This window comes from Neovison vison, chromosome 3 (genome assembly GCF_020171115.1).
Source record: "Neovison vison isolate M4711 chromosome 3, ASM_NN_V1, whole genome shotgun sequence".
Classification (NCBI taxonomy): Eukaryota; Metazoa; Chordata; class Mammalia; order Carnivora; family Mustelidae; genus Neogale; species Neogale vison.
In genome coordinates, this window is record NC_058093.1 from 231,184,377 (window position 1) to 231,324,586 (window position 140,210).

The 140,210-nt window shown below is 55.8% G+C and overlaps 1 protein-coding gene across 1 annotated transcript; it reads left to right on the forward strand.

Moving 5' to 3' along the window:
• The first annotated feature begins 1,804 nt into the window (after positions 1-1,804).
• On the forward strand, positions 1,805-118,192 carry RBM19 (RNA binding motif protein 19). The gene is made up of 25 exons (XM_044244211.1): positions 1,805-1,937; positions 5,660-5,842; positions 7,684-7,809; positions 8,011-8,049; positions 8,344-8,536; positions 9,689-9,957; positions 11,564-11,644; positions 14,493-14,571; positions 16,654-16,725; positions 17,432-17,635; positions 18,364-18,494; positions 19,273-19,394; positions 19,829-19,925; positions 21,503-21,613; positions 23,692-23,892; positions 25,223-25,352; positions 32,127-32,317; positions 34,611-34,671; positions 36,453-36,532; positions 39,082-39,137; positions 41,930-42,046; positions 85,429-85,534; positions 98,483-98,603; positions 116,931-117,043; positions 117,652-118,192. The coding sequence occupies exons 1-25, from the start codon at positions 1,902-1,904 to the stop codon at positions 117,658-117,660; spliced, it is 2,928 nt and encodes a 975-aa protein (XP_044100146.1). The 5' UTR covers positions 1,805-1,901; the 3' UTR covers positions 117,661-118,192.
• Positions 118,193-140,210: the final 22,018 nt, after the last annotated feature.

The following is a 140,210-nucleotide window of genomic DNA, read 5'->3' on the forward strand; positions in this document are numbered from 1 at the left end:
CCAGAGTCTAGACACGACTTCCCAAAGTCCCCAGCACACTCGTGAGGGCAGCCCTGGGTGGAGCCAGCTTTGACCTGCCTGATTATTAATCCTTGGGATTAACCAGAGAGAGAAGTCTGGTGGAGTCTAGGTGTCCCTGGATTATATTTGCTGGGAGAGAAAAGGAGGCAGGAGACAAACCGGCCAGGCAGTGGAGCAGAAGACTAATAATAATGTTACAACACAACTGTTTATTAAATGCACGGGGATCCATAGCCCAGAAGCGGTCCCTCCATCCCCGACATGTGGCGACCATATTTTCCTGGCCCCACGTTGGGACATGTGGATTGGCAGAGAGCATTTCATTTCTTTTAATACCTTTGAGAGACCTTCTGATTTGTGAATTTCTTTAGGGAAGGCTACGTTTAGTTGCACACTTTAATAAAGGCAGTTCATGAAAATAATAAAATTTTTAAAAAGTACATGAAACCAGGACTGGCCGGACAACCTGTACTTGCCCCCTCATAAAAGGCTAATATCCCGGAGCTGCCTTGTAAAGCCTGCTCCATCCCGTCCTGACCAGGGTTTCTGTGTGTGGAAAACAACCCCCTAATTGTCATTTAATTAAACAGCACTTTCATGAATATCAATAAATATCTGTTGAATAAACAAATGGCATAGAAACACGGTGACTCCTTTAATCACCTACTCTAGGCATGAGGGGACATTTTTACATGTGTATGTGAGCTTTCCTGCAAAAGACTTTCTGCAGGAGGTGGAGAGGGTGAAATTCGATCTTCCAAGTAACCTATTAAGCAAGCAAATCTTCATGCGGGGAGTTGAAGAGTGTCCCCCAAAGAGATCTACCCCCACGCCCTAACCACTGGAACCTATGAATGTAACCTTAGTTGGAAAGGTCTTTGCAGGTAGAAAGTTAAGGATCTTGAGATGATTTGAGATGGAATCTAAATCCAGTAAGAGAAAGGAGAAGGATGTAGATGGGATTCACACACGGGGAGGAAGGCATTGGCACCAGGAGGCAAAGACAGGCACAAGTTAAGGGACCCCTGGAGCCACCACCAGGAGCTGGAGGAGGCCAGGAAGGCTCTTCCCCTAGAGACTACCAGGGGAGTTCAGCCCTGAGGACACCTTGACTTTGGGGTTTCTTGCCTCCAGAACTGCGAAATAATACATTTCTGTTGTTTAAGGTCATTGAATTTCTGGTAATTTGTCACAGTAGCTGTAGGAAACCAATGAACCTCATAATCCTATCTCTTAAAACTATGGAACACTACTTCATACAGAACAGCTCTGTGCCTTTGAGCAAGCTGCCTTGCTCTGGTTCCCAGGCGACTCTCAGGCAAAACCACAGACATTGGTTTCCCGTGGATACATTCTAGTACTTGCAAGTGATGCTCAAGACATTGATTCACGGCGCCTGGCAGGCTTTCTGAACCTCAGTCTCCCCATCTCTGAAAGGGAGGCAAGCATCCCTAATCCTTCCTCCCTTCCTAGGGCTGCTTTAGGACTCAATAATAAAATAAAATAGAGATGGAGGCTACAAAAGCTTCCAAGTGTTCCCGGGACTCAGAACACCCAGCCGGCCACACGCAAACCCCCGCCAATGTTAGGAACCAGCGCCCCCTGCCGGCCGCGCCGCTGCATAGGTTTCTTCGGGCACGGCTCAGCAGCCTGCGCTTGCGCAGAGAAAGCAAACGCTCAGGTCCGCCCCTTGAGGGGTGTGACTTCTTTGGATCCCTCTGGTTCGGCCACACCCGCTTCCGGGGAGGGCGGGCTGACGCCTGGAGCACGTGATTTTGTTCCGGCTCGCCAAAGATGGCGGCCCCCAGAGGGGGAGCGTGAAAGTTGGTGAAAGACGCTGTCCACCCGTGCCGGAATCGAAATAGTGGGGACCGTGCGCCATGTCGCGACTGATCGTGAAAAACCTCCCGAATGGGGTGAGTGCAGGGCCTGGACTTGGGAATCTGAAATTGGGACCAGCTGGGGGCTAGGAAGGAGATGGCTGGAGAGAATTGAGGGGCTGTGGCCCTGGGGCAGGACTCAGGGCGCATTCGAAACCTAGAAGGGTCAAGGTTCTCGGCATATCCGCATTTGACAGTTGGGAGAGGGAGATAGCGACAGATCAGGGGTTCCCAGCCGGCCCGAGGGTACCTGACTTCCATCCTGACAAGTCTCTTTCTAGGAAGATGGCCAACACCCCCCACGTGTGCCGAACGCTCTCTCCTACAACCTCTCTCGTACGCGCACTTTTGTTGTTGTTCATTCGTCACTCGTTCAGATCCTGCACTTATACTCCTCTATGGCTCGGGAATTTGTTGGACAGGCAAATGGGAAGTATTAGGTTGAGGACCTGCGTTTCGATTCCCACTCCTGTCTTTGAGGCCAGTGGGCATGATTTAAGAAAACTAAGTGCGTGTGAAGAGCTTTAAACCATTCATCCAATAAGTGGGGAGGGGGTGGCCTAGTCATACTTGTCTCTGTTTCCCAAGGGACCAGCACAGAACCTGGCACGTGGTAGGCCTTCAATAAAAACATGCAGAATGAATGAGTGAAGAAGTAGCTGCATGCCTGTGGTGTCATGACTGGAGGCAGTGTGCTGGAGTGGTTCATCCTTACCGATTTTACTATAACTTTGGTTTGGGGAGCTATCCCTCACCATCCGTGTGGCCAGTAAGCTCATTCCCCAAATACAAAATGCGCCCTTCGGATGGGATGAGAGAGCTTCTGTACTCTTGAGTCTAACTTCTTAGGAGCTTCTCTCTTTAGAAGGAGGGATATAACACAAAGTTATTTCTGCTTTTTTTGTGGTTTTTAAACCTTTCTCCCCCCACCCCGCCAGTGGGTTGTGGGAGAGCTATGACAGGATTTTAAGAATTCGAATAGTACACACACACACAAAAAAAGGATTCAAACAGTACCATGGTGTATGAAATGAGAAGCAAAGTTTTTTGCTCCGTCCTACCCTCTGTCTCTCCAGGCGGAACCACCTTCAATGGTTTGTTTTTAGGACTCCTCACAGCTATTACTCCATGTCTAAATGGTGTGCTTTCTCCTCCATTGCTTGGTCTGTTTACCCCAATGGCTATGTGGTGATCCTCCCCCAAGAAAGACAAGGAACCACAAACATCTGTTGTTCCCTTCCAGTCTGTTACATTATTATTTTTAATTCTTTCAAAATACCTATTGATCCATCCACCTGCTTTAGGCAAAGTCTCTCTCTCTCTTTTTTAAAGATTTTATTTATTTATTTGACAGAGATCACAAGTAGGCAGAGAGGCAGGCAGAGAAGAGGGGGTGAGCAGGCTTCCCACTGAGCAGAGAGCCCGATGCAGGGGCTCCATCCCAGGACCCTGGGATCATAACTTGAGCTGAAGGCAGAGGCTTAACTCACTGAGCCACCCAGGCACCCCTAGGCGATGTCTCTTGATGCCTCACTTTGATGGATGAGGATTTTAGCATGGCTACCCTTTCTTCCCCTCCCTCTTCTGTTTCACTGGGCTTTTTCTCTCATTGGGCTGACTCTCTTACAATTGCTTGTCTTCTCTGGTGAATGAAGGAACTGATGAAAAACCAGTAGTAGTAGCTTACTTACTATGTGCCAGGCACTGTACCAGTTGCTTTCAGTAAAATAACTCATTTAATCAGCACCAACTGACCGTATAAGGTCAGTTCCATTTTTGTGTCCATTTTAAAGGTGAAGAAACTGAACTACAGCGAGGGGAAGTGACTTGCCTGAGGTCACACACAACGGGTAATTCATAGAGCAGGGATTGAATTGAACAGTCTCTTCTAGAATTTGCCTTCCTGACCCCTACACCCTACTGTCTCTCTTTGCATGATAGCATGCACTTTTCTTAGCTCTTTCCCAACACGTGTTTAGTAGTGAGTCCGTTATGTTGCTGACTTTGTAGACAGTGGGGGATAAGACTCAGTCCCCATACCTTTATTGGCATTGATGGTCTAGCAGAGGACTTGCACACCAGATAGCCATGGTGTAAGGGGCAGGGACTGAAGCATGACCCAGTGCTGTGTGAGCACAGAGGGCTGGATTACCTGACCTACCTGGGGAGTCCGGGAGAGGCTTCCTGGGGGAGGTGATTGCACTGAGAATGAGAGGAGTTAGCCCAGGCCTGCTGGGAAGATTTCACCTAGAGGAGACAATTTGTAAAACGTCAGAGGTAAAAAGCAGGAAAGGCTGCAAGGCATTTGACAAGAGGTGGAGCTCAAGGGCTGGGTCAAGTTGATCATGGAGAATCTTGTGTTTTACAGTACTTGCTTATTCTTGAGCCTCTGGTGTTAGAAAGTCACCAGGAGGTTCTTAACAGAGGAATGAAGGGGGTCAGACTTGGGTGTGGTTGCTCCCATGTAACGGGGGAGATGAATTCACTGCCTTTTATGTATCTGAACTGAGTCAATCAAGAGCGTTTCAGCTCTTGATTCTGTAGACTTGGGTAGATCATTTATCCTGGATGACCTTCATTTTCTTCTCTCTAAAATGTGGATAATTCCTAACTCATAGGGTGATCCAAGATTTTAATGATCAGAGTTATTAAGAACCTGCCACAGAAAACGTGTTTTTCCTTCCTTCTGTGCTGCCAGCATCCCTAGTTGCTTTAATTTTAGTCCTTGTTTTGGCTACCTGTGGGGTTCTTGGTGTCCCCACTACTACCCACACACAGATCCCCCAGTAACTGCTTAGAAAACTCAACTGAATTGCATCAGTGGTCTGGCTGTAGTGAGGATGGGGAGATGCTGGGAGTCAGTTTCTGTGTGGGGTTCCTTAACCAAATAATAATAATATTAAGGAATTAGTTTTCTATTGCTACTATTAAGAAATCATCTCAAACTTAGTGGCTTGAAACAATACACATTTATTATCCTATAGTCTTGGAGGGCAGAAATCCTAAAATCAAGGTGCTGGCAGAGTTGCCTTCCTTCTAGGGACTCTAGGGGAGAATCCGTTTCTTGGTCTTTTGTAAGCTTCTCAAGGCCGCCTGTGCTCCGTGGCTTCTGGCGACACCCCGCAGGGTCAAAGCCGGCAGTGTATCATCTTGCAGTCTCTTTTTTGTCTCCACCATCACACCGCCTTTTGCAGCCCTGACCCTCCTGTCTGCCTTGTGTAACGGGACATCGGTATTGGATCTGCCCAGATGAGTCAGGATAACTTGCCCTTTTCGAGATCCTTAATGTCATCACATCTGTGAAATCCCTTTGGCCACATGCAGTCGCAGTCGCAGTGGTCCCAGGGATTTGGATGTGGCCGTCTTTTGGGGTGCTTCATTATTCTCTCTACCCCCATGAGCAAACACATGTAATTTACCACGTTCATTCATTCATTCACGCATTTATGCTGACATTATCAGGTATTGATGGGAGCGGCTATGGTGCTGGGCTCCGTACATGGTAGGTCTCTTTATCCTTTGAACAGCCCATAGAGTAGGATGATTTCACTGCAGCCTTCCTTCATCTGGATTTCCTCATCTATTAGTTCCTGTTCGGGCCAGAGCTGGAGCCAGGTCCCACTACAGAGCATGCTCTGCCTCAGCCTCCTCAATGTTGGCCCTTGGGGAATCCCAGGGTCCAGGGTTTCCAGCCCGTTTTTGTTCCCTTGGCTCAGAGGACTCCCCTGCCCCTCCCTCAGTGCGCCCTTCTGTCGTAGATGAAGGAGGAGCGTTTCAGGCAGCTGTTTGGCTCCTTTGGCACCCTGACGGACTGCAGCCTGAAGTTCACCAAAGACGGCAAGTTCCGTAAGTTTGGCTTCATTGGCTTCAAGTCAGAGGAAGAGGCCCGTACGGCGCTGAACCATTTCAACAAGAGTTTCATCGACACCTCCCGGATCTCGGTGAGTCGGCTTCTCCTGCCTGTCGAGACGGACACCCCTTGATCTTTCCCTCCATGCTCTAGTCCTGAGCCGAGCTGTTTTCAGACTGTGCTGTCTTTGGTCCGTCTCCCTGGTTCTCCAACTGTCATACATACGAATCCCTCGGAGAGCTTGTTAAAACAGTTTTGGAGTCAGTGTGGGGGTGGGCTGGGACCCAAGCATAGGCAGGTCAGCTAGCTCACAGGTGAAGCCAGTGCTGCTGTCCCCAACATGCTCAGACAACCACTGTTCTTTGTCAGTCACTCACTCGTTCAGCAGATACACAGGGAGCACCCACGCCGTGCTGGGCATTTCGAGAAGCGTGGTGCCTGTGGTCCCCGTCCTTGAGGGGCTGGCCCGCGGATAGGCTGCTTTCACTCGGTGTCGTCAGGGCTGCGAGGGGGAAGCTCCAGAGACCTCTGGAAAATAGAGGAGGTCCACGTCCTGGCCCAGGGGTTGTCAGGAGAGCTTCCTGAAGGAGGAGGTCCTATCCCTGTCACTCATGTGCATTTAATGACTTGGTCAAACATTCTTAACACTTGGTTGAGAAGAGAAAACCAGATGTTAGACAAGTATGTATCACATGACTCCATTCACTTAGAACCATATTTCTTAGTCTCCGTGTGTGAAACATAGAAAGAGCTATGCGGAAGGATTTTTACCAAAACATTCGTTTCTCTCGCTGGGTGATAAGAATTGGAATTAAAAACTTTTTTTTTTTTTTTTTCATTTTCCTTGTTGCTTTTCTCTGTTGATTTGAGTTTTTTTCACTGAACACATCATTGCTACAGAAACAGCAGAAATATTTTGAAAGTCTGTAGAAAGGGGCGTGGCAGAAGGACAGCCCCCCCCCGACCAACCCAGGGTAGAGGTGGCCGCTGGTGCTCCCAGATGTGGCAGAAAGTGCAGCCCATCTCAGGAGTGTGTCGTGGGAGTTGAGTCAGCTCAGGCCTGACGCTGAGCAGGCTTCTCAGTGGCCGCCCACCTCTCTCATCACCCCGGAGCCATTCTCTGCGGCCAACGAGCTCAATGCGCGATAATTATAGCGAATCTGGAAGCCGTTAGCTTAGCCTTGCCTTGTGCCAGACCCCGTGTCAGCCAGCCTGGGGCGCTGAGTGGCTAAGAACTCGGGCTCTAGAGCCCAGGCCCCCCGAGTTCCCATCCCCACTCTGTTACCTTCTCCATGGGTGACGGGGACAAATGACCTCACTTTGCTGATCTGGGAAGTGGGAAGGGTGGTGGTCCCTCCCTCCCGCTGTTCTGGAGGCTCGCTGTCCTCCTGCTCACGGAGCACTCGGACTGCCTAGTGTGGGCGGTCGGTTGCTAAGTGTAGCAACTGGAATGACTTCAGGGAGGAGAAAGCAAAGGCCAGGAGAGGGTGACCACGGCTGACCCTGGGACAGAATGGTGCCGGCCCCCCCCTACACATGGATTTTTCTCATTAATACAGTAGAGTATCATAAATGTATTTTCTGTTATGGTTTTCTTAATGTGTTCTTCTTTTTTAGCTCATTTTTCTATAAGAATGCATTATACCTATGACGTACAAATTATGTGTCAGTCAACTGCTCTTCATAGGTCTTCTAGCCAGCAGGAGGCTATTAGTAGTTGGGGGAAAGTGGACAGTTACACACAGACTTTTTTCTACACAGGGTCAGTGCCCCTAACCCCGTGTCCTCCAAGGGTCCATTGTAATTTGCTTCAGCCGACTTCACTCGTAGGTGGCAACTGCTGTTTTCAAAAGCCCGGCTTCCAGGTGCTGAGGGTAGCACCCGTGCTGGGCTGGGGGCAGGTGTCCCCATCACCCTCTCTCTCCCACGCAGGTGGAGTTCTGCAAGGCGTTTGGGGACCCAACAAAGCCCCGGGCCTGGAGCAGACATGCTCAGAAAACAAGCCAGTCCAAGAATCCTTCAAAAGACAAAGATGCTGTCCCTACAGAATCCAAGAAAGTACGTAGGTCACTCCCACCCACATCCCTCGTGTCAGCAAAGTGGTCATCTGGGGTGGGGGGCGGGGACAGAGCAACAGGAGCAGGAACCACCAGAGACTCCCTGTCAGATGGTTCCCAAAGGTGGACCCTCCCCAGGTAACCTGTCTGTCCCGTCTCCCCATCATCTGGGACCCTTACCCTCTGTGCCTTCTGTCTACAGGATGACAAGACAAAAAGGGTAGCAAGCGAATTGGAGAAGGTGAGTGTGTCCTATGGACCAAGAGGAGGGGTACCGGGGACGGCGCCGGGAGGGCTGCAGCAGGCTTAGACAGTGTGTGATGCCTGGCAGGCAGAGGCATGCTTCTTCTCCCCCCTCTTCGTGTCTCTGTGGCTTCTTGGTCTCCTTGTCTGATGACGCGTGTGACCAGCTGATCCCAGGGGTCCTCTAGAGACCGGGAGAAATGAGCGCAGGGGATGCTCCCACCCGCTCTAGGGGGGTCAGGAGAGTGTGCCCCAGCTGACCCTTCTTTCCCCACCTCCTCATGGCCGCCAGCTGAAGGAAGACACGGAGTTCCAGGAGTTCCTGTCCGTGCACCAGAAGCGGATGCAGACAGCCACTTGGGCCAATGACGCCCTGGACACCGAGGCCTCGAAGGGGAAGAGCAAGGCTGCCAGTGACTACCTGAACTTCGACTCCGACTCGGGGCAGGAGAGCGACGAGGAGGTTGCCAGCGAGGACCCGGAAGGTGAGGGCATCCGTGTGCACCCGTCCACACAGAGCATGCGCCTGTGTGTGTGTCCCGGCCTGGGTGGCTCTGACCTGGGTGCCAGACACGGGAGATGACGTAAAAGACACCGTCCTCTCTGGGGGTGATTATCCCACCCAAGATCTGCCTGGACCCATGCTGGTCACAGTCAATCGAGTATTTATTGAGCACCTGCTCAATGCCAGGCGCTGGTTTGGGCTTCAAGGATACAGCAGTGAGCAAAGAAGAGTCCTCTCCTGGAGCTGGAAGGTCAGGGGAAAGAAACAATAATTAAGCTTCTGCTCGAGGGCCCCCTCCTCGGAGGTCTTCCCTGGGAGCTCTCCTACCCCCCTTTCCTGCTTTCTCGCTGCAGCGCTCATCTTCAGATATCATCCTTAATAGGGGACTTAATTCCGTATTGTGGGGAGGGAGGGGGCTTCTGTCCTCAGAAGAGGCTCATGGCGTAGCATGGGGGCAGATGGGAACAGGAGCATTTGCAGTCCGGAGTGGTCACTGCTCTGGTTGTGGGTCAGGCATCGATTTTACCCGAAGGTGAGACAATGGATTGAAGGTGAATTTTATGCCGGGTGAAGTTTCTGGGCAAAACTGGAGTCTGGAGGACTCGATGGGAGTGGGTGGGATATGGTAGGGAAGGGGCAGGAAGGGGGGGGTCGCCGGCAGAGGGAAGAGCATGGCCAGGCATGGGGGACGGGGCTGCACAGGCGTTTGAGGGGAGCCTATGTGGTTTGGGGCGGCTGGAGAGGACGAGGTGGAGCTGGAGGGAAGCCAGTCAGCTCACATCGGCCTGATGAGCCTGAGTGTCCTGTGAGCATCTGGAAGCCACTGGAAGCCAGTAGGTGAGGAGTGAACAGTCCTGTCTGTTTCTCTAGATGATCGTGCCGGCAGCAGTTGAAAGACTAGGCTGGCACGGGCGGGGCCAGTGCAGGGAGCTGTGCAGGGAGCCACGGAACTCTCTCCATTTGTGGCATGTGGCGTGTCAGAACCCCCAACGGTTAGACCCGTTTAACATTGTGTATCAGAGGCCCTACCAGGGCTGTTCAGCGCCTCGGGCTGCCATGCTGGGCCACCTTGTTGATCCCCGCCTCTGCTTGGCCAGTGCCCGTCACTAACTCCCAGCCCCCGTTTTTGCAGAGGAGGGGGGCCACGAACCCAGGGCAGCCGTGCAGACAGAGCTGTCAGACATGGATTACCTGAAATCCAAGGTGGTGAAGTCCCAGTCGCCGTCGTCCTCAGAAGAGGAGAGTGAAGACGAGGCCGTGAGCTGTGGGGCCGGGAGCGGGGCCGAGGAGGAGGAGGAGGCTCCCGGCCCCGCGCCCACCCAGCAGGACAGAGGGAGGCCAGGGGCCGGTCCAGCACGGGGCAGCCCGTCCAGGAACGAGACAGCGGGGGCCAGAGCAGAGGTGTGTGCATGGGGGTGTGCACTGGTGCTTGGGGGGCAGAGGGAGGAGGGGGGACAGCTGCCCTGGTTCTCGCCCACGTTCCCTGCGGGGCCCACCTTCAACTCTCGGCCCTGCTGCGTGCCTGCTGTGTGACCTTGGACAAGCACTTCTCCCCTCTGAGTCTGTTTTCTGTGGCAATGTGGAGAGGCTGTCTGCCTTCTGCGGCCCCAGAGTGTTCACAAGCTGTGGGAGGGGCAGGGGCATGTGATGCTCGGCGCTCCGTAGCAGGGAAGGCAGATGGGAGCCACGATGGCCAGTAAGAGATGGAGTTAGTGGACTGCTTGCTACGTGCTGGTTATAATGCCAGCTTGGTCGTTTGTCATTAAGTCTTACAACAGCCTTCCAGGGAGTGGGGGTGTGCAGGGATTCTTGTCCCATTTTACAGGGGAGAAACCTGAGGCCCAGTGAAGGAAAAAGACTTGTCCAAGGTCACAGCTAGGAAGTGCTGGGGTCAGGCTTGAACCCATGCCCGCTGGGCTCTGAAGTCTATGTTATAGATGTGGGTGCTACCTTCAGGGACAGACACCTTGTCCCCCACTGGGCTTCTTATGCTCAGAGACAGGGCAGGTCACATTGGGGCCCCCGTCCCTTCGCCTCCCTCTCCCACCCGGCCCTCTTCAAGGCTCCAAACATCATCTCTCTCTCTTTTCTTTTCCTTGTCCCCCTCACTCCTTGATTTATGGCCCCTTCTCATAACCACACCCTGTCCTTTTGTCCTAAAAATGGACATTCCGGAGAGGTAGGCAAGTCTGGCAAAGTCAAAGAACTATGGGTTCGAACCCTAGCTCCGACCCAGTGTGACCGTGGGACCTGGGGAGAGGTGCTGCTCCTCGGGCCACTGGTCCTCACCTAAGATAACGCTCAGCCTAGCAGTAAGCCCCGTGTCTGGTTTCTCAAACCCCTGTCCTAAGCGCATGCTGGCGGTCGCAGTTTCCGAGTTCAGGAAGACACCTCAGTGCCTCGTGCAGAGTCACAGTCCGGGGGTCCGGGACAGCACCCCCTAATCAGGCACATGTCTGTTCGTGTCTGTTTCTGCAATGAAACCAGGAATGACCACTCCTCCTACTAAGGGGGTAAAGGCAGATGTCATATTGCCTCATGTCCACTCAGAGCAGATTTTACTGGCCAGTGACTTTAAGTCAGGGCAAGTTTTGTTGCCAAAGGAATTCTGGAAAATTTAGATTTCTTTAGGACTATCTGGATACAGAATTACAAAGAGGATTCTGAACCCACACCCTCTGAAGTTGCTTTGAGGATTCAGTAAGACAGCAGTATTTACTAAGTGCTTTGGACCAGTGTCTGGCCCAGAGTTAAGCCCTAAGTCCATGGCAGTGAATAGCAGAGTATCTCAAGGCTCCATCCGAGGCTCTCTGCCCCTCCTCATAGCCTGAAGGCCTGGCTGGTGCACCCTTACCTCCCCCTCCAGCCAGACTGCCCAGCACAGCAGGCACGATGCTTGTCTGCATTCCCTGGCTCCCCCTGGAAGCAGGTGTCTCACCGAGACGTCTGGCCCCGCCTTCTCCTGGAGCTGTCCCCAGGAACTCACTGGGGCCATTTCTGTTCTCAGGTAGACAAACCAGCAAACCAGAAGGAACCCACCACCCCCTACACTGTGAAGCTGCGGGGAGCCCCATTCAATGTCACAGAGGTACGACCAACAATGCAACAACGGCAAGGAGACCCCGGGACATGGGAGGCGGGGAGGAGGATGCCAGGAGGCTCTGGTGTGTGGGGGCTTTAGGGTCATTGAGGACTTGATCTGGGAGGAACTGGGGTCAGAAAGGCAAAGTACGATCTCAGGATCAGGAAACAGAGACGGCTCTACAGAGACCAAGAAATACTGGTTTCATTCTCTGGTCCTGTACGTTAGAAGTGGCAAGCACTCTTAAAAAATTTTAAGGGTGTCTGGGTGGCTCAGTCGGCTAAGCATCCCAACTCTTGATATCGACTTGGGTCGTGATCTCAGAGTCATGAGATCAAGCCTGTGTTGGGCTCTGCGCTCAGTGTGGAGTCTACTTGGGATTCTCCCTCCCCCCTCCCTGCCCTTCCAGCCCCCCACCCCCTGCACTCTTTCAAAAATAAATCTTAAAAAAAATGTTTTTAAAGGATGAGCCAGATGATTTGTGATCAGTGTGGTGACTGCTTAATCCTGCTGTTGTAGCACTGAGGCAGCCCTAGACAGTAGGTACACAAACAGTCATGGTTGTGTGCCAATAAAACTTTATTGACAAAAATGGGCTGCGGGCCACATTTGGCCTACATCCTGTAGTCGGCTGACTCTGGGTTTACATAGCAGAGAACTTTTTAATTTACTTCCTCATATAGGTGATAGAAGTTCAGTGTAGGAAAAATTTTAAAAGTAGCTAAGTGAAGAGAAGTGAAGTTCTCTTTAACTAAGATGACCGTATTAAATATCCTCCAGCTGAGCTGAGAGTAAGAGCAGTGTTAACCAGATAGGGTTAGGGTGCCAAGACGTACATCTACTTCGTGCAGGTGTAGTTACTGACGGTCCCAGGCAAGGTGGGGCAACATTACACGCACACACACACACACACAGACACTTTATATCCCACTCAGTGACAACCAGTAATCATATCTTGTTAGATGCTTTTTTCTTTGTATATAAATACTGACCTCTGTTGTTTAGTTTTATAAAGCATTTCTACAGTAAGAACTATTTTGAAACTTTTTTTCTCTGTTACCACAATATGTAAAAAATATTCTTGCATATTGAATTTTCTGCTACGATATCATTGTTCACATTGTATGTTTTTTCTTACTCTGGACACATTACAATATTCTCACCCATCCCCTGAGGTGGACCAAGGGGGTTGTATCCAGTCTTCTGCTGTTAATAAAAATGCAGTCATCATTCCTCGAGACTGGACATGAGCTGAATTTTTAAATTTAATATAATTTTTTTTTTTTTGGGTAAAGATCAGATAGCACAGATTTTAGGCTTTGGGGGTCATATGGTGCTTGGATCACATTTCTTCTCTCTTTTAAAATAAGCCTTCAAAAATGCCGAAACCATTCTTAGCTTGCAGGTCCTACCAAAGCAGGCCATGGGCAATATTTGGCCTGTGGGCCACAGTTTGCCAACCCTTGCTTGGGATATTTTATGTAAGCCCATGCATGGACATATTTAAGGCTTTGATAGAGAATGTCAGTTACCCTCTAGAAGCATTGCTAATTTATACTCCCTTCAGCGGAGTATGAAAGTGCCCACTTCTGGGGACGCTGGGTGTTCATCTTTATCAAGATGACAGACAAAAATGGTGTCTCATTTTAATTTATGTTTTAAATTATTGGTGGGGTCAATCACTCACTTTTGTAAATCATCATACATTTCCTTTACACAGTGCCTGGCCGTATCTTTGCCCTTTTTTTCCTCTTGAAGTGTTCATCTCTTTTGATAGTCTGTATATTTACTAATTTTTAAAAATGAAGCTTAGCAAAGTTCCTCTATGCAGTAAGCATTTGGGTCACACTGTGAAGTCTCTGAGTTAGCTGGTAGAGTCCTTCTGGAAAAAAAGAATTCCATCTATCCACACTCTTCTGTATGTTGCATTTTTTTACTTGATAGTAGAGCATGGGGAATCTTCCAGATCAGGACATTCTTTTTCATGATACACTATATTCTACTGTTACAGTGTGCCACACTTTAGTTTTAATACCAAACACGCAGAAAATCATGCTTTAATTTAAAAAAAAAAAAAAAGAAAAAGAAAGAAACACTAGATGGCTTTTTCCAAAACTAATTAATAAAAAAAGTCACTTTTTTCTTCTCCGTGAATAAAAACAAAATGTAATAGGAGAAATGGTTTGTATGTAAAACAGAAAGAAAACCTACCTTTAGATAGTCTGAGGAATATTTGTGTGTTTGTGTGTGTGCGTGTGTAGGGAGGCCTTATAGATACTCTAATAAAAGGTTTGTTTTTTTTTAAAGATTTTATTTATTCACTTGATAGAGATCACAAGTAGGCAGAGAGGCAGGCAGAGAGGGTGAAGGGGAGGCAGGCTCCCCACCCAGCAGAGAGCCTGTTGTGGGGCTCGATCCCAGGACCCTGGGACCATGACCCAAGCCGAAGGCAGAGGCTTTAACCCACTGAGCCACCCAGGCGCCCCTCTAATAAAAGTTTTATAGAGAAAACGTTAACCTCCAGTGAGGGATTTAAAAGAATACTATGTAAATGGGAAGCCATACACTTTTAGAATGTAAAGATGCTGACTTTTCCCTAATCATCAGGCACGGGACGATACTATTTTATATATAGATCTGTATTTTTCACTCTTCCGATTTTTTGTTCTAAGCTTATCTAAGGTAGTTTTATTGCATGATGGAGAAATCTCTGTGTTTAGCAGTGAGAGAGTAGCTAACAGGTGAAACACCGTGGGGACCTTTCTGAATTTGGAAATTTGGCCCATGTTTCTTCACTGGGGGTGCGCCTCTGTTATTGGGCTTAATAAAGGAGGGAAATCTTTTCTGCTTGCAGAAGAACGTTACAGAATTCCTGGCACCCCTGAGACCAGTGGCCATTCGGATAGTGAGGAATGCTCATGGGAACAAAACAGGTAAGGCCTGGGCCCTCTGTGGGGTGGGTTTGGAGAGACAGAGGGCATAGATGGGAGGTAGGGGCAGCCGCCTCAGGGGAATGTTTTTAGGACAGCTGCTGTGTTTGTTCTTTGTGTCCCCAGTTCAGTGGACGTGTTCAAGCACTCGGGACAAGGGTCTGCCTCTGATGGTCTTGTATGTAGCTTGCCCCTGCTCTACCCTCTTTGAACCCCCATTCCTGTCCTTGCTCTCAGCCTATGCTTGTGCTCACGGGCTCACCTGTTCCATTTAAACACATGCCCCTGGTCCCGGGGCTTTACTCGGCCAAGTCCACAGGCAGTGCTGTGAGTTGCCGAGGAGTGTGGTGTTGCCCCAGGCCGCCCTCCCCACTGCCTTCCCCGCTCTGGGTGGCCAGCCCCCTCCCTAGGCTTCAGAGGGGTAGGGAGCACACTGGCAGGAAGGGTCTAAGCTTGGAGAGCTGGAGACCTGCCTGTGCTTACTTGGTGCCCTCCCGAGAGCCACCCTGGGGGCCTCTGGCTGGGGAAGGCCAGGCAGCAACCGGGAGGCACAGTGTCCTTGGCAAGAAGACTCCCGCCTGGGCAGAGGGGTTGGGAACTGTGGGGGCTGGTGTTCAGGGAAGAAAGGGCTCCTGCTTTAAGGATGGTCTTGTCACCTTTGAGTATCTGCGTTTCCTCCCTCGCTCTCTGTGCACAAAGCCCTGCTTCCCAGGCAGTGCCATTCAGCCAGCCAGCTGTCTCCTTGCACACTTATCCGAGTGCAGTAAAGGAGCGGGTGACGAGCGCCTGCCCGGGCTCAGATCCCAGCTCAGCCACTGGTGGGTCCCGTGACCCTGAATGAGGGACTTGACCTCTCTCCCCTCATCTGTGCAATGGGGCAGTCCTACCTAGTCCTGTCCATTGTGAAGACTCAGTGAGTTAGCACACACACAGCATTTAAACTCCGCCGAACGCCTCCCACATACTCCCTGAGAGCTGCTGTTAATAGTGGTGGTGGTGGAGGAGGGTCTGCCACTGCTTTCACGGCACTTTGGAGACCACAGGGTGAGCAGGGGCTGGCATGGGGGAGCAGGAAGGAGCATATCAGAGCTGTCAGGGCTGAGGGAAAACAGTTTTGGAGGTCAGGGAGCTGGAGGGAGCTGGCATGGGAGCATAACGCTTTTGAGGAGCGACAGATGTCCCCTCAGAAGAGCTGGTGAGGAGGGGGGACCCAGCCCCGAGGCCGGGGCGGGGGGCTTACTATGACCATGGACTCCAGTCGGGGTGCAGGAGCGCAGCAGGGGCTTAAAGCATGGGGAGGCCACAGTTGGATACGGAACAGTCTCTGGCTGGTGACAGAAGGGTCTGGGGCCAGGCCCACGAGGGGCGGGTGGGCAGGGTGGGGCTTTTGCAGCCGTCCAGGGAAGGATCCGGGGGGCGAGGGGGGTAAGCTGGGGTGTGGCGGAAAGGGAAGGGAGAGGATGGGGGACATTTATGGGGATAGATGAGGTGCCTGCCTTTGGGAACGGAGAGGATGGAGGAATCCTAAGAGGCAATAAAGAGCCTTGTGATGGAGCCCTAGACCCCTGGGCTTAGGACCACATTACCATGTTGCCGTCTCTTAGCCCTGCCGCTCTGCCGCTCATGGGGTTTTGGCCCTGTGAGGTGGCTGATGGGAGGCCCCGTGCTCCAGGGAACAGTCCCGTGTGCTTGTTTGTGCACACAGGGTGAGCGACAGAGTCCTCGTGGAGACAGCTGCTCGGGTTCTGAGCTGGTCACACCCTTCCGCCTCGGCTCGTCTCCTCCAAGGGAGGCCATGGAGCGGGCCCTGGTGCGGGTTGGGTGAGGCCGGAAGGGAGCTGCAGGCCTCCTGTGGTCAGCACCTTCGTGTGTGAAACCAGCCCGCGGGGTCTCAGCACTGCCCGCAAGGACAGGTGTGGCTGGGGGTTCGGTGGGGAGAGTCCGCTTGTGTTTGGAGGCTTGGCGAGCCTAGGGGTTATCCCCCACTTTCTGCTCAGATTCCCCAAACAGCCAGCACGGTGTGGGTGTTCCTGTGAAACTCCCACCAGTGTCTGCAGTCTCCCTTTTGTCACTGTCCCCTCCCAGGGTACATCTTTGTGGACTTGAGCAGCGAAGAGGAAGTCAAGCAAGCTCTGAGATGCCACAGGGAGTACATGGGTAAGGGGCCAGCCTCCGCCTGGTGGCAGGGCTTCGCTCACTCATTTGGTCACTCCGTATGTTTGGGAGAAGGTCTGCTGTGTGCCTGACACTGGTCTAGACACTGGGGATACAGCAGTGAGCAGAATAGACCAAAACATCTGGAGGTGGGAGGTAGCTGGAGGTAGGAGTTAGGAGGTAGGAGTTAGCTGCTGTAGAGCGGGGAGAGACAAGCAGCCAGCAAATGGGCTGGGATTGGAGCAGGTGCGTTTTCAAATAGGATTGCGTCCGTTTGGGCCTCGGTGAGAAGGTAACATTGGAGCAAAACCCAGAGGAGCGGCAGGGGCAAGCTCTGGCTTTGTGGGACGGTGCACAGAGGCCATTCATCAGCAGTGCAAGGCAGTCCTCCAGGATGGGCTGTCCTGGGACACCTTGGCCCAGGCAGAGCCAGGGAGTGTGCCTGAGGGGTAGAGGATACAGCACGGTGGCCTGCTTTTACCATGGTAAAAGCCAGATGTGCAGGATGAGTGAGATTCGGGGAGAGAGTCCTTCCAGATCATGCCTAGCCCTGGCGCAGAACCTCCACCCTGGTAACAGAGCTGGGTGCCAGCACTCTTGCCTTGGCCGTGGCCTCTGGAAGCCCGCAAAGGAGAGTTTGAATTACCACCCAGGAGTTGCAGGCAAGTTCTGGGCCTACCCCGGAGCCCTGACTCCTGTCCTCCTGCAGGCGGGCGCTACATTGAGGTCTTCAGGGAAAAGAACGTCCCTACGTCCCAGGCGCCCCTGAAGAGTAGCGCCAGACCCTGGCAAGGCCGGACCCTCGGGGAGAACGAAGAGGAGGAGGACCTGGCCGACTCCGGGAGGCTCTTCATCCGAAACCTGCCCTACACCAGCACTGAGGAGGACCTGGAGCAGCTCTTCTCCAAATTCGGTAGGCCGCTGCCTCCGGCTCTCCTAGCACGTAGTGTGCGAGCTGTCGGCCTGGGCTCCAGGAGGGCCCGCCTCCCGTCAGCCCCTGACCACAGGCAGACGGCTTCCCCCTCTCACTCTGTTCCATCCTCCATAGATGGGGCCCGTGATCCCTGAGCTGCTGGGAGTGTTCCCATGTCCTGGACGCAGGGGTTAGCAGGGCTCCCGGGAGAAGGTCGTGTCACGGGTGTCGTGAGCTGTCTAAACCCTGTGTCTTCTTGCTCTCTTTGTCTAATCACAGAACAGACGAGATTGGGAGACAGTCTCCTGAGTTAGCCCTTGCTGGCCAAACTCTCGCTGCTCGGAGTGTGAAGTCCCTGCATGGGAGCGGGTGGGGAGGTGCGGATGCAACAGGGCTCCTCGGCCTGGGCTCCGCTGTCTGAGACCTTGCTCCCCACGCCGAGCGTCCCAGGGGGATGTGATAGGGTCTTATTTGTCATGGTCACTGCTATTTCACAGGCAAGAACGGGAAGGCCTGAGGCTCAACTCAGCACACAGGGCTACATGTTTGTAAGGTCGGAGTTAGCATTTGAGATGGAGGGTAGACTCGTAAAGGATTGAGAAAGGCCACTTTCAACCATTGAGGTAGTCTCACGGTGACTGTGGCCGGGACCCACCCAGAAGAGCTGGGTGCCCAGCACTCAGGGCCAGCCACAGCCCCCAGTATGCTGACACCTGTCCTGTCCCCAGGTCCTCTATCTGAGCTTCATTACCCCATCGACAGTCTGACCAAGAAACCAAAGGGTTTCGCCTTCGTCACCTTCATGTTCCCTGAGCACGCCGTGAGGGCCTACGCGGAAGTGGACGGGCAGGTGTTTCAGGTGACTGCCCTGGGCTGGCGGAGGGTGGCTGGGCTTAGGTGATGGGGACAGGATGTGTGGGTCCACATGCACGAGTGCCCACATTTCTAAGAAATCGTAGACGGTGTGCAAAGCCGCTGCCTCACAGGAGCCGGTGGAGGGGAGCTCCCCGAGGGCAGGACCCTTCAGCACCTAGGACAGCGCCTGGTGCACTGTGGAGGCTTGAAAACTCTTTGTTAAATGAACACATATGCCTCCGTGCCCAGAAATACCGCTTGGGAGAGAAGTGGGAAGGAGAGTTTGGAGCCGGTCATTTTAAACGGGCACAATAGAACGTGAGAAACTCTTCTTTTCCAGTGTTACCGCGTAGTTTGCTTTGCCCGCCTGCTCAAGCCCAGGCCAACTTGTGCTCCCTTTCTCCTTTTTTTCCCTACTCATTCGTTCATTTGTGATTTATTGGTCTCCTGGGGCTGCCCAGCTGGACCCGGCTCCCACCCACATGGAGCCCTCGCTTCAGAGTGTGGGGCCAGGAGGGAGCCCGGGTTTGAGGGGGTGAGGGCTGCTGCGGGGTTTTCATAAGATGCTCAATTTCTGTCAATTTCTTCTGACTGCGTCAGACATCTCCCACCAGCGTCGGGGCCCTGAGTCATGTGGCCAGGCCCCCATTCTGGTGTGAGGGTCGCCATGTGGGGGTTCTCCCAGAGGCAGCATCTCCCGACTAGGGTCTTAGCACTAATGTCTTGGGGCAGGATGTGGACCCACCCCGCCCCCCCATCCTCTTCTCATCATCCTCAACCAGGGAAGGATGCTCCACGTGTTACCCTCCACCATCAAGAAGGAAGCCAGCGAGGACGCAGACACCCCAGGGTCCTCGTCTTATAAGAAGAAGAAAGAATCTAAAGACAAAGCCAACAGCTCCAGGTCCTTACCCACTACCAACCTCTGGGCCCTGCTCCTCCAGCCGCCTGCGTGCTCTGGCCCCTTGGGATGGGTTTAGCCTCTTTTTCATGACCTTGCTGAGCCCCACTTGCCTCATCTGCTTAATGGGGAGAATCACAGTGGTGCCTTACTTTCTCGGGGTTGGAAGAATTAAATGAATTGATACAAGCAAAGTGCTGGGTCCCTGGCACAAAGTAAGTGCTTGTCCAGTGTCAGGGATTGTATTGTCCTTGCTCATGTCTCCGGGCCCTGGGTCCTTGGCCCATCCACACCAGGTAAGTTGGCAGGAGGAGGAGGAGGCTTTGGGGGCTTACAAGGGCAGGTGATGAACTTGTTTCTTAGAGTTTTTGCCTCGGAAAAAATACTCTGCTCGTTCAGCCTTGGTCTGATGTCCCCATTCTGCCTCTGCCTCTCAGCTCTCACAATTGGAACACGCTGTTCATGGGCCCAAATGCTGTGGCTGACGCCATTGCACAGAAGTACAGTGCCACCAAGAGTCAAGTGTTTGACCACGTGAGTGGATGTCCCGTCTGAAGCATCTGGCTCTGGGTTGATCAGAAGGGGAGAAAGAGCAGGGGAGGGGCCGTGGTTCTGGGGTCCTCTATAGGCCCCAGGCCTCAGGCCAAAGTTGTGGGCATCCTAGGAGCGTTCTCTGGAAGTATCCTCTCTGTGCTCCACGCCTGCCTCTCCTGGGCTTGTGTGGAGCCAAGCCAGAGTCCCAGCTGTGCGGTGCTCCTCACCACAGCCCAATGGGCTCGGTGCTCCTGCTGTCCCGCTTTCCAGGGGAAGAAACTGAGGCCTAGGGATACAAAGGAGCTTGCCCAGGGTGATGCACCTGGAAAAAGGCAGATGGGATGACAGGTCTGTCAGACTCTGGTGCCCATGCTCTGAACCCCATCACCTGCCTCTCCAAGTGTTGTTGCACACAGTCCCTCAGCTGTGGGTGGGGGGGCAATCCTTGAGACGAGGAAAGGGGAGTCATTGGTCTCTGTCCCTCTTCCCATCGAAGTCAAACCAGATTCTTGCTGACTTCTCCCATTCATCTTTCCAGCCCCCTTACATCACACAATTTCCTTAAAATGCGCATGCCTCTATTTACACTGTGGCTAAATCCATCTTCAGCAAAACCTTGGAGTATGTTTTCCAGCCAATCAGCAAAGGAGATCCATGGTTTTGCCCCATAAACCACAGACCCATTGTCATTTCCTCCCGCCCAGCACTCCCAAGTCAGCACTGCCCATTCAATCTAGAATGTGTGCCCCGTGTGTAGTGGCAGACATCATAGTGGCCACGTTTTTTTAAAAATCAAAAAGAAACAGGCAAGGTTTGTTTTCATAATCTGTTTTGTGTAATTCGGTATAGCCCAAGTATAGCCAGGACACCATGTCTACGTAATACACAGTGTGAAAGATGACAAGATCCCTTTGCCTTTTGCTTTCTCACTAAGTACTGAAAATCCAGCACATGTTCTATACTCTGAGCACTTCTGGATGCTCACACGCCACGTTTCTAGTGTTCAGTGGCCAGATGTGGCGCGTGGCCCCCATATTGGGCCGGTCACCTCCAGGCCTTAGACACTTAGGAGGCATGCAGCCAGTTCAGATCCCACAAGCACCCCACACAGGAAGGCTGGCTCTTCTAGAACCTTCCAGAGACGGAAGACATGTATAAACAGGTTCAGCACACCCATGATGGCTGGGAAGGTTAAGCAGAGTAGGAGAGAGGGTGTGAGAGTGAGGGTCACCGGTCAGCAAAGTGACATCTAGGCAGAAACTGGGGGGGATGGGGAAGGATTGTGGGTAAGCACCATGTAGGCGGAGGTCAGCAAGTATAGAGACCCGAGGTGGGGCTGAGGTTGGCCTGCTCTGCTGAAATGGAGGGTGGGGAGTGAAGCTGGAGTGGGAGGCACGGGGCTCTTGATTTACTGTGAGAGACCCAGAGCCCGAGCCACGAGATCACTGTGGGTCCATGAGGGGCGATGGCAGGGCCCAGCCCCACCCAGCCATCTCCTCAGGCTGTTGGGAGATGAAACGGCTGAACTGTCACCAGCCCGCCAGCTAACAGGGCCTCTTCCCCCTCCCCTCCCATAGGAGACCAAGGGCAGCGTGGCCGTGCGTGTGGCCCTGGGGGAGACCCAGCTCGTCCAAGAAGTACGACGCTTCCTGCTGGACAACGGGGTCAGCCTGGACTCCTTCAGCCAGGTGGGTGCCAGGTCAGCAAGCCGCCGGTGGCTAGAGGCCCAGGGATGGGGTTTCAGATTTGGGTGGGTTTGAAGACCAGAGCTTTCTTTTTTTTTTTAAGATTTTATTTATTTATTTATTTGACAGAGAGAGAGCTCTCAAGTAGACAGAAAAGTAGATCTCAAGTAGACAGGCAGGGGGTTGGGGGGGGTAACAGGCTCCCCGCTGAGCAGAGAGCCTGATGCAGGGCTCGATCCCAGGACCCTGAGATCATGACCTGAGCCAAAGGCAGAGGCTTAACCCATTGAGCCACACAGGCGCCTCAAGATCAGGTCTTTCAAGTTTGATGATTATTAATCCCTAAATTGTCTCTAAAGAAGAAAATATCCCATGGGCTCAGACAAGGAGCCCGTCTAACTCACATGGTGTCACATGGTGCCCAGTAGCTTACTAGGAGCCCTTGTAGTCTGTGAGTTAAGACCTTCCTTGGACCAGGTAGGAGAGTGGTCTGGACCCCTAATGCTCCTTCTCCACCAGGTAGGAGTTTAGATGACAGATGGTTCACCAAGTCCGACGAGCCTGCTGAGACCGGCTCACATCCTCCCCTCCCCCTCACAGGCTAGGAAACTGAGGCCCAGAGAGGCGGTGAGGGTGGCGGATTAGAGGTCAAATACCAAGCCTGTGGCAGGAGCCCAGACTAAATCTCGAGTTCTGACCCCCAAGTAGCCCTCTCAGCTGTCCAGGCCAACCTCCAGGGCGAATGCATGTGTGAAATACGGATGCTGAAGGCTAACACTTCCTGGGACTCCTCACAGTTCCCCCAAATCTGTGTTTTATTATTCCTTTCCCTCACGTGACAACCCAGGAGAGCAGGCCTGTGTGTTCCCATCATGGTCCACAGAAGCTGAGTCATGTGTTCCAGGTCCCACAGTTGGGTGTGGATCAGAATGCAGCCCCAGAGCCCGCGCCCCAACCGTTATTCTCTGTGGCCTTAGTTGTACCTGAAGCCCACTGGGGCCCAGCCCTTCCCACCTGCAGATGGCTTCCGCCTGACTCAGCCCTCACAGCAACAGTGAGGCCTACAGGATGGGTGTTCCTGCCCATTTTGCAGATGAGAAAACTGAGGCCAGAGGGAAAGCAACTGACTTATGGTTTCAGGTTAGATTCATATCTAAGCTGAGACTCATGCTCAGATACCCCATATGCCAGGAGTTTCACTGTAATACCTTGCTTCTTTGGTGCCCCTGCTACTTGATTTTTCAGTAAAGTGATTGCTGACATTTACAGGGTGGCACATACGATGTGCGCTTGGCTCGTGTTCGTGTATGTAATTCATTCCCTCCCTGCGAGGCTCCTGTGAAGTGGGCGCCCTGTCCTGGCGTTAGGGGAGGGGCTGAGACCGACGTACATATACGTACCAGGGCCGTCGTAGTGTCTTGCGGGGCTTCTCCCAGAGGCAGATTGAAGAGGTTCAAGGTTGGTTCTCACTGGCCAGTGAGAACAGTTGAGAAAGTTCAAGGGGAGACCAACAGAGTATCACAGTAAGAGCTGCTGTAGCAGGGGGCTGTTGTTTGCCTGGGGGATCACTGCAGAACTCACACTACACACTTGTGTCCCCACCGCACCATGAGGACGGATGCACGAAGCTCTGAGTGTCGCAGGCTGCTCCTGTAGTAGTAACGTGCAAGCCCATCCCGCCTGCCCCATGTGTGACAGCAGGTGCCCTGCAGGTCCAGGACAAGGCCTCTGGCACCAAGATGCACATCCTGGCCATTGGCAGTCTGGGCGGGGACAATCCGCAAGATCCAGCGAGGGCTGTGGGCGGGCACTGGCAGAATCTGCCGTGGCTCAGAAGTGGAGGGGCTGACGTGTGACCTGGGCTCTAGACCTGGGGCCCTTGCCCCTCCTCGCCCCGAGGAGCCACCTCTCTCCCTGGAGCACCATGCCTGAGGGAGTGGGATCTCAGGGCCTGCTCCCCAAGTACCTGGCACTTGAGGTCCCAAAGGGGTGCCTGGCACAGAGAGAGCTGCAGGTGGGTGCTGGGGTCAGCCTGGAGAGCCTCCCTTCTGTTGTCCCCACGTGTCTTGATTCCCCTACAGGCGGCGGCCGAGCGAAGCAAGACCGTGATCCTTGTCAAGAACCTCCCGGCAGGCACCCTGGCGGCTGAGCTGCAGGAGACCTTCGGCCGCTTTGGCAGCCTGGGCCGCGTGCTGCTGCCCGAGGGCGGTGTCACCGCCATCGTGGAGTTCGTGGAGCCCCTGGAGGCCCGCAAGGCCTTCAGACATCTGGCCTACTCCAAGGTAGGGCTGCTGGGGCCTGCTGGGGAGAGGGCAGAGGGGGGTGGTGGCGATGGACCAGCAAGCAGCCTCACTGCAGACCTGGCTGGTGGCGCTGGTCGCTGGTTGCAAACTAGCTTCTCCCAGGTGGCCTATGACCCCGCCTCCTCAGGCCAGGAGCATGCGAGAAGGCCTCTCTAGACATCCCCCAGGAAGCACCCCTTGAGGCTCCTTGCCTCACTCTCGCTTTCCTTGGCTCTCCACTCCTATGCGAATTAGAGCCGTCCTTCGTGGAGCCTCTGGTATGTTGCATTTCCAGTAAGTTGAAAGTCACTTCTGTAAGAGGGCAGTCTCCTGTTTCTCTGTAAAAAGAGAAAGAAGTCCTGTGTATATGCACATGTATAGCAGTAGGTTATCTTCTTGTGGTTTCTTTTATCAACGGCCACAAAGCAGGGGCTTGAGACAGCAGAGCTGGGGTATTGTCTCCCAGCTCTGGAGACCCAAAGTCAAAAATCCAGCTGACCCAGGTCCCTGCCTGCTTGGAAGTCTCTGAGAGACCCTTCCCTGCCCCTGCCAGCTTCTGGTGGCCCCACGTGTCCCTTGACTTGTGGCTGCATCTGTCTGGTCTCTGCCTCTGTCTTCACGTGGTCTTCTTCCCCTGTCTCAGGTCTAACTCTGCCTTTGTCTTGTGTGGACCCTTGTCCTCGGATTCCCGGCTCACCCAGATAACTCAGATGCTCTCATCTCAAGATCCTTCACTTAATGATATTCGCAAAGATCCTTTTTTTCCAAATAAAATCTCAAATCCACAGGTTTTAGGATTTGGGAATGTGGACATAACTTTATGGGGGGGGCACCATGCATCCGAGATGAGTAGCTTCTCTCTGTCAGGCACTTTAGCTGTCCACAGACTGCTTATCAGTGTCCGGTTTGTCCGTTTTGTAAAAGGAAAGAATGTGCCTGCACACGTGCGTGCACGCACTGCCTGTGGTCTACAGGCAGGGGAGGGAGAGAAAGTGTTCTGACCGCCCTTCCACACTTCCTCCTGGGGAGCCGCAGTTCATAAGTGATCCTGCTTCCCCGTACCACTCGCCTTCACTCCCCAATCACAGAAGACCCACGGAGACCCCAGCGTGTCCAATGACAACAGATGCTCGGGCCTGTCCCCTGAGCCCTAAGCTGCAGCAAGGGTGGGGGGGGAGTGTGGTGTTCTCGTGGGTCAGGCAGCACAGAAGGTTCCAGACTGTGCCACTCTTCTTGGCTCCGTTCCTCTGGTTGAGTTGCCCAGACTCTGTGAGCTTCAGGCTCTCCGTCTGCAGGAGGAACTGAGCGCCTCCCCGCCTTGTCTCTGCAGTTTCACCACGCACCCCTGTACCTGGAGTGGGCTCCAGTGGGCATCTTCTCTGGCTCAGCACCGCAGACGAAGGAACCCCGAGATCCACCAGCAGGCCCTGCAGAAGAGGACAGGACAGAGCCAGAAACCCGTAAGAGCTGCGTTCAGGGTGTCCCGTGGCAGTGGGCAAGTGGGGGAAGGAGGGTGGCAGGGCCGGGCGCCATGCGGTGATCTGTCACATACTTGGTTTAGAGTTCTTTATTTGTCCCGGAGACCAGCATATTTCAGACTCTCGGGTTTTATAGGCATGTAAGATGTTCTTAGGATCAGAGCGTAGAAATTACAGGCGCGGCATAAAGTAGCAGCTTTACAGTTTGCCAGTTAAAGGTTGAACAGACCCCTAGAATCTACCCGTACGGATTTAGAGCAGAGCCCGTGGGCGCCTTCTTATTTAATGCAGCTGCCCCAGTGCCTGGCCAGGGAGGGCGGCTGGCGAAGGAGACACTTTTCCCCAGGTCCTTGGAGTGGCACAGGGTCCCTTAGCCACCCAGGACTGCAAGGGCAGGGCAGGGAAGGGACGCTGGGGCAAGGACGGGGGTGGCCCACCTCCCAGCTAATGCTTCACACTTGGGAGCAGAGGGGACGCCATTGGCACCAAGGCAGCACCGGCCCCTCCTGATGGGATGGTTGTGCAAATAGCGAGGGTTTTCACACGCCCAGCTTCTGCCCACTGCACAGTCGGGAGTGCTCAGTGCTCCTGACCCTCCGAAGCTCACTGCCCGTGCCCCCACAGTGTTTCCCAGATGTCCCCTAGGGGGCGGAAGCGCTCACGACCACAGCTGAGAATTGAAGACCTGAAAAATTTTTGAAAAAGACTGGTGGTCCTGTTCCCCACAGGTTAGGAGCGCTTATCAGCAGTGTCCCCCGCTTTCCTACCCAGCCCCCCATGGAGTTAGCCATGTATTGAAATAAGAATTGAGAAAATAAGGCTCCCATCTGCCATCCTCGTTCCCAGAAAGGGTATCTCAGGGCAAAAACGGGGCGAGCAGAATTCTCAGATTAAAGAGCAGGCCTTTCATTGAATAGCCCTCACTGTCCATAAACCTCCTGGGGCTGTCTGCACTTGGGAACCCCTAGTCTGGTATCTTCGTTCCAATCAGGAAGGGGAGTTCTTTGGTCTCTGCATTTCGAGGCTCCAGGAGGCCCCCCGGTCCTCAGGCTTACTAATTACCATCTGAACCTTCGGTAGCCCCTGATGCCAACCTAGTTCTGTCCTCAGATGGGATTAAGGTTCCCTTCAAAACCCGCCTGCGGCCATCAGGAAGACTTCTCTTGACACAGTCCTGTGATTTTCTTAACCAGCCATCACCCCAAAACCTTCAGCCACCTCACCGTTCACTTCACTTGCTCATCCTGAACCTGATTATTTTGGGGCCAAAGCAGGCCCTTGTTTCGGGCACACAGACTTGGCGGGAACGAGGGCCCATTTCCCACCTCTTTGGCAGGACCACTGAGCCTGGTGCCAAGTGGCCCCACTCGTTTGCACGTGTCCTGGTGTGGCCCCTTGCCTTGTTCACTGCTGGGTGCCTCGCCCCCCACAAGGCCCCAGACATAGCCTGGCTCCATGAACATGTGTGGGCGGAGTGAACGGATGCAGGAAGAAGGGTTCCTGCCTCTCTCTGCCTGGAAAGGTAGGGGCAGGTCATCCTGGCCTTTGTGTCCCACGCCTCAGGCACATAGTAGGAGTGTGGTGTTGGAGGGGTCATCCTCCAGTGGTCGTTCCCCTTCGCAGCGGTCGGAGTGGTGCGAGATGGTGCCAGCACCGGTTACAGGGACAGTCCTGGCTCCCTCTGGGGGTACTGATTGACGCCAGCCCCACAAGCTACCCTTTGCTTTGTTTTAGCCCTCTCCCACTTCCTGGAACTGTAAACAGGCTCATTTCCTTGGTGTCTGTCTGCCTGACTTTGCTGTTAGAAGGTCCATCCCACAGGGCGGGGACCTTTCTGCTGGCTCACCACTGGAGCTCAGCATCCGGAGGGAGAGCAGGGCAGGGTGCTGAGTGAACCCAAGGGTGCTCACGCTGTGCCAGGCCCTGCCCCGAGCACTTCGGGTTCCTCAGGGTGCAGCTCGGAGCTCCTAGGGAAGTTACCATCTCTCTTGTCCACTCACAGCCCTGCGCCCAGGGGAGCCGCCATCCTTCTCTGAGGCTCGGTTTCTGCATCTGTAAAATGGGCATGATGACCATGCCGACTTCTCAGGGCGCTGGTGAGAGTATGGTGAGGCCCGCAGGGAAGGCACCGATAAACTCTGCGTCTCTGGTGGCTTCGGCAGCAGAAGCCGGGGTGGGCGGCCTGTCGTCAGTCATGAGTACCAGCTTCTGAGCCGGGGTGACCCCAGTGGGTGCCACGCAGACCCTCTTCCCCAGATGAGGCCTGGTGCGGGGACAAATGGGGGCCGTTGGTGGCGGCTGAGATGTCGCAGTGGGAGCAAGAGTGGGCCGTGTGGATGGACATGTCCTAGAGCTCATGGAGAAGAGGCTTTGTGGAGACCGTGTACTCGAGTCCGGCCTGTCCCACTGTGCCCTGCTTCCCGGGGCCTGTGCTGCCGTGTCGAGAGCCTCCCATACAGACTCCCCCTAACAGGCCCTGTCTCTTGGGGCTGACGAGACTCACATAAAGGAGGCCACGGAGCCTGGCAGAGGGGCCCGGGTGCGGGCCCGATTTCAGACAGGGCGTTGTGCGTGTCTGAACTGATTGCAAGCCCTGCTGAGGCCCACGTCACCAGGTGCATTCCCACAGGGCTCACCTCCTGGGCCTCTTTTTGTCCTTTCTGTTCCTTTTCTGACCTCCCCAGCCTCCTGCACTGTCGCTTTTCACCTGCTCCTCCCCCTTGCCTAGGCCTCCACCTCCTTCCGGAAACTTCCCCAATTTCCATCGCGTGGGGGCTCAGCCAGCCTCCAAGCCCTAGACTTCCTCAGGCCCCAAAGGAAGGGAGCAGGGAGGGGAGTGGATGGAGCTTTTCTTTTCCCCACCCCCTCCTTCCTTTCTGGAAAGCTCCCTGTTCTCTGTACCAGTCTCAAGGGAGGGGGACAGTGTGTTTTATCTCCCCACAAGCAAGACCCTCACCTCCAGATAAAGGACTCGGAGTCGGGGGAGGTCCTGGAAAGCTGCTTGCAACTGATAACAGTCTCTGCTGTCAGCCTTCAGCGCCCAGAGCTGGGAAGGGGGGGCCACAGTAAATTCTGCGGCCTGATTATAATAAAGCCCCATGTGGCGATGCGTGACTGGGTTTTATTGTGCTAACTACAGATGGAAGCACATCCTCCCGGCCTGCCCCAGCCCCCTCCAGCCCACCTTGCTTTGAAATCCTCCCCCAACCCCGAGCCGCACCCCCACCCTCTGGCCCTGCCCTGCTTTCCTTCCTTACTTCTTCCTGCTTTCTCTGGTTCCTGGTGATTTTGTTGGCAAACATCTGTTTGAGTTTCACAGTATCTCATTTTTTGTTCTCTTCTCTGTCTCCCCACTCGGACCAGGAGCAAAAGTGCTTTTAAAAAACGACCTTGGGCTTCGCGGCCGTGGCACTGGGCCTTTGCAACACACCTCTCTGGACAGGGACGTGGGTGTGGACCCCAGCCGGGCCGGGCCTGGCCTGGCCTGGCCGCTTGGGGAGCAAAAGGCCTCCCCAGGGATGTGGCCAGCAGGGACCCGAGGTGTGGCCCACACCACTACTGAGTGATACCACCAGGACTCTGACCCGGGTCACTCCTTCCTCAGGCCTGTGTGCTTTTCACCGCTCTGTCCTAGTCTGTGGGCCCCTGGATTTTTCCAGGCCCCTCCTTTTCAGCAGATCTCAAAACTAGCCCCCTTATCTTGTCCCTTCTCCCAGCATCCCAGGGGCAGTTATGGATGCAGGCAAGTGGTTTCTGGGGACACTGAGGTTTAGAGAAGCCACAGACACCTCTGTGCTGTTGGAGGATGGCCAGGCCAATTTAAATCATGTCTTTTATTTCAAGCCGGCCGTTCGTCCCTGATGTTGGGGGTCAGGGCTACTGGTCGACCGATTAGCCGGTAAGCCAGACCAGTCACACACCTGGGGCAGACATAGGTCCTGGCCGCCTTCACTGTTCCCTTGTTCTTTCTGGGCAGGGGCAAGGGCAGCTCACTTGCCATGGACACGATCCAACCCTGACCATAAGCTTCATTCAGCTTTCACTAAACGTAAATATCCCATCTCTGGGGCAGGTGCCTCTGAACCTTTACACAGCTCTTAGAAGCGGGGCAGGGAGGCAGGATGGGGCTGGGCCCCCTGAGCTGCTGTCCTGGGGAGCCTTTGAGCCCCTGGAACACCAGGAACCAGCTGGATTCTGGGCCCTTGGGAGGGCCGGCGGTCTCTGCTGGCGGACTGTGCACGGGCTGGGTGTAGGGAGCACTGCACCAAGGCCTGATGAGCTGCTTGGTTTATTGGTTGACCACTGCCTGGTACAGAAGCCAGAGGCCATTGAGTTAGTTACTGAGATTAAAAAACCACGGGCTTTTCTGTCGAAAGGTGGATTTTCAGCTTCTCTTGGAAGAACTGCATGTGGGACCACCCTGAATTGTCCTTTGACAGCAGCAGTTGGCTGGTACCAAGCAGGGGCTGCCCCTTGAAGCTAACCATGAACCTTCTTGGTCACCATCATCCCCACCTCTGTCTTCTCTTTAAAAAGAATCTCTTGGGTCTTCCGTGAACCTCTCTCCCAGCCTGAAGATCCTCAGATTTAGGGCTCGGAGGCAGTAGCCTCTAGCGTTGGTTACAGGCCACCCACTTTTAGTGACATGGCTCCCGTGGTCATTAATGAGACCGTGCACCTGGGGCATCGAGCCCAGTGCCTGGTGTGTGGGGCAGGGGTGGGAGGATGGGGAGGGGTCTCCTCAGCTGTCCTTCCCCACCCCCCACTCCCGGCTTTCATCTCCGAGATGGCAAATGCAAGGAGAGCCAGTGGGGTGGAAATGTCATTCCCTGCTGAAGGTCGTGGTTTTCAGCTCGACTGAAGCTCTCATTCAGACCCCGAAGTCTCAGCTATTTTGCATAGCTTCGTCTCCCCATCATTAGCAATACTCTGTCCACCCTGCTTTGCTTTGAACGTGGACTTGAAACAGCCACACCATGGAGTCCCTTGTTGGGTAAATTGTGTTAGTGTCTTGGGTGGGGGAGGAGCCTTTGTGTTGATTTCTTCTTTTTTGTCCTGGAGTGAGGGTCTGAGTTCTGGGTTCACCTCCGGGGGAGCAGGAGGGGCAAAGGCTGTCTGTTCAGCTCATGTGAGACAGACGACATCATCATGGCCACCCATTGCCATCGGGGCTTGAAAGGTTTGTTTCATGACAAATCGGTTGAAGCTTAATTAGGCCTCACAAGCGTTCGGCTTGCCTCACAAGGGGCAGGGGAGGCAGACGTAAGGCGGTGTGGGTATTCGGTGTGAGAGTGGGCGGGGAGGATTCAAACCCCAAGAAGCTTGAAGTGTTTGAGTGCAGGCGTGCGGGAGGACAAGGCTGTGTCTGTCAGCCGGGAGCCGGCTCACAGAGCTGCCTCCCTGGAGCCTGGGCCGGGCAGGACGGACCAGGTTTGGATCCGTGTTGGCCCCCTGCTCAGAACCACACGAGTGTGAGGGTGCCGTCTCATGACTACTTTGAAAAACCTTTGAGATGGACCCCGATTTCCGCAGAGTGTGGGCGGAGCCTCAGAAGCTTGTATGCAGAGGTGGGATGTGACCCCGGACCCTGATCATGGAGCTTGGGGACATTGAGGACGTTGAACTGCAAGCATTTCATCACAGCAGGACTTCTTAGAGGTCACGCGGTGCTGATCTCAGTCTTCTGAGCCTTCTGTCACCCCCTAGGTGACGTCCCCGCACGTGACCACGGCTGGCCTGCACTGCAGCCACACACCCACCTGCCGATACACAGCCTCCTGTTTGCCCTTCCCCCTTTCTGAAATGCTGTTCCTTCTGAGTGACAGGAGGGCTGGGGGCCTGGAAACAGCAGCACTCTGTAATCCCGTTCTCCAGAAACACCCAGGACACATTCTGCCTTCCCTTCCAGCTTTCGATCCCCCGTGTGTCTCTCAGGAGCTGTGTGTTCGGAACGTGGTTGGGTTTATGCTGTTTATTAGTTCAGATCTTCATTTTTCTCGTAATTTTTTACATCCTAAGCATCCTTGTTTGTCCTCACACATGCCTTAGAAACATCATTTTTAACGAACACATACTGTCCCGCTCTTTGGTGGCGCTGTAACTGTCCTAGTGTCCTATTTATGAGTATTGAGTGGTGGTTGGGGTTTTTTGTTTTGTTCTGTTTTGTTTTCAGTATTTGGCTATCATGTGCAACTCTGAGTTTATGTTGTCGAATATAGATAAGGCACACTCTTAGTGTGTGACTCCCCGAAGTTATGTACGTTGGGGATCCTAATTAAACATAACATTCCTCAGGTTCATGGGGGTCTTACAGTGTTCACATTTTGCTGCTGTCCTGTAATTTTTGTAAGTTTAGAGTCCCATTTTAATTTTAAAGTTCGCTCCGTGTCGCTTTTTGTGAAGTAACACGTTACTTCAGTTTTGGGTTCACTAGAACGTTCACACAGTAATTTATTTTGAGGCTCACGTTAGCGGGGCTTGGTCCATGGCTCAGACTTCTGGTCTGTGTTTCATATTCCTTTCTGTTTAAAAGAGTGGCTGGAGGCAGGACAGCCTCGCCCCCCTCCCAGTCTCCCCATAGCTTCCCGCAAAGAGCAGCTAGAACCCCGCGGTCGCTGGCAATCCATGCCCCTTCCCAATGCCTCCCGCACAGAGTCGGAACCCCTCTGGTCTAGCAGGTTCTGTGCTTTAGGCCCCCGGGACTTAGACCTTTGATGGGTTTGACATCTAATGGTTTTGTGTTTTGGGGGGACCCAGTGCCAGACAACAAGACCCCAGAAGATGAAAAGCCAGCAGAGGGAGGAGCTGCAGAAAGTCCAGCGAAGGTGGAAGAAGAGGAGGAAGAGGAGGAGGAGGAGGAGGAGGAGGAGGAGGAAGAGAGCCTCCCTGGGTGTACTCTGTTTATTAAAAATCTCAACTTCAACACGACGGAGGAGACCCTGAAGGAAGTGAGTGATGGCTGAGAACGGGGAAGGAGATCATAGGGCGGGGAAGCCCGTCTGCTAACATTCTGGATGGTTTATTTGGCTGGTAAATCTGGTTCACGCTGATACGGGGCTACACAGCCAGCAACCAGCCCCTCCATCCCTGCGGGGCTGTCCCGTTGGCATCTCCCCCAGGGACCTGAGCCGTGGGCAGACCAGCCTGGGGGCTAGGAGGGGCACCCACAGACATGGAAGGGGACATGTCAGGGCGGCTGGGGAGGCGTGTGCAGTGTGAAAGCTGTCGTCTGTGTGTGTTAGCATTGCACATTCAGAAAACAAAGCCATCCCTCCCCCCCTCACGCCCTGTCAGTTGTTTCTGTGGTGTTAACCACCCAAAAGCAAATGTTAGCACAACCTCCTCGCCTGATGGGAGCAGGCAGGAGACACGGGAATGGGTATAGGGCAGCCCTGCCTGAAATCCATGGATGGGATGGGGGTTTGTGCGTTCTTGGGGGGTGGGGCAGAGGGTACAAAGATGGGCATCTCCAAGTAGTTGTCTGGGAAATATCAGGCGAATCCTACCCTGAGTGGGGTTGGGGGCCCTTGAGAAGGAATTGGCCAGAGATAGGGAAATGGGGCCTCCGGTTCCAAAGGATTAGGGTCTGCAAGGTCCCCGCTGGGCTGAGAACTATGGGGAGATTTCTGTGAACTAGGTTTGGCACTTTTTTTTTTTCAATGCCAATGATTACTAGCAGGCTGACAGCCATGGACTGGTTCAGAAAAAAAACGGTGGCCATAAGGATTGAACTCACTGACTTCTAAAAATTCTTTTGAGTTCCAAAATCCCACAGATGGATTCAAGATGGGGGAACGAGGTCCATTGAGTTCCAGAGGAACAGTGCTGTGGGGTGGGGGCGGGGCAAGTCTGCATCTGGAGGGAGAGATTGCGGTGTCTTCTTTTTGGGGAGGCAAAAGAGGACAGAGCCTCCGCTGAGGCCACCTGAGTAAGCTTCTGTGCCGTGACTGTCCTCTTGCCGGCTGGGAGAGCGGCCACGGCACAGGGACATGGTGGCCAAAGCAGCAGTACCTTTGGGGCAAAGATTCACTGTGTGGAGCAACCAGAAACGCACCCTGGGACTTCTCGTTCACTGCTTCCGGAATCTGTTGTGGTCTGGGCTGGGTTTGCTTTTGTAAAGAGGCAGATCCTGGTGATGCCAGATTGCTCGGAAGAGGTGAAAATGGTGTGTCGTTTGTGTTCGTTTCTGCTGTGTGGCTCTCCCGGGTCCAGTATGGGAACGTCATCAGGAATTGTTTCCTAGAAGACGCACCCGAGCTTCAGACTCAGGAGCTGGGATTCACCGCTAGGGTGACGTCTAGGTTCCGCACGTGTGGTGTGAGGTCTGAGCTTCAGGAGGTCAGGTCACTGTCCCAGGGCCATGAGCCCATCGGAGGCACTGCAGGGAGCAGCGCCCAGCCCACAGGGTTCCCCTCATGTTGCCCCAGGTTTGGGGTCAGACTTGCCTGGACGTGGATCCCGGCCTCACTCTTTTTTTTTTTTTTTTTTTTTTTAAGATTTTATTTATTTATTTGACAGACAGAGATCACAAGTAGGCAGAGAGGCAGACAGAGAGAGAGAGAGGGGAAGGGAAGCAGGCTCCCCGCTGAGCAGAGAGCCCGATGCAGGGCTCGATCCCAGGACCCTGAGATCATGACCTGAGCCGAAGGCAGAGGCTTAACCCATTGAGCCCCCCGGGCCTCACTCTTGGCTAACAGTGCAATCCTGGGTGAGTCCTTTAGCCTCTCTGTGCCTTGGTTTCCCCATCTGTAAAATGGGGTTGTTAGGTGAATCTTCCCATGGAATGGTTTTTTGGTTTAAGATTTTATTTATTTATTTATATCCTTACTTATTTGAGAGAGAGAGCATGGAAGAGAGAAAGGAGCAGGGAGAGGGGCAAAGGGAGAGGAAGAAGCAGGCTCCCCGCTGAGCAGGGAGCCCGACATAGGGCTCAATCCCAGGACCCCAGGATCACGACCTGAGCCTAAGGCAGATGCTTGCCTGAGCCACCCAGGCGCCCCTGGTAGAGTGGTTTTAAAGATCTGATTAGAACAAATGAGATAATCCAAGGGTCTGACACTTAGGATTAAGAGAGTCCATAAGTGTCCGCAACTCAGGCTTGATCGGGGTGTTAGCTCTGCTGTTAGTCCTGGCCTCTTGGGGCCCTGGCCCCATCCGTAGCCTCTGTCTTTCAGGATGCGCCTGCACCAGTTGCAGAGTTAGCCTGAAATACTGCTGACACACGTTAACATTCTTTTCCAGGTGTTTTCCAAAGCGGGGACGGTGAAAAGCTGTTCTGTTTCCAAGAAGAAGAACAAAGCAGGTATTCCTTACGAAACCGGTCAGAAAGGATGATTGCAAAAGGACCTGTGGCTTTGGGTGGAGGGCGAGGGGAACTCTTGCTTGCTTGTTTGGAGGGCGAGGGGAACTCTCGCTTGCTTGTTTGGAAAGCCCTCAACTCTCACGCGGCCCTCCTGAAATGGTCCCTCTTTGTCCGTCCCCAGAGACTCGCCATGTTCCATGGAGGCAGCCGTGCCCGTCAGGGTCTTCTGCATTTAGACTGTTTGCCTTGGACCTTGGACCCTGGTCTCAGAGTAGTGCATTTAATGGGCCACTGGGGTTGACACTGTACCATAGCAGAAACCTCTCCCTCCTCCCAGCACCTCTGGGCTCTGGAAATGCCCTGGAGAATAGCAGGCAGAGACCGATCCTGGGTCTTCCAAGAGAAACAACCCAGATGTAGAACCTCTGGAACATTCTACCGAGCCTGTTCTCCAGGAGCTGCAGACCTAGTTTGGGACATAAGAAAGGCAGCTAAGTACCAAGTGAGCGACATGAAGGCTCACTTGCAGGGGCTTCAGGAAGGGAGGTGACCCCTGACATCCAGGTGGTGAGTCAGGCTGGTAAAGGGGCCCCCAGCTCTGCCTGGGGCTGCATCTGTGGGTTGTAGGGTCACTGCCCCATTCGCAGGCATCAGACGCTGTGGAGCCAACCTTTTGGCTCTCAGGAACGCCCCTCAGCCTACTTTAGCAAGAGTTACCTGATCTTCCAGTGCTTTCCAGTATCCACTGAAGAAACCAGGGTTCATCGTTGTCACAGGGTAGCACTGCCTGGCAGCCAACGGGTCTGTCTGTGGTTCCCATCTGTGGCCCACAGAGCCACGTGTGGACAATTCCGTGGACTTCCTCATGTCATCGGGGCCTCATTTGATAGCATGGGTTTGTGAAAACAGTACAGTAGAGACAGAGACGGGACCGGCGAGCGAATTGAAGGTGTGTATCTCGGTCCTCATTTGGACCCATCAGACTTGAGCCAGCTCTCTGAGCTCAACTGTGACAAAACGGAAGAATGAAATGAACGCATCTGTATAACATGGGGTTGTGGGGAAGGAGGCACATGTCACATTCTGGCTGTAGGGCAAGGTGTAACCAGACAAATGCCCCGTAAAATACAAGCTGCCCCCCAATTCTACGTACGTACAGAACACTCACAGACCTCAAGTCCGGAAGCAAGTGTGTCCAATAAACTTCGGAGCTCTCCCTTGCTCCTCATGGCCTTAGAAGGAGGGGATCAGAGAGGTCTGTACAATGCAGCCACCCTCCCCATCTGACCTCGGCATCTGAAACCCAGGAGCAGCCGTAATCGGATGGTCGGAAAGACCTGCAAAGGGGAAGTCTCCAGTGTCTTTGGCTTTCACACACATATTCATCTTCTGCGTCATGTGTGGAAGCAGGGGACGGCCTAGGCAGACGCTGTGCCGCTTGTCATAGCGATGGTCATCCGTGTTCATTCCTTCTCCCTCCCAAAGGCGGAATTCTATTACAAAGTTAATTATCATGTCAGTCATCTGCTAATTAATAGTCAGTTGGGCCTCAGGTGACGGCTCTATAACTTCATCGACTGGTTCTTCAAGATGACTAGTAATCCATGGTGAGCCAGGAGCGGAAATCTTTTTGGAAACGGAGGGGTATGAGGAAGAGAGAAAAGAGCGGACGCCCAGGGGCCTGCTGGAACCCTCGCACTTGGGCTTGTGCTTTCTTCGCCTTCTTGCCCCCCGACCCCCCGCCCCACCTCACCCCAGTGATTTCTGCCTCTCTCCTTCAGGAGCGCTGCTCTCCATGGGATTTGGATTCGTGGAATACAGGAAGCCAGAGCAGGCCCAGAAGGCTCTCAGGCAGCTCCAGGTAAGGTGGGGATTTCAGCCGAGGTCCCCGGAGGCACTTGGCAGGTAGTGGAGGCGGGGTGGGGGGTCCCCACCTGTCAGTGCTCCCGAAATTGAGTGAGAGTGCAAAGAAGGACACATTTTCCTGGGCCCCTCACTTGCTCCAGTTCTCTAGGGAGGAGAGAACTGTGGCCCAAGAAAAATTAAGAACCCTCCTCAGCACGCTGTCATCACTGCCGTGTGTTTGTTAAGCCACAGCTCTGTGCCTGGTGCGGGGAAGCCTGGCAGAGCGGAACTCTGAGTAAATACACTGGACCAGGTCATGAGAAGTGCTTGGATGGAAATGAAGCAGGCACTTGGATGGGCTGGGAGGGCTACTTTACACTGTGTGTTCAGGGGAGGCCACTCTCAGGAGGTGACAGTTGAGCTAATACCTAATTGACAAGAAGGAGTCAGCTACATAAAGATCTGGGGGAAGCAGTCTGGCGGGGGCAGCATGTGCAAAGGGCCTGAGGCAGGGACTCTAAGATAGGAGTGAACTGAGTCTGTTTGAGAGGCAGAAAGAGGCCAGTGTGGCAGAAAGAAGTGTGGGGTGGGTGGTGCCTAGATCTGGATCTTGTAGGCATTTTAAGGACCATGGAATCCAGTGTAAGGCAGTGAGATTCCATCAGAGGGCTTGGAGCACACCAGGGAGGGGACTGGTTTATGCTTCCAGTCAGTCACTCGAGCTGCTGTGCAGAGAGTGGATCACTGAGTCATCCAGGTAGGAAAGGCTTTTGGCTTGGGCCGGGGTGGAGGCAGTGGGGACAAGGGATCTCAACTCTAAGCTGTTTGGACAGAGAGACTCTGCATCCTTTTCAGAGAAAAGAACAGTGCTTTCCTGCAGGGCCCTCAGGAGGGGGAGTGGGAAGGGAGCTGAACTGGGGCCACAGGGAGTGGGACAGCCTGGGATTTGTGCCCCCCAGTGAGCCAGGCCTCTGCTCGGGACAATGTCCTCAACACTCCCCTGCCCCCCATCCCCAGGGCCTTCGGCAGAGGGGATAAGGAGGAGTGCCCCCCCACCATGTACCTCTTTCTGTAGACCCATGTGCTCTCTGCTGCCATCTGCCTTTCCCTCCTTCTGCAGCCAGGGCACTCGTGATTGTTCCTCTAGATGAGGCTTCTAGACCCAAGTACATGGAAAGGCCTCCAGAGGCTCAGAGACCCTTTTAAGCCGTATTCAGGATGTTACACGTTCAGTTCTTTAGAGAGGAGAGAACTGTGGCCCAAGAAAAAGGGAGGACATGGCCTGCCCGGCATGAGGCCCAGCAGTGGGAAAGTAAAATAGAGCCCAGTTTACAAGCCCAGCAGTGGGAAAGTAAAATAGAGCCCAGTTTACGGCCAGCAGCACACTATTCCCCGGCTCTCCTTCTCCCTGTGCGAGATGCACTTGGGCCGGGCTCAGCTGGGCTGTTCTCAGTGTGGACAGGACGCCCATCCAGGGCCCCCCTCTCTGTCCCAGCAGAGCTTCCCCTGCAGGGGAATGGCCTCAGGGCAATTCGAAATGTAGCAGGGCACTTGGCTGATATGATTGTTTTTGTAGAATTTTGATGACCTTGGCTCAAAACCACTTCACAAAGGGCTGAGTTGGTTTGGGGTAGGACGATGGGGAAGGGAGCCCCCTGGGGCCTCTACTGTCTTTGAAAGGCTCTCTGGTCTCCACCGGAGCTCAGACTCACATGCCCTCGGTGATGGCGGGGCGGGGGAGCTGGGGGAACATAAGGGACAAAGAGGCAGGCATCACCCAGAACAGAACCCCAGCACCTGGGGCCTGCCCAAAGGGGCACCCACTTCTTGGCTTCAGCCCATTTGCTGCCTCGTGGGGAGATGGGTCCCAAGCATTACCAGATCTCTGGAGTGTGATTTCTTGTTGCTTTTGAAGAGACCCTGAAGTCCGGCCTCGTTATCACGTGCCACTTGCTGCAGGCTTCTGTAAAACGCCACTGCGCACGTCTCCCGCGTTACGTTCTGTACCTCCCCATGCGCACACGTACACGCACGTTGCCTCCAAGAATTGTTTACATGGAACTATGCGCAGTCTATTTTATGGGAGATTTAAGCAATTTTCGAGGGTGATTTTGTTAATTCGCCAGTTTTTGCCTTAAGGGACCCACGTGAGAGCCTAGCTTTCCTTGCAACCCTCTGTGGGTTAGAAATTTTTTTTCTCTTAAGCATCCAATCTAACCTGAACTCTCGCTCTGCAAAGGGGCTTCCTTTGCCTGCAGACGCTTACACACGATGGAAAATTCTGTGTCCCTCCAGTGGCATAAAGGTCAAGGCCCACGCGTGGCTCGAGAGGACATCGGAAGGCTGGGTCTCCGTGACCAGCAGCTGCTGCCTGGGCTCAGCGTGAGCCATTTCCAGGAGAAGCTGTTCTCTGTCCTTGATTCCAGCTGGCTCCTCTGCCTGGGAACATCTTCCTTCTGAGATTTCCCTTCCCCTCCGCAGAAGCCCGTTCTGGTGAAGGACAGGGGGTGCGGGTGAGTATTTCTGGCAGGACAGAGTGACAGGCTGTGTTGTCTTATCTCTTAGGGTCATGTCGTGGACGGCCACAAGGTGGAAGTGAGGATCTCGGAACGAGCCACCAAGTGAGTCTTCAATGCCCCGTCTTTGCTTTGACCCAGGGCAGTCCCTTCTGCCTGGTGCTGGTGCCCCAGACCCTTGCCATGACCGCCCCGCCCCCCCGCCCCCCCCGCCCCAGCTGGAACCCCTCACTGTGTGGGACTCTTCTTCATGAAGCTGGTGTCCCATTTGCCAGTTCCGAGGCCCGTTTCTATGATGAACCGGGACCATTCCCATCTATGAGTCAGTGCTTCACGCACATGTATTGTCACCGAAGGAGCAAGAGTAGGAAAGATAACCACGTCCTGCTCATCTTGGTGATACAAATAACCCACCAATGAGTTGCAGGTTGCTGGGGCTTTGGATGAACGAGAGACGCGAGAAAAACTTAGACATCAGCCTTTATGGGGCTTTCTCTCCTGGATCTGGACAACAGAGCCCAGAGACAGCCTCTAGTTAATTCAAAAGCGATTCAGTAGGCATTAGAGATGGAGACAGACCAGTCTGCCCAGTGACCAGTTTCCTGAAGTATTGGGGTTTATTTCCTAAGAATTTGGTTTGTTCCTGCCCTCTACCCACTAGTATGTCTAAATGAGCGGATCCCCCTGAAGTGCCTCTGACGGTCCTAGGGCTGGTTTGAGATGTTTCTTTGGTAGTTTCCAGCAGGTTGTTTGTTTGTTGTGGTCATTGAGCCGATGAGCCGCCCAGGGCTGGCCTGGAGCCGCTGCTTTCTCTTCCCTCTCTGTTCTCAAAGCTGCTTGTGAACCCAGCCCCCAGGCCACCTCTGGTATCCTTCACCCAGCCCAGTCTGTGCCAAGGGAGTACCCTTTGGGAGAAGAAGGCCTGGTACGGGATGGACTCCTGAGCTGTGAGGGAACAGTGGGACTCCAGGCATTCGGCCCCACAGCTGTGGGTTCTAGTCCCAGAGCTGCGTGACCTTGGGTGGCTGACTTGGCCTGCGAAGTAAAATGCACCAGCTAGAGGTTGTGCATGAAGCGCCCGGCACATGCCATGCCCATGAGCACTCCGCCGGCGGTGGCGATCTTTCCTTTCCATATCCTGTCTGCAGGGAGTCAAGCTAAAGTCCCCTTGTGAGCTTTCAGTGCCCAGCCAGTGCTGATCAAATCATCTTTCTGTTCAACAAAACACCAGAGAGAACCTGCCGTGTTCTGGATACTCTGCCCAGTTGCTGGGAATGGAGTTTCCTTGTGGTACTCACGTACTGGGGCCGTGTATTTGGCAGAACCTTCTACAGTGGTGGCATTCCTCTCTGATGTTCTGCATCCGTGCCATCCAATACGGCGACCGCTTGCTACATGTGGCATATGAGCACTTAAGGGGGCGGCGGTTGTATTTTCTATTGCTGCATAACGGTATCCCAGGCCTTGCTTGAAGCAGCCAACATTTATTATCCTATAGTCTCTGCGGCTCAGGAACTCGGGAGCAGCTTAGCGGGGGACTTCCATCTCCCGGTCTCTCAAGGTTACGATGTCAGCCAGGGCTGCAGCCTCATCTGAAGGCCCCCCGGGACTAAAGGATCCCCTTCCAAGATGGTGCCCTCACATGGCTGTTGGCGCAGCCTGTGTTCCTATTTCCCACAGACTGAGGGATCCAAGGGGCAGCAAGAAGGAGGCAACAGTTTCTTTGCCGACCTTGTCTCAGGAGTCACTGTTGGCGTCTGTCTTCCATTGGTCACACAGAGCCCAGGAGGGGACTCCCCAGAATCCCTCACATGAATACTGTGAGACGGGGCTCACAGGGGCCATCTTGGAGGCTGGCTCTCCCACAACGGAGGGGTTGAATTTCAAATTTTGTTTTCACTTAGATTTAACTGGCCACCTGTAGCTTGTGGCCACGGTATTGGACAGCACAGCTCTAGAGGACAGACTGCAAAGGGAAACACAAGCAAATATATATGATGCGGTTAGGTAGTAGCAAGTGCCAGAAAGGAAAACACAGCCAGGGTGGGGGTGTGAGTTGCTGTTTTCGTGGCGATCCTTAGGGAGCTCCTCCTTCGAGGAGGTGACGCAGAGCAGGGCCGAAGGAAGCAAGTGGTAACAATCATCTTTTTACAACTTGCCACCATTTACGGAAGTTTAACTCATGGTGGGCACCGTGCAGAGTATTTGACAGGTCCTCAAACAGTATGACGGAGCCAGCCCTTTTGTTAAGGCCATTGTGCAGTTGAGGAAACAGAGGCCCAGAGAGGCCACGTTACTTGCCCAAGATCACTCAGATCCTGCGTGTCCGACTTGGCTTCCACAGCCCGATTATCAGCTTCTCGCTCACAGCCCTGCCCTGCTTTGATGCAGGAGCGCATGTGAGATGGGGACACGTTGGAGAGGACCCTGAGCCCCTGGATCAGTTTCCTCTCTAACCCGCAGCCCATGTCCCAGGCCAGAAACTCCTCTAGGGCTTTGGGATGATGCCCCTCGGGTGAGCGGTGGAAAGTCTCAGATAAGTCCTGTGGGCCACTTGGGGTCTTGCTGCATCCCGAAAGGGACAGTGGAGACTGGATATGGTGTGGAACGGGCCTCACTCTCCTCAGGGTTCCTGTCTCCAGTCCCTGCTGGCCCCTGGGTCTCTCAGATGATGGGCAGGAGAGACCCAAAGGTGGGCAGGTGGCCTGACTGGTCCACGGCCGTTTTGAGAACATGGTCAGGTCCCCCACGGGAGACCACTTCCCTCCCATTTCATCTCTGCCTTGTCCACAGCGACTCCTTGCCTCCCTCACCTGCACAAGAGAGGGAGGGCAGGGGAGTCTGTGGAGGGCAGCCTACACCCCAAATAACCCGAACCCTTTCCCCCGACTGTCCAGGCCAGCCCTGACATCCGCTCGCAAGAAACAAGTTCCCAGAAAGCAGACCACATCCAAGATCCTGGTGCGCAACATCCCGTTCCAAGCTGACAGCCGGGAGATCCGTGAACTCTTCAGGTGAGAAGCGCTGGTTCCGTCCGAGGCATGGAGTGTGGGTAGGGAGGCTGCAGGATCCTTGGAGGAGGTGGCCTTGCGGTCCTCTGATGGCTCAGCCAGAGGCCAGCCCGTGGTCTTTCAGAGGTCATCTTTCGGCTGCCTCTGATATATCTGCCTCAAACTCACATACTGATTTTCAGAGCAGTGCACAGAAAAATCTCGCAACAGCCAGGCCGCCTCCTCCGGAGGTGAGACAGAAAGAAAGGGAGGCTGATCTCCATCCGCACGTGTAGCAGGTCGGGGCGGGAGCCACGTGACTGAAGCTCAGCTCTGCCCACGGTTTGCCTGAAGTTCTTCTCCTTCTTGGTATTTTCGTCACTTGGTGACTTTCATAGACATACCTTTGCTCAGACCTCACCCCCAGGGAGCTGGATTTTGTTGGTGGGGGGTGGGTGAGGGAGGGGGGAGGGGACAGACATTGATATTTTGATCAGAGCTCCCCAGGGGTTCTGGTTCTACCGACCAGCCAGAGTTGGGCACCTCTGTCTACATTGCCACTTACGGAGACGGAGACGCTGTTTTGCATTAAGAGTGAATCACCTGTATAAGTCATGCCGTCTATCAGCAGTTGCTAGCACAGGGTCAGAAATTCCAGGTTCTGGGACCTGGAAGAGCAGACTGGGGGAGTGCTGGCAGCTGGAAGGCCCGTCGTGATGCCCTGCAGAAAGGTGGGTGTAATCAGACCAGTTTTCCCACATTTCGAAAGAGAAACCAGCAGTCCAGATTTTGGAGGGAATAAGTTGGCAATTAATTTGTACAGGACAGTATCTGTGGCCAGATATAACCCAAGAGCCACCACTTTGCAACCCCCGTGCTGAGACATTGCACGGTTGAGCATTGGAGATTAGTGAGGTAGCACCCAGAGCCAAGCCCTGGATCGGACGTCTCTATGGAGAGGTTTAAAGCCAGGGCCCTCCCCAGGCAGGTGCTGGGTGGCACAGAGAGAGACCATCCAGCCCTCAGAATGTAATGGCAGTTGGAATTAGCCCCAACCAAACAGATTGTCGGGGGGCCCCCAGAACCCACAGCTTCCTGGTCTGCAGGATCGAGAGAGCTAGGTCTGCGTTAAAATCATCGGTCAGCATCTTATTCATTGGATTAACTTACCAAGGTCAGTTGTGGATGCAAACTAGAAATCCTGTATTTTAGGGAATAGAAAAAAGGATCTTTGTATGCACTCTACCGCTGTGCACTCATTTAGTGTAAAGGGTAGGGAGCCATTTGTGGGATTTGCTTCAGAACTCGCCATCCCTCTTGCCTCTGTGCCACACCGTCTGCTGGCGTGCCGTTCATTAACAGGCGTGGTTAGCGGGTGCTGGTGCAGACACCATCCCTGCCAGCTCCTAGCAGCTGAGTCTTAGCTGTGATCCCGGGTCCCCCGCGGGGCAGCCACAGCCTGGTGAGATGGGGTCACAACCTGGGGGGACGTTTTCCATTTCCCTGCACCCAGGGAGACAAGTCAAGAGGAGTGCGCGAGCGAGGTCGTCACAGGAGAGCCCGTATCCTCAGCCCCACGCGCCTGCTTGTTTTAACATGCTTCTGCTTTTTAAAAGAGAGTCCAATTTAAGAACTGCCAGATCAAAACAGGATTGCTGCAAACAGCACGTGTTGATCAGGAAATAGTATCCCGCCGAAATGACAGTTTCACTTGTTTCTGCAGTGTATCTAGGATGACACTGATCCAGAGAAACAAAAGACCAAGACGGGAAGGAAAAGCGCTGTGTTTGATCTCTCGCTTTATATTTATTTTTAGAAGACAGGGAATTAGTGTCCACCGATCGTAATTACGCGCGGAGTCTCTTCTCCCTGCCATTGTTGTGACGGTAGTTCCCGCCAGCGCTTGGAAACGAACAAACGGAAAACAGTCTTGGAGGGCTCACCTTGCTTTGTTGTGCACTCGGGCTGGGGGTGGAGGCAGTTCCCAGCAGCGGGCAGCAGGGGTCGCTGTAAGCCTTCTCAGGGGGGCTAAGCTTGTCTGAGAAACCACAGACCCGATTTCAGACAAAGCCAGTGGCCGGCAAAGGTCAGAGCCAGGGGAGGATTTCGGGATTGAGGGGAACCAGCCTGGTCCATTTCGCAGGCAGGTTTTGCGGGCTTGTCCTTGCAGCTGTTATCAGAATCCTAGCTCCCTCTGATGGACCGCTCACTCTGTGTTGGGCCCTGGCTGTGGATCTGCTGGTGCCGTGTCTTCTCCTTTAAGCTTTGCGGCCTTGCTTCGGCAGAGGGATGCTCATCCCTGTTGTGCACCCAGAAGGATGCTGGAGACCTTGGGTACATGAAGCGTCCTGCCCAGGATGCACAGCTGAGCCAGGACTGGGAGTTCAGTGGTCTGTCCCAGAGCCATGGCTCGCAGTCACTCCTCTCTGCAGCCTGCTGTCCTTCTCCCAGGTCTGGAAGGACACTGCCCCTGAGATCATGTCAGTGGAACCACTGTCCTGTGAACGTATTGTTCCTACCAGCCATTGTGCCAGGTGTCAGGCACGTAGCTGTTTTAGGAGAGATGGGCTCCTTCCCTGAGGACTTCACTGTTTGTGGGAGCCCAGGGAGCAAAGCGACAGCGACAGTCGGACAGCGACACACTCAGGGTGCGCAGGAGTGAGCGTAGAGCCAGGGGTCAGCATGGTCAAGAGCACCCACTGGGGGGTGGCAGTTCGCCCGCCCTCCCCCGCCTCCTGGGCCCTGTTTATGAGCTGGGGCAGCAGCTTCCCACCAAGGCAGTGTTTGCCTGCGCCGTCCCTGGAGGCCAGCAGCCTGCAGTCAGGCCTGTCCGCACCACAGCGCAGCCCCTTGAACCCAGCCACGACACGGGCCGAGAGCTGCCGCAGAGCCACGTCCCTGCAGGATTGTCACCTGGGACAGTTTGAGGCCCGCTCTGTAGAAAAGGCAGAGTAGACACAGCAGTGGATTAGGAGACAGCGCTTCTCTTCTCTGCCACCGCCCCTCTGAGCCTCAGTTTCCCCTGGCACAAAGTAACAGTAGGAATGCTGCTGACGATGCGTGCTGTCATTTACGGGGATGGCGAAGTAAAAATGTTAGTGTTTGTCATCATCCAGTAACATTTTCCAGCCCAACCTGTGCCGGGCACTGCTCTGTGTTAGTACAGGTCTGTTTTTCCCACAACAGGCCTGCGAAGCAGTGTTGCCTCCCTTTCCCAGGGAGGAAATCCGTTCCCCAGCCCAGATTCCCGCCTCGGGGACTTCCGCCGGCTGGCTGGCACCCAGCTCCCATGCCCCGTGACTGCCTCAGGGATTCTGCATGCCAAGCGTTTCATACGGTGCTTGCTGTGGGGCCGGTGGTTGATAAACATTAGCTGTGGTTATCGAACAGCGCAAAACTGGTGGCACCGGGCTTAAAACCTTGGACAGCCTGATGGCAGTGCAGAGCCTCAACGGTCCTCTGGGCCATTTTCTTAGTGTTTTTTCTCCTTTTCTAACTATGTCCCTCCTGCCCTGTGATCCTTTCTGGTTCTGGGCTGGAGAGAGTCAGTACGAGGGGACACAGGTCTCTCCACCCCAGAAAGGAAACGCAGAAGACAAACGGGGATTCTCTAGAGTGTGCAGGTGTGTGCATGTGTGCCGGGAGCAGACTCCTCACCCCATAGCTGGAGCAGGGGTGGAAATGGCCCCCTGGTTCCCAGTGCTGTGTGCACAGTCTTAAGCCAGTATCCGTTCCATGAGAAGAAGGGGGAATCAGCTTCCCTTCCTGTCTGGGTTTGTTCTGGGGTAGGTAGGCGTGTGTGCGGACCTGTGGATCTGCGGGGTGCTTTGCTCACTCCAAGGGAAAGCCTGGATTTGGAGGTCCCTGGGACAGAGGATGGTTCAGAGAAGAGCCCCACAGATGGGGCCTAAGGGTGTACCCCACCTAAAGCTTATGGCCCCCGCCCCTGTCCTTACGCACAAACTCAAGTGGAGAGCATTTGATGGACAGGACTTGTTCTACCTGAGTTGCAAGGGCTGAGCCCTGACCGCACAGATGCCGTGGAAGGGGATGGCTCGGCTTTCAGCTCTCAGGAGCTGTTGGACAGCGACTGACCACGTCCCACGTGTGAGAGAGCTGCTTGCACCTCTTCTCGAGGAGGAACCCAGGGCGCAGAGAGGTACAGGGGTGTACCCCATGGGCAGCCTTGGTTTGGGCTGCTCGGCTCCTGAAAGGCAGTGATCCTGCGGGAAGGAGTTTCTGCCAGCAGGGCGGGCTTTGAGTGCACGTGACCAGGTGGCCCCCGACACCGCCATGCTGGCTTCAGTGCTCTGGGGTCGCTGTCCTAAAATTCTTAGCGTCTGGACAAGAGGCCCTAAGTTTTCGTTTCACACTGGACCCTGCAAATGGCGAGCCAGTCCTGCCTGCAGGCCACTGGAATGGTGCCTGGTTCGTGCCCGCTGGAACTAATGATTTAAAATACGCCTTCAGCACGGCTCGGCCTGTCCTGGTCTCTCAAATTTCCGGCTCTCCTCACAGCCCCTCTTGGAGATCTGTCCCTCTGGTTTAGTGTCCCTGACCCACCCCAGCCCCCCAGACTATAATCTTAGCCACTGTGGATGCTGCTCTGTCCACAGGCACACAGAGGGTGCTTGATAAATGTTTGCTAAGCACATAATATGCTCTGCACAGCCTTGCTTATGGAATCCTAATAAAAACAGAATGTGTCAGGCACAGAGAGGTTAGGGAGTTTGCCCAGGGCCACACAGCTCTGCAGGAGCACCACCCAGTCTCTCTCTCTGGAGACCTGCCCAGCTCCGTGCAACTCTCCATAAGGGTCAGGGGAGTTAGGTGGGAGCTTTTAGCAGAAATGCTGCCTCAGGGGGCTAGGGCCGTGGCTGTGGGCTACAGATGGGGAGAGCTTTCTTTCATCTGGTCTTCTGATCCTTTTTTTTTTTTTTTGGTTATTCCGTTCCTCGGAGGTGTGAACCACCTGCTAGGGGTGTGAATGGGTGAGCTCCCAACAGGTGTCTAGAGGCCTTAATTACACAGCTTGCATCTCCTGTCCCCAGTGCACCTGTTGTGCCTGCTTTGTGGACAATGTCCGTTGTCCCTGGCCTCTCTCCTCCTCATTTCCTCTCACAGTGACCGTGACCGTGGAGGGAAGGCCAAGGATAGCCTGCCTGCCAAGTTCCCCTCACACGCTCCCCACCTTGTTCCCCTCACCCAGGTGCGGGGTTACCGCCTGATTAACTCCTAGTTGTCACCTGTGCTTTTCCAAAAGCTAAGAGCCCTGACATCTGCTCTCTGCGGAGGCCTGGGACTGACACAGCCACTTCCTGCTCTCCAGCCTCCATAGGGGAGAAGCTCTGCACCGCGCAGCCTTCCTCGGGCAGCCCAGAAGGGCCACTGGAGAAGGGGTGTTGGTGGAGGGGAGAGAAACCCCTCAGCCACGTTCTACAAGGGGGGGGATAAGGAGGCTGCCCCTGCCCGCATAGGTCACCCCCACACATGTGCCCCTACAAGGGGCCCCCAGATGAAGGCCATCACACCCCTCACGTGGGACCACCATCATTCATGCCGGTGCCGGTGCTGGCTGCTCTCCCACCGCGGCCACAGAGTCGAGTAGCTGTGTCTGAGACCAGCTGACCCACAAGCACATTACACACGGACAGTCTGGCCCTTTACGGGGTATGTTTGCTGATCCCTGGACTAAGTTAAACGTAGGGCTCCAGCAGAGCGGGGGCATGCCCTTGGGGTTTTTGGCAGTGTCTTCTAGATGAATTACCTAGATATCATAAAGTTTTTGTCCCTTTTTATAAAACATACAGACCTTACAGGTGAAACTGTCGCCCCGTTGGCCCCCGTTGAGCTGAGAAGTGAGGCCCCACTCCAAGTTTCTGTGTTCACCTCTGCAGGCGCCTTCCCCCACCCTGACCCGTTTTCATATCGGGGACGTCCCTTCTCCTGCTTTGCTAAGGACTTTGTTGTTTAAGATCCTCTTTAAGAGCAGTTTAAGGTTCATGGCACGATTGAGAGGAAGGTATGCAGTGTCCGTACCCCCTTCTCCCCATACACAGCCTCCCCGTTACCTGCCTTCCCCACCAGAGTGGGACGCTGGTTCCATTCAGTGAACCTGCACTGATCCGTCGTTGTCCCCCAGAGTCTGCAGTGGGCATCAGGCTTTGTTCTTGGGCATTCAGACAAATGTGTAATGACGGGTACCTATCGTGATAGTAGCCTCGGAAGTGTTTTTTGCCACCCCGGAAGTCCTCTGAGCTCTGCCCACGCATCCCTCCCTCCCACTCTGCAGAGTTTGTAAAGGACGGTATGAATGCCCGCATTCATTCTCCACTGAGCTGGGGGCAGCAGTCGGTGCATTTAGGGCCCCCCCAAACGCAGTATGACCCCACCTTACCACGGTCACATCTGCAAAGACCTGATTTCCAGTATGATCCTGTGCGTAAGCTGTGCTGGGCATGAATTTGGGGGACACATCTCACCCAGTACTGGAGGTCTTAGAGGGGCAGTTGGGGAGGCTTCTCTGAGGAGGGGACATTCTCGTGGGGACCTGAGGGTATGAAGGAGTGAGCTGCCTCCAGGTGGGGGGAGCTGTGGCAGGTTCCACGCCCAGAAGTGGGAATGAGCTTGGCCCCTGAGGGGCAGCCCTGAGATGAGATGAGCAGGCAGGAGCACAGTCTTGTGGGCCACGAGGAAGGCTTTGACTGGTTTTTCAACTTGTTATTCAGGTGTGACTAGCACCCAGCTCAAAAAAGAATTTTCCCAGCCCGCTCTCTGTCTGGGGCCCTGTTCCCATCACTGGCCCCACCCACTCCCTGCCCTCCCACCCTTCCCCTGACTTCTGAACACATGTGTTGGCATGGCCTGTTTTTGTTCTTTGTCATTGGCATCACACCGTTATCTACTTTTTGGCGTCTGGCGTCTCTGCTCAACATTTTTGGTTCTAAGATTCTTCTGGGTTGTTACGTTGCCGTCGCGATCTGTTCATCCTCGGGGCCGTGTAGTGTAGTACAGAACGCTCCTGTGAATATTCTTGCCTTTGTCTTCTGTTGACCTCGTGCACGCACCTCTGAAGGTGTCCCTGTAAGACTAGAATTGCTGGGTCACTGAGTGTGCATATTGCAACTTTAGTAAATATCCCACACGGGCTTCCAAAGATACTGTCAGTTTGTACCTCCCCATGGGTCTGGGTGTTCCAGCTGCCCTTGGTCCTCATCGACACTTGGTATTGTCTGTCTTTTGTGGCCATTCTGGTGTGTATGTAACGGCATCATCACGTTGTTGTTTTAATTTGCACTTAAGGAAATCAGTTGTTTTGTCATATCCTTATGAGCATGTGTTGAGAACTTGTGGAATGCCTGTTCAAGTCGCCTGCCCATTTTTTAAAAAAAAATGGGATTGGCTGGGTTTTTTTTTCTTTATTATTTTTCTAATTACTTTCTGTATAATCTTACGTGTTCTGGATTCAAGTCCTGTGGTTGATAATATGGTAGCAGTCCCTCCCTCTCCCATTCTGTGAGTATTTTGATGGCGTCCTCTCAGTGGTGTCCTTTGATGAACCGACGGCTCTTAATCTTAACATTTGTCACTTTTCCCCTTCGTAGTTCCCTTCATAGTTGCCTTCAGGCCTTTTGTGTCCTATTTAAGTCATCCCTGCCTCCTCCAAGCACACGAACATAGTCTCCTATTTTCCTGGAAAAGCATTGACCTTTCACATTTGGGTGTGCAGTACCTCTGGAATTGATTTTTGTATATGGTGTGAGGTAGAGATCGAGGTACTTCCCAAAGCCCCCCACCCCCCGCAACCTGCGATGGATAGTCAATTGGCCCGACATCATTTATTGCGAAGGCCATTCCTTCCCCTCTGCTCCGCGGTATTGATTTTGTCATAAATCAGGTGACTGTGTATGTGAGGGTCTGCTTCTGGACTCTCTAATCTGTTCCTTGGGTCTATTTGTCTATCCTGGTGCCAATACACGCCGTCTTAATTACTGTGGCTTTGTAAGAGCTTGATATCTGGTGTCTTTGTTCTTCCCCAAGATTGCCTTGACTATTCTCGGCCCTTTGCACTTCAGGCCTTTGTGTTTTATTCTATAGCCACGAGAGGTTCTGAGCGGAGGGAGTGGTGGGTGACTTCATTTTTAAAAGAGCTTGAGAGAAGAGGGTCCGAGCTGGCATGCAGAGACCTGCAAGACAGTTTTTTCTGCAGCGACCTGGACCCAAGGGACTGTGGTTTGGACCAGGTGTGGGCGGTGGAAATGGGTGCCGGGTCGGTCTGCCAGTGCGATTGCTGGCTGCTCTTGATGGATGGTTTTCGTGGGTCTCCTGCAACAGAGACAGGAATGGAGGACGACTCCTATGTGTGGGGTTCCTGGTGACTGGCTGGGTGATGTGCCACATTCAGGGTGGGGATTGCAGAGTGTAGCACTAGGGAGGCGTCGGCCCTGCCTGGCGTGCCCAGCACTTCCTCCCCCGTGATGCTCACTCGTAACCACCAGCCACGGTGGTGGTGCAGAGAGTTGTGCTTCCCATTCACTCTGTGCATGTGCACATGCGTGTGCGAGGGGTACCCTCAAGCCTTCCTTCCAGGAGCAGCTCTGGCTCATCCACGGATGTCAGCCACCGCGTCAGCATTGCCATACCCACGTCCCTACTCGGCAGTGTTCTCTGCCGCGCGAGGGAGGCACCGCTCCTTGCTGGAGGGCCCCGCCAGGGCCTGGAGCTCTCTCGTGCTCGTGATTTCACTCATTCCTCCCCGAGAGCAGCCTCAGGAGCCGAAGCTAAGCACACGAGGCAGATGGCCGCCTGGCCACAAAACCCCAAGCAAGTTGCAAAGTTGGATTCACACTCCCCATCGCTCCCTTTCTGTGCAGGCTCTCACATTGCACATTCCAGGGACAGAGATGTGCCTTTTTAACCCTTTCCTGGACCCATCCGGCGCATGTATTAAGTTCTTTCCTCATGCCTGTCCTTGGCAGTCGTCACTCTTGAGATTTTCTGTGTCCCTGCTGCTTATGAAGGCCACTCTGCAAATACTTGACATGTGCTGCCCATGAGCTGAACCCTGTGCCCACTTCAGAGAGCTGGCCCTGCCCTCAGGATCGCTACCTTCAGAAAGAGGATGAAAGTTACAAGGCCATAACTCAAACATGCCAAGGAATCAGTTCTTCCTCGAAGGGAATGTCCCGAGGACAGAATGGAGCAGTCCTTGCAGGACATCTTTTTAGCTGGAAAGAAGATCTGGCGTTCTGAATGAACCCCAGCATTCACATTAGCCAGCTGTGGGAAGCAACGCAACAGAATCACCTGGTCCAAATCCCAGATGCCCCACCCCCACAGCCTGGCTGCCTCTCGGATCCAGCTCTTAATATGGGCCCACTTGGTTTGGGCAGTTGTGGGGGGTGGGGTGGGGCACGGACTTGGCTCCATCAGGCTGAAGAGCCAAAGCTGGCCAGCCTACAGAGGCAAGCCCTAGAGGAGACTGCTGGTCCTCCCAGCAGATGCCACCCGGAGTCGGCCCAAGTGAAAATACACACCCACTGGAACGGCTGGGATAAAAAATGGGAGAAGTACAGACCACCGCTGAGGACGCGGAGACACTGGACCCATTCACCCATTGCCAGTGGGAATGTGAAATCGTACAGTGACTCAGGAAGAAGACAGGCACTTTCTTCCAAACTACACACACACTCATTTTGTGCCCCGGCATTTCCGCTCTTGTGTGTTGATGCCAGAGGAATGGAAAGTGAAGTTCATGTAAGGACCTGTCAAGATATCCAGAATAAAAGGCTCTAGGATTAATAGTTACTTGTGGATCAGGAACTGGGGTGGGGAGGCAATTGCTAAAGGACTTGGGTTTCTTTCTAAGCTGATGAAAATTTTCTATAGTCCTGGTGATGACTCACAACTCTGAGTATACTAGAAACCACCGAGTCATACACCGCAAATAGTTGGATCTCGCGGCGTGTGAATTGCATCTCACTGAAGCTACTACAGAAGGAAGCAAGAGAGGGAGGGAGGAACTTGTATACAGATGCCCATAGCAGCTTTATTTATTGTGCCAAAACCCAGAAACCACCCAAATGTCCTTCAGCAGGCAAGTGGCTAAATGAGCCGTGATTCGTCCATGACACACAACACTATGAAGCAATAAAAAGGGACAAAATGTCGGTACACCCAGCAACCTGTGTGAAATCTCTGACCCATTTTTGCCGGGTAGGAAAAACAAATCTCCAAAGGGTAGACACTGTGTGATTCCATTCATGTAACATTCTTCAAATGGCAAGATCAGAGGGATGGGGAGCATTAATTGGGGATCAGTTAGGCGGAGGGGAAGAGAGGGTGGTGGTGTCTGTGAAATGGAAGCACGGGCGATCCCCACAGTGTGCATTGTGTATCTTGACTGGTCACAAGTCTACACGTAGTAAAATTGTGTAGAACTAGTGCATATACTCAAATGTGTGCACATAAAACCGGTGAGATCTGATTAAGGTCAGCGATTGCATTAATGCCAATTTTCTGGTTATGATATCATAGTGTTTTAAGATGTTACAACGGGGTAGACTAGGTGAGGGGTGTGAAGACCTCCCTATTTCTTCCAGCAGCTTGTGAATCTATAATTATTTCAGAATGAAAAGTTTTTTAAAAAACAAATATCCAAATTCATAAAGGATTATAAAAGGCCACACCCTGTAGTAATGAGTTGCCCGTCACCAGGGGCAAGCAAGTGAAGACCAAGGCAACTCTCTGTTAAGTGTGCGATAAAGGAATTTCTGGTGGAGTAAGAAGCCAGGCTCACTCCCTTCAAGACACTTGCACCCGCAATATTGTCAGCATTGGTATCCCGGGGCTGGGGGGGTGGTCAGAGAATGGAGAGTCCTTTGGCCTTTGGTCGGAAGGAGAGCAGCATTCAACAGACACACAGTTGATAGCCAGGTGAGGAGGGGGTGGGAATGAGGAAGAGAAATTACCCCAACTTTTATATGCTATATAAACAGTATATACTTTATCACTTAAATCTAGGCTGATTGAACCCAGGGAAATGAAGAGACTGGCCTCATATGTGTATTTGATGCAGGAACTTGGCATTATAGGGAACACAGAAGAATATTAAGCGTCCGTTGTTTGCAGTGCAAGGAAACAGCCGTTCTGTGTGGCTCCTGCCTTCTCAAAGAGCTCAGAAACCAGCCCATGACTTCCTCAGGCTCTTGTCCATCTCTGTCCCTCCAGACACTGGACCCGGCAGGCCGGGCACAAAGCCACATTTCTCAGAGTGTGCCCTTCACCATTTAAGATCCCCAGGAGCACAGCCCCAAGGCGTTTAATGGGGATGTGCGCTGGGTGAGACTCTTCATTCACGAGGTCCGCTTTGCAGAAAATCTGTTTCAGACCCTTTGCTTCCCCTTTTTTAATTATCCTGCTCTCTGCCCACTGGTATATCCACCAGGGGATGGTCAGAGGCTGTAAAAGTTACTGCTGTTCAAACCAGGAGAAAGCAACCCTTGCTCGGATGAGATACCCGGGTTACCCGACGTCTCCTTTCTCGTGTTGTCCTTGTGCCGTGGTCATCATAAGTCTGCTGTCCGCTTGGAAAAGAGCCAGGGTGATTTTCCAAGTGAGCAGAACACTGGCCAGGGAGTCAAGAGACCTGAATTCTGGCCCAGCTCTGCCTTGCACCCTTGAGGTCACCTTGTGCAATTGCGTGACTTCTCCAGAGTCTCTGTTGAATGAGTCAGTGAAGGGGTCAGGCGAGGCCAGCCAGGGGCCGACAACTTCCTCCTTACAAGCCGACACAAAGCTGTTGGTCATGGCTGCCCGGTGTCCTGGGTCAGTGGACAGCCAAGCTGTCTGGGCTCTGCAGGAAACAGCATTGCAGTTGATTAGTGATGTCTGCCGTGGATGTGGGCGCAGCCTCTGTGATAGGCAAGCAACTACAGGGAGTCACCTAAGAACAGGGCATGCATGACTGACCGAGGCTGGAGCTTTTGTGTTTCTGTCTGCCACACTGGCTGCTAGAGGCGGTCCCAGACTGGGGCCCATGGGGAAGCCTACTTTTGTTTTCCTCTTGTTGTTCTTTTCCTTTGCGATTCCATAGATGTGGTCCTGGGTCGCAGCTGACAATTTCTTTCCCTTCGCGCCTTGCCTGATTCCAGGGAGGTGACAAAGGCCCAGACGGTGGGACGGGGCACCCTGGGGAGAGCATGCAGGTCCCTGGGGGGAGGGAGGCCATCGTGCGCCCTGATTCCTTCCCCACAGCCTGCGCTAGCCTTGCTTTCACACCTCCTCTCTCCCCATTCCATTCAGGGCCTTTTCAGTTACAAGGTCTCCGTGCTTTGTCTGGGCTTGCCAGGAGAGCGGCCGGCAGTGGGCTCTTTGTTGCAGCTGATAATTGTGCTCCGTGTCTCCAGCATCCTGGGTGCTGAATGGCAGCAGGAGCCCCGGGATATCTTGGGAGGCTTCCGAGCAGGAGCAGCTTCTGCCTGCTCACGTGACTCGGAGCCTCCCGTGGAAAAGGGAGGTCTCCACACACTGCTTTTTAGTTAAGAAATAACCCGCCGGTTTAGCAAATATTTACTGAGCATCTCTAATGAGCCAGGGACCGTGCCAGGTGCTGGGTTACAGAAACAAACGTGAACTCCAGGAGGGAAAGGGACTGTCTTGGTTTAGGGGGGAAGCGGATGCTCGGCTCAAACCATTAAAAACCAGGTCTTCCGCACCACTGGTCTGGGGACATCCCTAGGACTCCAGGTCTATCTCTGGAGAAGGGTGAGGTTAACAGCAGTGTGTGGTTTGCTTTGAGGACAAGGTCTTGGTGAGGCCCCTGGCCTTTCTCTGGTCCCGTTGCGGCGGTCCTGTGTGGTGCTGAGGGCTCCCAGAGCACCCTAGTCTGTCCACTGAGAGCTGGGGTCCCGCCACCCAGCGTGGAGCTCTTTGGAAAGCCTTCCTGTCCTCCCCCAGGCCGCTCTAGAGTGATGGGGAAGGTCTCTAAAAGGATTTTCTTTCTTTCTTTTTTTTTTTTTAATATTTTTATTTATTTGATAGAGAGATCACAAGTAGGCAGAGAGGCAGGCAGAGAGAGAGGAGGAAACAGGCTCCCTGCTGAGCAGAGAGCCTGATACAGATGCCGGGCTGGATCCCAGGACCCTGGGAGCATGACCTGAGCTGAAGGCAGAGACTTTAACCCACTGAGCCACCCAGGTGCCCCTGAAAGGGTTTTCTATTTAAAGGGACAGTCGGTAAAGTCACAGACCGTGGCAGTGTTTCTTAACACCATCCCAGTTCTTGAGCAATGTACAAAGAGCCCTTTGGAGAAAAACAAAATTCTTGGGGCCCTTCCCCCACAGCAGTGATGGGAATGTTTGTATCATTATCTTACTTAACCATGTACAGACATACCACGCAGAATAAACCGACAACTTATGCTTATGGTTCTCTTAAGACTATAAAACCAAAACATGTTTTCAAATTAAATACAAACAGAATTTAAAATCAATAAAATTCAAATGAACAACATTATTTTAGTGTGATGGATGATTCTGTTTTGTGGGAACTGAAGTCAGAATGTGGGTTTTGGTATTAGAAAGATGTAGCCTGGGGTCCAGATTTATAATCTGCTTTATGCCTTGACGTCAGCGGCTCCTAATGCACAGAGCGCCTGTGTGCATAAGTGTGTGCGCGCAGAACGGGAATACCGACTCGAAGGCTCTACCTGCCAGCTCAGCAGAATCAGACCTCTGGCTTATCTAAACGCAGCCTGTCATCCAACGCCCCTCTTAGCATGGTGTTGCTTAGTGGTTCGGCACAGCTGTCCTGATCACTTAAAAATAAAAGTTAGCATTGTAGTGTTTTCTGGAAATTATCAATGAGTGGATAACCAGTTACTTTCAGAACTGAGAACAGGAAAGTGTTTCATTGTCCACTCTGGCGAATCACTCTCTTGTTGCAAAACGGAACGCACACAGACAGATTCCACACGACAGAGTGTCCACTGTCACCCTGAGACAGATCCTGGCTCCTCCGGCCCAGGTCTTTGGGAGTCATCGTGCCCGCACCACTGGGTCCCAAGTCTCTTTAAGCACCGTTCTAATACATATGCATGTATGTATATTAACAGATTGTCTAAATGCAAACCAAACATTTTTAAATTACCCTGCAAAGTCACTAAGCCTCCCCTAACCCTGCCTCTACCCTCAGATACACATATATGCCCAAATCTATCAGAGAGGCAGCAGGCCTTGTTTTGAGACACTCCATTCTATTAAGTAGGCTCTGATAAGAGCATGATTTTTCTGTCCACAATCCTTATTGGGTCCACTTAGACCTCTAGATCTTTTTCTCTGCCAAGCCTACTTGTGGTTTGAGATCAGTACCACCAGTTTTTATGTAGTTTATACCATTGGAGTTGATCGTTTTGCCACTTGCTTACCAAGGTTAAGTGAAGCTTTGGGAGTTCTTCTGCATGTCCTACCAATCTGAATTTGCTGGGGAAAGGAAGTGGGAGTCAAATCAAGAGGCTGCTCCATGAAGGGGCTGTTACAGCTGAAGGCTTTGTGCTAAATCTAACACAACTGTTAGCTTAATGATTTAGAGCATCAGCATCAGTAGTCTGTGAGAGCGGCACTCTCTAGAATTGTGTAGTATTCAACCTGTGCCACCAAACAGGGCAGCCCTGGTTGTCCATCAGATCCACATCAGTGTTCAAATGTTGGCTTCTCCTTTATCGGCTATAGGACTTGGATAAGTCACTTGGGTGCCTTCAGTCTCAGTATTTGCCTCTGTAAGAGGGGGACCATAGTACATACATGTCAGGGTCATTGGACAGATTCAATGAGGTAATGAAAATAACGCAGTTAGCCCAGTACTTGGTTCCCAAACTGTGCACCGAGGCACCTTGGGGTGCCTCTTTGAACTCACAGGGACACTGTGGGCTATTTTAGATTTTTGAGGAAAATGTAGTGACAGCTTTCAGAGATGGTGCCAGCTACTACTGTGAAGTTGTCGCCGTGAGGTTAGACTGTGGAGTTGTCATAAGCAGACTGCTAGATATTCCTTTTGGCCTAGAAATGCCATGAGAAAAGAACCGAGACACCAAGAGCACTATGCATGAACCACAGGAGTTTGGGGGCCTGTGGCCTAGCATTTGGTGCAAGCCAGAACGGCCGTGTGGGCCTCAGGGCCTCAGAATTCTATTTTGTTTCGGCTCTTCCTACATTTCACTTTAGGGCCCGGGATTTGGTATCCAGGGTTAGTAGGCTGTTCCTCTGGCCTCCCCCTACTCTTCACCTCTGCCCGCTTATAAAATGCAATTCAAAACATTGATTTCCCAGCTCCGATTTTGGAAAACCCCAGGCTGCCTGCAGTCATCTCAAAGGGGTGTCACGAAGAATCCAAAACATAAAAGTCGTAGAAGAAAATTAATTCACTTGCATGTCCATGCCTCGCAGTGTTCCCGCCAAGGTCCAGTGGCCGCGGTCTGGACCCAGGAGTTGAAGGGAGAGGGAGGGGAGGTGGCTCCTCCGAGTCAAGGGCCAGACCCTGGCTGCACAGCCCAATTTCTGCAGAGGATGGCCATGGCCTTGACTGCTCTAAGCCTTTGAAGTCCACAGGGCCTCCCCTGATCTCTCAGTAGCATCCTGTGGGTGGGGGCTGCCGCATCTGGAGAAGCAGGCTCGCCCGCAAACCTTTGCACCAGGGCGAGCCACAGAGCACGTATGCCCACCCGGGGCCCAGGGATTTTCGGTTCCGGTAGGTTGGGATCGTTTTAACTCCCCTCCTCCTTCCAGCCCCCCTCTGGCCCGCAGGTGAATGGGGGTGCTCTTTAACCCACAGGGGTTAAGTTAGACTTTGTAAGAATGCCAACACGGGGCCATCTCTGACCTGCAGAAAGAGTTCTTTTACTTGGTTCACCCTCGTGGTGATCGTTCACCCGTCACGGGACCGTGCCATGCCGTGCCATGGTCACGTGCTCTCACCCTCTCGCTCGCTGTCTCTGTATCTATGTCTGTACGTGTGTGGCTTATTTTACTTAGGTATGGTTGACACATTCATACAGTTTTCTGTTTTTAAAAATTATTAACATTTACTTTCACAGTTGATACAGGAACATGTTGCCCTTGTTGTGAGACCCTGTCGTCGACGGCCGCCCCTGGTCAGGGCTACCCTCCTCCCCAAAGACATTTCCTGTTACCCATTTGAGAACTCTCTTTCCAGAGCCTTCCTCTGTGCATTTCATACATCAGTGAACCCGTGAACAACGTAGGCAGTTGTGTCATGTGCATTTAGACAAAAATGGTGTTTTACGTATCATGAGGCTTTTTTCCCCCCTCATCGGAAAGGTATCTTAGTGATCTTTCTGGCTTAGTCTGTGTAGTCTCCTGGGCTCTTCTTAATGCCCCACGTTATCTCTTCCCTCCAAGGGAATCTTGCAGCCCATTTTACAGATGAGGAAAGTGGAGCGCAGAGCAGGGCAAAAGTCACAGAGCGGGCAAATGGCAAGGCCGCTTCTGACCCCCAGCCCGGACTGGCTTCTCCCACCAGCCGGCCTTGCCCCACTCCCGAAGCCCCAGCAGCCTGCTGTGTCCTTTTCAGACTCACGTGTAGCTCCTTCCAACCCGACCAGAGCTGAGGGATGGGGCTTTCTGGCAGACCCACCATTCGGGTTAATGGAGAGTTACCATCGATACCATGGATGGCCAATTTCCAAGGAATTAGAATAGAATAAAATATACTTAACATTGGAACTTGGTGGAGTGTAATTGAATCTTTGATGATCCAGAAGGCGATTCAGGGCCAGCAGGGCCTCGGGTCATCATTACAAATATCAGTCATCACCGTGCGCGCTGGGCAGGAGCCTCAGTTCATGGGGCTTCCTGGCTGCTGGCCTAAGTGGCTCTCATTGTGCACGGCCTCCCCTGTGATGCGCCTTGTCCTCCGGCCAGAAGAGCCGGCTTGGGGAAGGGAGCAGCTCTTGTCCAGGATCCGGAAGCCCAGGGCCATCTGTGGGTGGGTGGCCGTCCCACATGAGCCTCTATGATTCACTTTCAGCCAGAGCCTGGGCTCCATGGTCAGACAACACCAGCTTTGAGTGCCAGCCCGGACCCTCCCTCGCCAGAGGGAGCAGGTGCACAGTGCCCTCCCTTCTCAGGAAGAGGCAGCTCTGATTGCCAAGGGGACTTCCGGGTCTCAGCACCTTCTCCAGGAATCTGTAAAGTTGCCTTGTATTTGTTTTTCTCAATTTGCAAGTAGATTCCTCACCTACTTCCAGAAGGATTGAGACCTCTGTTCACTGATTGCAGAAATTTCAGAAAAACATCACTTGGAAGAAAATTATATTACGACTCCTAGACTGAGGAGTACTTCAGTAAAGGGGCACTGAACTTAAGTCTGAGCTCCCTAGCAACCAGAGCAAGAAGGGGAAAAAGCATGAGTGCCTGCTAATTCTGCATCTACCACCCAGCCCCCTCGAGAGACAGCACTCCCCTGGAGGGTTCCCACGGTCTGGCAGGCTGAATTTAAGCCTCCGGTTCTCAAGTTAGAGAGAGCGTACTCTCTGCATTCCACTGCGTAAAGCTGCAAGATTAATAGGGATCTTCCTCCCGCAGGATATTGTCCCCAGTAATACAGGAAAAAAAAAATCTTTTTGTGTTTTTGCACTGACACAACCCTGTTGTGCAGTAGAATGCAAAGTTTACATGAAATGTTAAAATAACCATAAGACAACCATGAGGTATACTCACTGAGTCTGTAGACATGGGTATTTATTCTCGTCTGCCTTAGCGGGTATGGTGCATTGCTGGGAAGTTTTGAGAACTTTTGACATAAGTACTAAGTAGAGAGAAGGATGTGGCAGCGGGGGTGGGGGGAGGCGACTCTGGGTTCTACAAGGGGAAGGTGCCAGCCAGCAGTGCCATGCTCTGCTCCGTGCACGGGCCTGAGCTACGAGAGGGTGGTGCGTATCTCTAGCACCTTCTGCAACAACAGAACTGGGCCCAGGGTGGTAGCCACTGAGCTCTTGAAACACGATTTGCACAACAGAGGAACCAAATTTCAGTTTTATGTGATTCAACTGCAAATAGCAAAATAAGCATTTTTTCCCTTTTCATTTCAAATAGTCACACGTGGCCGCGGCCGCCATGTCGGACGGCACGGTAGGAAAATGGTCCTACTCTTTGATCGGGTCATTCCCTTTCTAGATCTTTATCCTAAAGAAATAATTGGAAATTTCAGCAAACTTTCCGCATGCAGGGGATCATCCACGAAGGGTCTCTTATGACAGCAAAAAATTGGAAACACCGTTAATAATTAACAACGGGAAGGGGTGTGTTTAGTAAATTATGGGTAGAATACCAGAAAGGCACCAACAGGGTTTAGAAAGAATGTCACTCGGGGGGGTTGCTTTTGATCCAGCAATTTGGTGAAGGAAGCCAAGAGTCAGAATAGTCTGGCATATGATTTCTGAATAAACACACATAGAAAAAAAAAAAGTCAGGAAGGAAATGCACCAAAGGAATTGCCATTGTTGGTGAGCTCACTGGCACTTCCTGTTTCCTCCTTTGTGTTGCCATGTGTCTGACTGACGGTCTACACTGAGTATGGAGATCACTGTAGATTCAGAAGGAAAAGTGTTTCTCCCAAGTAGGATAATGGCCCGTTGCTCTACCAGAGCTGCCGGGGAAGGAGGACGTGGAGGAGGCTTCTTGAAATACTCTGGGTCCGACTCAAGGCCCAGCTCGCATCCTGGGCAGCCGGCCCAGCGTTCTCTTTCCTCATCTCCGTTCAGAATGGACTCCGAAGCCAGCCCCTTTGAAAACCTGATTGCACTAAACGAAGCCAGGACAGTACGGCTCTCGTGGTTTTGCCCAGCACTTCCGGGGACTTCAAAACTCTTCCGTAGCCAGGGTTCCTTTGAATCTTTACGCTCTCAGAGAGTTGAAGTTTTACTCTTTGAAAATTCTTTTGTCCGATTACAAGGAAGAACCTCATTGCGGAGACTCTGGGAAATGGAGCCAAGGCAGGTGCACGGCACCCCGTGTCCCCACCACGCACCGCCGTGCCCATGACGGGTGCCTCCCCACACCCTCCTCCTCTGATGCCTCTGCAGCAGGCCGGGATGAATATCACCATTTCACAGATGAGGAGACAGAGGGTCAGAGAGGTTAAGTGCCTCGCCTGAGGTCTCATAGCTGGTTAAGTGGCAAAACCGAGACCCGAGCCTGAGTTCCAGTCTGTGTTCTCTCCCCGGCTCCGTAGGTGAGGTTGGCCGTAACCCCCAGATGGGCTTCTCACCTATTCATGGGATGCTGAGAGCCTCTTGTCCTTCCGAGTGTAGCACTTAAAAGCCTTCTATAATGGCTCAGCTCACAGAGTAAGTTACACCGGGCTGATCCTTTCTTTATGGGAGTTTACAATTTAAAGTAGGCACGGGCGCCCAGACGGCGTTACACAGGCAGCACATTGTCACACACAAACGGCGTAAGCTAAGTGTTTACCCGACACACGGACGGAGGAATAAAGGCTTTCTGCAGGGAAATGAGTGCGAAGAAAGAGAGAGGCATGTGGAAGAGGCTTTAATCCCGGCAGCATGATTGCACTTCCCCGGGACAATTAGACTCTGCCTACCTTGAATTTAAATCAAGTCCCTTTAACGGCTCGTTCGCAAAAGAGCTTTTTTACCACCCCTGCCTGAGCCTTCACCTCCACGTCTCTTAACGTAGCCAAGCTCAACCCAGAACAGTTTAGAAAAGAAAACCCGGTGTGTTCTTAAGGGCCTCTAAACTTCCTGGAGTACAGCGGTGTTCTGGAATTTTCGGAGCATGCTGCATCCTTGAGAAAATGGGTGTCACAGCTTCTGCCTCCCCTCCCGCCTGGACAGCCCCGGCCCTGGCCGGTGTGCTCAGACCGGGCCTTGACAAGCAGGGAGAGAGGCGAAGTGAGGGGCCGAGACCCTGGCAATGGGGAAGGAAGGTTCAGAGCTGCCTGCCTCTGCTCCTCGGAGCCCCTGCAATCCTGGGAAACACAGAGAAGTGCTGACCACACGCTCTGTACTCCCTGGGGCTTATTTGTGCTTTTCTAAACAAGTTGTGCTAATGTTGACTTCCCCGTGGGAGAAACAGCCCAAGTTTTAGGGAAAGAATTGGCTTGGTGAATAAAAACAGAAGAACAACCCAGCAGCCGGGCCAGAGATGGGCGCTGTGCAGCCTGGGCGGGAATCCATGGTTTCTCTCTCTCTCTCTCTCTCTCTCTCTGGCTGGAGCTCCAGAGCTTGGTGGACAGACTCCCCCTCCTGGGTGTTTCCGCTATGAAACCCCCATCAGCATGTGCAGTTGTGTCTTGGACTATGCGCAGACCTGAGCAGGGAATCGGGAGCAGGGAGGGTGTTGGATTTCGGGCCTGTTCTGGAGTCCCGTGGGACCCCTGCATGGGGAACAGAACAGGCTCAGTTGTCCACATCTAGTGGGTTCAGTGGATTGTTGTACCCCATCCCTGAAGCGTCCCTGATCACACCCCGCCACGCCGGGGTTGGGGGGGAGAGGGTGCTTGGTGTGTCCCCACTCACAGAGAGCCGCTCATTTGTATCTCATTTTCGAGTTATTATCGAGCTGCCGGTTGTGAGGCCGTTTTGACAGCAGCTGTCGGTAAGGTGCAAGCGGCTGCCATCACCTCCCATTGGCTGAAGACACCTAAGGCAGCGCCTAGATACTCTTCAGGCCCTCCCGCTCCCCCCCACCCCAAGAGCGGGAGCCAGGGGAGGCAAAGCAAACTCAGGAGCCCAGGATGAGGACGGGAGAAGACCCCGGCCACTCCAGGCCCCCCCAAGCCAGCCCAGCGCAGCCCGGCAGGGCCCCAGGATCGTTAGCATTTTTCTGACTCCCGCTAGAGAACACGGCTGTAAAAGACTCAGATTGTGTCTCGTGTTTTATGTGATTTATTTTATTTGTGGTTTTGGGCAGCAAAGGGGTTGTGGGGAGTGGGGGGATGAAAGAGGATCCATCCAAACAACCATTTAGGCTTGTCAGAGTTCATTTATTCAATTAGTGAGGTTACCACTCTTGGACTCCCAGCTGCCAGCCAGCAAAGCCAGGGACGATGCAGCCCGGGAGCTGGGGAGGGCGGTGCCCGTCGGAGAACCGGGTGCTCTGATCAATTACGGGTCCTTTTTTTTTTTTTTTTTCCCCTCCCCTCTGCTTGACTGAAGTGCGGAGGGATGCCTGTGATTTTCCTCCTTCCTTGAAGAGCCTTCTCTCTCCATCATATAAATTGTTCCACGTGTGTGTCTTTGCAAGCACTGTGCATCCAGGCAGGGGAATAAATAATGCTTTGTAGTCACTGCCTTTTACCTAAGCAGTTTAAAATTCATTCTTTTCTTTTCTTCTCTCTCTCTCTCTCTTTTTTAAGTATGAAAAAAAAAAAAATGTCAGCAATACCAGAAAGCAGATGTTTTGTGATCAGGAAGCAAGCACACTTCTGCCTCAAATTGAGGACCCGTGGGGGTCGTCTCTAATGCATGGCGACTCCAAGAGAATGTAATCTTTGTGTACCAGGCAGGGAGACCGTGTGTCATTCTTCTTTTCCTACCCAAAGGACTCCCAAGTCAATGCAGACATCATAATGGGGTCTCTCACTTCGGGGTTGCCGAACCCTGCAATCAGACAGGGGCAATAAAATGACTTTGGTGCCCTAGATGTACACCCTGCTGGTTTTCCTTGCCCTTTGGTGCCAAGGAGCCAAAAAGAGTCACATTCTCAGGCTCTGTCTATTAACCTACAGCATTGGTGTTCAGTCTGGGGCACTTCTGGCTGTCGGAGGACATATGGAAATGTCTGGAGTCATTTTGGGTTGTCACAACACGGAGGGTGCTGCTAGCGTCTAGTGGGTAGGGGCAGGTCGGCATCCTAGATGGCACAGAACAGCCCCCGCCATGGGGAATCACACCCCTCAGCCCCCGATGTCAACAGTGCTGAGGTTGGAGAACCCTGAACTGTAGGGAGAGGGACCTGTTTGCCGAGGAGACCGCAGAGGAGTGGGGAGGATGCCAGTGTTTCTAAATGGGGGTGCTCTGGCATGGGGGGGACTGTCCCGTGCGTGCAGGGTATTTCACATGGGTGGCCACCACTGGCAAATTGTGACCTTGTGGCATCCAGATTGTGGATTGTGACGTCCAGATCATTGTGACAACCAGAAACAACTCCCTGCAGATTCCTAAAGGCCCTCTGGGCTCCAGTGCCCCAGAGTAACCACTGCCTTTAATTTTTGCCTTTAGTGATAACCATGTGCTCGGTGCCAAGCTAAGGTCTCACGCGTCCCTTCTGTTCGTCTTTGTCACCATCCCAGGAGATGTGTGTTTACTGCCAGGTCAGACATAGGGAAGGGAGATGACGCGGAGAGAGGTGCTGTCCCATGCCGGCAGCCAAGAAGTGGGTTGTGGGGAGGCATGGAAGCCCAGACCTGTCAGAGGCCAAAGTCTTAACCCCTCGGCTCATCCCTGAGCCTCTCAGAGCCTCAGTTGGCTCATCTGCTAAATGGGGGGAAACGATACCCATTTACCCATGCACCTCACCTCGTGTTTTTCTTGAGACTCTTAAGAGAGAATGCACGTAAAGTGGCTTTGAGGAAATACAGAGCACAACCGTGAGGAAATTGCAGTAACTGTTGTAGCTGCCAGGAGTCTAAAACCACGTGAATGGTGAGCCGCATTCCTCCTAAACCGGCACCATCTGCCGAGTCAGCAGCTGCTGGAATCTGCGCTCAGAAGACCCGGTTTAAAGCCAGACTGGGTTTGGGCTGAAATGTACATGGGAGTCGCAAAGCAGGGTCAGATAGATACCCTTTGAGTGATGTGACGTTGGCTTCTTTGGGGTTGTTAGGCATTGTGTCATTGAACAGATGGGTTACATAAAGGCACTCCAAAGGGAATGTCTTAAAAGCACTGAGTGTCTTGGGAAGCAACATGGACATCGTGGCAAAGGCCCCTGACTCAGAATCTCACTAGAGCGACATACTGTGGCCATCTCTCCCCGGCTTGGTGATGGAAGCCAGGGGTGTTGGGCAGCAAGTCAAGGGACCCAACCTCCAGGTCATACCCAGTTCACCTTGGGGGGCTTTCAGAAAGTCAGGAAGACTGGACCAAACCCCAGCCAATTAAATCAGAACCTCTGGGTGCATTTGTTTAAACCTCCCCCCACTCCGCGGTGGTCCACAGCTTGCAGCCAGGGGCGAGAATGGCTTGCCTAGATTAGAGGTTGGCAACTTTTTCCATAAAGGGCCAGGTAGGAAACATTTTCAGCTTTGTGGTCAGAGGGTGTCTGTCTCTGTGACTCCATCCACCCTGCCCTTGGAGTTGGAAAGCAGCTAGAGATCATAAGTAAACCAGGGAGCAGAGCTGGCCCAATAAATCTTTTTTATGGACACCGAAGTTGGAATTTCACATCCTGTCCTTATGCCAGGGAATACTATCCTTTTGATTTTTTTTCTTGCCAACCATTTAAAAAATGGAAAAAAAGACAAAAAAACATTCTTCGTGCACAGGCTGTCCAAAAACTGGCAGCAGGTCTAGAGCAACACTGAACTCTCTTCCAGTGCAGACTTTCTAGAGGTCTCTTAAGAAGCAGGCTTTCCTCTCCAAATCATACAGATGCACCTGGCCAGACACCTCTGTCCTTGGGCATGATGGGAGGCCTCCCTGCCCATATTATTAGCATCGTTCGCAGCCACACTGGCCTCTCGGCCCTCTCAGCACCTTTGATTTTGCTCTTCCATGTGCCTGGAACCCACTGTTCCGGGTAAGCCCACGCCCTGCCCCTTCACCGTGTTCACGATCCATCCAGATGTCGTCTCCCCCAAGATGCCTTCCTTGGCCACCCTATATATGCTGTGAATGTTGAAAGGTAAAATTCACTATGGCCTTGAACAGTGCAGAGCCCACGGTCAGTTCTCAAGAAGCTCAGGACCGTCGCCTGGACTGTTCCCTCCTGATCTGTCGTCAGACTGGACGGTTTCCACGGGACCCCCGAGAAACATTTTACAGATAGGGACGCGGACTCGGCACCGACATGTCACCTGCCCAAGGCCAGGCAGCTCCTAGATGGTCACACAAACCCTTGGAAATGTTGACCCCCTCCATCCTAGAGTTTCTTTGGACAAAACAGGCAGGAAGCTTGGTAGTTTGGTTTTCCTTCTTTGGGCCCCAGACCTTGTCCTTCTCTCTTGGGCTGGCTGTGTGGGCTGGTCAGTCACTCTGTCCTGTTAGCTTGCAATGTGGCATTGGAACATTCTTTCTTTCCCAATGTGCGATAAGCTCCTTTCTTCTTTTCTGTCACTTCCCCTGACACCTCAGCTGGTTAATCTCAGCTGACACCATGACTTGCGTCTGGCTCACCATCAGAGGGGGCTCTGTCTGCGCTGGACAGTGACCACTGGCCTGCTGTCCTGCCGGGACCAGCCTCCCATAGCTTAGGCCGGGACTGTCCAGACCTACAGTCTGTTACCGCCTTGCCACTCTCAACAGTTACTTTGACAGCCACGGGCCCCTTCTTGAAAACTCTGGGGAAGAATGTTCTTAGGGAAGATAGCCTGCTTTTTGCCTTTCCTGTTCCTGAAATCATATGTCTCTGTCTCTCTTCTTTTGCCTTTTTCAGAAAGATGTTTAGACTCGTGGTTTCTTTCAAGGCATCGCAAGAACCTCCCATTACCACCTGACCCCCTGTCCCGGGAGGGAGAGGGTAGCTTTTTACTGTTGCACAACCACCCAGGCGGCACAGGCCCAGAGTAAGAGAGCTGAGTCCTGGACGCAGGTGTCTCGAGTCTTTGTGGCAGCTCCAGAAGCCCTCCATTGGGGGCGCTGGGCTTTCTGCAGGGACTGGCCCATGAGCCACACATGCACAGCAACAAAGCAGTTGCCTTTCCTTAAATTGTGGATGGCGTGGGGACTGATGGAAGTCCTGGGAGGAAACTGTCCCCAAGCCTCACCGTCCCACCACCCCCAGGAGCCAGCCCTGGTCTTGCTGCAGCTCCCCTTGGTGTTACCCCTGTCCCAGCCTCTGTCCCTCGGCCCAGAGCTGTCATTTGAAACTCACCCAGCTCCACTGCCTTCTCTCTTCCTTCTGGTGCCGAGCGGGTTTTGTCTGGCAACTCTCTTTAGTGTGACCTTAGAGCTCCTTTAAAATAAAATGTGCCGGTTCCTTACGTCCAAGGGAGAGTATTGCCAGGACGTGGAATTGGGGCAAATCGAGATGACACTTCACTGTTTGGGGACCTCTTCTGGGAGCCTCCGTGGCGGTGCCCAGGCTGGTTCACACACGGGGCCAGTGATGCACTTAACGGGGCAGAGCCTCCAGGGCCAGGTCTCCGCTGTCTCTAAATGACTGGTTAAAACGGAGAGAACCATGCCCTGACCCAGGCAGCTGTTAATCTACCCATTCCAGAAGGAATGTGGTTTTCTGTCTTTTCACCTTAAGCGGGAGACGCCAGCACCCCGCCTCCTCCTGTACCACCACCATTCACGGTGTCGTCCACACAGCTTCTTCAGGCAGGTCCGTGCCATGCTGCCTGGAGAACAGAGGCCCCCGGGGACTCCACCCTGCCAGCGGGGTCCGGTGGGGGGTGGGGGGGTGGCTCCCAGGGGTGAAGTTCTAGTGCAGGAGGGCTGGGCTTCAGCGGTCCCCAGAGGGCGGGGGGGCGTGCACAGTCAGCATCAGCCAAGTGCAGGTGGGCTCGTACCCAGGGCGCGGAGGGTGTGTGCACACCTGTGCGTGCAGGCTTGGCTCCCTGCCAACAGAGGAACCATCTTCTGAAAGAGTAGCTCCCTGCCAACGCATGTCAAGGGTCGGTGGCACCAGGCAGTAAACAGTGGCTTGTAGGACAAGGGTTCTCTCCGGCCTTGCTGCTCTCCCCGTCAGGGAGACAGGAGGTCATGGGGCCAGGGCGGTGGCTCCATTTCTCTTCCATGCCCTGTCCTGTTCCCAGCTCCTTCTCCGTCCATGCCCAGAGCCCTTGAAGGAGGGAGGAAGCCAGTCAGAGGCTTTGATGAGCCGTTGCTTTAAGGAAAGATACTCTGGGCTTTTATCCAAAGGAACATAAGCTGCGGCCAGAGGAAGACACAGTTTGCATAGACATCCCTACGGTTTTTCTGATGCGCTTGTTTTCCCTCCAGTGAAGGTAGATGTGTAAGGCATTCTCACCTGAGTCCTGGTAGAAAACGTTCTCACTCTTCCATCTCTGCAGCTGGGGGCCTTCTCTGGCTACGGAAACGCAGATGATTTTTGGAGGTGGGGACCTCGAGCTGCATGATACTGTCCTCCTTTCTCCCTTCCCATGAGAAATGGTTAAATTATTCTGGGGAGCCGGCGCTCTGAGGCCAAATTACGACGACGGCTGTATCATGGCAACTGTACCTGTCTCCCGTTCTAGCACTTTCTTCCGCAGCTGTAGTCGCCGAGAAACTTGGTGGAGAAAAGTCATCATCAGGGCCGAGCAGAGAATCCAAGACAATAAGTGTCCCGGAACCCCTCTGAATCCGCGGACTCCCAGGGCAGCTTTTGTTGGCAGGCAGAGAGGGCCCCTCTCTTTCCGTGGCCCTGATTTGTACCCTCAAGAGCCCAAATTAGAACCTAGCCCTGGCAGAGCCGATGTGAGCACGGGGAAGTAGCTCGTGAAGAGGGGACATCAGAGAGTGATCACGCACGACGCCAACTTGTCACAGGGCGATAGGCTCCGTGGTACCTGGCCGTTTGGTGCCGGTGGTCAGGGAAGGCTTCCTGGAAGTGGTGACTCTGCTCTGAGATAGAGCTGTTGAGCAGACTGTGCAGGGAGTGAGTCAGGCGGAGCTCCAGGCGCTCAGCTGCACAGGCCCTGCGGCCGTGTGGCTCTCACCTGGAGTCTAATGGCACAGCAGCAGCTACTCGAAAAAGGACCCTCATCAAGACGAGGCCCACAGAATGAGAGCCTTCATGTCTGTCATGGTGCCAGCTAGAAACAGAATTCATGCCACTGCTTTCAATACTTGGGTGGAACGGGTGCCTGCCAGCTGTGGGCAGGGTCTTGGGGCCCACAGGGGACCAGCAGGGGATGGGAAAGGAGGCACCCAGGGCTCCCAGAGACCAATACAAGGTGGGGGGCCCTCAGATGTCACAAAGAAAAATACAAAATGCTGGTTTAATTTGAATTTCATATTTTAAAAACACTTTCAATATGCAGCGTGAGGAGACGTGCGTTTGGTTTTGTTATTTTGTAGTGTTAAGTATGTCACATGCAATACTGGGCAGGTAATTATCCGAAACAGTTCCTTATTCTCAGTCTGAAAATCTTATTTAACTGAGTGTCCTGTGTTTCATCGAGCAACCCCCAGCACTGGGGGCCAGAGTGATAAGGTGGGGAGTCAGAGAGCTGTTGAGAATAGAGGAGGGGCTCCCTGGGGGAACTGGTGTCAGTGGGCAGAGCTGGTGTCAGAGAAGGGGCCCCAAAGGAGAGGGACACTGGGAAGAAGTACCCCGACCTCTCTCTGCTCACCCTCCAACCTGCCCACAAGGGAGTCGGGGTGATGCCTTCCATAGGGCCTGTGGACAAATAGATCCGGGAGAGAGGGCAGAGCTGTGTGCGGCTGAGGGCCATATTGGGGGCAGAAGACTTGGCCTAGAAGGACTCTTGCAGTGTGGTACTAGATGTAGCCTGAGCTCCCTGGCAGCCTGGGGAATAAGGGAAGAAAGTGGTTCCGCTGGGCACCATGCATGCGTGGATCAAGGGAGAACATCCTTTTCTTAGCACTGTACATTTTAGGAGAGAGGAATGAATTAGCAGTCCAACTATGGTTGGAGGGACCAGTGATTGAACTGTTAGTGGCTCTTCTTTCTCCCTTAAAAATAAAATGCATTGTTTAGATGTGCATGATATCTGTTACGTAGAAATGCGTTTATTATACTTATGCATATATCTGCTTGTTTTGTGGAAAACACTCAGGTAGTATAAAAGCTATAGAAACGTATAGAATAAAGGCGAGTACATATATTAACTTGGTTCCTCCCGAACTGGAAGCTGAGAGAAGGACTTTGGTACAGATGGTGGAGCGGCAGGTGGCCCCGGGCACGGGGAGAGCAGGAGGGGGAAGGCAGTTCACTGCTTCCGAGCCCCAGGACCTGATCCCACGGACACTCCTGAGCAGTGGACAGAGTGCTTTCCAGAACAGTCCCCCTGAGCTCCCCTGGCAGCGTGCTGGCCAAGGACAGCCCCCAAGGCCATGGCTGCCCTGCCCCCGGATTGGACGGCCTCCTGGAGGTGGGGGTGGTGGGCCCTGGCCAGGAAAGGGAAGCCTGGCTTACACAGCTCAGCTGCAGCCTGGGGAGGGGCGTGGGACACAAGGTCCAGCTCTTGGTGCCCCCCACATAGGCCGCCAGCACAGCGGAGGTCCTATGTCTTGCTCCAGAAATAGCACCCCCCCCCGTTTTTTGTGTTGTTGTTTTTTTTAACCCTTTGGCATCCAGTTCTTTTTTTCTTTCTTTGCACTTAATCATATTTCTTGGTGAGGATTTACTTGAGTGGGGGGCCCTCTCCTAACTTCACCCCCTGGATAGGTGACCTCGGCTGCCTTCCTCCTATTTCTGAGTCCTCAGGGCCGTGAGGCATTTGTGGGGTGAGGTCGTGTGTGGGGACGGGCCGCAGGGAGGAGGCAGCGCCTGTTCCTTCCGGGCCCCGTGTCTTGTCACTGTCCTAGCAGGGTGATGAGGCGGGTCGCCCCTGTCCCAGCCCCGCGGAGAGTTGCTGCTGTGGGAATGCCGGGGTCTGCCAGCTGCGATGGCCGGCTCCTGGGAAGGTGCCCCTCACCAGTGCCCCTTAGGTGAATGAGGCACCAGGAGGGGGAGGCAGGGAGGCCTTGTGGAGCTTTGTGCAGATCTCCCTGAAGACCAGTTGACTTTGGTTTTCTCACAGCCTCTACTTAAGTGCCTCGTGATCTAATAAGCCTGATTAAGGCAAACAGATGACTCAGGAGTGAGGAGGTAGAGACCCTGGTTTTCAGGGGGACAGAATTGGGGGCAGCAGTGCAGGGAGGAGGCCCAGAACCGGGGGCAGCGTGGGATTGGGGCCCAGGGAGGAGATGGGGCTGCAGGGGGGTTGTCAGACTTCTGTGATGAGCCTGTGGTAGTTAATTTCATGTGTCATCTTGACAGGGCCACCAGGTGCCCAGAGCACCGGGTGTGTCTGTGAGCCGAGTCACAGCGTTTGAATCCGTGGACTGAGTGGAGCAGGTGGCCCTCCCCAGCGTGGGCTGGTACCATCCAGTCCGCAGAGGGCCAAAATAGAACCGAAAGGTGGAGGAAGGGTGAGCCTGCCTTCTTCTTAAGCTGGGACATCTGTCGCCCGCTTGGTAGCCCTGGTTCTCAGGCCTTCCGACCGGGGCTTACACCATAGGTCCCCTGGCTCTCGGGCCTTTGGCCTGGGACTTATGCTGTTGGGTCCCCTAGGTCTTAGGCCCTTGAATCTGGACTATAGCAGCCTCCCTGGACCTCCAGCTTGCAGACAGCAGTGCGTGGAGCTCCTCGGCCTCCGTAATCACATGGGCCTGTCCCACGTAGTAAACGTCTTTCTACCTCCTGTATCTATGCTGCCACTTCTGTTCCTCTGGAGACCGGCCAGTGTGGTCAGAGAGTCAGTGTTTTTGGCTTTGTGGGCTGTATGGCCTCAGCCACAGATACGCAGTTACGCTGCCGTGGCTCCAGAGCACTCTGAGGCAAGAAGTGAGCCGTGGGCATAGTTGGAAGCCACGGGCATAGCTAGGGGGCCAAATTCGCCCGTGGACTGTGGTTCGCCAATGCCTAAGTCACTTTTTCCTCATTGTTCTTTGAAACACAAAGAGCCATCCTACCATTCAAGGATCTGAGAGAGCAGGCAGGGGACAGGCCTCACCCTCCCGAACCTTCTGGACACCTGGCAAAGGGCCGGGCACATTGGAGGTCCCTCTCACCTGCACAGAGAAGTGAACCAGAGAGGGACCCTGAAGACCCATCTCCACGAGCCCCCATCTTTGGGGCTGCTGTTGAACTTCGGCTTCTTTCCTTGCCGCTGGCTGCCAGCCAGCTTGGTCTCTCCGCAAACACCTGTGTTTCCATACCCGTAGCAGTCAGGATAGACTCGGGGAGCTGCGGGCACAACCTCGCCCCAGAACGTCAGTAGCTGCGCACAAGCACAGCTGGTGTGCATGTCGGGGGGGAGGGCATGCCCACCCCAAGACTCCGGTCAGTGGGCCTGCTGCCTCGGAAGAAGCTGCCGCCACACTTCCTCCTCATCCAAACGGACCGAGGAGGGGGACGCACAGCCCACAAACGGCCCCTCTCCTGAGCGCTGCAAGGGAGCAGGGATAAAGCACGTGGGGGCTTTGTGCATCGCCGGAGACACGATAACGTACCTCTCCCTCCTTGCAAACTTTGCGAGCGACACTCCTTCACCAGGACGGACAGTGGTTGCTGCAGACGAGACCTCCTTCCCTGTGGATGTTGGCCCTTCTCCTTTCCCTGCACCTCTGCCTACAGCTCTTCGGTCATCCCGCAGCCCCACTCCTAGCTGGCCCTGAGAGGGGAGACCCTCCCCATCCCACACACCCCGATGCCCGGCCCACGTTCACACGCGGCTGGCTCACTGCCTCCCCTCTGCCTGCCGCGCCCGGAACCTGCCCTCTGGAGCCCGTGGTCTGCCCCCAGCTCTAGGCTGCCCCTGGCCTGGCTTAGACCACGTAGCTCTCGGCTTCTGGTGACCACTCGATTCGCAGCCTCCCCTTCCCTTTCTGTGACTAAACGGACACTTCTGTATTGGTTTGTTTGGCACCAAACAAATGGGCCTTCTCACAGGTCCATTTCCTCCTCTCCCTGCATCTCAAAATTGGCCAGCCACCGAGTCTGAGTTGCTTTATTGTTGTTTTCTTTCCCAGACTTTTAAAAACAATATTTGTCCCAGCCGGGGTGAGTCCTCCCCCCCCCCCCCACGCTGGTAGGCTCGGTGGCATGAATCACTGTCCTCGCTCCCTGTCTCCTGCCGTGCTTCCGGGACGGCCTCCAGCACCTTCCATTGATTGGCTGGGGCTGTGGATTTGCCTCTCTCCCCTTCTCGCAGAGCTGCCTTGCTGTCCTGCCCTGTGGCCATCAGCCTAGCTTTCTCGGAGGATCAGATGTTGGGGTGACTCCGTTATCTAAGGCATACCCTTGTCCGAACCGCAGTGGACCTGAAAAGTGGTCATCTCCCAGCATGGACTTGTCCCACTAGAGCCTCCCGGGGAGACACGGTGACCACACAGTCTCTGCCCCCTCCCAGCTCAGACAGATGCTTGGAACTCTCAGGGAGGCGGCAGAGGGCGTCCATAGCAGGTTTTCTAATGCGCTGGGGGTCTGGAGTGTTCCTCCTAGAGGCAGGTATCAGAAGCCTCTAGAATGCCAAGCTCTTTAGGAGGCGCCCTGTGTATCAACATCTTCACAGCCTCTTTTGTGTGCCCTCCCTCATTGGCCTGATACGGTTTCCCAGTGACTGGCAGCCTGCAGCTAGGACCGGAGGACTTAGTTTGAGGGCAGAAATGGGCTGCTCTGCCCGGAGGGGCATCATGTGGCAAAGCTGGAAGTCAGGGAGCTCCACTGATCAGGCCACCAGCTCTCTGACAGATGTCCCCTCGTTGTGTCACGTGCGCCCTTGGAGCGCTGCTGCCCTGTGTGGTTGCTTGAGCCCCTGAACGGAGAGCTTCTGGCGTGGTGTTGGCATGTGGTATGCGTCAGCCCACACTAGTCCACTCCCCACTCTTTGGGGTGCCCAGAAACAGAAAAGTGAGGACTAGTGAGCACCATTCACAACTTGGTCCGTCGGCAGCCGCCGGTCAGTCTCTGCTGAGTGCCTGCTGCGCGCCAAGCACTGTTGGACCCATCCTGGGTGCTGGGCACTTGCTGGTCCAGCTGGCGAAACAGATACTCGTCCTCACAAACAGAACAACAATCGGCGGGCATCGAGGAATGGGAATGGGGCAGGTGGCCGCAAACACAGGGTCTGCAAGGCTGTCGGGCTGGGTGGGAAGGTCCTCGAGGTGGCATTGCACATCCTGGCCATCTTGCCCTCATGCCGTTTAGCGGGGCAGCAGCTGGCTTTACAGGGCCGTCTACTTGCTCCTCTGCCGAGTGGGTTCTGGGCAGAGGGTCGAACGCTCACTGCTAAGAGCAGACCACCAGCAATGAGCGTTCCCCGGTAAGCGCCTCTGACCTCAGTCCTCTCTGGAAATGTTGACCACTCAGTGGAAGTCTTTCTAAAATACGCAGCGTCCCCTCCTACCCATACACAGGGCGCCGTGCCCAGGCTGCCGTGCAGCTGCCGATTGGAACTGTCCAGAGTGTTTGCTCTTTGTCCCGCAGCTGACATTCCTGGGCGGCTATGTTGTGTTGTGTGTTGTGTTGTGGTTTAAATACCACGTTTTGGTTTGGGAGGGCTAATTTGGGTATTGGCAAAATAAGGCTCATGTGATGCCAGCCCCCCCCCTTTTTTAGTAAATATAGTTTTATTGGCACTCAGCCGCACCCATTCGTCTGCATACTGTGTGGCTGCTTTCATGCTACAGGGTTGAGCCGTTGCAAAGCCAGAAATACCTACCGTGTGACCCTGTGCAGAGAAAGCGTGCCCACCCCTGGTCCGACCCACGGCTGGCAATGATCACTTCTGGAGGCCTGTTAGGCACTGGCCACTATTAACTCCTTGGCCCTTCCCAGCTGCTCTGGGATGAGAAGTTAGCTAAACAAGTTGTAAAGTAAAAGTAAATAGACTTTCGGTGGGCAGGGGGGCAGGGTCAAGGGCTTTCCCAGAATCAACGGGCGGAAGCAGAGTGTGTGGGCGTGGTGGCGTCACTGTTGGTTGTGGGGTTCGGGGGGCTCTTCTTTCTGGAGTCTCTCGATTCTGAGTGACCGACCGAGAACATCTGTGTGGGCTGCAGGAGCTGTGTGGCTTTATTCTGAACCCCTGGCTCCCTGAGGCTCTGTTCCGGGCCCTGAAGTAGTGGCATCGGCCCCCACCCCGTGTGTGTTCCCAAGAGGGAGCTGAATGGGTTCCTGAACCCCTGTGGGAGCTCCTGCCACCGTCCCACCACTTTCTGAAGCTGCTGTCAGGACATCATGGAGACTTGTGTGGATGTCGAGGTCGTGTGGATGGTGCTCCTCCAGGGGGGTCCGAGAGAAGGGGCCCGGAGGCCATGAGTGGGCCATATGCCTTAGTGCACCCCCGCAGCCTTGATCAGGAAGTAGGAGGTGGGTGTCGGTTACTGAGGGCTGCTGTTTGGCACTTTTTACAGGGAGACTGTCCCTGGCAGTCCTCTAACCCCCCAATGACTATACATCCAACCCGCAGGTGCCCCCCCTAAGATCCCTCCACGACCCAACCAGCTCGGCAGAAGTTCTCTGTACATTTGTAGGATCTTCTCTTCTCGTCCCTTCACGTGCTCCTTCTTATGCTGTGACCGTTGCCCCGTTAGGAGCACCTAGAGCTGGCCCTTAGCCAGAGGGCTTAGAACAGTCAAAGACGCGAGTGGGAAAGCCGCATCCAGGCTGATGGGAACCAGCCGGATGTAGTGGGGCTTCGGGATAGGAGGCTGTCCTCCTTAAGGTTCTGGGCGCTGAAATGGACCCAAAAGAAATGGCAATTGCCAGGGCCCTTTCTGAGTATGGGGGAGACATGGCAGGAGCAGGGGTGGACACTGAGGGCAGGCGGCAGGTGCAAAGAAGTTGAGTGGCCACTCTTAATTCAGCCTTCTCCGGAAGCCTGGCTGTGACCTGGTGGCAGGTGGCGTGAGCAGGGTGTGAGCCAGCGATAAGGGACGCCCCCTGCTCAGCCCCCCAGGGGTCCTGTTGCCCGCTCTCTTTTGCACAGGAGGTCACCCTGGTTTGTCCCACCTCACTCGGACCCCAGGGACCAACAGTGTAATCCCGCATCAGAGGCTTCTGAGTTCGGTGCTGGCTCAGGGCCCGGGGGTTCATCCCTTAGCGGTCCCTGCTGGAGCAGCGGCAGGTTTGGGCAGAGGGGAAGGTGTGGAGGGCTCTTTGGGTTCCAGCACGGTCGGTGACTTCCAGAGTTTCTCCTCCCGCTTTGATATTTTCTGGGGTTACTGTGGAGATAGCGCACTTGGCAGAGATAATAACACTGAGCAAGAGACAGGCAGATCCATTCTTTAACCAGATTTAAGCCAACAAGAAAGAGGCTGGGTTTTCTCTTTTTTTTCTTTTTAATTTTTTTTTTCCTTCCTCCGCTCCAACATTTCCTGTACTGAGGATAATGACACCAAAGGGTGTTAAATTGGTTCTGAATGTCCACCTCTGGCTGGCCACATTCTTGTAACGATTTCATTAGCCTGAATTATCCACTTTATTTTCTTGTAATGGGATTAGCTGTACTTGAGGCAGCTGAAGACCAGAGGGGGAGAAAGTGGGGGAGCGCGTCCGCTGTGGATTTCATTAACTCACCCCGGCAGAGGCGTGGAACTGACCAGAATGTGCGCCCCAGGCCAGGGGTGGCGTCCTGACCCTCTCCTTCCAAAAGGAAGAAGGAACACAAGCTGTTCCAGTGGGCTAGCTCGGCCCGAGGGAAAACAAGGGTGCCTGGGTCTGGCTGAGGGATGCCTCCCCAGGGATAGTTTCTTCCAATTATCTTGTAAAACTGGTGGGTCATGTGGATAAGGTGGAGAGCTGCTGCTTTTTTTTTTTTTTCCGGGCACCAAGAATCACAAGATCACATCTGGCTCTCTCAGCAATTGGCTGAGAACTCCTGGGGGTCCACTGGGAGGAGGAGCCTGCCTGGCCCAGCCTGCTCTTTCTCAGCTTCAGCCTGAAACCCCATAAGGGCTTGGAAGCGGTCCCTCGCTTGGCACCAGCGCAGATCCTTTTAATGGTCGTGAGCACCCTTGTCTAGGGCTTCCATTTCTTCATTCCCGTTATACGCCAGGAATCCTCGATCCAGCAGCCTCGTAGGGCGGGGCCGTCGTTTCTCAGGTGAAAAGCTGAGCCTGGGGAAGGTGACATCATGTGGAGAGCTGGGATCGGGCCCTGTGTCTGACGCCACACTTCCATTCTTTCAGTGATGCTGGGACTTGGCCCCTCATGGGCAAAACTAGACCTCTGCGGCAGCTCCCCACTTTCAGAGCTCCGGGCGAGGTAGAAGCTTTGCTTCACTGTGTGCGCTCCAGCCTTCCATGATCATTGCCTGACCTTGCTTCTCCCAAATTGCATTCCACAGTTGTGTCCTGAGAGATGCTAATAGGTTTTCTTGTTTGGGGGTAGGAAGGTTCAATGGCCAGATGAATTTGAGAAGTACTCTGTCTTCTCCCTCACCCTTCCAGATCCACCTTCCATGTACCTAATACCTTAAAAGCACTGACAAGGTCTGCAGCAGAGAAACTTGCTGAACTGTGTTTAACCAGCTAGCTCTCAAATTTACTTAATTCCAGAAGACTTGTTACACAAAATACCTCTTAACTTCTTTCAGGACAAACTTGGAAACTACTGTTTTTAAAGAGTTGGTCACCTTTGATCTTAGAACTATTTTTATGACATCTTCTGCTTAAGGACAACACTTAGGTTCAGCAGACAGTATCCAGCCTTCAGTGGCTTCTCAAATCCTTCAGCCGTGCACGGATGGACCCCCACTGGTTAAGAGCACAGGCCTTCCAGAGTGTGTCTGTTCTTTCCCAGCACGGAGTTCAGCATCTGCACTCAGGACGCACTCGGGAAATAGTTGCCCAAGAATGAAGGACCCGTGGTAGCTGAATGACGAGGCATATTCAAATTGTTTCCACTCCTCAAATCTGAGTCTGTGTCCTGGAGGATGAGGGTTGGCGGGGGGAGCAATGATTCCTTTGGTGAACGTGTCGCCAGAAGTGGTCCATGCCTGGAGTAGATGCTGGAGAGCAAAGTGCACTGGGAAGACCCTCTCTGTCTCCCGGAACTTAGACCGCCCCCACCAACCGCCGGGGCCACATTATGTGAACCCAAGCCATCAAGGGGCCGTTGGACTACCAGCGGCCAGGAGAGGCCCAGTCCTGGCTAACAAGGAGGGGAGGAAATTTCATCATTTTGGAAGTAGAGCAGCCTCTCTGATCTCTGGAACCACAGCAGAACGGGAACTCAGGTGTGCAGGTGACAGACAGGCCCCCCACAGGCTGTGTGTGTTGCCCTTGGTGACACGGTGTCTAAAATGTTTCGACTTTGTTACCAATATTTAGAAATTGCATTTCTCAAAAGTATCTGGACAGTAGGACAGTTTAGAATAAAGAGAAGAGCTGTCAGTTCTGGGCCCAGGCATCCAGCTGCCCGTCCAGACTGGGGCTGAGTGGTCCCTGCCCCCTTCTGGTGGAGCGGGGATCCTGAACCTAGAGCAGGTTTCCACTCTCCTTGCGTGTGCCTGCGTGTCGCTCTCCTCCTTCAGTCCAGCCTGGAAACGACTCCACTGGGGTCACCCAGCTGGTGAAGGCAGAGTCAGGCCAGGAGCTTCCATTCCTCGGGGCCACATGCCCTCCTTGCAGGAGCTAGCTGCAAGAGAGAGTGTGGGCCCTGCCTGGAACATGGGCCCCGACTCTGACTCAGAGATACCATTTAACTGCTCGTCCCCAGGAGTCCTCATCTCGAAAACGAGAGGGTCACGCTTGCCTGGAAAGGAGCCATGAAAGGCTATTGAGAAAAGCTAAATGCTGTCCTCCGCGCTTCCTTTCTCACTTTCTTGGAAACCGGGCCATTTTTCAGCCTCCAAGAGGCCAGAGTGAAAGGGAGGATTGCTCTGATGGAGACGAGGTAACCTTTCCACATCCGGCTCTCACCGCGATGAGTGGTGAGTAATTGGAAAAGTTCGGTCTAAAAGCCACCCTTTAAAAAAAGAGCGAGCGAGAGAGAGAACAAAAGAGGAAGAAACTGCATGTCCAAATCGGTCTCGGTTAAACGTCTCTGAGAGCCAGTGCCTGACGAGGCTCCGGTCCACGGGGTACACATGCTCCCCAGCTTAGCCTTCTGGGGGAGGAGATACTGACTACGGCAGGGCAGCCATAAGCCCAGCTCCCTGCTCGCATCTGCACCTTGGCCGAGGCTGTCTAGAGGGAACCTCCAGAGATGTGTCTTCTCTGACCCAGCGGGGCTCGATTCTGAAGCTCACTGGCCCGTTCCTAGACCCCCAGTAAATCCTAGAGCCGGCCCCGTGTTTGCTTGCTGCAGTGAATGCGCTGTAATCGACGGGACGCATGTGCGTGCCTTGGAAGGAGCGGTTCCCCCGAGGACCGCACGCTCCTGTAATCACCTGTGGTACGTGAAGATGCATCCTCAGGACAGAAGGACTGTGTGTTCTGCCCCCAGACGTGACCGTGTGGCCCCAGTAGCCAGTGTTTGCTCAGGATAGGGACCTGGCCCTGGGGTAGGACACTGAAGGCCAAACGCATGGCAGAGTGAATGTGAGAATGCGTGCTAGGCACAGGCCTGGACTCTGCAGACACAACAGGGACTAAGAACTCGGCCGTCTTGGAGTGTTCTTTCTGTTTCTAGAACAGAGAGGGGAAAGGCAAGTAAACAGGTCATTTCCGACAGTGCTCAGATGTGACAGAGTGGCCCGTGAGGTAGGGAACAACATTGGATGGAGTGGCCTCTTCGGAAAGGGGGTGTTTGAGCTGAGATCAAATGACAGGAGGGAGTCGATGGTGAGCACATCGAGGTAAGGAGAGGTCCAGGTCATGAGAAGAGTGGGGTCAAAGGTCCTGAGGTAGGCATAATTTCAGCAGTTTTGGGTTTTGGACGCATTGCAGCAGTGGGAGGTTGGGGTGTTGGACCCTGCGCCCAAGCCTCTGTGTACTGCAGAAATCACTTATCGTAGACGATAGGGGAATGAGTTTGTGTCTCTCTGAGCCTCAGCTGGGGCCCTTATCCACATGGGGACTGTTAGGAAGGCCACAAGACGCGATACCAGGCAGAGCAGCTGCCCCCCTGCCACGTTCACTCCCCTAGTGGGAATCACTGGTGGGTCCGCACATTCATGGGGAGACCCTTCTGTAGGATGGTGGGCATGGAGGGGAGAGATCGGGAGCCCTGAGCTGTGGCCCCTAGTCGGCTGAGATAAGAAGTTTGATTGCAGAGTCCTTTTGTGTCTGCAGGATGGGGGGGTACCCTGCCTGCCCATCAGGCGAGTGTCCCCTGAGAACAAGGTTGATGTCTAACCCACAGTTGCCTCCCTCCCGGCACCTGGTACACAGGGAATGTCAGGCTGGTTCTTGCTGCACAAGACAGGGCTTGTAAAATGCTGCTTGTAAACGCTGAATGATCAGAGGCACAAGGGGACAAGCCACCTGCTTGCCCCCCCCCTTCAGCTCATTGCCACTTGTGGGAACTTGGATAGGACGCTCCACCCCTGTGGTACATAAGGACTTGCTGAGTGACCTTGGAGAAATCCCATGACCTCTAAGACTCGTTCTCTGCACTGACAGAACGGGAGTGGCGATGCCCACCTCCTAAGGCCATTGGGAGATCGTGTCCAGCAGATGCTTCGTGTGCTAGGGGAGCCCACAGCCCGGAAGTCCCAGGGGGACGGATGGATATGCTGGTAAATTGGAAAATTGGTGCTGGTGGTGGGGGTGTATTTGAAAGCCTTGTTTTGCCAAGAGATTTAGCCCTTTTTTCTTCCTTCCAGAAGGAAGGGAAAGAAGCCTGGGGTTTATTCTTACCACAAACCACCCCCTTTATCTTGTCGAGACCATGCTGTTGTGTGACTCTGGGTCCCTTGGGTGACAGCTGGTATTTTTTTTTCCCCCTCAGCAGTGCATTGAGCGCAGGTGGAGGAGAAGTCATGCCAACAAACTTCCCCACGTGACTCGGCACTTCTGCTGGGCTGCGGGTTCCTCTGGCAGATCCAAAGAGGAGAGTGATAAGGACTTAGGTCCTGGGAGCAGAGGGGTTGAGGCTCTTCAAGGTATGCCCGACCCCCACTTGGTGTCAGCGTACAGGTCAGAGGGGCAGGCCAGCCTCACAGTCCGCTCACAAAGCCCCAGAACCCGGGCACCAGAGCAGCGGCACGACCACTTCAGACAAGGAGGGGAGCGAGAGGAGGATTCATCCCTTTTCAGGAGCAGAGCCAAAAACCCCAGCCAGGGCTGGAGTCCAGTTGCAGGGTTCACAGTGAGCACGGAGGGAGGAGACCCCCACGTGCACCCACGGCACACACGCGCGCACGAGCGCGCGTGCACACACACGTATTGTGTCTGTGTTCAGGCCTGTAGTGCAGACCTGATTTGCATGCCCAGACCTGTTTACAAGGGCTGGGCATAATTGGCTCCCCTTGCTCCACACCTTGCACCCTCTCCCTCCTCTCCCTCCCCTCGCTCCCTCCCACCCCTGCACATCTCCGAAGAAATTAGAAACGTGACAACAAACTCCAGTCGTGGAAAGCCCACCGGTGTGCCGGCAGTCCTGCTCTGTGGGGGCGGCAGAGGGGGTGGGGCTGCGGCGTGGGGAAGTAATTGGTGAACCCAAGGTGAATGAAGTAATTGGAAAAGTGAGGTGTGAGTTTGTTATAAAGTGTGAGCGTGGTGGGGGAGGGAAGGAGGGCCACGTTTAAAAGCCCGGTATGTCCTCTTTATTCACAGCTTCTGATACAGTAATTGCTATTTTGTGGTTTCTATTATCTACACAGTGGGGAGCGCACGCGGCTCCTTCCCCAAGCGGCGGGGTCTGGGCTGGGTGGCGGGGGAGCTCCTGGGTGCCCTGCGACTTCCCTCCCTCTCTGGTCCCTGGCGGCCCTGCCCGGCCTCCCCCAGGTGGCGGCCTCTGCTCCCCAGAGACAAGGGTACATGCAAAACTTCCTTCAAAAGCCACTCTTAAAAATGGCTCCGTGGACCTTCCTGTCAGATAAGAACCTTAGTAATGGCTGGTATTTATATATCGCTTATCTCCAAGGAGCTAAAGGTACTTCATCGATTTTCCCCCCCAACCTTTTTTTTTTTTTTTTTTTGCTTTTTAATTCGCTTTCGATATCGCACCGAGATCATTAGTACCAGCCTTATATTATCCCGCACAGTCACACAAGCAGCCGGAGCCGGCCCTCTTCCCAGCATTGTTCTCGGGCCGGGGGAAGGGGCAGCCGGGAGAAAGCGCATGGCTGGGGGACGGGGCCTGGTCGCCTGGCCGCTCCAGCCTCTGGTTTCTTTCCCCTGGGGAATCCAGACAGTTACACCTGGAAACGGTGTGTTTAAAAAAAGGCCGAGCACCCCCCTGCCCCTGGGCACCCGGTCATCGGTGGCTGGGATCAGACACCACGGCAGCAATCGTGGTGTCTCAAAGCCTCGCCCGTTCATTTCAGGGCTTCCCAGACATCCGGAAGTGCCTTCGAAGATCTGACCCTAATTTTGCAGCTGCCACTCAAGGTCCGGCTCTCTCTCGTGCTGTTCTTAGAGGAAAGGAGGAAACATGCTCATCGGGACCGTTTCCCAGGTCCCCTTGAAGAATAACGGGATTTCTGAAGCCTTGTTCTGTGCCATGCAGACGGGGGCTGCGACCTCCCTGAGCCCCCCCCCCCCAGCTGCCTGGGACAGGAGCCCCGGAGCCATGCGCTTGGTCCCTCGTGGCTGCAGGGCCCCTCTCTGCCATGGACCACCCCCCGCAGAGCTCTGAGATGCCACGTCTCCAGGCCACGTGAGCACACCGCCTTCAGCCTCTCCTCATCAGCTTTTCTCTCTACCTTTTAATTATTTTCCTTGCCTTTCTCCGGACCCTGAGCTGCTTGCCATGCACAGAGCATCCGCAGCTCATGGCGTGCGGCGGCAGGAAGAGTGCACCTCAGCCATCTCCCCCCCGCCCCGCTCTGCCACGTATACACTCACGTCGGCTAACTCACCACAAATTTAGTGGAGGCTACGAGGAAATCAGGGCAGAGGCCATCGGGACCATCAAGGGACAGGACTGAAATCTCTGCAGGCAGAGACCGCCGGTTCACACGTGGCGGGAGCGGAAGGAACTGGGACTCAGTCTCCCTCTCTTGCCCTCCCTCTCGTGGGGTGTTGACTAAGTCACTAGAGCCCTTGGAGTCCTTGCAGGCCACTCCCAGCCACCCTGCTTCGCCTTTACGCCTCCAAAAGAGACCCCCAGTCCAGAAGGTGGCCAGACTGCATCCAGGTAACAGAAGGACCATGAACCACTTCAGGGGAAGGAAAGCTCTGGCTCATGTCCTCAGCCTGCCCCTTGCTAGCCAGAACCGCTGCTCCCTGAGCTCAGTCTCCCTATCCATGAAATGGGGGTGGCAGGACTACTAAGGAACACGTGTGCTATTTGTACATACCCTGTGGCCCACGCCACGTCCCCCTCAACACAGCCCTTGGGGTGTCGCTGGTAACATACCAGTGGTCGTGTCCACGGCCCAGGGCTACCGTGGGCTTGTCTGTTCAGTCCAAAAATGCCACCAGGTGTCCCCTCCAGGCCAGGCAGTGGGCTCCTGGCTGCGGATCCCCTAAAGAGCAAGATAGATGTGGTTTCTGCGGTTGCAGAAATGAGCACCCACCTCGGGGTGGTGGAGAGCGCATCGGCGCCCACACCGCAGGGCCCTAGTGGAGAAACACAGTGAGCCCTGAGTGTGGGGAGGGGGGGAGGTTTGAGCATAGGCTGCTTGGAGTAAGCAGTGGTGAAGCCAAGGCTTGCAGGAGCCTGGGGCAGGGTCGTCGCACCCTTGTCCACAGGGCCCCCTGCGTGGCCTGGACACGTGGGAGGTGCTGGCTGAGGCCTTCTCTTACCTGCTGAGTCTGAGTGCTGTCATCATCGGGTCCTCGTGGCCATTAGACGCAACATCCCTGTGGTCCCCACATCTCTCTGAGAAACTCGGAGCCATCGGACCGTTTACCTGAAGGAGACTACATGGAAATTCCTCTGGCTGCTGCCCTCCCTGGCCGCGGCTCTCGTGGAGGAAGAGGCAGTGCCTGTCATGGGATGCTTTGGCCTTTAGGTGGCAGAATAAAGCAGGCTTTGCAGGCTCGACGACTCCGGCCCTCCCACCTCACCTTCTTGCTTGTCCCCACCTGCCCAGCCTCCGGGCCCCAGCCGCGCCCCCTCACACCCCCTCCTCCGAAGGAGCCAGAGCCTCAGCCAGGCCAGGAAGACTGACAGGGCTCCAAGGCCTACCCGCTCCGGCCCCTCCCCTCCCCAGGAGGCCAGCCTCCTCGCTAGCCTGGGGGGAGCTGCTGGGGGAGCTTGGAGAGACGTGCGGATTCATTTTGAGGAATCATAATGCCGCATTTACACACCATCCTGCCTTCGGAAATTGGGCTGGCAGATGCCTGGTCATGCTGGCGGGGCTCCGGGTTCGCGCCTCGGATTTAGCTTATATCATTTCATGAGAGCTTACGGCCTTTACTGTGTTTTTACCCAATCGGTCTTTGGCCCCAGAGCATCCTCGGCCGCTGAGCGTGTGCGCCGTGTGCCCAGCCACCCGCAAGTGTGCGCAGCTTTTCAAATAAAATAACACCTCTTCAGATCCCGTGCACATTAAATATTTATCCGCAGCAATTTGTGCATATATATTTGATAAATGGACATCGGGATAGGGTTGGGGTGGGGGGAGCGAGACAGGAGAGCCAGAGAGGCCTGATCCTTTTGTCTGGGCATTTCTCAAACGTTGATCTGAGAGGAGAGGGTTGGGGAGAGGGTAGGGGATGGTCCAAGCTGTGTTTACCTGTATGATTTCTGCCAGGGGGAGCCAAGCCGTTTTCTCCTCCAGAGCTTTGCCTGACTTCAGATTCGCAGATCTCGAAACTATAGCCCAGAGCGAGGGGACGTGGGGTTTAGAGGGAGTAGCTGTGTGTTGTTCTGGCACAGAGCACTGGAGAAACATCCCAGGGCCCGGGACCAGGAGCAGAGACTCGTCCTGCTCGCTCCACACAGGCTTGCTGTGTGCTCGGCTCAGCCGTGCGGGCGGATTCAGGTCAGGAGACCCCGCTGACTTGGCATCCGGATCCTAGGCTCGTGCACATGAGCAGCCCTGTGCCCTGGCCACGGGTGTGCAGGGCTGCACCACCCCCCAGCCCCCACCCCTGCCAGATAGCCCCACAGGCAAGGGGAGGCCAAGTGTGCCAGCCTGTCAGAGAGGAACCAAACATTCTCCGCCAGCATCTCCAACCCGATCATCCCTCCCTGCCCAGCGTGATGGCCGGGATCTGAAAGGGGAGAGAAGGACAATCATGGCCCCGAGGACGTGCTGGCCAGTGGGGAGGCAACCCTGTTGTACGGTGCGTGCACGTGCACGTGCATGTGTGTGGGTGTCTGGGTGTGTACACATGCGCATATGCCCCCTCAAGTACTTCTAACCAGAAAGGAATCACATGTGAGAGTGGGTCCTACCCTCCCACACATACCCCAGGCCCTTCGCAGGCCTCCATTCTTAAGCTGCTGCATTTTGCCTTTTGTTTCTAGCACCTTTGGGGAGCTGAAGACCGTCCGCTTGCCAAAGAAGATGACCGGGACGGGCACACACAGGGGGTTCGGCTTCGTGGACTTCCTCACGAAGCAGGATGCAAAGGTGAGACGGAGCCCTCCCCGGCCCACCCCCACTTCTGTTCTGGGCCCTTAGTAGGAGAAGCAGCTAAACCTCTTAACGGATGAGGGCTTGTCATGGCCCCGTGTGGTTCTCCTGCTTGTTCCCTGACCCTGCTAATTTGTGCAACTCTCTCGGGAAAAAAGGCCCTGGGTTTTGTGCTTGGAGGAAGGGTTAGATCTGTGTCTCCTGCCCTCCGTCCCTCCCCAACGTGACATCCTCAGGAATCTGGGGATACAAAGTAGGGAGGCCGGTGGGTTTCCCGGGCCTCCCCAGCTCAGACAGAGCTCCCTGGTCATGAGCGCCTGGAGGCAGATAGCATGGGAGAGGCCGTGCAACATAGCAGGGGCTGGGGACCAGCACTTGGGAATGTAGACATGTCTGCAGGGACCCACGTGTGTTTCCCCTCAGCTTCCTGCTTGTGGCCAGGGCCTCTCGGTTGTGCCGGTTATAGGTGAGGTCATCCCAGGCATGTGTATAAGCACGGGTACAGAATTTTCCAGGCTCCTTGGAGACAGAATCTTTTGCTTTGGAAGCAAAGTGGCCTCTCAGATTGGGGCACAGGGCAGCATGGGGCTGGGTTGGAGAGTGGGAGTCACTCTTGTGGGTGCGGGGCCCAGCCCAGCAGCAGATGTGGGATGTGGGAGCAGAGGCGGTGTGGTCAGGGGTCCAGCTATGTCTGGGAGCTCCCTCGAGCCGGTGCCTTTCCCCTCTATTGGCCTCCTCTTTCCTCAAGGGTACGGTGAAGTGACAGGCGGGATCCCCTCCTCATCTCACGAGGTGTCCTTCGGGAAAGCAGGGGTGTTGGTTAGAATCACCCGTTGGCCTTTAGGGAGCTGCCGTCACCAGAAGCCCAGTGGGTGGAGCCAAAGGTGACATCTCAGGGACGCAGCTGCAGCCTTTGTGGGCCCTGGGAACGCGCACAGGCACAGAGGGCACTCCTGGGACCTCGGGGAGCCTTGCCAGCCACCTTTGTCTCGGCGTCTTGAACTCAAGTGCCTGTTTTGTTGACACGTGGCCGCATTTGTCCGGACATCTGCTCCCCTTTCTTCTCAGCTGGCAGCCTTTCCCTTGCCTCCTGTCCGTGGCAGCAGGGGCAGCACCCCCGTGTGCAACAGGCCCTGCCTGGCCTCAGTTCCCGTCAGCAGGGACCCGCATTGGGGGACCCGTGTTGGCTCGGAGGGCAGTCGCAGAGGGCAGCCATCCAGAGCGCTTTCCCATCGGCGGCTTGGCCTTCCGAGCCTGCCCCACACTCCAGGTTCCTCAGCTGTAAGACGGCAGTGGGAACCAGGTCCCAGCCTCGCAGGGCGCAGGCGGACGGCATGCGTGAGACCCTGGCATGCTGTGGGGGAGCCCAGAGGGTCATTGCCTCGCTGTGACCCCCAGACCTGCTGCCTTGAGGGCCACTGTGCCTTCGTCCCAGCCGGAGGGGAGGGAAGCCCAGGGCAGTGTTTTCTCCCTGGCCTTCCATCGAGCTCGAGGCTTCTGAGGGGCTGGACAGTGAGGGTGCCGAGCTGTTGTTGTCACCTGTCTGGTATCGGGGGTCCTGCGTGAGATCGTGAGCGGGGGAGAAGAGGAGCGGGGGGATCTACTCCCGCTCCAAGAGCTGCGTCTTCCGAGGGGGCTCGTTACAGCACAGACTCGGAAGCCGGCCTGCCTGAGTTGGAATCCCAGTCCTGCCTCTACCTGTCATGTGACCTGTGGCATGTGCCTTATGTTCTGTGGGCCTCGGTTTCCCCCCTTGTGAGACGGTGATAGGGTTTTCCTCATCGAGTTGTCGTGAGGTTTGGATGGCGCTGGCCCTGGGAGCTCCGTCTGTTAGCTGCAACCGTGAGGAAGGTGGTGTCGAGGGCGCTGATCTAAGAAGGAGGAGGGATGGGACAGAGCGGAGAGAAGAGGTGTCCGAGCCCCGTAGCCGGAAGGCAGTCGTCTTCCACACAGCGACCTCTCTCCAGGGCAGAGGCTGCCGTCAGAATGGACGTGGCTCTTGGGGCTGGAGGGTCAGACGGGGCATGGGCTCCCGGCCTCCCATTCCGTGTGCCACATCGCCGGGATGGGGTCAGGGCAGCTGTGTCCTCCGGATCCCTGGGACAGAAGGGGCCCCTCAGGTAGATGGGGCAGGGCGAGTGCCCAGCTGGGCAGCTCTTGTCACCAGAGCCGGGCTGCAAAAGCTATTTCCCAAGGCCCGCCAGCCCAGCCCTGGGGATCCACGCAAGTGGCGTACCCCCACCCCCACCCCTTCCCCGCCTCCCATTCTGGGCTCCGGGAGGAGAAAGGGCAGCTGAGGACAGGGAGGACTTGACCCACAGCCCCTCTGGGATTGGGTCCTCCCGCCCCTTGGCTCTGACAGGTGGTCAGCCAGGCTCTGGGGCCACCTGTGGCCCTCGCATCCCCGCAGCAGCTCTCCCCTACGGCTGCCACCCTACGAGCTGGCCCTCCCGAGGTGTGAACCCACCGGGAGTGAGCGTGTCTTCCCTGCGGATAGCCTTTTGCTCTTTTTGCCTCCCGGGGACGCTGCTTCTCCCTCTCCTTCTCCGTGTCTGTCTGAAGAACTTGACTGTTTTCCAAGGGGCACGTTTAACGTCTGCCACTGACCCAGAGAGGCGTGCGTGCTGCACACTGGTGAATAGAATTCCGACCATGGTGCAGGTCGAGCCAACGCGAGGGTGGGCGTGAGGCTGAAGAGGGAGCGCGAGGCCATAAGGAGACCTCAACTGAGCAGAACACCCCAAGATCTCGGTCTACTTCTGCAGAAGGAATTTGTGGGAATGCTAAGGGAACCTGCCTGCCTGATCCCAGTTCCCCCAGTGGGCTTCTCCCCTGTGGCTTTCCTCCTTCGGAAGCCCTTGAGGAAGGAGACCTCCTTTAGAAGCCTTTCCAGGGCTCCACTGATCCCTGAGCCACACGAATCCCTCCTGTGGGTTCATTCCTGTTACCTGGCTGGACGCCCTTGTGAAGATGGAGGTCATCACTCTTGGCATCAGCAACCCTTGAACCCAGCATTGGAGCCTCCCCCTGGCGGCTTGGGCAGTGCTCAGATCGGAGCGGGGCGGGGGAGGCAGGACGGGTCACGAACAGCGGACTGCACCGTGAGGAGTCTGGAAAGCAACCGAGGAACTGATGGTTTCTGGGTGGGGCTGGGGTCCAAATCCAGCTGAGTCGGCTCCCGTTCCAGTGCTCCTTCCCCAGCATCAACCAGCCCATTCGCCAACTGGCAGAGGAGAGAATTAGGCCTGGTCGGTCCCTAGAGGCACCCCCTCAGCACCACTGTCTGCTGGGGCCCCAACATGCCCCCGTCTGTGCCACCCCTGCGCCCAGCACTGAGTCCTTTGACCTTTCTGCGTGACACCGTGTCCCCCCACCGGCATGTGATCAGGGAATGTGTCATCCGTCAGGCTCCTCTGGGTCAAGCACACACCCCCAAACTGGAAAGAATCCTAGCACGAGGCTCCCCAGAGGCTGTGGTGGCAGAGCTCGGGGTAACCAGGCAACTGATGACAATAGCCAGAGGCTCCCGTGGCCAACCGTGCCGGCTTTGTATGTGACATGCACACACGTGTTGTACACCACACCTCATCGTCTTGCCCCAGCCTGCAGCATCCCCGGGAACAGGGTGGGAAGTTTGCATCACTCCTTCTGCACGGCCACCGAGCTTCATCTGTGTAGCTGCTGCAGAGCTCCGTGGACTGATCCCCGTGAACCGAATTCCATGGATCGATCCCCGTGAACCAACCGGAAGCCCAGGCTGTGGGGGGCCTGGCTTCCAGCCAGGCTTTGGGGCCGAGGTGCTACGCAGGCGACCCATCCCCCTTATCGCAAGGTCAGCGACCTGGCACATTGTCCCATCCTAGGACGCTTGTCGGCCCTCGGTATCCAGGGCAGTAAGCATCAGTCCTTCTGTTAGTGCCCCTGTCCCCTAAAACTCCAGGGTGATGATCTGATGTTTCTCGAAGAACTTCACCCTCAAGATGGAGGGGAGTGGGAGGGATGGAAGCTGGTGAAGGAAGATCGAACCATTCCAAATGGTCTTCCCTGGGTGGCCTGAGTCTGGCTCACATGCATGCTCTCTCCCTGTCTCGGGAGCCACCCTGACGTTTCCAGAAGGGTAACGTCTTGGCATTGATCTAAACTGTCAACTTCTCAAAGCCTGTCTTTGGCAGGGGGTGCTAGGCATTCCCATTTGTCACTCTCCATCCTCCTAGGGCTCCAGGAAGTTGGCGGTGGGTGGTATTTGACACCTGAGGACACTGGGGCTCAAAAGAGGGTCAAGTCACTGGCCCTGAGATTATGCAGCCGGGACAGGCCAGAGCCGGTCCGCATGCTGACCAGATGCCGAAGCCCATGCATCCAGGGCCAGCCCTCCGCATTCATGTCACTTACGCTGAGTGCCAGCCCCTCTTCTCTCCAGCGCCCAGCAGAGAGGACTTGCCCGTTAGAGACGTTCCAGTGGGGCTGGGGGGCAGAGCATCTCTTGGGAGCACACCCAGGCTGAAGTGAGCCTCCCACCCCCAGAGAAGGGACGAGCACCCCAATAACAGCCCCACCAGCATGCATGTCAGCTTCCGGTCCCCCGAGACCGACAGCAGCCTGGCCTGGGAGAGGGCCCCCGGTAGCCACTGGGGTTCTCTTCCGCAGCAACCCTCTCCTCTGTCTTTGCCCGGAGCAGGCTGGTCCCAGGGGAGAAAAGGATGGGAAGAGCAGACTAGCAGCCCAGAAACCAGAATATTAATTTTTTTCCCATGCATGCGCCTTTAATTTTTCCCTTCCCGAGCCCGCCGCGCCTTTGTACTTTTGCAGTTGCAGCTGTTTTTATTTGCCGCCGCTGCTGTTGTTTTAAAAGGTCTATTTTCACATGGAATGTTATCCAATTAGCAGAGCAATGTGTTGGCTTAAATAAACACTTGGGGGGAGCCGGCAGTAGGGAGACGTGATGGCGGCTGGTGTTGGCAGGCAGAGCTGTTCTCACCGTGGTAAACAACCACGGCTTTAATTGTGGGGGCGCTCCAGTTAATGTGTCCCTCCCCACGTCTCGCTTCGGCACCGTGCCGGGGAAGGGGGGTGGGGGGGACGTGGACCCCTGCCCCCTCTCCCCGCCCCAGGGTTGGGCTGCTGCTGAGGGTTTTGTCAGGGACCCCCATCGGGCCCGACCGCACCCATGCTGTCACCTTGCAGACTCTGCCGAAACCAGTCCAGTGCTGGGGAGGGCGGACCGTGAGGGAGCCGGACAGGGCTCCTCCCAGCAGGGATGCCCGGCTCAGTGCCGGGTGCCCGGTGCAGCCCGCGCAGGGCTGAGCCGTCTCACCTGCCCTATAAACGATGATCGCCGTCAGATTATCTGTGGTGTGCGCTCTGCACACGTTTGCTTAATTGAGTGGAAGAAGGGAGTAGAGCAGTCTCCATGGGGCCTGTGGGAGTGCAGCAGGGTCCAAAGGGGCCATCGCCCCGTGGAAAGGACGAGGCCATGGATACAGATGAGGGGCTTCATATCCCCGAACCCCAGGTTACTCGTCCATCTGCACATCGGAATTAATACTACCTCCCCGAGGCAGCCGGGAAGGTGAAGGGCCAGGCCTGGGCCTTGGCACATGGCACCGCAGAAAGGGCAGCAACAGGGGTCAGAAAGGGCCGGGCCCCCAGGGTCAAGGCTGCTGCCTGGCTCTCCGATGCTCTTCGTCTCCTGATAGGTTAACTGCAAGCCAACTCAGGAATCGGGGTTGATCCCCACTTTCCTGTTCAGGCAGGTCCACGAGGTGCAGACCCTCATGCCTGTGTCTCATTCGCAGGGCTCTGCCTCGTTTCCGTGGTTAGAGCCCAGGGGTAAAAGCATGTTGGAATCCCGAGCCTTGCATTTCAAAGCAGGGACTCGAGCTCAGCCAACGCATTTATGGGCTGAGAAATCAGGATCGGGACAAGCCCCTCTCAGCTTAGCGGGGGACACCCTTCATTCATCTTCAGGGGATAAGCAGTGCCGTGAGCTACCCCTCTGCTCCCGCCCGTCCCTCCCTCCAGGCCTCTGCCCCTGGGTGAAGGTCAGTTTCCAGAATCTTTCTCTCACATCAGGCAGTCAGTCCCTGTAAGCTGGGAAAACCAACCCACCTTTCAGAGCTGGGTGACTCCCCTCCAGGGGCACCACTCATAACTTTTGAAAAGCTCTACTACCAACGGCAGAATGGGATCAGGACTCAGACCCTCACCGTGTGCTGGGCACTGGGGAAAACGAATCATCATGGTCTTATTATCTTATTCGGCAGCCGCAGGAGGTCAGGGTGCCCCCACTTCACAGTGAGAAAGGGGAAACCCAGAGAGGTGCCCCATCCGTCACAAAGCCGGAAGGCATCCGGGTCACGCCACAGGCCCCCCTTGGAGCTGAAGGCCATTAGCAGGCCATGCCGCCTCTTTGCCTGGTCGCTTCTGACCACCGGTGACCTGGCATTGGTTCCTTTATCTGTCCAACGGTCAGAGGGGGTGCCTCACCTTTGTGTCCCCCACTGGAGTGTTAGCTCATGGTGGGTCCTCCGGGGACGTCGAGTTGAACTGGATGGAATTGTGTGGATGAACACATGAGAGGGAAGAGAACCAAGGCCCCGGCTATCTCTTTGAGAAACTTGTCCTCAGATCCCCGGGTTCCCCACTTGCCAAGGACCAGGGTGCCAAGTGGGGCCCCCCAGTCCCGTGCCAAGTGCCCACTCATTCCAGATATCAGCTCCTGCATGCTGGCAGGACGCGCTTAGAGCTTGCTTGAATGCCGAAAGTCAGGGTGGAAAGGTTCTGCCCCTCAGAGCTCGGGGGCTGCCCAGAGAGACAACAGAGTGCTACAGAGTGTACGGGACCTCCTCCCGGAAGCATAGGCCCCATGTTTTTGAGCCACCTCCACAAAGAGAAGGAGCCAAGCCCCCAGCAGTGCCAGCCAGGGCCCGGTGCTCCCGTTCCTGTCACTCGGTCCCATGCTCCCAGGCACACGTGGTCGTTCTTGGCCGTCTTAGGTCACACTTGCTCCAGGCACTGGGGGCGCAGATGGCCGGGCGCAGGTTGCCGTTGTTTGTGCTCAGGTGGATCTGACGTCTGCAGAGAGAGGCAGCCTGTCCACTCTGCAAGGCACAGAGCAGAAGGGGCTGAGAAGGGCCTGGGCTTGTAAAGACAAGAGTCCTGTCCTCGGGCCCGGGCTGGGAGCCACACACCCATGGGACAGGAGTCCTGCCAAGGGCACCGAGTGGACTTCTTTTGTTGGGAGGAAGAGGTCTGTCTCCAGGGAGAGCTGCAGAAAGGTCAGCCCAGTGCTGTGCTGGCAGCCTTCCAGAGCCCTCCGTGTTCCGGGAAGATGGCTGCCAGGCCTGGTCACAGTCTAGCTGATGGCTGCCATTCCCCTTCTACCTTAGCAGATTTTCTCAAAGGGGGTGGGGGAGGGAGGTGTTGCAGAAGAGACAGCTGGAGGCTAGGACCCTCGGTGCCCACAGTTAGTGGCTTAGGTCAGAGGAGATGAATGGGGTGTGATTCTGGGACAGCCGAGCCAGGGGACCGGACAGTAGCTAGCCTGCGCTCCAGCCAGACCTGCCTGAGCTGGCGTGGTACACCTCGATTCTGAGTAGGGCCAGGCCTTGAGACATGCTGTCTGAGGTGAGAAGTCCATCTGCCCCAGGTCAAGGCAGAGGGACTTGGTGTTGTCACCAGCTGGATCAGCAAACAGCCTCCTCCATGATGGTCTGAGAAGGATTTATGAAGGAGTAGGTAGGGCTCGGGGACTTTCCAGGGACGCTGATGCCCCCAGGGGCCAGTGACAGTGCCGGGGAGGGACCCCAACGTGAGTTCTGGTCCTGGAGGGAGCGAGTGGGAAGAGAAATGTCCCCACTCATTCCCGCCCTCCCTCCAGGACTACTGGCATCTCCCAATTGCTCACCCAAAACAGAAATGAGAAAGCCAGAGCCTAGTTATACAGCCCATGGGAGTCGGCTGCAAAAGCCCAGAGAATGTTCCAGAAAGAAGCAGGAATAGCCAGCACTGGCCTGTCGGATGATGATGGGAAGTGGCTCCAGAGAGCAGGGACTACCCTCTTCTGTGGTGTTCTCCTGGCCAGTCAGATGCACCTTTCAAGTTCCCCTCTAGATCTGGCTTCTGCAGTGACCCGAGTGGTGGTCTGGTGGTATACCGAGTCCTGGTGGCCCGGGCACCTGTATCTGTCCCCTGAGGTCCCCAAGTCATACCTATTAGGAGCAAATCTTTTTCCCTCTCCACTGCCAGATGCAAGACCACGTAGGCACCAAGTCACGTCCCAATTGGAAGGCAGATGTGCCACGCATGCGGGCAGCCAAAGACACGAGCTTCTTGTTCCTGCCTTTCATGGTCTATCGCAGGAGTGTGGAGGGACCACAGCAGGCTACTTAAGTCAGCCCTCCGTCTCTGGCCAGGACCAAAGCAAGTGTCCCTTCCAGTCTGCAGACCCTTGGTGGAAGAGCCCCACGGTTGGCTCTGTGAATACAGTAGCTCCCTCCGACCCCCTTATCTGTGGTGTGTTACCTGTAGTCAGCTGCGGTCCAAAAGCAGATGACCCTCATCCAGAGACGGCCAGTGTAGCCACCCGACGCCCACATTGTGCACCTCACTCACTCCTGCCCTCTCGTCTCGTAGGCACATTAACCTCCCACACCCCACAAAGAAGGGGGAGTTAGGACAGTAGCAGATTTTGAGCAAGACCACGTTCAGGTACTTTTATTAAAGTTTATTGTTACGGCTGTTCACTACTGTTGTAACTGTAGCTCTCTAATGGCAGTGTTATTAAATCTCTTACTGTGGTTAATTTATAAATGAAATTTTGCCACAAGTACACCTGTATAGGAAAAATATGTATGTGTGGGTTCCATACCGCCTGTGGGTTTGGGCGTCCCCTGGGGTCCTGGAGTGTATCCCTCACAGAGAAGGGGGAGCGACCTTGTTCCCTGGGCACTACTAGGGGCAGCAAGGAGAGAGGTCTTCCTTCTGAGGTTCAAGGCTGAGCTTTGGAGGCTGGCCTGCAAGCAGATGTTCATGGGTCGGGTGCTGGGCTGGAGGCCGCACAGGCGGGGCACAGGGAGGGCACCCTGCTGTCGTCTGAAGAGAGCAGGTTGTGCCCACCAGCAGGTCAGCTGTGACAAGGGAGCTCTTCTGAGGCCAGACCGGAGCAGGTCACAAAGGCCCGAGGATGGAACGCACAGGGTCTGAAAGGGGAAGGAAGAAGGAAGTCAGCGTGCGTAGGGACCTTGGCCGGCGCCTGTTTTCCTGTCACTGGAATAGGAGAATAATGCCTGTTCTCATGAATAGGTTGGGAGCCTAGGCTTAGAGTTTCAACCCTTGAGGTCCATGATCTGCTTCCCTTTCATTCCAAGGGAAGAAAACAGGCAGCAGCAGCAGGATTTTGAGAGAAGCACCAGGCCAGGATTGTCTAACTCCCCACTTTTTCTGAGACACCCTCATTGCACCAAGTCCTGGGCGCCCCCAGATGAATGACGCCCCAAGAGCTGATTTGTCAGAGGGGGCCTTTGCTGCAGCTGAGGTTCAGAGCTCTCAGGAGAAAGGTGACATGCGTCTCAGCAGGCCCAAAGGCTGGGGGGAAGCTACTGGCAGGCCCCAGGCCAGAGGCCAGGGCTGCATGTTCCCCTTGGCAGTGCCTAGAACCTTCCGTGCCTTCCGCACTAGCCTGAAAGCCTCTTGGGGGGGCTGTGTCCTTCTCCTCACCCACCCCCCTGCCTTCTAGGACCCCCTAGATATATAACAAGCTCCCCTCAGGCCCCTTTAGTGAAATAAGACAACTCTGGATTGTCCAAGGCCACTTTTAGCTTCGAGTCCCTGTCCCCGCTGCCTGCGACAGTTTGAGGCCACTATGTTGACCTCACAAGGCAGCGGGCACTCAGGAAAGCGGCTCGGTCTCCTGTGAACCGGAGGGGACTGGGACAAGGGAGGCTTGTCCTGCTATTTTTGGAGAACTGCGTGCTGGGCTCCAGCGCCAAATGCACAAGAGCTTGTGTCCCACCAAATATTGTTCCCGTTTTTCGGTGGCGTAAGGGGAGCAGAGGGCATCCATAATAATAACCCCAGCCAAGGGGGCTGTTAGACTTCACAGTCCACTGGCTCCTCCTCGCCACTCTTTGCTGCCGCCACTCAAGGAAACGGGTCCCAGAGAGGTTAAGCAGCCCGCTCGAGCTCACACAGTTTGCACGTGGTGCAGTGGGGATTTGAACCAGAGGCCCCCAGCCTTAATGACTGTGCCGCCTCACCTCTGGAGGTGAAAAGCCCTTCCAAAGCGGAGGTGAGAATTGGGAAGGGTTGCCATTAGAGGCCAGGAGAGGGAGTTTTTCAGCAACTGCGGCAGTGAACGGACCCCTCCCAGGCTCCGTGGGCGCACAGCAGTGGAGAACAGGGTTGGAAAGAAACGCCAGTCTGAAGGCTGCACGCAGAGAGGGGCCGGGGTGTCTTGCCTGGGGCCCCCCACCCAGGCCCCCTCCCTCCCTTCTCTCTGCAGCTCAGCTCCCACCAGCTGGAGCCTCGTGCCCACCCCCAGCCCCCCGCCCACCCGCCTGCGTCCCCGGGACCATAGCTCCTCAGGGACCTGGACGCCGGGACGGATTACCCACCATGCCAGACTCCCGACTGACTTCTCTCCCCCAGCTCAAAACCCCAGCTCCCCCAGTCAGGCTGTCTCTCTGCAGTGCCAGCTGAGAACGCGTGTGTTTTAAAGCTCGGAATGGGCCATTTCGGCTCGGAGTCCAGATGCAGTTTTATGTCCGCGTGGAAAAAATGCAGAGGCTCTGCTGGCAGTCAGAAAGAGTTTTTTAAATTAAAGTAAAACAAAAGGGAGGGGGAGGAAGGGAGAAAAAGTTTCCTGCACCTGGCCCTTCTCAGAAAAGCGCAACGAGAACAGAGCATTTCTGTACCTGGACCGCATGTCTTATTTTTAAAAAAGTGCATGTCCCACCAGTTCTCACCAGTGATTTTCAGAGTTGATTGTTATGGAATATCCACTGCAGGTGACCCCCCCTCCCCGGGCATGTTGTGTGTTCATCCCACGATTAGCCCCATTTTACAGATGAGGAGACCGAGGCTCCCAGTGGGGCACCTGACTTACCCAGCGTCACCTCAACCTCTGTAATGAAGTACCACAGTCTGGGTGGCTGAAACCAACAGAAATTGACGTCTCCCCATTCTCAAGGCTGGGAGTCCCTGATCAAGGGGGCAGGAGTTGTTGGGTTCCTTTCAAAGGAAGTCTGTTCCCCTCCTCTCTCCCAGCATCTGGTGCCCCTGTTTCCACGGGGCACCGCCCATGTCTGTCTTCACTTGGCTGTCTCTTATGAGGCCACAGTCATACTGGGTTAGGGGGTCCGCCTTCTCCAGGATGCCCTCGCCTTTATTTGACTACACCTGCAAGGACCTGTTTCCAAATAGGGTCAGAACCCAAGGTACCAGGGGTATGGATTCCAGTATCCATTCTTGAGGGGAGCTTGGTCCAGCCCGTAACAGTCACGCCGAAGGTGAGGGCCAGAGGCGGCTCCGTTCCAGAGTGGAGCTCTCCTGGTCACACGCCACCTCCTCGCAGCATGGAGGAAACAAGAGGGATGCATCCCTGTGGCCCCTCTTCTCATACCGCATGGTGCTGATGGCAGCCCAGAAGCAGACGAAGACACCATCGTTAGCCACTGTGGCTTCCCAACCAAACGAGCACCTGGGGCTGGCCCTGGCCATACCCATGGCTGGCCCGCGGCCTCGCTGCTGGGAGAAAGAAATCACAGATGCAAGAAGTCAGCAGTAACAGCGCAACCAGGACGAGAGCTAGCATCTATTGAGCACTTACTGTATGCCCCACACATTCTAGGCATCTTCCACTTAATTCTTTCTCCTCTCCCTTAGAACCCTGAGATTGGAAGGCCATTAACATTCCCATTTCACAGACCAGGACACTGAGGCCAGAGAGATTCATTAACTTGCCCAAGGTCTTGAAGCGAGGAGGTACAGGACCTGCCCTGCCCAGACACAGTGGCTCCGGAGTCTAAGCCTGTGGCTTCTGTGAACCACAGGAGAGCTGCAGGGCAAGCCCCAGGGTGGTGCCACTTAGCCTGGGCCCTGGTGACATTTAAGAGCGAACTCATCAGTACCGTATGGTTCCATTCATCTGAAACGTCCGGAACAGGCAGATCCAAGGAGATGGAAAGCAGACTCGTGGGGGCCGAGGGCTGGAGGCTGGGCGAGGGTGAGGAGCGACCAGTGCCGAGTGTGGGGTTTCTCCAGGGAGGATGGAAGATGACACGTTCCAAACTTGACACGGTGGTGGCCGCACAACTCTGACTGCCCTGAAAACCCACAAGCTGTGTACTTTAGAGGAGTGACTTGCATGGTGTGTGCCTTCTATCTCAGTAAAGCAGCCCCAAACACCAGAGAGGGGGTAGGTAGAAGTTGGAGGCCAGGAGCAGCGAAGAGCGGGAGGCCAGAGCTGCTGAGCCCGGGGAAGGAGCCAGCGCCTGGGAGGGCAGGGGACGCCCTCCTCGGGGCTGGCGAAGGACAGAGCCACCAGGGAAAAGCGAGGGGCTTGTATGGCTGGTCGCCATGGCTAGGCAGGGCTCGGCTTTGTCCCATGGCGCTCCCCCAACGGCCCGATGGGAGGCGAACCGGCCCATGGGGTAGCCCTCCCCAGACGGGACACAGTGTGGGAGGAAGCCGGCCACGGGCCCAGGCACCAATTACAGGCAGATATATTGACTGCACGTTCCCTCGCAGCTCTCTCCCTGGGAACGTAACCTGCTAATTGAGTTAAGTGCCCAGCAGCTCCCACACCCTCGCTGGAGAGCAGGTGTCACAAGGGCCAGAACCTGGCCTTTGAGCTTGAGGTGCCGGCATGGGGTCAGGGGACAGGATGAGCGTCTGCTGTAGGTCTCCGCTAACTCGCCGTTGCATTTCCTGCCCTTGCTCCCCCAGAGAGCCTTCCACGCCCTGTGTCACAGCACCCACCTGTACGGCCGGAGACTGGTCCTGGAGTGGGCTGACTCGGAGGTGAGCCTGCAGACCCTGCGGCGGAAGACAGCCAAGCACTTCCACGGTAAGCGTGCCATGGTGCCCGGGGGTCTGTCCTTGCCTGGACGGGCTGCTGCCATCCCTCGACGGGATGCTGATCTGTGCGGACGGCGCCTGTAGCCTCCATACCCTTTGGCTGGGTTGGGTCATTGGGAAGGCCTGGCAGGAAATTGGGAAAGAGGAGCACTACTGAGCACTTACTGTATGCCCCACACGTTGTAGGCATTCAGGGAGTTTATCCCCTTCCCATTCCACCAGCACCCCCTGCCCTGGTCCCCCGCCTTCCGTCCTGGCAGGTGGCTGGCTGGCACTGCCACCCAAGGCTGCGGCTCACGTCTAGTTGCCCTCTCTACCCGGCACTCTCTGTCCAGGTCCCCTTGGCCAGCCAAGGAGGTCACTTGCACTGAAACCCCTACTCTCTGCCTCCTTTCCGGTGGACCCTCCTGGGTTACTCCGTTTGAGGGCCGTCCATTCCCTGTCGGGAGCCTGATGGTCACAGGACCTGACTCCCACCTCTCACACACTTTGGTGGCATCCCGTGGCCTCGCGGATTATTCAGTCCCTCCCCAGAAAATACTCAGTGAGTGCCTGCTCATTCTAGCACTGGGGTGCGGCTGTGACCTGGCTGGGTGGCAGGTTCTAGTGGAAGAGGCCGGTACATTACTTGAGTGGGTGGTCTAGAAAGGTGTCCCTGAAGAGGTGACATTTGTGCCCACGAGAGGGCTGCCTGAGCAGTGGGGACCTTGAGCTTAGCACCTGCAGAAGCAGGGAGGCCAGCGTGGCTGGAACAGGTAAAGGTGGCGAGAGTTGGGGGCCGGCTTGCAACGAGTCTCATCCTATTCAGCAAGGTGCTGGGGAGTCAGGTAGGAGGGGACAAGGGAAAGTCTCAAGAACACTGAGCCACACCGGGCGTGTGGAAGGAGAGGCAGGTGCCCCCGACTGTCCCTCCCAGGGTGCACCCCTGCACTTGGGCTATCAAGGAACCTTTGAACTTGAATCCCATCTCCACGCCTCTCCCATGCATCTCAGAAGTGCATTCAGGGCCCGGCAGGAAAGGGGCAGCTGCTAGCCTCCTGCCCACTTAGGATCCTGTCAGCTTCGTGACGGGTGCCCAGGAATAGCCTCCCCCGGCTAGGAATGCGTCTCTTCCTCCCACCTGCCCAGGAAAGCAGGCTTGGTGAAGGGGCTCCATAGTCCCATGGCATCAGCCACGGCTGCTCTGAGGTCTCAGGTGCCAAGCTGCCTTCCTCCACCCAGGAGTCCCAGGGACAACTGGAGGGTTTTCAGCGCTCGGGGTTTCCTGGGTGGACCAGTTACCCAGGCGCCTGCCACTGCTCCCCTCACCCATCCCCACCAGCAGTGGGGAGCCACAGTGTGACCTGGGGGGCAGCCTGGGGTATTGGCTGCAGAGCCCACCCTTCTGCCACTCACCACTCACGTAGGGATGGAGCGTGGAGCCAGGATGTGACTTGCCTGTCCCAGCCAGTGACACTGGGTCTCCCTAGTCATGCAGCAGCGTAGGGGACCCGGCAGAGGAGGCGGCCCTTACAGGGCTGGGAGTTTTCCAGTTGTTGGGCCCAGTTGGTCTTGCTCTGGACTAGCGAGCAGGGCCTCTGAGCAGTGTCTTGGGCGTGCAGACGGCCCCCCTCCCGAGGTTTGCTTTGAGCACAGGGCGTAGCCTTTGACTGTAGCTCAGCCTGTGGACCCTTCAGATACACCAGGGGCCTTTTCAGGCCCAGTCCCACGTGACCTCCCCGAGCGCACGCGGTGGTGCTCTGTGCCTCCCCACATGCTCTTCCCTCTGCTCAGAATGCTTGGCCCTCCGGTTCGTTTAAGCAGCCAAGGCCTGTGCAGCCAGTAAGACCCAGCACCTCACATAGCAAGCCCCCCCTTTCTCTGCCCCCTCCTTCGGTATCTGCAAGGGCTCTGTCCTCCCTTCCTACACTTCCCTGCCTTGTCGTAATTTATTTCATTATGGTTTTCTCCTCGCTGGACTGATGCCTTTCCCCGCATGGAGACTGTGTCCTTGGCTTCCTCTCTGGGCCCCCGTGCCCGGCCCCATGTCCAGCATAGGCCAGGCCCCCCGTTGGAGGCTGGGGAAGTTACCCGCAAAAGTACACGAGCGACCTGAGGAATCAGGACTGAGTACACAGTCCCCAGCTCACAACTCAATAAGTCCCCAAATCCTGATGTGCAGAAAGGGAACCCGTCCCTATTGACAGCCATTGACAGGCCCAAATGCACCCGTCGGCAAATGTTTGTGTAAGGGCCTCTGCCCACGCGTCGCCTCCACCTGCCCCTGGGGCCAGCAGCCTGCAGGCTCAGCACTTCTCCCTCGCTCGCGGAGAAGCCCCCTTCGATAAATTGAGTTCCAGAGACAGCGTTATTGCCTCACCCCAGCCGAAAGGCTTGGTCAGGGGCGCCGCTGTGGGATCGGCCGTCTCTAGTATCGGCTGCAGGCCGAGGCCCACACAGAGCAGGTGTAGTCCCAGTGGGAACAGAGGCAGTAGCGTTTGTCCACACAGGTTCCCGGGAATTCCCCAGCAGCCCTGTGAGATGGGCATGATGAGCCCCGGTTGTGTTTTTTGTTTTTTTTTTTTTTTTTAATTTTAGGATTTTATTTATTCATTTGAGAGAGAGTTGAGAGAACATGAGCAGGGAGAGGGGCAGACTCCCCCGGGAGCAGGGAGCCAGTTGCGGGGCTCGATCCCAGAACCCTGGGATCTTGACCTAAGCCAAAGATGAACACTTCACTGAGCCACCCAGCTCCCCTTGATTAGCCCCATTTTACGGATGGGAACACTGAGACCAACCAAGCATTGCAGTGACACGTGACTACTCCTGTTTATTAAGGACTCACTCCGTGCTGAGGTCTATCCTCAGCCTCTGACCTGCGCCGTCTCACTGAGCCCCAGGACAGTCGCAGCAGCTCCGGGTGCTTCTGTCTCCGTTTTACAAAGAAATCGAGTGAGGCACTGCCCGTGGTCATGCGACCGGAAAGTCACAGGTTGGAGCTCTAGGCCAGCTCCAGAACTCCCACCCCACCCCACCGCCCTGTACTACTCCATACTAGCAAGTGCCGTCTTCCAGAAGTCTGGGGCTTTGTTTTTTTTTGTTTTTTTTTTTAAGATTTTATTTATCTTATTTGACAGACAGAGATTACAAGTAGACAGAGAGGCAGGCAAAGAGAGAGAGAGGAGGAAGCAGGCTCCCTGCTGAGCAGAGAGCCCGATGCGGGGCTCGATCCCAGGACCCTGGGATCATGACCTGAGCCGAAGGCAGACCCACTGAGCCACCCAGGCGCCCCAAGTCTGGAGCTTTTATTAGACCTGGGTATATGAGTGTTTCCTGCATGGCTTCCTTCATCCTGACTCGTCCAGACCCTGAATGTAGACTGTCCAAAAATGGAGGCAATGAATAACAGGTCATGATGGAAAATGTCAGACAGCCCTTTGGAATTAACACAGTGTGTCCTCCTAGAAGGCCCCAGGGGGTGCACATTACCGTGTCCCCACTTATAGGCCGGGAAGCTCAAGTGCAAGGTGAGGTGAGGGCCCCAAGGTCAGTTCTGAGGGTCAGCCCAGCTCTGTGTTTGGACTCCCTTTGAGTCCCCCTGGAGGAACATGGCCCTCAGGTTCTGGAAGGGGCCATGCGCTCTGAGCTGACCGAGTGTGTGGAAGTGAGTATTGCCAGACCCTTCCTGAACCAGGGGAAGATGGGCAGGGTCCTAGCAGGGAACAGAAATTACCCCAGGGGTTGGCAGGAAGAGCCTGTAATGCAGAGGTGAGGGTAGGGGCCAGAGGTGAGCAGTACTGAGGAGCAGTCCCCCTACTCCCCACCTTATCCCAGGGCCTGTAGGGGTAGACAGGGAGGAAATGATGTCCCTGGGGTCCATCAATAGCAGGTCTGCAGACACCCACTCAGTCCCCTAGTGTAGAAGCCCACAGCCAATGCCAGAGAACCCCGCAAAGCAGGTGGGGAGCGGCGGGAAAAGTGCCTGCAGCTGCCTCTTTTCCCACCTTTCTCCCCTCTGGGTCTCCCTTTGGCCCATTGCATCTATAAGCCAGAGGACCAGGTCCCCCAGGGACACCTGCCAGGGGACAGCAGGACAAAGGATGGATCTGGTGGCCCCAGAGAACATCCAGCCCATGTTGGGCCCACGAACAGCAGCAGGGGTGTGCTGAAGGGAGGCCTCCCATCTGGAGGGGTCTTTTAGATGCGCACCCGCCTGCCAGACCTCCACGCTGGCCTCACCCGTCTGGGTTGAGAAGATGATAGAACAGCAGCCTGAGAGTAAAGTCATTCCCAGTCGTGTTTCACAGCACTCTTGCCCAAAGAAACACATGATAATCCTCTGAAAACAAAAGAAAGCTCTCTCCAGAACACAGCAAGATAAGACACAGGGATTTGTACCCTAGGATCCGTGAAACCTTGTCTTCGCGGCTCCTAGTCTAGGGCTGGCCTCAGAGGAGCTGAGCACACCAGGAAATGTTGTCATCCCAGGGTGGGGGGGGGGGGTGCATGCACGTGTGTGTGAGCAGGTCTACCTCTCGGGCAAGAGGATCTGTTGTCATCAGATTTTCCATAAGCTCCTGGTCCCCGAAAGGTTGGCTGTAGGAGAAGGAACGTTGACCTTGTAATCCAGGAGACCCGGTTTCTGTTGCTCCCTGGCTGAGTAGCGGGGGGTGGGGGGGAGTCAGTGCGCCTGCCCGCTGGGCTTCCGTTTCCCCTTCCACAACCGTTCACCAACGGTGGCGGCTAACAAAGGCGCCCCCTTTTAGAATTGTGGGGATGATCTGTGAGTAACAGAAGCAGCACGAGCTGCCCTGTTGGTTTTCTCACCCGGAGGGCACCCCCCACCCCCGCAGGGCAGTCCCAGGAGGTAGGGACTGTGTCTTCCCTGTTTAGAGATGAAGGGAGAAGGCACGCAGAGATGAAGTTACTTGCTGGGGCTCACACAGGCCGTGTAGGATGGAAGCCAGGTTCGAGCTCGCGCAGTCCGGCTGAAGGTCGCTGTACTCAGGGCAATGGCTCCATCCGTCCTTCCCACGTTAGCTGGACCCTGGGGGGCGGGGGAGGAGGAGGGTTCGACAAGTCAGCCCAGAACAGGTGCTCGGGAGCCCGCAGTCTCTCTTACTGACCCCTCCATTGTGTGTCTGAGCTTTTTGGGGAATGGGAGGTGCCCCTACAGCCCTGAATGTTCAAAATAGGGCTGCTGGCCTCCTGCTCTCCTGGCTGGACCCTTCCCCCCGCCCCCTGCTCTTCCCCTTCCCCCTGGAGAAAAATACCCAGCTCATTTGTGTCGAAATCTGCATTGTTCAGCGCTTCCAGGGCCCTGGCAGACTCCGAGGGCAGGTGGGACCCATGCCCAGTTTCCTCCCTCCACGCCGAGCTCTGCCAGGAAGGCACTCAGGTCTCCCGTGGAGGCTCCGGCCCCTTTTGCTCAGCCCGAGCCCTGAGGCCACGACAAAGGGCTCCCTGTGGAATGTGGGCTGGGGATGACAGGCAGGCGTCCCGACCATTCGGCAGGGCCAGGCACGAAGCTTGCTGGCGAACCAAGAGCTCCGCAGCCCCTGTGACCAGCCCCTCTCTCCATCCACGAGTCCCTGATGAGCCTAGGTGAAGGTGGAAGGTGCCGTGTATGGTTCGGGCTGGATAACACTAATTATTATTATTACTGCTGTAACAACTTTCATCTGTTAAGCCTTACTCCGTGCCAGGTGTTATCAACGGGCGGTCGCAAGTATTAATTCTGGAGAGTCCTAGCAGGTAAATACCATCATTCACTCCTGCTTTGTAGATGAGTAAACTGAGGCACAGAGAGGGCAGACACCCTGCCCAAGGGGGCACCCGGTTACTAGCGGCCGAGTCAGGAGTCAGACCTGGGCTTTTGGCCATCCTGCTAGACTGAGTCTTTGTATCAGCAGGTATGTGCTGGTGCCCCTTCCGCTTGCCCCGGGGTGTGTCCCCATCCCAGCTCTGTGACCTCAGGCACCGCGCTCAGCCTCATCTCTCATTCATATGGCGGGACGAGGGTGCCTACCTCCGCTGGGAAACCTTGGGGCTCAAGGAGGCGATGCCGCTAAGGTTCCTGGCACAAGTGAGCGTGTGACAGATGTCACTTCCCCCGTCTTTCCTTCTTGGGGCCGCCCAGAGCTCTTTGTTGACCTCGCTTCCCAGGCCAGCCGGGCTGAGGAAGGATGTGCTCGGGGCAAGGCAGAGAGACCGGAGAGGAGCCCCGGTTTTTGCTGGCTTGTAAACGGCGAGTGCACGTGCGTGGGTGAGAACCTGGAGATGCCCAGCACGTGGGCCCTGCCCAGGGCCGGTGCGTTTGCATCTGACTCCGGATGGCAGCTTGTGGAGACGGTGTCCATAATGCCCTGCCTTCCGACGCAGGTGTGGGAGCGAGCCATGCTCCGTGCCAGCCTGGTGTTCACCACTCACAGAAGGTCCTGTGTTGGCAGCCAAAGAAGCTTGTTTTAAACCTCCCCCAACCCCCGCCGCCAGCTTCCAACCCTCTGGAAGCCTCCATCCTGTCCCTTGTCCCTGTAAGATGGCAGGGTGTCACGTTTCTCCCTTCTCAGGTGAGGCCTGGGATATGCCCGTGACATTGAACAGCAGTGGCCAGGTAGGCCTCTGAATGCCATTGGCCATGTTGCTCTGATCGTCACACCAGATGGAGGTGCCCTGAGAGGGCAGAGCAAGACAGCCGTCCTCCACAGAGCCGTCCGCTCCCCTCGCCCCTGTCCTGCCCCCACCTCCCCTCCCGGCCTAGAACCGTTTTCCCCTCTGCCCCTCGCGGCCCCCGGTAGGTGAAGTGCTATTCTTCAGCCCTCGCGTGTGGGAGGGTGAAAAGAGAGAGCAAGGAGGGAAGAAAGAGGAAAGTCGGCCACTGGCTGTGTCCTTTTCTTCCCGAGCGTGTTACAAACCAGCAGGGTCGAGGCATCGAGAAGCTTTCAGGGCCTCGGCAGGCCGCGGTACCCGCAAGCAGCACCGAGAGAATATAATGGTAGAGAAGCAACCCGCCCGCAGAAGCCTCTGTTTCAGACCCCGCACAGCCAGGGAGGCCCGGGCAAACGGGCTTTTACTTGGCCGGGAGCGCGGCTCTGCTTCCCGCCGTTGTCTTATTCCAGCTGGGAGGACTGATGGGCTGTGGTTAGCGGTTGTACCTTTCACCTCCGGAGCCGGGAGCGCAGACATGACCGGCATGGCAAGCGGCTGGCAGCGGCGCCTCCCCCGCCCGCCAGAGCCGGCCCAGGCCGGGGCGGGAGATCCACTCTCTCTGGGTGCGGGCCGGAGATCCGCTCTCTCTGGGTGCGGGCGGGTGCCCGGCCGGTGCGGGGGTGGGGGGCTGGGGGTCACGAGCCTCCAGCACACGCTGCCCCCAGCCAGGTGCTGATGGGGACCGGAACCAGGTGGGGAAGGGGCCCGACTGCCGGAGCCCTTGTCCCGGCAGCCTGTCCCCCGCCCCTTCGCCCGCCGTGGTCAGCCAGAACATGAGAGATCGGCCCTCTCCCTGGTACCCCTGGTGTGCTCGGTTCCCCCATCATGCTCCTCACCCCATCTTCCTGCCACTCTGTGTTCCTGTGTGCGATACTCTGATGTCTCTTCTCCCCGTGAGGCCCTGCCCTCCAGGGCAGGGGTCCTTCTCCGCATCTCCCCGTCACTGTGGTCCTCTGCCTAGCACCGTGGGCGCTCCTTAACTGTCCGTGGGCCGGGCGCACGATTGTCCCATCGGCCCATTCTGACCCAGCGTCTCGTCCCTAGCAGCGATAGTGCGGGAGTCGGTTCAGCCCCTCCTCACTGTCACCCCATGGGAGAGAAGCCTGGTTGCAGGGACACTGGACAGTTAGCCGTGCAGCCAGCCCAGAGCCCCACTTGGCCTGAAGCCAGCTCTTCCACCTGGAGCCTCCTCCCACCACCAGTCTAAAAGACGCAGCCATGTGACTTCGTATTAAAGACCAAGTCAGGTGCTGGAGAAGAAGGGAGAGGGCTGAGTGGAGGACCTGCTCTGCGCTGGGAGCACAGCCAAGGGGTTCGGGGATGCAGTCCCGTTTTGGCTTCCCACCTCTCTGGAAAGAAGTGCTGTTCCTGTCTTCCTGAGGTGCACACTGAGACCCAGAGAGGTCTAGTGAATTGCCAGAGGGCACACAGCTTTGCATACTGCAGAATAGCTAACCCCAGCTCACCATATCCTATTCCGCAGAAGCCCCCACATCCCCAGTTGCCCCATCAGACTAGGCCTCCCAATCCAGGTAGGGCAGTGGTTGCAAACCAGAGCCCACAGCCAGATCCAGCCTGCAGCCTATTTTTGTAAATAAAGGGTTTTTGGCTCACGGCCGTGCCCGTTTGTTCCCACGGTCGGTCCAGCCGCGTGCTAGCGCTATGAGGGAGGAGAGGGGCTGCCGCGGAGACCTGTGGCCTGTGAAGCCAAAATGGTTTACTGCCTCACCACTTACAGAAAAGGCCTGCCCTGGGGCTTGAGAAATGGCTGCCCTTATTTTATCTAAAAGCCACGGGGGTAGCTAATTCCTCCTACCATGAGCTCTCCTTTCTCAGAGCATATACAGTTCTAGAAGCATCATGGTCACACCCGCCCCCACCCCCGCCCCCTGAAGTCTCTGCTTAAGAACTCCAGCTCTCCCTGGGAATGAGGCCCCATCATTCTGCCCCTCACTGGCTCTGTTCGTTCATTCATTCATTCATTCATTCATGTGCTCGACTCTGCATTAACCACCTCGTGTTCAAGCCTTTCTCAGCCCTGAGGACAAAGCAGTGAACTAGAGAGAAGTCCCCTGCCCTCGTGGAGCTGGCATTTCAGGGGGAGAGACAGATGACAAAAGAGACAAATAACAAAGTTAGGACGATAGCAAGCCCTATGGAAGAAATCAGAAAGGATAGCAGGTGCTCCTGGGAGTCGGGAAGAGTGGAGAGATTTCCCCCTCCTCTTGTCACAGCCCTGGACTGGAAGAAGTTTTTCCAAGGGGTGTTTTTTTGGTGGGAGGAAGAAAGCCAGCCAGGCAAAGTTCCGGGGGATAAACATTCCAGGCACAGGGACCCGTAGGTGCAAAGGCCCTGGGACAGGAACATAGTCATAACAGGCCACCATGGCTCTAAAACAGTTCCAGGGCAGAGAATGCTAGGAAACAAAGCTGGAGAGAGGCCAGCAGAGCTCCTTGTGGGGCCTGGCAGGGAGCCTGGCTTTTATTCACCATAAAGCAGGAAGTTCCTCAAAGATTTAAGAAGGGAGGATTTACATTGTCAGACCTTTTCCTCCCTGTTCCACAGGGCCTGCATTGTGGAGGGGCAAGAATGGAGGTAGGAGTCCCATCGTGGTCCTCACAGCAAGCAGGAGCAGTGGCCTGGGTGGGAACAAAGACCGTGGGGATGGAGAGCAGGTGGACTGAGCCTGTGTGGTGAAGGGAGAGTCAGCCTAATTTACTTCCAGAAGGCATGAGGGAAATTAAGGCCGGTGTGGAGATTTCTGCTTGGAGCCACTCAGGATGGTGGTGCCTCGTGATGATGAAGCCCAGGAAGCTGGGAAAAGCAGGTGGGGGTTGGGGGAGGGTGCACATGGGGTTTGAGACACTATTAGGACTCCCCATGGGATGTCAAGCAGATAGATCTATGAGTTCGGAGCTCAGGGGCGAAGTCTGGACTGAGATATAAATTTGGAAGTCATCAGCATACAGATGATATTTAAAGCCTGCAACAGTTCACCATTCCCCCCCTTCCATAACTTAATCATTCCTAGGACGGCACATTTTCAAAAGATCGGGGACCAGGAGAGCCCCTTATCCCTATGCCAGCCCTTGCAAATATGCCTTCTTGATCTTGGCCATGAAAACATAATCATCAGGCTTTAAAAATCACAGTCGGTAAAGTTCAAGCAAGTATGTGAAGTCACAGAATTTATTATTCAAAATATCCCTTCGCTGTGGATCTTTCCAGCTTCCTGGAGACAGAAGGTTCCTGTAAGCTCCCCACGCCTCATTTTTATTCCTCCATTTGGGTGCTTCTCCATCCCTCCTTAAGGCTTCACGGAAGCAGGCAGCCCTTCCTCCAGAGGCATGAGAAGAAGCCGATGAGGGCGATTGTGCCACTTGCCACCACAGGGACAGGGACCCGAGGGCCTGAGAGGCGTCTTACCCCTGCCCTCTTGGAAGGGCACTGCCTTCCCTGGCCAGAGTGCTGTGTTTTGTTCCTTCTGGGCGGCACCAGGAGAGAGGTTGAAATTGGCCGGGAGACCAGCTCTTTTCTCAAATGCCCCAAGCCGTCCCCGCTGTTGGAGGCAGAGTAGAGCGAAGCCACATGAAGAAGCGGGAATTGTTTTCGTCCCGCAGCTCCTGGGCAGCAAGGGTGCAAATGGCCGGCAGTAGGGAGGGACCCACATTCAGAGAGCCAAAGGCTTCCCTCCTGCCGAGGTGCTGGGGAGGCCAGAGGGGCCCGGAGCAGGCAGGAGCAAGTGTCTCCAGGTCACCTCCTCCTCCTCCTCCTCCTCCTCCTCCTCTCCCCTCCTCCCTGCCCCACGCCCTGAGCCTCTTGGAGTGGTGTTTTGGAAATATTTCCAGGCGCTTCAGCAATATCCTCCCCACTCTCTTCCCCTTCCCCCGGGAGCGGCTGTCCGTGCGGGGAAGGCACTTGCTCCCAATCCAGCTAAATTGTTATTGACTTGTGTTCTCTGCGTTCCGCAAACATTTCACTCAGCCGTCGCCAGCGAGGCCAGGAATCCCTGCTAGGGCTAACGGGGAAACCAGCTGTGCCGGGCCATTTCTCCTGCTCTTCCTCATCGATCACAGAATTCAACTGACAGAAGGAGAATTTCAGAGCGACTTGGGAGGGGAAGGGGCTGGGCCCGGATTGGACAGGGGTTCGGGGACCTGGGGACCAAAGTGCTGGAAACCGGGGCAGGAGGAGGGTAGGCTTTTCCTCCAGGGTTGTGGCTGGTGGCAGGGGGCGGCCAAGTTGGCTTCTGAATTGTCGGTTGGCCCAGGCCGGAGGAACCCACGAGAAACAAGACAGGGAGATTTTCGTTACTGCTTCATGGCCACGAGTGAGACTAGTGGGGTTCTGTAGACAGAGAGGAGACCATAAATCAGAGGCTGCCCAGGTGAGCCATCAACTGAGCTCTGCCAAGGGTCTTTGTTTTACCTATAAAATATGCACAGGTGGGGTTTGGTTTTGTTTTTGTTTGTTTGTTTGTTTTTAATGAATCACCACTATTTTGCTTTCAGAAGATTTGGCCTGGAAAATCGAGATTCTGGCCTCTGGAAAAATTAGGTCTGACCACGCTGGTGCTGCGGGCCCGTAGAGCAGCTGGGGCTGGGTTGCCCTATTGTCTCCCTTCTGTGCCTGCCTGACCGCTTGAGGCCCGCGCACATCCAGATCTGGTGCGGATTTCCTTCCGCCTTGACGCCCTGAGGACACATTACCGTGTCCTCCCTTTCTAGGGCTCCCTACTCCCACCCCAGGGCTATGCCAGGAGGAGGGGGCAGGAGGTTCATGCCCATCAAGCCACTACTAGAAATGGAAAGATCCCTGCAGGCCCAAGGCAGGGGAGTGGGGTATGCCTTCCAAGGGTTCCACTTCCTTTTCCTTTGCTTCGTGCAATGAGTCACCTTCACCTGGCCACTCCCTGCCTCTCCAGCCTGCACCAGCCTCTCCAGCATCTGTAACTAATGCAAACACATGCAGGACGGAGCCTGAAAGCCCCCAGGCTTAGCCCGGCTCCACAGCCCTACCACAGGCTAAATCCATGGTAATCCAGGCCCTGCGGATGCGGAGCTTCCGGGCCAGCTGCGTGGAACGCACGGAGGAAGGGCCACCTTCCAGGCTGCATGCAGTCTCCTGCTTCCCAGCGAGCCAGGGCCCTGAGCACCGTGGTGATCATCGGTCTCAGTAGCCAATGCCCGCCCCAGGCCACTCACAGCAGAACCTCTGGGGGTGGGGTCCCAGCTTCGGTGGTTTCTAGATTATTCTCTCGGGCAATTGGGTGAAGGCCGCCACTGCAGGTAGGTGGTGCTGCGGGGGCTCTGTCAGTCCAGTCCTTTTCTGCCAAGAGCTCTTTCCTATGGGGGGCTGTGGCGCCGGCCACTGAGCCCCGGGACCGCAGGCATCACTGGTGTGATGGGCTGTAGGGTGAGTGTGGTTAGGTGACTTCCCTAGAGCCACTGCTTGCGCATCTGACAAATGGGACAGTAATACCACGCAGCTTGTGGGATTTCTCCCCGTGCACACCCAGCCTGCCGCTCAGAGCAGCAGGTGCCTGGGACATGGAGGCCCAGGGAATGCGGGGGTCCTCCTCTGCCTCTCAGCTTCTCCTGGTCAGCCCTCAGCTCACTCCCACCTGGGGGCCCCCGACATGGCACCCGTGGCTGGCGGTTTTGAATATCCTTTAGAGTTTTCTGCACGGCTGCGGCCCTAGCCCCAGGCCTGGCACAGAGCATGTGCTCCCTTTCAGGTGGGTTCACGGGCCCCCTGGGGCCGGTCCTCCAGTTTCCAGAGAAACTAGAAATGGGGACTGTTGCATAGCATCTCCCCTTTGTTTGCGAATTAGTAACTCGTTTTTTAAATCTTAAATCTTATATCGAGTCAACAAATGCAAACGCTCTACCGGGGACCTGTGTCACGGGGGAGGCTTCCTTCCCTTCAGTCACCTGGTCACCTGTAGCCATGGTGTCCTGGTGCGGGTTCCCCAGGGGCAGAGCCTGAGACGCGGACTTGGCTACCAAGCAGATCACCTCAGAGGTAAGCCCAGGAAGTGCATGAGGAATGGGAAGGAAGCGAGGGATCCAGCCCAGGACCGCAGCGAGCGGGCCCACCGTGGGCAGCAGGTGCTCACCCCAGCCAGGGCCCTCCAAAATCTATGGGGCACACACCTCAGAGCTTCCCCCCGGGAGTCGAGGGAGCGGGGACATGTGTCCACCAGCTCCCCATGAACACATCTCTCTGGTGGAGGGTTTCTCCGGGGGGCTTATATCCCCAGCCCCTCCAGCTGGCCCTGTGCCGCGGCATCACATACCCTGGAGGCCAGAGACAGCCAGTGACATGTCCCAGAGCCACGCACTAGTGCTGCGGGCAGCCACCAGGGTGGGGCACCCACAGTGGCTCCGGCACTGGCCCAGGGCTACTACTGCTGCCCCTCTTTGGTGTCCGTCCTAGAGCCGGAAAATGGGCCAGCCTTCCCTGAGCACTCGCCAGGGGCTGTGGGGAAGACTTAAGCGGCACCCATCTGAGCGAGCAGAGTACCTTCAGTCATTGTGGGACACACAGGCGGCCCAGCCCGGAGCAGCGGGCTCTGATCCTGGCAGCCGGGGTTCAGCCTCCCCTGGCTGCCGGCACCTGCTCCTCTCAGGGCCCCTGCAGAAGTCCCCCGTCCCCCGCTCTGCTCGCCCTTCCTCAGTGCTCTGCCTCTGGAACAAAACCCCATGAGGCGCTTTCTGTCATCCTCCCAGCAGCCCCCTCCGCGCCCCCCCCCCGCCCCGCTCGCGCCTTCCTGTCTGCCTGCCTGCCTGTGCCTTCCACGCAGGGCGACAGCGCCAGCCAGGGCCGGGAGAGAGACGCGGGCTGGCATTCTGTCAAGGAATTAATTGAAAAATAAAATCATTAGATGGGAACTCCAGAAATGCAAAATGGTGGTTGGAGGGGGGGAGGGGCGGGGAGGGGGGCAGGACTGGGGGGTTGTTGGGGGACGGCTGAGTTTTTTGTCAAGTTAATTTCTTGGGTATTGATGTTCGGTGACATTCACTTGTTGTTTATCTCCGGGTGCAGCTGTAATGCTAAAAGAAAATGCACAGCTTGTTTCGTTTATTTATTTTACACCTTTCTCCGATTCTGCATTATGTTTGTTTGGTGAAAACCCACTGAGGCTTTTGATGTCGGAGAAGTGGGATTTCAGCAGCTGTTTCCTGCAAGCAGGGTGCTCGGCGTGCAGGCAGGGCCGGCGGGCGGTGCTGGGGGTCCTGCGGTGGGGACTCAGGCTGACGCGTCCCCTGGTGGCAGGCGTGGGGGAGTGGCAGGTGGGGGGGCCGACCCGAGTCGGATGCACCAGGCCCGCAAGAGCAGTCACAGATCCCAAGTGCTGAGCCCTTAGTATCCGGGGCTCTGTGCATAGGCTCGTATACGCCCATGGCCGCCCTGGGAGGCGGGTCCTGTCTTCACGCCCCACATGTGGACAGGGAAGCTGAGACACTGGGAGCTGAAGTGACTTGCCCAAGGTCACCGAGCCATTTGGCAGCAGAGCGGGGACCTCAGATCATCTGACCTGCTGCCTACACCACTCACCCTGCAGGAGTCCGTGGATCCCCCCCCCCCCCGTTTTCCAACCTGGGGTGGGGAATGGGTACCATACCTTCCTTAGCCTTTACCAACCAGATCGTCTCACTCATTTATCTAATAGCTAGTCATCGATCACCTGTCATCAATAGCCATCTTGACAGTTCCCGCCCTGTCGGCGCCCACCGGCCGAATGGCAAAGCGAGACACTACACCAACACCCACAGTGACAGGGGTTAGAGCAACAGAGATGTCAGTCTGGCCGCCACCCGCTGGGGCCCAACCAGGGGCCGGTCACTGCTCCTTTCCCTCCGTTAATTCTCCCCATGGCCCCCTGAGGTCGGTGTTGATGGTGCCCCCGCATTACAGGCAAGGAGACTGAGGCAGCAAGAGGCTGGTCAAAGGGGCCTGAGCCTGCATTCCCGAGTGTGTACGTTAAATGCTGAGGGAGGACATGCAGGGTAGCCAGGAGAGGCTCTTGCTGGAGGGAGGAGCCTGCACCTGCTCCGGGCAGAAGGAGGGACTTACCGCTGGGCCTGCCAGTCAGCTGATGGTGGCCACAGACAAAGCAAGGGAGGAGGAACTGTCCTGCCCCCGTCCCAATTTTATACATGAGGGAGTGAACCTTGCGGGGTATGTGCCCCCCGCCCGAGGGCACACAGCTGGGAAAGTGCCAAAGCCAGGAGTGTGTGACCCTAAGGCCAGATGTGGTGACCACACGCCTGTCTCTGTGTCTTAGGCTCCCATGCAGCCTTGGCCATGGCCTCTGGCCCGGGCCAGGCAGAGAGACACCCCATGGCACAACCCAGACAGTGTGTGTGGCCTGCAAATGGGACAACTGAGGCAGGACCCCAGGGCTGCTTTCTGGTAGCTGGGAGCCTTGTGGGGTGCGCCTTGCCCTGCACCTCTGTCTCCCCAGCTGCGAAATGAGGGTGATGGCACCCCCTCCTGCAGGGGGTTTCTGGGCCTCAGTTTCTCCAGCCAGATCACCCCTCCAGGGCCTGCCACGGGATTGGCCCTACTGCCTCTTCCAGGAGGGGGGGCTGAGGCTCAGAGTGGGAAGGTCCCACCGCCAGCGAGGGGAAGCAGGGGATTAGAACTCAGCTCTGGGTGGCATGGCTTCTCTTCATTCTGCTATGGCTGTGTCACGGAAGGTTTGGCTCTTAAATGGTTGTCAGATGGCTGCAGAGGAGGAGAGCGTCTGGTATCCAGTGACTCAGAGGAAGGCGAGAGGGCAGCTGAGGGCAGGGCTGGTATTCTAGGCACAGGCGTGGAAGAACCGGTTCACAAGTCTTGAAGACCGCGATGGCCGCTCCCAAGCAGACTGAGCATGGCTGGTGCCCGTGGGCCTCGGGGCCGAGGTTGGGAGGTGCCCACTGGTTCAGAGGGTGGGACATGCCAGGCAGCCATGATCACAGCCGCCTGCAGGAGTGAGACCAGCACTGTGGGGTCAGAGGGCCGGAGCTGGGAGTCAGCTAGGTTCTGGCCACGTTTCCATTGTCATCTCCTCCAGGAAGCCACCGTGATAGCCCACATGAATCAGGTTCGTCCCCACCACGGCACTAACCCTGCCATAGGTTGTGGTTGTGTGGCTCCTTCTCTGTGTCCCCTCACGGGACCAGGAACGCCCTAGACGGGGCCGGTCCCACACACTCCCAGGCCCGGCCCAGAGCAGCCACTGCCTAGTCTCTGCTGTGAGGGGATGAAAACGTGAACAACGGTGGTTCGAGACTGCTTTGGGTTTGGCCCCTGCTTCTGTGTGTCATTCAGCAGCCCGAGCTGTTGAACCTCATCTGGGCCTGACGTCCATCCACTCAGCCAACAAGTACTTTCTGAGCATCTGCTGTACCCGCGCGCTGGTCTAGGCCTTGAGGGCGCGGGCCTTGACCGTGCGCGCGAACACCGCTTCCTCCTGGAGCTGGCCTCCCAGCGGGAGAGGCAGACAGTAAGCTGCACAGTAAAACACGGGTGAATGCCGTGGAGAAGCACGGACAGGGAAGTAGGGCAGGGGCACTGGGGGCCTTGTGCTTTTCAACAAGGAGAACGGGGAGTCCTCCCTGCAAAGCTGAGTCCCCCACGTTGCTCCCTGGGGGAGGAGCGCTCCAGGCAGAGGGAACAGCAGGTGCAGAGGCCCGGAGGTGGGGGCCAGCAGCCAGGAAGGGACCCTGGGTGGTAGTCGCCACATGAGTACGTGCAGGGGAGAGTGTAACCTTCACAGAGGCCAAGGCAAAGGGGCCACAGGAGCTGATGCCCTGGGTGTCCCTGAGAGCGGTCTCTGGGAGGGAGAAGAGAAGCTGTCCACTGTCCTGGCAGCTCTGGCCTGGATGGGGAGAGAGGCCACGGCAGGGGTGGGGTGTTTGGGATGCCAAACCGGCTGAGGGCTTGAGCCCCAGGACGCACAGGAAAATCTCGCTCCCTTGCCGGTGCCTCCGTGCCGTCAGGTGGTGGGAAAGACCAGAGAAACCTTGAAGGTCAAGCCCACGGCTCTGCCACCGCAGCCCAGGAACTCGCACCCCCATTGTTAGTAACTAGGAGGGGGCGTCCGTGCTGGGCTCACAGGCCCTATTTCACTGCTCTTCTATTTCCCGGCTCCCATTACCTGCCCACAAATTCAATTTCCCGAGGCCATTGTGCACCTCCAAAGCTTGGCGATTAGAAGGAAACCCAGAGCGTGGAGGAGGCAGCGAGGAGAGGAAGCGTGTGTCTGAGCCCAGGGCTGCTGCCCCTACCCCCTGCCCATCCTGCCCCCTCTTCCTTTCCATTACTAACAGTGGTGGGTCCAGCTGCTGGACCTGTAGGCTCCTGCGCCCCCAGGGTGGGGGGTAGGGGGTGAGGGCTCTGGAGAGACCCACATGGGACACAGGGCCCCTGGCCCAGCGTGGAGTCAAGACAAAGGGTCACAGGGAAGTTTGTCCCCGCGGGAGGACTTCACAGAGGAGGTGCTCTTTGAGGATGGGGTTGGGACTGTCTGCGGCTGCCTCTGAGCAAACCCTCGTTCTCTGGGACCAAGGCTGGCTGTCAGTGAGAGGTCAGACAGCCAGAGGGGCTGATGGCAGGTCGGGCCTGAGAGCAGCCTCCTCCCACCCCCAACCCTCCTGGGCAGTTGTCCCCATCTCCCTGGTGTTCACAGCCAGCACCGGACACTCCTGAAATGTGGGGAGACTGGCTTCGGCGTTGCTGGGCTTTGAATTCTGCCTCCAGCCCTTGTAGCTCAGTAACCTTAGATTTCCCTGTCCGTGGCCCAGCTCCCTCCCCTGTAAGAGGCAGCCATCACCCCTACCTGCAGGACTGGTGGTTGTTGCACACAGTAGGTCCTCAGTGGTGTTTGGGGCCCAAAGGGACTGTGTGAGCTGAGCCCAGTGTGCGTTGTGGCCATGCCCTGCGTCTGCCTCCCCTTCCCCTCGCCTCGTAGAGAACTCCTCTGCATCCTTCAAAGTCCAAGTGAAATAGCCCCTCCCCTGCAGAGCTGCCTCTCAGTGTTCTTCCCTGCATCCCTCGCTGGCATCTCGGAGCATTTCACCCAACAGCCACTGAGCTCCTGCTCCATCAGGCGCCTTCTGCACCATGAAGAGTCTGTAGCCTCCAGGAAAGCCGGAGAAGCTTCTGCCTTTTTCCCCAACAATTGCTCTCGCTTGACCCGTCCTCTCTGAGGGTGTTCCACGCTCTGCAAGCCAGCCCGAGATCCGTCAGCCTCTGGGCTGCTGGGAGAGGCCCTCCTCGCTCCCTTCCTAACTGGAGCCCTTGCCTCTGTGGGTGGAAGGAAGCCAGGGAGGGGGTGGCGGGCCGAGCCGAGCTGGAGAGTTCCTGGGGCCGGGGAGAGGCAGCCCTGGGGTGAAGCCGCAGACTGACTATCCATGTTTCTCTCTCCTCTCCTGTGTTCTCTACACCCCCGCTTTGGCTTCTGGTCCCCTGTGCCCCCTCCTCTGACTCGCTGTCCTCCGGTGCCTCGTCTCCTCTCTCGCCTTCCCGCCCTCCATTTTGCTCCTCCCGGTCCCTCTCCTTCCTGCCATTTCTCTCTCTCCGCATCCCACCCCCTCGGCTGTTCTTTCCTCCTCTCTTGCCATCTGGGCTCCCACAGAGCCCCCGAAGAAAAAGCGGTCTGTGGTGTTGGACGAGATCCTGGAGCAGCTGGAAGACAGTGAAAACGACAGTGAGGAGCAAACCCTTCAGCTGCGAGCTGGCACCGAGAGGGTACGTGGCTCCAGGGCCCTGGGGACTGGGGACAGCCGCTCCGGCTTCTGCGCTCCTGGCGTGGGGGCTGGGGGGGTGGGGGAGAGCCAGGGGTGGGAATGCAGGCGACCCCGCCCTGCCCCAGCCTGAATTCAGAGGGGACGGTGTCCGGGTGACACGTTCCAGCAGTCCCCACACATCCGCTTTGTGCCTGGCACCCAAGGGCCGTGGGGCGGGCAAGACACAGCCGTGATAGGAAGTTTCTCGTGGCTATACCAGGACCTGGAAGCCTGGCCGTCCGCTGCTCCCAAATGGGGAGACGGGCCCTCCCACCCTGCCTTGCTGGTCAGGGGGTCAGGGCACACAGGGACTCGGGGGCCTGCCCCCGTGCAGCTGCATGGGATCAAGTGTGGCATCAAGAGGTCAGGGCAGGAAGCCCCCATTCCACCCCACACTGGCTGGGGATCTTGGCCTGGTGACCTAACCTCCGTGGGCCGGGTGTCTGCCTTGCACCCCGGTTCCCACCTCAGACAGGTTTAATGGGGAAAACATGCCGCCGTGGTCTGTGAACTGCCCCCGCCGCAGTGGAAGACCAGCTCAGAAGCTTCTGTTCTTGGCCTCCCCTCCAGGGCTGCTAGCTGGAGCTCCCACGTCTGCCGGCCATGTGCAGGAGTGCTCTCAGCCGGGGACCTGGCCTCTGTCCTGCCCTAGGATCCCCAGGGACGTCGAGTCTTGGTTTGACCACCAGGGGCTGACCCAAAGCCCACATGCCAGCCGGTTGAGCCTAAGGTGCAACTCTGATGGCCGATACGCCTGTCACGGGCGGACGATTCTGAAATGCATCCCGGCCCCGTGGAAAGGCTTGTCCCAGACTTGGGGCACCCGTGCGCACACCCCACTCCAGCCTGGAAATACGGCCTCTGCCGGGATGAGGGGTCCTGCACTCAGCACATGCTGGGAGCCTGCCTCCCGGCGAGGAGGGAGCCGCTCGCTTCTCTCCCCTGGGTCCAGTCCCAGCCCCGCTGTTCTCAGCTGTGCTGCTGCAGACCATTCAGTGAGGGCCCCTCTGACCCTCGGTTTCTCTTTCGGTCCAGTGGGGGTGGTGTGGTGCCTTCCTGGTGTTTGACTACCTCAGTCAATCCAAGTAAAGCCCCGAGGAAACGCCCATCAGCACTTTTGTTACTCCTTCATTTGGGACCTCTGGCTGGGGCTCCCGGGGAGAGTCCGGGAACCTTCTGACTTTGCAGAGAACGTGGTCTGTGCATTTTGGAAGAAGGAGGTTCCAGTCTTCATCCAGTTTGCCGAGTGGCCTTGAATCTGAGCAACGCTCTCCAGCGCAGGTAGCCATGTGAGGCTCTGCGCATGCCTTACGGCCCACGGGGCGGCGCTTCCTAATCGGTCCTGCTTCCCCCCTTCCTCGTTCCCCAGCTTCCGCAGCAGGCTGATCTGTAGATGTCGGGTATGTGCGCCGCACACAGGTGGGGCCGGTGTTAAACCTCACCCAGGCCAGGCCCTCGGGTGACCAGGTCCCCCAGTTGCATGGGTCTTGAGGTGACAGGGGTCCCTGCCCTATTCCTCCCCACTGCTCGTCCTGTACGGGGACCCGTGGGACTTTCCAGTTGAACACACAGTCCGTCTCCACACTGCCACACCGCCAGTGCCAGACCGATGGTGAGGGCGTGGGCACCACACTGAAGGTCTCAGGCCCATGGGCCTGGCACACAAGGGGCCTCACAGGCACCCACTTGACTTGGACGAAGGTACTAGAACATTCCAGGGCAGGATCCGCCAACTCCTGCAGCCTGGTGTTGGGTGCCAAACACAGGCTCTCCAGCCTGGGAGACCAGGTTCCCATCCCTCCTTCCTGCCCCGCCTGGCCTCTCTGACCTCCAGCCCGGGGGCTCACTATCTGGACAGAACCAGCCATGTAAGCAATGAAGAGCAGTTGAGTCAACTCTCCTGGAGGTCTCAGGGTGCCCCATCACCCCCCTTTCATGCTGCCAAGGATGTCCACGGTGGACGCCTCCCCTCCCTTAACCAAGGAGCACTGCATTCTCCACAAGCAGCCAGAGGGATCCAGCTGGATCCATGAACTAGATTACAGAAATACAGCCTAAAACCCTCAGGGTTACCCACACACTTGGAATAAAGTCACACTCCTCACCTCGCAAGGAGGCCCTGCCACTTGTCCCGCTCTTACTTTGTGCTGGCCTTTCCAGGGCATTCCCACCCAGGGCCTTTGCACTGGCTTTTCCCTCTGCCTGGGACCCCCCCTTCCCCCACATCTCTCCTGTCTCTTTTTTTAACCTCCCCTTTGAGAATTCCCCTTCCTCACTCAGAGACGGTCCCTGACCACTTTGTCAGAAGTAGCTATACTCCACTCCTCTTCTGCGCCCAGACCTGCTCCCACACCCGTCGCAGACATCCCTACCCTTGTCCTTTTCAGTCACAGCACTTAGTGCAGGGAGTGGCCTGAACCCTGTCCCTGCCCCTTTGAAAACGACTACCACCTTGCATGGTCAGGAAGTACTCACACCATCATAGTTCCATATGGGAACCAGCACTGTTGCGATGATTCTGGAAGGAGGTAAAATATGGTTTTTAGTCAATGGTCAGGTGAAGCCCGGTGAGGTACTCCTGGCATGGAGGAGGGATGCCGCCCCTCCTCCTCGGAGGGAGATGTATCCGTCCAGTGCGTGCAGGGTGAGCTGTGGGGACTCTGGGCCATGGGGGCCCAGGCAGCCTGGAGACAGTCATCACCAGACCAGGGCACAGGGGGAGTTTGTGGGGGGAGTTAGAAGTGACAATAAGGAGCGCCTCTGTGGCTCAGTCGGTGAAGCCTCTGCCTTCGGCTCAGGTCATGATCCCAGGGTCCTGGGATCGAGCCCTACTCCCGACTCCCTGCTCCATGGAGAGCCTGCTTCTCCTCTCCCTACTCACTGGCGCTGGCTCCCACACGCGATCTCTCTGTCTCTAGCAAAAATAAAGTCTTTAAAAAAAAGTGACACTGGGGCATCCATCGATCGAAGAAAGAACCGCGAGGAATAAATCGTGGAAGGTTGCAGAAGAAGGGGCGCAGCCCCGGGGCTAGGGGAGCCTCCTGAGGCCCATGTAGATGCAGCCATTTCTCAAAAGGGTCTGTGGCCTCCGGATGCTCAGGGGGAACAAGGAAGGGGGCCGTGCTGGCAGCTGGGCGGGGTTGGGGGGAACGGCGGGGTCAGGAAGGGGGCACCTGAGCTGATGAGGCTGTGCGGCAGTCTGCAGAGGCCAGAGCTGGAACCCATCGCCCTCCATGTGCCCTACCCCCCCACACACACACACATGCCGGCTCGGACTTGGGGCCTGACCCCTGCAGGCCAGTTTCCCAGATTCTCCTGGCAATAGGCTGCCAGTTGGGTTTGACAGGGGTGGGCACCATCAGGCATCTGGGGCTGGCGGAGGAGGGAAGATGAGGCAGTGTTCCTCCCCCTCCCTCCATCCTGTACAGGGTCCCCACTGAGGGTCCAGCCCTGGATTCTACCACTGCCTCCCCAAGACCCCCACCCCCAGCCTCTGGCTCTGGCCGAAATCCCCTCCGTGGAACTGGCCGACAGGCACAGCGAGGAGATGGGGAACTGGGAGGCCTGCCTGCAAGGAGGAGCCCCGGATGGAAGCAGGGGTGGGAGGCCAGGAGTTTGGTCGGTCTGTGCACACAGGGCTCTAGAAGACTGAGCAGACAGAGACCCCCGGGAACTGCAGAAGCTTGGTGGTCTAGGGGAGAGCCATGGGCATGGCCCTGAGGAGCCCTGAAGGGTGGGACGGAGTGTTCAAATGCGGGACCAGGCTTGGGGAAGGAGGGAGGCCGCCAAAACCCCTGGGCCTGGCCGGGGAAGGTTCCCTATAGACAGCCCTGGTTGGACAGGTGAGGAGGGTCCTGGCTCCTGCTTGCAGGTGGAGGACAGGGGATTAGTCAGGGGGTCTCACAGAGCTCAGTGAGGGTAGGGTGCACTGCAGCTGGGGGGTGGGACCCACAGGCCTGGGCGCGATCCCAGCTGGACCACCCAGTGCTTGTGAACCTGCACCCAGGGGCTCAGTGTCTCCTGCCTGGGTTTCCATATCTTTAAAATGGGTATGAGAGGAATTTTGGCCTGGTAGGATTTTCTTCAAGATGGGAAATATTTAACAGAGTTGCATTTTTAGGGGATGCTAAATCGTGACTATCACAACCGTTTCTCTTACTTAACAAAGAGGAAAGCATGGGGCATTACACCCGCGGATGCCCCAGCAAGCCAGAGTCCCGCGTGCACACAGCAGGCCTGCTGGGCCCATGTCAGAGGCCTGGGGCAGGATGGGGAGTCCCTGCATCCAGGAAGGTGGCCTGGAGAGGATGCCCTCTGCCCACAAGCCCCAAAGCAGGCTGCACGGGCACCTCCTTCACTGGTCGTTTCCCACACAAAGCCAGACAAGAGATGAGCCCACGAGCTGCCCAGGGAGCGCGTTTGGAAACAAGCGAGGCCATCTCCAGGCCCTGGTATTGCTGGTCTTTTCCCGACACTGCGATCTGGGGGTCAACCACAGGCAGGATCTTCTGTTCTGAGAGCTGGGCTTGGGCCCCTGGGTCAGCGCTTCTAGGCCAGTCCACAGACTTAGCTGGGTAAGTAGAGGTTCTCGTCAGCGCCTGGCAAAGGGCCTGGCTATGGGGTCATCCCGTGTCCCCGGGTCTGTAGTGACGGCCCGGGGCCAGACCTCGAGGTCTGCCTCCCCCACCCCCGGGAGACTTCTAGCTGGCATCTTCTGGGCCCAGTCTGCGCACCGCTCAAGGGCTGGTGTGACCAGAGAAAGCCCAGCTTCCCTTGACTCTGGGAGGTGCCGGGCAGCTTGTGGCCTCTGGGAAAGGAGCCGTAGTGTGTGCAGCAACCCCCTCACCCCACACGGAGCAGGAAGGGGCGTCCGCCAGAGGCCGAGTCTGGCAGGGCGAGTCCCGAAAGCCAGCCCTGGACCTCAGCCTGTGTATTCATTCACCAAACACTTAGGGCACCGGGGATTCAAGGCCAGAAACGAGATCCACGCGCAGGTCTGTGTCCGGGGCTTGAAGACCCGCGTGTCCGGCAGAAGACAATCTCCAGGAGCCCTCGCCCGCCTGCTTTCCCTCCTTCTCTTTCACTGCCTCCTCGGCTTTTTCTGTCTTTTGTGGCCGGGCGGGCTCCCGGCGCCTGTCTGTGCTCTGCAGCGTCTAGGAAAGGATTAGTGCAAGCCGAGCATGCAGGCTTTGGTGAACAGAGCCGAGTTTGGTTTCAACATCTAATTCAATTTGTTCTGCCGAGATTGAAATATGAAATGGTTGCCAGTCAAACGTTCAAAGGACGGGGAAGGGAGAGTGAACGCCTGCTGAAATTTAAATTTTAATGAAAATGACTTTAACCCCTTGGTGCATGCACCTTGCAGAAAAAGAGCACGTTCTCCCCTCCTGCGGAAGAGCCTCTCCTGGGGTCCCGCACCCCGCCACCCCGCACTTTGCTTTTGCAGAGCTTCCCTAAGACTATGTAGCGGGTTTGTTTGTTGTTGTTGTTTTTTTCCCCCTCGGAAATATTGTTAATAAAAGATTAACGGAACACTTCCTAAAACACTCCCGTATTCACGTGGGCCGTGGAACTGGGCACCTGCCCAGCAATGAGTAGACCCCCCCGCTGGAAGCTCTGGCCACAGTGCTCGGCCCCGGTCACAGGTGGAAATAGTCATCTCTGGGCTGCGGTTTCCCCCAGGAAGGCCCTGGGAGAGCAGGAGCCGTGGTTTGTGCCCACGGCACCCCCTGCCTGGCAATATTTGGTGGACTGAACACTCCGCAGTTTGAGCTCCCAATAGCCGTGGGAGGTGGGTTTATGGGACGTGGAGACACGGAGGCAGGTGGCATCCCCCAGGTGAAACCACGCAGGGGGCTGGCATGGGGACTCGTGTCCAGCTTCCCATCGCCAGAAACCCAAGCTCTCAACCCGGCGGTCCCCTGCGTCTCCAGGGTGAGTGAGAGCCTGGCCCTGAGCCGGGTGGTGGGCCACACTCTCCTCTCCTCACCCCTGTCCGGTGGGCTGTGCCACTGTCCTTGGGTTACGGGCGAGTGTGGGGCTCAGGAGGGTGGGTTTCGCATGTGCTGGGTCTGGATCCCTAACTCGGGGCGGCTTGAACGAAAGGTGCCCTGTCTTTTTTTCCCCAGATTAGGCTTTTCTTGTTCAGCACCTACTTGCCATGAACCACAGATGGGCTTTTGGTGGGGGGGGGTGTTCAGTACCATCAATGCCATCACCCGTGGGCACATGCTGTGGCTTACGATGGCTGTGGTCAGTGCCAGGCGTTGCCCGGCCATCCTAGGGCAGAGAGTGGGGGGCTGGGAGCCCCAACACTCTCTCAAGGACCGAGGGACCAGCAGTTCCCGAGGGCAGAGCCCTTGGCTTCATCCCTAGGAGCACATGGAACATGAAACCAAAGCAGTTTGAACCTTAGATACCTCGGCGTGTGTGGCTATCATGTTTGTGAAGCCTTTTGTGCACGAGGGGGGGCCATGGGAACCGGGGAGCAGGAGGGAGCTCAGCGGACAACCCTCCTGGTCCCGACCAGCTGATGGCAGAAGGTGGGGGGGCAGCCAGCCTGCAGACGCTCCCACTCAGTGCCACTGAGGCTGCCACGTGGGGTGCCCAGAGGGGCCAAGGGAGGGCCCCTCCAGGGGGTGGCATGTAAGCAGAACCCGGGGAGGGGAGAGAGCAGTGACATGCATGCAGAGATGATGCAGTAATCTGGGAGCTGGGGGTGACTCAGCCCCTCATAGGAGGTGACAGGCACCCGGGGCCTAGACGTGCTGCTGGAGGTGGAGCCCAGGGGAACAGAGGTCCCAGCTCCGAGGTGTGCAAGGCCAGGGTTGGCCCCGGGGTTTGGGAATGAGAAGGAAGAAGCAAGCATGTGCTGGAGCTGACCTGACCAGAGCCGGCACTGGGTCGGCGGGGGTCGGGGTGTAAATGTGCATTATGTTGGGAGGTGACCGTAAGCCATCGGGCAGAGAAAAGGCCCAGGCACGGCCATAATGGGAAATCATTGGCTCTTCTGTAAGAAATCTAAAAGCAGGGCACCTGGGCTGCTCAGTTGGTTAAGCATCTGCCTTGGGCTCAGGTCATGATCTCAGGGTCCTGGGATCGAGCCCCAAATCGGGCTACTTGCTCAGCGATGAGTCTGCTTCTCCCTCTCCCTCTGCCTGCTGCTCCCCCTGATTGTGCTCGCTCTCTCTCTCTCTCTCTCTGGCAAATAAATTAATGTTTAAAACAATAAAATAAGAAATCTGAGGAGCGATGTGGGGGACTCACAACCCCATGTAGGCAGAACCAATAAACCCTAGCTCAAAGCTCAGAGCTTCCAAGTTCACTTTTAAGCCGCCTCTAGACAGGTCCAAACTCTCTTGGCCACAGACCCCCCCTTTTCCAAACAAAAGTTTTATGCAGAACCCCAACATAGAAAGCAGACCTGCCCTGTTCAAAGTCAGGCTGTGAGGCCTGCCCCCACTCCCTACGTAGTCATCCTCTGCCTCAACACCCCAGGGTTTGAAGACTTGAGGTAACGTGTAAACGGGACTCACAAAGCATGACGTCAGGCTTCAGCGGCCACAAGAAGATTGTAGGCAGCCCAGGGGCAGACTTGTAATGTAAGAGTTTATTTTCACATGTTCACGTGTCACAAATACAGACACAGAGCTAGCTCATCAAAACCACAATTTGACCAAACTCTAAGGAGGAGGTTTTAAAAAAAAAAAAAAAAAAGGGACGCCTGGGTGGCTCAGTGGGTTAAAGCCTCTGTCTTCGGCTCAGGTCATGATCCCAGTGTCCTGGGATCGAGCCCCACGTCGGGCTCTCTGCTCAGAAGGAAAGCCTGCTTCCTCCTCTCTCTCTGCCTGCCTCTCTGCCTACTTGTGATCTCTGTCTGTCAAATAAAAAAACAAAAAAGTCTTTAAAAAAATAGTGTATTGGTATAAAGGAAATTGCTAGACCATGAATATAGTAAAACAGAAGTGGTGAAGAAGAACTATGAGTGGTCAAAAACAGGCATTGGCCAACTGCGGCCAGGGAGCCAGATCTAGCCGCTGCCTGTTTGTGTAAAGTTTTATTGGCACCCGGCCACGCCCAGGTTTCTGGCTGCTGCCGCAGAGTTCCATAATTGCAACAGAGACTGTATCGCCTGCAAAGCCTGTAATATTTACGGTCTGACCCTTCACATCAAGTTTGCTGAGTCCCGATCTAAAGCAAGCCCCTGTAATTTCTCCGCTCAGAAAGCTGAGGGCGCCTGGGTGGCTCAGGGGGTTAAAGCCTCTGCCTTCGGCTTGGGTCGTGATCCCAGGGTTCTGGGATCGAGCCCCGCATTGGGCTCCCTGCTGAGCTCCCTGCTTCCCCCTCTCACACTCTGCCTGCCTCTCTGCCTACTCGTGATCTCTGTCAAATAAATTAAAAAAGAAAGAAAGAAAGCTGGACCTGGAGAGGGCGGCTGGCTTCTCCAAGGTCACACCGTACAGAAACCCCCATTCAGTGCACAGACCCTAGCCAGGCTCTCTGGGCTCCCATCCCGGCTCTGCCCCTTACCCACAGCATGACCCTGAGCCCGCTCCTTGACCTCTCTGTGCCTCTGTGGCCTCATCTAGGAACCGAGAGTAACAGCAGTACCACCAACTCACTGGTGTTCTAAGGTTAAATAAGGGCTGAGACCAGGGCCCGCCACTTGGTGAACACCGAACAAGACATCGCTGCTGGTACCCCAACCCCCGCCAACGTAAAGGTGTGTCCCCCATGTCCACTCCGTCACCCGCCCCCCAGGAGACCGAGTGCTCCAGCACGAGACCTGTGCCCAGGGCCTTCTGGCTGAGTGGCCCAAGAAGAGGGGCCCTGCCATCTCATTAGAGCATCGCCAGAAGCCAGGGCTGAGTCCTCTCCAGCTTCCGTAATAAACCCCACTTCCCCTTAATTGCAGCTTTCACGAAAACGATCCACTGGGGCCTCAGCGCCCCATCCTTGGGCTCAGGCCAACAGCAAACATTTTTCTGTTATACAGGATTTCCAGGTGGCAGCTGCTCCTGCCTTCCCTGGGAACCGTCAGGAGCCCTCCCCTCTCCCGGTCCCCAAAAAGATTCCAGGAGATCATGTAGCCGCCCCCTCATAGGGCCACGGGTCACCGTGTAGTTGACAAAGCAGTTGAAGTCACAAATTCAGTGGCGTCCCTGCCGAGTCCCAAGGCAGAGACTGTCTCGTGGCATGAGTGGGAAACTGAGGCTTGGGGAAGTGAAGCGGCACGTTTTCCTGGAAGGACGAAGGCAGGTGTGGGCCGTGGCCACTGCAGCGGGCTCTGAGACCTCCTCTCGGCCCGCTTGGCCCTGTGGGGAGAAAGACGGAAGCTGAACCCATGGGGCCCACAACCCGGGGTTCCGTTTGTGGTTCTCAAACTGCCCTTCCCACAGGAGCTGGGGATGCGGCCTGGGACCGGAGCCCTCAACCCCCTCCAGGTTCCAGGCTGTAAGCATCTCCCAGTGTAAGTGTCCCAGTTGGGAGCTGGGAGATGTTTAGCGGGTGCTGAGATGCAGGCCAGCTTCGTCTGGGGCTCCGAGACCAGTCGGCTCCAGCGCCCCAGCGCCCGCCAGCTGTGCCAGCCTGGCGGGGACGAGGCCGCAGTTTGAGAAGGTCGCCGCTGCCGTGACAGACCCAAACATCGGTGGTCTAACAAGATGAAGACTGGCTTCTCCCTCACTGGACAGCAGGCAGGGCTGTCGGCGGGTCTGTAACCACGCTGGGGACCTGGCTCCCCTCTCTGCCAGGATCAGGGAGCAGGACAGAAGGACAAGGCCAGGCCTGCCCCACCCTTCAGGGACACAGCCTGGACAGTCTTTCGTGGCTTCTGGCCAGAACAGAGTCACATGGCGGAAGCAACGTGGGGGAGAGCCTGGGAAGGAGTCCCGGGCTGCCGTTTGCCCCACGAAGGCATGAGGTCCTTGTGCCGTGGGAGGCAGGAGAGTGAAGGAGGGGACAGCCAGCAGCCTCTGGCACCGAGGTCGTCAGCCTGCTGCCTGGGCTCTTCCTGGGGCACTTCCTGATTTCCACCCTTCGAGCTGACTCGCATGTTTAGCCCCACGGGAGCACACTGTGGAGGTCCAAAATGTTAAAAGGTTAAAAATGTGCCTCCCGAATTCTTAACCCAGGAAAGGTTGGAAGTGTACTCTCTTAGACCCAGTAAGAAACCCCTGAGACTCGTGGGTCTGGCTTCCACATGAAGACATGTTCGCTGCTGTCCCACTGGCCACAGTGAGCCACGTGGCAGAGCCCGTGGCCATGGAGGGAGGGCACTGCCAAGAGGCAGCAGTGGGAGGGGGATCAGGGCTTGGATGCAATCCCTCCCCTACACATGTCTTAAACGGGCCTTGCATCCGCCCCTCCTTGGGCACTGTCTGTTGCCTAGATCTGTTGTCTCTCCCTTGTCCCCCTACCCCAGCCCTTCACCCGGCCACCTCCTCCTGCTCCACTGTCCCCGCCAGCCACCCGAGACTCGGGTGCTCTCCCTCGGGGCCTCCCCCTCGCTTGTCACTGCTCCGGCACTGCCCACGGCTGCAAGCCGTTTGAGGGCAGGGCCCGGGTCTCATGCCCTGCTCACCAGGGGAGGCACCACTAAAGTGTTCCCAGGAATCCAGGTCGTCCTCGGACTGGCCTCTTGAGAAACTGGACAGAGTTCATGCCGAAAACTGGGGAAACCCTAGCCGGGCAGGTGAGCCTGGCTTCCCCAATTGCCTTCTCACTTCACGCCACGTAGGGACCGAGAGGGCGCTCGCCAAGCCCCAGGGCACGAGTGGACCATGGAGTCGATTCCCTCCTGCGGACAGTTTCTGGGCTCTCTGCCTTCCTCGTACGCTCTGGTTCGTCCTGCCGGATCATCAGCGAGGCGGGCCCCAGAACTTCCCCGGGGGGCCACCGGCAGATGCCCTGCCTGCCAGGGCACCCTGGAGGGCCTGTGTTCCCCCATTCGGCCTGATCAGCTTGGCCTAGAAACAGTTCAGCCTTCCTTCAAAAGATGCCCTGGGGTCCTTTAAAGCCCAATATCATCCATTCTGGTCCCTAAGACTCAGTGTGTCCGGACCCCATTTTCTCTGGGAACCGTTTGGGAGTGAGCCTTATTTCTCAGTATTTCGGCTCCTCTGCCCTCCCTGGGCCTCCCTCCCTGGCTCTGCAGCCCCAAATCAGGAATGACAGCACCGCCCCTCCCTCCCCCCAGCTGGGGCGGCTGCACTTCTTGGGAAAGCTGAAAAGCAGGTTCCCCCCCGGTCCCGCTCAGAGGAGCCCAGGCTTGGACTTTCTAGTGTCCGTAAAGCACTCCCAGCTCTGAGCTCTCTCTGCTGCTCAGCCAGGCGGTGATGTCCGAGGGGCACTGGATGCACCCATCCGTCCAGGCACCACTCTGCAAAGCAGTTTGCGGAATGAAGGAAGAAGACTGCTGTCAGAATTTTTACTTTTTCTGAGCCGACCGTCAAGTATTTACTCTTACCATGTCTTGCCTGGGAGCCTTGGTTTCTGAAATGAAAGCCACTGGACCCTCCAGATGAGAGTACTTCCCCGCAACCCAAGCCCCTGGGGGTGAGAGGTCAAGGGCCCAGAAGCACAGGCTTGAGAATCCTCCGGCCTGGATTTTGCTTCCCCAGTCTCGAATCTCTGCCGACTCCTTCCTCTGAAAATAGGAGACAAGACCGTCCCAGGAGGTGGGTGCCGAGGCACAGCCCAGGGTCTGGTCCGTGGGGAACGCTTCCACTCATCCCACCGAACCGTACAGAGTGCAGCCCACGCCGGGCCCCCGTGGAGCTCTGCCCCCGCAGTCAGAAACAAGATCGTGGGCTGTGGTCCTCTGCTGTGTGGGTGCAGGGACAGTGTGGAGGCGGTGAGAACAGGGTCGGGGGTCTCGCGCAAATGGGGCCCTGGGAAGGCGGCTCTAAGAGGTGACGTCCCAGCCGCAGGGGAAGGAGGAGGGGGCCAAGCAGAGGGGAAATGGAGAAGGGGCACAGCCCATGGGAAGCTGCAGCGACGTGGCTGGGAGCTGAGCCTGGCTGCCGGTCCCCTTCCACCCCAGCCCCTGGCACCTGCGTCCGTTGCCCATCCAGACTGGAAGGCCCTGCTGGCACCGTCCGGTCCCAGCCACCACCGGGAGGGGGACTGCTGTCAGCCGGGGGTGGCTCCCAGCCTCCCCCCAACGCTGTCCCCGGCAGGGGGCCGCCGCTGCGTGTCAGGGCTGCTCCGGTCCCCGCGTCCCCCAAGGCAGGGAGTCATGTGACAGCTGTCTGAGGTTTCAGATGGACCCACTCATGAATATCAATCGGGCCTGGTAATTCACAGTAAGTGGGATCCAGATTGACTAATAAGGAAGGCTTTCACCCTAAACTGGGTCCAGGAGAGGAGAGTGGCAGTGGCGTGCGGCGGCAGGCAGGTGCGAGCACGATGTGACCGGAATTGCAAAGCCCGACAGAGAACGGCAGGCAGCAGGGTGGCCCGCGGCCGCTGCCGCTCCACGGCCGAGCCGCCAGACAGCGCGGGGAGCGGGGCCCACGGGCAGCAGCCAGCACCCCCCAGCGGGGGCAGGGAGCAGACTCCGGGAGAGCTGCACTGGAGGGAGGGGCAGAGGGTGGAGAGAGGCAAGGGCACCTTTCAGGGATGCTGGTGCCCACCTGCATCTGGCCGGCATCCGGGGTGTGCCCCCCACCCCACCCCCCCGGCAGGTTCCTGTCCCTCCTGCTGGGAGTCGGGCAGCGTCCCTCTCCTGCCACTCCTTTTTTTTTTTTTTTAAGATTTTATTTATTTATTTGAGAGAGAGAATGAGAGAGAGAGAGCATGCGAAGGGGGAGGGTCAGAGGGAGAAGCAGACTCCCCGTGGAGCTGGGAGCCCGATGCGGGGCTCAATCCCAGGACTCCAGGATCATAACCTGAGCCGAAGGCAGTCGCTGAACCAACTGAACCCCCCGAGGGCCCCGTCTCCTGCCACTCCTGACCACATCCACAGAGAGCAGTGCCCGGGGAGTCCGGGATGGAGCCCAGGCCCGTTCTGAGCACTTCCCGTGGGTGCCAAGCTCCTCCGTCCACCCCACAGCCCCAGATCAGGGAATCAGGATGAAGAACAGCCCCCTGGGAGCAGGCCAGGTTCATGGAGGGAGACCCAGCTCTGCTCTTACAAGCCCTGCAGCCTTGGTACTGAGTCCCCTGGGTTGTCCCGGCTTTAGTCTTCTGGAATCAGGACCATGAGAACACCCAGCTGCCAGGATTCGCTGGTCTGCGCCCCGCCTGCAGGGGGCGTCCGTGGGCCGAAAGGGACGCGTGAACCCCTGGTGCACCAAGGGCATTGGTCACCTCCGTCCCTCGGCCTCCCCCACCCTGTTTTCATCCACTGTCCTGATGATACGAGACCACCGTCATCCCTGCCCTAACCACTGATGACTCAGACGGGCTCCCTTTCTGCCACCCTGACCTCAGTGAGGAAGCGGCAACTCAGAGAGGTTAGGTGCCTTGCCCAAGACCACACAGCTCTGGCGTGGAGCCGGGGTACCCCGCGGCCTGCCTGCCGCCCTGGCCTCTGCCTGTTGTCTTTCAGATGCCCAAATGGGAAGGATGGCAAGGCCCTGAGCCAGTTCTGGAGGAAAGCCCTTAGAAGACTCGAGGTTCCCCTTAGAAGCCCCAGTGGGCTTCCACGCACCTCTTGGCCAAGTTCTCAGGGCTGGGCTCTGAGGCCTAAAGGCTTGGCCATCTTTCAAGTGTAGGCCCTGGGGCTTCCATGGTTATAAGAAGTCGAAGGATCAGTGACAGAATCCTCAGGGCCGCCCCAGGGCCCGGGCACACTGTTTCCCCACCTTTGGCAGTTCAGGGAATGGAGGCTCAGGGCTGTGCTGGGGACACCCACCCCCAGAGTCACCCAGCTCGGAAGAAAGAGGCCAGCATGCTGTTCCTGCCCAGACTCCCTGACTCTGATCCCCGAGCACCTGGCTGCTGGCTGGGGCCTGTGAGTTTGTTCCTTCCGAGAAACACAGACTAGCACCTTCCCTTGGCCCTGGGGTCCCTGGGGAGGAGTGCAAACCCAGCCCCCGCCCTGCAGAGCCCACAGCCCCGATGGTTAGCAGACAGAAGACGGACACAGGGGTTCGTCCTGGGAGCAGAGGAGGCTCCGGGCTCTGAAGGCACGTGGGTACACATCTGCGGGGTCGTGTCTGTGGAAGGATGGGGAGGCCGTGGATACACACGGCTCTGGGGTCACCGAGAGCTCGGTATAGCTGTCAGAAGGCTGTGTGCCCGGCACAGGCCACTGCCTCTGCTGGCCCATCAGCGGCCAGAATCCCTCCTCAGGACCCTCCAGGACCCTCCCCACCACACTGGCTCTTTTTCTGATGACAAACGGGTAGTCTAAAAGCCCTGGCCTCAGGGCATCTGGGTCTCTCAGTCCTTAAGCATCTACCTTCAGCTCAGGTGAGGATCCCAGGGTCCTGGGATCGAACCCCACGTTGGGATCCCTGCTCAGCAGGAAGCCTGCTTCTCCCTCTCCCACTCCCCCTGCTGTGTTCCCTCTCTCACCATATCTCTATCAAATAAATAAATAAAATCTTTTAAAAATAATAAAATAAAAGCCACAGCCTCTGTGACCAAGGAGGCGCAGAGGTCACCCGCCTCCATCGCCAACAAGCCTCCGTCCACGCCGTGTATGTAACACCCTGTCAGGCAGAGAGAGGGCCTGGAACTCGGAGTCGGTGGGGGCAGTACTGGACCTGGAGAGGAGCACCTTCCCGCGGGCTCATGGATGCCGCTGATCAGGTGACAATCATGCTATGGCTGTCACTGGGTCCTGGTGATAGGCACTGAGGTGGGGCTCCCCAGGGGCCTCTGCAGCACCCAGCGCATAGTGAGTGCTCAGGAACAACAGGCGAGGTGCTGGTGAGTATTGCTGCCTGCAGAGCCCGTCGTGGTCTCACGGATTCTCCAGCAGAGACGGGGTCAGGACCACACGCCCCCATCTCAGCTGCAGAGCTGGCGACACTCACAAGGGGCCGCGGGGAGTAGACGGGCCGCTGAGCCTCCAAGAGGGAGGGGTGCCCAGCGTGGAGGCAGTGGGGGCCGCGGCGGCGGGCCCCCCCTGTCCAAAGGCATCCGCCTACCTGTGCACAGGGGGCGCGGTGAGGGTCGGCCAGCGCAGCCCATGAAACACGGCGAGTTTCTCATTTTCCCCTTGAGTGCTTTCACCTGCAGCAGAGGCTGAAGACCCAGGCCCCCCCAGGAGGGAGGCGGCGGCGGTGGGGGGGGGGCGCTGAGTCCACCCAGCACCGCGCCCTTCCCCCACCGCCAGCAAACAACCGGCAGGAACCAGAAGGAGCCGGAGGGAGAGGTGATTTATAAACACCGGCTCCAGCCCCTCGGCAGACCCAGGGTGCGTCCTCACCAAACACGACAATGCCGAGCCTTCAGATTCGCTTTGGACATTTGCAGCCTTTGTGACAGCAAACTGTCCAAAGACACCTGTTCCTGCTCCTTCCCTTTGAACGCCAAGATGTGCCTTCCGTTCATCTCCCTAAAATGGCCTGTAAGGGTGCGGCCGTCTTTCATTCATAGGGGCTGTGCTGGTTAGAAGGGCTTCTGTGGAGAGCCTCCCTGGGGCCAGATTCTTGAGACTAAACCCCATCATTAACCGTATGAGTGGGGCTCATGTGCCCATTTTCCAGATGCAGAAGCTGAGGCTCAGAGAGGTGTGGTGGCTTATCCGCGGTGACACAGTCTGGGGACAGCGGAGGGAGGATTTAGGGCTCAGAGTCTGACTGCAAAGCCAGGGCTTCCCACAGAAAATGCCCTAAGAGTGGGGACGGTGAGAGAGAGAGAGAGAGAAGGCCCCTCCATGCCCGTGCTCTTGCGAACATGTCCGGTCTGGGCTCTGGGCAGTCACCAGGCCGCCTGGCCGCTCGCTTAGACTCAGGAGGGGCGGGTGGAATGAGACCGTCTGGCCAGGGCGGGCCCAGTCCTGCAGGCAGGTCCAGGGGCCGCACACAGCCCTTCCGTGGGCTTCCCCTCCTGCCAGAAATCCAGGGGCAGAGCTGACCAGAGGCCGGCCAGGCTGGGCTGCACCGAGTCCTGCCTCATGAGGCCTCAAAGCATCCAAGGCTGAAGGACCTAAGCCCCCACCCCCCACCCCTGTCCACCTTTGTGCCCCCATCTCCAGCCTCGTGCTGATTCCTGTCGCAGGATCGTCCTGTTGCGTACCCTCTGCCCCTTGCTTTCTCCTCAGACGTGACCTTCCCACTGCAAACACAGTAGTGTCCCTGACACCCTTCAACCCCCTGACTCTGTTTCGTTTCCTTCTGAGCATTTACCACGCTTGGACGTACTTGGTATTAATCTGTTTCTTTCCTGTTCTTCCTGCTTCCCCCAGCTAGAAAGTTCCACGACATTGGTCACTGCTGAGTCCTCAGAGCCGGGCCCAGCTCTGGGGCCAAGGGCGTGTTGGCCCCAAGCCGGTGACTCTGGGGGGTCAGTAGACAGCAACCTCCTGCAGTCCGAATGACCCTTCAAGGCGAGGCTTCGCATCCCCCCTTCACAGAGGAGAACACTGAGGCCCCCGCACGCTTCCTCCTCCTCGAAGCGGGGGACATCCAGCTAACTCCTGGCAAGTCACTGCTTTTGAAAAGGAAAAGGGAGAATAAAATCAAACAGGAACTTGGACGCTTGGGTCGGCCAGCGCGGCTCCGAGCCCCAGGCGGGGCGGCAGCCGCCGCCGTGTGTGCCCGGGCGGTGGGCGGCGGGCCGGGGGTTCTGGGGGTTTGCTGGCAGCCGGCCGGCCGAGGGCTCGTCTCGCCTTCGTTAGAATGCAGCCGTTAGATCCTGCCTGCTCTCTGATGGCTGCGAGTGATTGACACTTACAAATTACCCAGCCGAAAGTGTCGAGTCTTTGACCCCTGAGTAACATCTTTGGCAAGCCTGAGATTTGCCAGCATTTTGTCATCTAATTACTACAAATCCCTTGAAAATTCACTGGCTGGTGAATTTTTAATGCGGGGCAATTTCAATGTGATGCATTGCCCAGATGGGTTCTTGCGTTTCTCACCCCTCTCTCTCTCCCTCTCTTTCCTCTCCTCTCTCTCTCTCTCTCTGCCTCCATCCCTCTTCACTTTAACTTTAATAATAACCTCACAAACTTTTGGATGACCTGCAGCGGGAGCCCCACCCCCAAGTGTCCGGGCAGAGCCTCTGGAAGGTGTCTCTCTGACCGGTTGCACGGTCTGTTCCTTGGAAATGTGCACCAGGCCGGGCTCTAGGCGGCACATGGATGTCTGCTTTCTCCCCGACCAATCTCTACCCTCCCCGGACTTCCCTGCCCGCCAGAACAACCAAGAAGCCAGGCTCCTTCATGACACATCTCATGAGGGTTGGCTTTCCCTGGGCAGGAGGGCTGGTGGCTGTTTGCAAGGCTGGTTACTTTCAGGCTCGGTCTTGGGCAAAGCAAGTGTTTCACCCATTATTATTATTATTATTACTATTACTGTTGTTAATTGTTACTGAATCTCATTCATTAGATCCTTGGATGATGGAGCTCACCAGGGCCGGGGAGACAGGGCTTCTGTTTTCTGAGTGGAGGAGAGCCTGCCTTTTCCACTCTGCATCCCTGGAGAACCTCCAGCCTCCTGAGACCCAGGGGGAGGAAGCCGGCCTCTCTCTGTGGGAGCACCGCGCCCGCCCACCCATGCTGCAGAACGAATCTGGAGTGTCAGCCCCCAGGAAGCCAGCCCTTAGGACCTGTTCCTCCATGGAACAAAGACCATCTCCAAACCACGAGTGAAAAGGGGCGCTTGGGCGAGAAATCTGGCTCCTGGGCCAAACACTTGTTATTCCTTTTATCCTTCACCTTTCAGATGTATCTTGGATTCTTATTTCTAAATGCAAAAACGAGATGCTGTTTGAACTTGGTCCCCAGAGAGGCCCCTGTGTGGCCGTTTCCCTCGCTAACACAACGGAGGGCGAGAAGGGTGCCTGCCGCCGTGTTCTCGCTGTTGACCTCCCGGAGGGAAGTCCCTTCCCGCCACCTCCGCCAGCCCTCTCCACCCCTCCTGCCTTCCCCCTATTCAGGCAAATGAGGTTTTGCTTTTCAGCCCCGTTTCTGGTTACATATGTACATGGCTGATAAAATATTCCACTTCACCCCTTCTCCCCGTGGGACCCGCCGTCTTACGGGAAAAGGGTTTGTATGACAGCGACCGCGACAGCCTGTGTGTCGCCTGGAAACGGCGGTGGGGGCCGGGAGGCTCTCTCCGGCTCGTCTTTATTCAGATTCCCCTCTCCTGGTTCTGATAATGGCATCGCTGGAGAGAAGAGGCCTGGGCCTCCTCCGTGGGCTCTGGCCGAGGCCTAGGCAGCTGCCCTCCTGTCCTGGACAGAGGAGATGCTACCGAGGTCCCCACTGTTGGCTGCCTGACTACCCCCCTCCTGCATCCTCCACCTGGGGCCACCCACGCACACAGAGTGGATCCTGCCCTTCCGTGCAGCAGGCCTACTCCGTTCCACACCAGACAGCCTGGCTGTGGATGCTCAGGGCGGGAGCTCACCCTCCCTGGACGCCGTGGAACGTTGGGGCCAGCGTAGCAGCAGGGTGGGGGGTCTCAGAGAAGCCACCGTGGCTGGATGGAGAGACCCCAGCTGTGGCGGCTGGGCACCGTGCCGGGGGAGGGGATGTCATGACTGCTTGACGTTGTCCATTCCTGTTTTCTCTCCACCCACTCGGTTGTCAGCTGTCTCCCTCCAACCGTCACTGACGTTCTCAGATCCGGAATGTTCCAGAGACCGAATCCAGGGGAGGAGAAAGATGTCCTCGAGCTTTCCAACCTCTTTTAACAAAACGTGGCGGCTCACATGGGTCTGAGTTCACGGCAGCCGGGTCACGGCACCAGTGAGGGAAAGCCCCCCCCTCGGCGGCATCCCCCCTCTTTCAGAGGGTCTCAACTTGGGAGCGGATGTGTGCAGAGTTCTGCGATGGGCACAGCACGGGGGGGCCAAGGCCACGCCCCTCTGCTGAAAAGACGTTCGTGTCTCATGTGGGGTTGATAAGACCAGAATGAACTGGATAAACTTCACGTGGGAGGCGCAGGGTGTTCAGAAAAATGGGAAGAAAGCGAGGTTTGGCATGAAAGCAACAAGCATTTAGGGGTACCTGAGTGGCTCAGGCAGTGACGTCTCGGCCTTCTGCTGGGGCCTTGATCCCCGGGTCCTGGGATCGAGCCCCACATGAGGCTCCCTGTTCAGCAGAGAGTCTGCTTCTCCCTCTGCCTTTGCCCGTCTCCCTGCTTGTGCTTATGTGCTCTCTTTGTCAAATAAATAAATAAAATCTTAAAAGAGAGAGAGAGAGAGAAAGCAGCAAGGATTTAGGAAGCACCCACCAGGTGCTGGGCACTGGGGTGGTAGAGACGACAGACAGGACCCTGGCCGGGGAGGGTTCACATCTGGCAGAAATGACCTTTGCCCAGAGATGACTCTTCGAAGGAGGCTTGAGGTGTGAGGTCGCGGAGGTGAAGAAGGGGTTCAAGTTCACGTGTGTGCTGGGACCCCTCAAGCCGAGGCGGCTGGGCGGGCCCCCCACAAAGGCACACACGCACATGCCTGTGACACACACACAGCCCGGTCCCTCCATGTCGTGGCCGGATGAACACGAGCTTGTGAAGCGGGGCCTGCATGGAAAGAAATGCATTTGAGCCTAAAAATAAGCGAGTCACTGAAATGATTAATTCTGTCATCTGTCCACTGAGGCCGCCGTCCTCAGCCTCGTGGTCCAGGAATGAAGCAAAAGGGCCGGTGGGACACGTGAAGGCGTCTTTATTATGCTTCCCCATCCTCCCATCCCCCCCCCCGCCCTCTTCTCCTCATTCAGATTCACTTTGGAGCGTGTGGGTGTGTGAGCACGCGTGGGCACACACACATTTTATTCCTAACCACAGTGCTATTAGGAGCATGTAAAGTCCCAGACTAATTTGAGCCATACCCCCACTTGCCAATACCCGCCGACAATTCTGACACTATTGATCTTTCTTTCCTTTCTCTTATTCATTCAACAAATACTCATTGAGAGCCCGGCACTACCGCTTTGCACGGGAACCTCCCAGCTTAAGTCTTGTGGGAAAACAGACGATAAACCAGAAACGAAGAAATGTACAATTTCGAGTAGGGGTGACAGCTGGGGAAAGGGTCGCTCAACCCGGGATGGGGGGGTGGTGTCTAAGAATCCCACCCTGGGAAGCAACTTTTCAGCCAAGAATCCAAGTCAGAAGGGAAGCCATCCGTGCTCACTGACACTGGAGGTGGGCTGCAGCTTCTTGGGTACAGACAAGCAAGTCCAAATGTCCAGGGGCAGGCAGACTGTGTGGTTGACGACTGAAAGCTGGTCTTGTTCCTGGAGCGCAGCAGATGATGGAAAGATGGAGTTGACAGATACACAGCCACACAGAGACTCACTGTTTATTCAGACAAGAAAGACATAAAGGATGCAACAGTGAAGCACAGGACATGGGTGAAAACAGGGTGTGGCAGACGCTGTGGGATAACCAGTTGTTCTGCTCCCCGTTTTGCCTTCTACCTGCTTACTTACCACCATAGCACCTAGAAATCTTTGAGACACCATTCTAGCCAATCAGACCCAAGCAGAAATCTGCTAGAAGACTTCCGGCCCAAGTTTTTGTTTTCCTGATAAAAGGGTAGTGAAACTGCAGGCCCTCTCTCTTCCGCACTTCTTACTGCCTTTAACTCATATGTGATGCCTGGAGCTACAGCAGCCATTTTGCAACTTGAGGGAAAGGCCAAGAATCTCATAAAGACAGGCAAGCCATTTAAACCCCACACCAGGTACCTCCCCCCAGATTTTTCAGTACGTAGGAGGAATGGCCCCCATTCGTTTAAGATACAGTCAGCTGGTTTTCCTGTTACTTGTTTTCAAAGGAATGCCTGGGCTAGTACGTAGGGTAAGGAATTGGGACTGGAGAGAAGTGAGTGGGAGCATCTGAGTTCAAAAACTACAGCCTTTAGAGTCTGAAACGGAGTGCCAGATAGGTAAGAACCGTCTTTGGCTGAAAAATGAATCTACTGTTTACTGGAATATGGAACGTTTGTGGTTTATATGCAAAACTGAACTACTTCAGGTCCCCTCTTTACTGGGAAGAGCTAAAGGTCAGTGAATCAAGACAGACACAGATCCTCATTTTACAGACAATGCTTATTTCACCCAAAAGCAAGGTGGGTAGGCAGGCCTCCCCATGTGCAAAAGACTGCTTTCTGGGGTTAAGTTCATGGGTTCTTCGAACGTAGGTGGGGAAAGAGCCAGAGGTGATGGAAAACAAACAAGAGGAAGAGAGAGGGGAGAAAATGCTACTGCAGAAGCCCAGACAGGGCCCTCGTGCTATCCCCCGGGTCTCCTGAGTGTGACACACATTATGACAATAAATTAGGAGAGAAAGATGAGAACATGCAAATTCTTTACACATTAGAAGAAGAAAAAAAATGTTCAATTGTGTTTTGTTCTCTCAAGAGGTCCACATAAATTCTTTTTTTTTTTTAAGATTTTATTTATTTATTTGACAGACAGAGATCAGAAGTAGGCAGGGGGGGTGGGGGAAGCAGGCTCCTCGCTGAGCAGAGCGCCTGATGCGGGACTCAATCCCAGGATCCCGGGATCATGACCTGGGCTGAAGGCAGAGGCTTTAACCCACTGAGCCACCCGGGTGCCCCTGGTCCACACAAATTCTTTTTTTTTTTTTTTTTTAGATTTTATTTATTCATTTGACAGAGAGAAATCACAAGTAGACAGAGAGGCAGGCAGAGAGAGAGAGGGGGAAGCAGGCTCCCTGCTGAGCAGAGAGCCCGATGCGGGACTAGATCCCAGGACCCCTAGATCATGACCCGAGCCGAAGGCAGCGGCTTAACCCACCGAGCCACCCAGGCGCCCAAGGTCCACACAAATTCTTAAGCAGGAGTGCACACTGATCTAGAACTTGCACAGAGGCCACTAGCTCCAGCTCGCCTAGCATCGCCTGAGGCCTCAGTGATGTTGTGCCGGAGGGGATGAGCATGTGAGCTCTGGCTACAAGCATCCAGCAGCAGGTCAGTCCCGGTCCTGCCCCCTTAATCGAATCCCTTTGACCCTTGACCATCACGCCCAAGAGGAAGGTGCCAATGCTATAGATCCCGAATCCACAGCTCTCTGCCTATGCGTGTGGCATGACGGCATCCCATCAGCAAACATTGGTTGAAGACCTACTGTGTGCATGCCGTCCCGAGTGCTGCAATCATCTGAGACCAAAGGTGGATGCTGAAAGATCAAAACGGATGCTGGGGAGCTGCCCCAGAGCTAAGGATCAAGCCCATCTAACCGCCATGCCCTGTGCTAGGGAATGTGCTTTCGCTGCCTCTCCACGGGGACGTGGCCCTTCTCAATCTGGAAAACACCACACGTGGCGTGAGTGTTGAAGACTACACTGCCGTCCATGGTAAGCCTCATCTGGAACCCTTCAAGGGTCCAGCATCCCGGAGGAAGCCTCCGAAGGCCTCGGTGTTCTTGAAAATACAAAGACTTGCAGGAAGAAGCTAAGAGATGTCGCAGAAACCCACACAGCCGGCCCTTGGCTCTGTGTCTGGTGCTCGTCCGCAGTGCGGGACCTCAGTCGCAGAAAGGCTACCATGGAGTGTAAGGCAAAAGGAGAAAGAAGGAAAACATAGAGGGGCCTGGGTGGCTCAGTGGGTTAAAGCCTCTGCCTTTGGCTCAGGTCATGATTCCCGGGTCCTGGGATCGAGCCCTGCATCGGGGTCTCTGCTCAGCAGGGAGCCTGCTTCCTCCTCTCTCTCTGTCTGCCTGCCTACTTGTGATCTCTGTCAAATAAATAAAATCTTTTTTAAAAATTTAAAAAAAAAAAAAGGAAAATGTAATTCCAGTAAGACCCAGACACCAAAATCTCAGTATGAGAATGTTCGCAGCAGCTCTATTCTCAAGAGCTAGGTCCCGGGAGCGACCCAACGTCTTCCCCGCGGTGGCACGGGTGAATAAATCGCGGCGTGACCACACGAGAGCACACCGCCCCGCAGTAAGAAAGGAAAGACTGGCGTCAACAGCAGCTGAACACGGGACCGCTGCAGGACTGCAGGACTCCACCGGTCTGAAGTTCACAAAG

What these genes read in the sequence shown, in the direction of transcription:
- RBM19 (XM_044244211.1), top strand. Translation starts at nt 1,902, where the DNA reads ATGTCGCGACTGATCGTGAAAAACCTCCCGAATGGG. An exon ending in TGAAAAACCTCCCGAATGGG is followed by an intron (nt 1,938 to 5,659) that starts GTGAGTGCAGGG and finishes CTTCTGTCGTAG; the next exon opens with ATGAAGGAGGAGCGTTTCAG. An exon ending in CAGGACAGAGCCAGAAACCC is followed by an intron (nt 25,353 to 32,126) that starts GTAAGAGCTGCG and finishes GGGGGGACCCAG; the next exon opens with TGCCAGACAACAAGACCCCA.